This window comes from Pimephales promelas, chromosome 1 (assembly GCF_988280905.1).
Source record: "Pimephales promelas chromosome 1, fPimPro1.hap1.1, whole genome shotgun sequence".
NCBI classification, from domain to species: Eukaryota; Metazoa; Chordata; class Actinopteri; order Cypriniformes; family Leuciscidae; genus Pimephales; species Pimephales promelas.
Genome location: NC_142769.1, coordinates 10,953,167 through 11,097,345, shown reverse-complemented (window position 1 = coordinate 11,097,345; position 144,179 = coordinate 10,953,167). Strand labels below are relative to the sequence as shown.

The window sequence follows — 144,179 nt, the reverse complement described above, 5'->3', positions numbered from 1 at the left end:
GATAATACCGTATACCGTGATAAAAACTCAATCAATTAATCGCAGCATGAAAATTTGATACCGGCACATGCCTAGACTGAAGCTGCTCTTTTTCATATTCTGCAACACGCATGGACCAGAGGATGTCTAATAGTGATGGGACGATTACCGGTTTCACGATAAACCACGATAAAATATACTAAAATATACTATAAATACGGTTAGTATTATCATTTTAAAATTTAATTATCATTAAAACCGTGTTTGATTATCGTGATTTTAATAAATCACTGATCCTGTTGGCCAGTCTGACGCAGGCGCGCGCAGTTTTTTAAAAAAAATTTTATTACTATTCGAGAAGGAATGGCGCAAGGCAGTGACCGTGTTCGGGATATTTTTCAGCCTTTTAAGAGGACCAAATCTGTGGTGAGGTCATATTTTAGCTTTTACAAAAGTCCTGATGGAAACTTGATCAAGGATGGTCACCCTGTCTGCAGACAAAAAGTCATTGCAATAGAAACACTTCAAAGCTGCCGAGTCGTCTTGTGTGATCATCACCCACTGTTGTAACGTTGTAGTGAACGCAAGACAAGTTAACTTTGACCTCAATACCAAAACTACGTCTGGGAAACAGTTGGGCACAAATTGTTGTTTTGAGTTAAAACATTTTATGTCACTCAATTGAAATAGACGTGAAGCTTCCACAATGAAAAGTTTGCAGCAAGTGGCTTTGAGCCAAAGACGAATGAACAACTTCAAACAAGACTATTATTAAGAGTGACATTTTAAGGGATAGTAATGTATAGATACATCACGTATTATACGGATTTTATTTTTACCACATAATTACGGGGGCCTATTGAATGATAATGAGATTAGCTAATGTTTTAAAACTTACCTGTATACAAATTCATTTTGTAAAACAATCGTCCAGACAACATATCACACCAATATTATCAAACTCTGTAAACAATAAATCAACTCTGATTTCATTTTCAATACAATTAAAAAACAAGAGACGCAAGACGGCAAGTTGTATTTGAATGAAACGAGCGCGTGTCCGTTGTGATATGAATGTGCGCTGTGAGTGTGTAATAATGCGTTGCTATTGACGACAGGCATTATAAAGAAGGAAATGCCATAGAATAGAATCTTGCTTAAAAAACTGCATAGAGCTGCTTGTTTTATTTGTAGTTTGTTGATTTTCAATTATAAAACTTGTTGAAATGTTTTCAGTCTGAGCATCAGTTCTTTTTGAACACTTTCATCTAATTTTAACAAACTGTGATAATATTGATAATCACGTTAATTTTGGACACTATAATCGAGAGAAAATATGACATTTTCAGCCCCAGTCCCAGCCCTAATGTCTAACTTAAAAAAAAAAAAAAAAACACCATTAATGATTCAGTGGATGCGTGCACGTACAGTTCCACAAAGTTGTGCATCACTGGCAGTGTTATGCTGCTAAGAAGCTCATACTTATAAGTTATGAAACATAATTACAACGTGTGTGTTGGTGGGAATAAAATGAACTAAAATTTTATTTATTAGGGCCCAAGCCCTGAAAGGGCGAAGGCCCTATTGTTTTCCTAAGGATTATTTATTATTATTATTTTGTAACCTTTTGGGCATTTTTGGGGCCCTTAACGTGCTCGAAAACTCTTGAAACTTTGCACATGGGTCAGAACCCGCGGCCATCAGAGCCGGCCTGAAGCTTGTACCCGGGCGTGGCAGGGCGGCTCGTCAGCGCCCCCTGGAACGGGGTACGAACACTTGGTCCATAACTCAAACACGTTTGTATGTAATAATATGAAACTCTGTGCACATGTTGATCTCATAGTTTCATCTATACCTCGCGCTTTTACTTTTTACCCCAGCCCAACAGGAAGTCGGCTATTGAGGTTTGTTTGTAAAACGCTCGCAATGGAATGTTAAATACTCCTCCTAGAGCTTTGATCCAAATTCGACAAAACTCGGTCAGCATGAAGTCAAGACATTGAGGATGAAAGTTTGCGAGGGGATTTTTGATATCTCGAACGGTTTGGCCGTGGCGAGGAAACGAAATCATGGCGAGAAACGTGAACCAGGAAGTGTGTTATAACTTCAGCATACATTAACTGATCTTGATGAAACTTCAGCAGTGTGTTCGCTGTAAGAGGACGATCACATGGATGTGACTATTGTGAGTCAAAGTTATAGCGCCACCAACTGGCAGCAGGAAGTGTGTCACTTTCAAAATGCTTTGATATCACCCTTTTATTTTTACCCGATTTGCTTCAAACGTCATCTGTATAATGTAAACATACGGCAGATGTAGACCTGTGAATGGATTCTTGATATCTTTGAAACTGTTGCCGTGGCGACGCATCAAACGTTACCATTCTTTTAGGATGCTTTTGAGACCCTTAGCATGCTTGAAATTGCATGAAACTCGACAGACACATCACATTTATTAGCCAGTAGACACGTGCAAAGTTTCAGAAACGGGCGTGGTGAGGGCTCAGTAGCGCCACCTTTTGACAAAAGTGGGGTTGTTAGTTTTATCTACAGTTACAAAAATCGGTATGTATATTGTACTCCTCGAGCCGGACAACTTTCTAATTGACACTCATTAGCTAGGACCCACAGAAAGTCAGATATGTTTGTTTGAATGTGGTCTTGCTCAATCTGAGCCTGCTGTCTTTGCCTGTCTGTGAATGTGTGTGTGTTTGTAGGGGGAGGGGTATTAACCATTTCACTCCTGTGTGTATGGCCTGCATAAAAAATAAATGCCTTAAGCCTGGTATTTTTTTAAATAAGTTTTTTATTTTTTTATAAGTAAAGGCATATAACCAGTTTAATTGTAGTGCATTAATAGTTTTATATAATTAGTTTATTAATTAAATTAACTTGGTCCATAAACTTGATCTAAAAATTTGGTCCATAAATCAAACACACTTGCATGTAATAATATGACTTGAGTGTTAATCACATCATGTTTTCAGTTTGAATATAAAATATATAAATTATGTAAAAAAAAATAAAGTTGATCCAGCTGGAGCGCAGGCTGAGAATAGCGCTGTCATGACTGGATCAGAGATCATCAGTCATGCCTTCTCATACCTTACGCGCACACCACGCCCACTTACATCAGATCACATCAACATGTCAGCCGGAGGGATAACGAGGGTCGTCGTCGCTTTTGGATTCAAGAATTTCTTACAACAAGATGGCAAAAGAACAGCGCTTTGCAAGACATGCAACGTTAAGATCGCGGACAGTCAGATGACAACCTCCAATTTCGTTCGTCATTTGAAGAGCCATATTCTGCCCAGTAAGTGCTTGTCAATTTGTTAATGTTATCTGGTTAGCTCGTTCGTAGTTAGCTAGCTAATGTAAGTTAAAGGAGAACTCCGGCGCAAAATTACACATTGTTACCTAGTCAACCGTTATCTGAGATTTGTTTTCATGACTGCCGAATGTAAATAGCCTAGTTTTATCTATAAAAACAGTTTAGCCTATAAGTGACGTCCGACATTCTGCATATTGTGTTATTTTGTTAAGCCCCACTAAAGGCATAAAAAACTGTAAAGCACAATCAAGTTTTCACACTATATTCCAAGACTTCTAAAGTCATTCAATAGCTTAATGTGTGGTAAAATTAATATTTTAGTCTCTAAGTTAAAGTTAACGGAAAGTCATCTCGCCTCAGTCATTCTCCATGCATCAGCATTAGCGCGTCGCGTTCGGTTGCGACAGTAACACGACGACACTCTCTTCAAGATCAATGTTCCCAATATTATACTTTATTTGTAGATAAGGCATAAAGGTCTATGATTTGCATAAAATGACTATCTTGCTGGAGTGGAGTTTATTGCCCTTTAGAATACACTAAGCATTAGTGCTGCACGATTAATTATATCGCAGTCGTAATAGCGATCTCAAACCTATGCAATTATATAACGCAAAATGCCGCGATTTTAAATGAAATAAACAAAGTAGGGCTATTAGCGCAGCATCTCTTCTTTTTTGTCATCCTTTGACTAGTGTTACAAGATCCCCCTCTTATTGGTTCAAATGCCTTTTCGCATTTTGCACGACAAGAAGTGAAAAGCTGCCTGTGAGTGCCCTAGATTAGAATAGATGAGACTCGCATAATGCGCATGCACTGACCGTGTGCCAGCCCAGAATAAACAGTTCTCTTTCGAGCTTGAACGAACAATAGCACACACAATTATGCCAAAATGTGAGAGTTGTGAGTTGTGCTATGAGGCGCGTGTGAGATCCGCGTCTCGGCAACGGGTGCTCTTAAAGGGCCAGCAGCGAATAAAGCGTTCTTTCAGTAAAGTTAAAAGAACAAAGGGAAATTAGAAAATTACTCACTGATCTTGAGTAAAGAACTTTTGTAGCTTTAATAAGGATTATTATATATATAATTTATGATTCAGGCAGCGCAGACTGTTTGATAACTTTATTCAATTTCTGTACCTGTTAAGACAGGAAGGGCACAGGTAAATATGTTTTTTATTATGGGTTTATGTGGGGATTGTTTGAAGTTCACTTAATTTAAAAGCTGTTATATATTTTTTTTAAGCCTAATAATTTTTTAAAAAGTTGATGGCTTTCAATTGATGGAATCACTGTAATGTTGGTTTGGTTGATGGTTTATTGATCATTATAGGTGTTATCAATCATTTATTGTTGTTGTTGTTGTTTTTAGTTTGAGTTGAGAAATAAACATTAATCTGTGTGTGCATTTTACTTTAGAACCAAGCAAGTTGGACTCATGAAACCATTTTATTATATCGGAGTCGCAAATCGCAATTGCAATATTGGCTCAATAATGGCAATATAACATTTTCCCAAATCGTGCAGCCCTACTAAGCATAGATTATAGATACCATCCCTTCGCTATGTTCTTTTCAATGTGAAGCGTTGCGTGCTGTGACTTGGTGTTGCTTCAAGTGCATCATTCTGCACACGGGATGCGCATGATTGCTTATAATACTTTGGGGAGACAAGGGGGCGTGGCCTAAGGGAATATCACTCGTGATGTTAAGTGATGTTACCCCACCATCGCTGATACAACCTTTAGCAGTCATGTTTTTGCTTCTTGAGAGAGAGAGAAAGTGTGTGTGTGCGTGTGTGTGAGCAGTGGCGGTTCTAGGCGGGGGCCTGGGGGGGCCAGTGCCCCTGCGACAACAAGCTTGGACCCCCTTGTGGCCCCCCTAAATGTGGAGTCAGTGTGAAATATTTTTTTTATAGTGTGTCACGCATTGAGCATGACAGTCACTCGTTTCAGTCTTTTGTCTCACACTCCCGTCACACATTGTATTTCTCATGCGGAAAAACTATTAATAATATATTTAATATACGCAATTTCTCTGGCCGCGCCGCTCTCACGTGAGAATCAAGCGCGTCTCGCCTGGAGTTCAGCAGTCGACCCTGCTACGCATCAGCCAATCAAAAAAAGAGAAGTGCTACTTAATAGCCAATCAGAAAAGGGCACTATTGTATCTGGGTAAAATTTAACGCAACAACCAATGAAAAAAAGCATATCCTGGAATTGTTCATATGATTCTGTTACAACATCTTCCGAAAGTTTCTTCACCCGTCCCACAGATGAAACTAATCACTGGAGCTCCGAACATCACTTGGAGCACGGAGTAAGTCATGATCTCCTGTTTTAATGTTACAACAAATTCACAACTTGTTTGACAAAAACTATGACAACTTGACTGATGTAAGATGAATCTTTCCCGTAGCGTAAGCTAGCTTACGCAATGCTCGTTCCCTCATCTAGAGAGAACCGAGGTTACGTTAGGTAATCGATTCGTTTCCCATTTAATTAGTATCAGTCTGTAACTTAGACAACAGTTTTACAGCCTGTTCACTGACAACACCTGCTCAGAACAAGTAGTCTAGGCCTAGTCATCTTATTACACGAATCACGATGACTGACATATTGTCACATTATAAACATCTCTCTCTCCAAATAGGCTTAATAATTTTATTAGCACTAGATAAATTAAAGTGTATTGCATAGTCGATATTATAGGTCACTTTTAAAATCATGTCATATTTTATAATTATATCCTGGCCAAGGATGCATTAATTATTGCTTCTGTCTTTCAAAGATGTCAGGAAAAAAACAATTATAAAAAAGCTCATTCACCCTGAGAGGAAAGCCCCCTAAAAAGGCCAGTTTAGAGGATAATTTGCTGATCTTTTTGCAAAAAAAAAAAAAAAAACCCACAAAAATCGTAGATTAATTTGTAAAAATTATATATATATATATATATATATATATACATACTGTATATTCAATGTAAAAAAATAAAATGGAAATTCAAATACAGACTGATATATGTAATGCAAATGTAAAAATATAATGCAAATGCAAATTGTTGGATAATTATAAACATGGTATTTTGCTTATTTATGCATTCAGTGCAGTGCAGAAAATGATAAGGTCTAAATGTAACTGGCCCCTCTAACAGTACAACTGGCCCCAGCTTGGCCCCCCCAGTTGAAATGGTCTAGAACCGCCACTGTGTGTGTGTGTGTGAGAGAGAGAGAGAGAGAGAGAGAGAGAGAGAGAGAGAGAGAGAGAGAGAGAGAGAGAGAGAGAGAGAGAGAGAGGAGAAATGTAACAAAGTTTAATATTGTTTGTAAACTGTGTTTGAGAGAGAGGAAGGTGTTCAGAGAGTCTGTAGGATGTTAAGCTGTTATTTGTTTTATGGACTCAATGTTGAAAATTTAAAACATTTCAAACACACTGTTGGCAGAAGTGAAAAATAAATAATTTTATGAAGTTACAATTTTGTTTGATTCCATGGTGTATTTTACTGAACATGAGTATTTACAATGCAAATTATTGTAATTTACTGGCAAATACTTATCTTGTCTTTTCATTTTATTAAGATCAGATTCTGCATGTAAAATTAAAATAATAAGGTGACTTGACTTGCACTTGACTTAACCTACTACAAGACTTGACTTGACTTGACATAGCCTGTGACTTGACTTGACTTGCCCCCCCCCCCCCCCTTTTAAATGTATAGTTTGCTTTAAATAAAAGTAAGATAAATTGGTAAACTACAAATTGGTAATTGAAGCTGAATGAATTTAAAATTAATGTGCTATATTTCAATACATTTGCTTTCCTTAATATTGTAAAACACTAACCTCATTTATATGTGTGTGTGTGTGTGTGTTTGTATGTATATATATTTTGCAAAGCCCTCACTGATGCAAGCTCTTCTGCACACTTCTCTTCGACAGTCAATGCGGAGGTTAAGTTTTTGCACGTCGTGCAGAATAACCCTCTTTATATATATATATATATATATATATATACTTAAAAAAGCGGGGGTTAAGTTTTTGCACGTCGTGCAGAATAACACTAAAGGCACCATATATATACTTAAAAGTGGGGTTGTTAGTTTTATCTACAGTTACAAAAATCGCTATATACATTGTACTCCTCAAGCCGTACAACTTTCTAATACATAGTCATTAGCTCGGACCAAGAGGAAGTCAGATATTTTGGTCTGAATATGGTGAGCCTCTCTCTGAGCCTACGTCCCTGTATGGCAAGCCCTTTTAACATTTAAAAGCTAAGTTTGCCTGTCCGGAATTAACATTGTAGATATCAACAAAGTCTTTCTGTCTAGTCGTTACACTTTGGATAGTTTGTATTATCATTTAAGATATCTGTAACATAATTGTGACTAGTCGAAATGACAGAGTATGGCAAGCCGTTTTAACATTTAATCATGAAAGGGCCAAAGCCTTCGGCACCGCCACCCGGGTGCCTTTAGGTAACTAAAGGAACCGGGGTTGCGGTGCCTCCGGCTTGGGCCCGCCATCGCTGCTCGCAGCTATATTTTAATTTTGTTTTTGTATTTTTCACTTCCTTACAAAGACAGCTTTTCAAGGACCTTTTTTTCTGTGTATTTTCCAGCTCTAATTCGCCAACTACTAAAAAGCATAAAGATAAAATATACACTCACCTAAAGGATTATTGGGAACACCTGTTCAATTTCTCATTTAATGCAATTATCTAATCAAACAATCACATAGCAGTTGCTTCAATGCATAGGGCTGTGGTCCTGTTTCTGGACAATGTGCACTACGCAGTTTAGCCAGTTACAAAACACCGTCCCAACTAACCAATCTGAGCCCATTGCCTGTTTCTGAGGGAGTGGTTTCATAGAATCAGAAAGTCAACAGGTCGCTCAAATGACACAGGAGAAAGTGGCTTACAATAAAGGTGAAAAATTAAGGCTTAAAAAAACAACAACACGAAGACATGTTATAGGCTATTGCACCCCATAAACACAATCATGCAAAGAAAAAAAGCAGTAAACCACCCCTTTAAGAAATCAAGATCATTTAGTACAATTACTTCAAAGCTTCAATGCTAAACTATATGGCATATATCCACACAGAAACACACACACAAAAATATAGGCCTATCAGTCATATCAGTGTCACCTACATTTCAGTCTCTATTTGTCATATTTACATGATTCATAGTATGTGTTCCATGGAGTGATGCCCATTTGTGTATAGTCCAGTAAATGAAATAGCTTGTTTACAAATAACAGGTGCTCCATCCAATTTATTTTATTATTTGGAACTGCATATCAAAATATAAATGATCACAACAAATGAATAACAAGCTTGACAGTCCAAAACAAAACAGCTTTACTGAAATGCTTGAATTAAAAACAGAAAAGAAATATATTATAAATCTGATTGTATTGTCATGATTCTGCCTTCTTGTCTTTGATTTTCTCTAGTCGTGAGGCAGGATCATGACAGAATCATGTTTTGTGTGCAAGCGCATGGCCTGTTTGGGCCATGTGCTTGTGTTGTCTCGTTAACTTACCCCGCCCCCTTGTTATCCTAGTCTTGTGATTATTGTCTAGTCAGTTTCACCTGTCCTGGTCATTAGTGTTCCCCTTTATAATCCCCTTGTGTTTGCTGTCCTGTGTCGGTTCATTGTGAAACATTGTTTGAAACCTGCTGTGAAACCTGCCGTGAGATCTGTTTGTTTTTTTGTGAAGTTTGCAGTGAGTAATCCCTTGAGTTAACTGTTAATCCAGAGTCTGTTCGTGTCTTAGTATTGTTCCTGTCTTGACCTCAGTTTAAGTCTAGTGTTTGTTACCCAGTCTTGTTTTGCCCCCTCGTGGGCTTTGTTTTCCCCTTTTTGTCTTGAATAAATTCTGTGTTGAGCAATCAGTCTGCTTTTGGGTTCGTCTATCCTCCCACCTCATAACATGTATGAGGCAATATACAAGCAAACTGTGAATGCACATCAGTTGAATAGTACGGTATATTAAGTTACTATTACACCATGGTGTCACGGTAAGGTTCTGTTAGGCGGTTTCATACTAATAGATTGTTTGTTTTGTTCCGAAACAGGGACTTAAATTGTTACAGTGTTGCATTTTCTTCTTTGTTCGGTTCGCTTTCAAAGCAACCTTTCAAAGCGTACCAAAATGTGTTAATGCAAGTCACGCGACAACACTCTTATTGGTTAGTTTCCTCTACGTCATCCATCCAGATGATTGACAAGTTTGCTCCATGAACTTTCATTGTATAGAATTTGCGTGTCTCGACTGTTACAAATAAAGCCACAATGTAGTCGCCATTTCCGCTGTTGAATTAACTACATTCGTATTAATACTACAGCAAATTCAAACAAGCTCTCTATGGATCTCCAAGTTCTGTCTAGAGGTTAACAGTGTCAAGATGCATGGAAACACTGTACGAATGTTATAATGCAGCTAGAGCAGGAATCAAGGCTTCATCAGCATTCTTGCATGGAGAAGCGCAATAACACAACATTTTAAAGGGCACCTATTATGCCCCTTTTTACAAGATGTAATATTGGTCTCGGTTGTCCCCAGAATGTATTTGTGAAGTTTTAGCTCAAAATACCCCACAGTTAATTTATTATAACCCTTTGAAAATGTCATTTTGGGGCCTGTTTGAAAATGAGCTGTTTTGAGGCCTGCCACTTTAATGCAAATGAGCTGCATATTCCCGCCCTGCCTTTGGATGAAGCGTAACTTGAAACCTATGGCCGTCGGTAAGCCGTCGGAGAGTGAGAGACGCGCTATTTTGTCTGTCATTCAGCGTACGTTTGAATCGGAATATATAAATAGCACAAAGAGACTCCGGCAGAATAAACACAAATGAGAATGGACCAGCACGTCTCGGTATGGTTATTTGATACATTTATGTACTTACAGAGTTGTAATCGCGTCCTCTTTGCAAGTATGGAGGAGCAACACACAGACACACAAACACTAACGCTGGCGCATTTTTTTAAAACTAACGTTACATACACATGCTGTGATAAAGTTTGCTACGTAACTTACAAGCGAAATTACATTTATGCGAGGGAGCTGTGGCGTCATGTTTACTTGTCATACAGGTGCTTCTGTGGCAAATGTGAGAAGATGGCTAACTTACAGAACAAGAACATATATGCGGTTTTTAATACAATATCTTTAAAAATATATATATTTATAAACGTGTGGTTACACACTATACAAACAAGGTTTAAATTATATACGCAGACATTCTACGACGACAACAATTTTAGACGCTTTTGTTGTTGAATTCGCTGACATCGACTGAAAAAACTATTTGCTCAAAAATCATAAAATAAACTTACTGTTACTGGAGGTGACGGTGGATCGCAAACAGTAGATGACGATCCACACTTGAGGATTAACTTTTAAGCCACAACAACAGGATTAACCCACGAGTCGATAAGTTAAGTTTCCAAGAGACATTACCGGCTGTCGTCGTTGAAACAATGGAGGATGATGTGTACAGATCACCGAGGGCGGGGTCTAGGCCACAGCCACACTGTCAATCAAACCCCTTGCTCACTTTCTACGTCACAAAGAGCTGGATCTTAGAACAGCTCGTTCTGAGGCAGTGCAGATGATTTATTGAGATTGTAAAAAAACCACTGGGTGGATTTTTATCATTCCAGGGTGGTTTTGCTCACACACTGCCAACACACATTTATGTTCAAACACCATGTAAAAGTGAATTTTCCATAATAGGTGCCCTTTAAGATGAAGAGGTGCTCTTTTGGCTTTCAACCGTAATAAGTAATATGCTCACTTACGGAATCAGACACTACTGCTATTTATATAGCACGCTTACAGTTATGAAATATAATACCATTTGCTTCGTTGGTCCGTTGGGTCGGATTGCTTTCAAACCTCAAGCCCCAGAGTTTGTTTGTAATCAGGCCGAGACCACCTTGTTCAGGCAATCTCTGAGAAATTGTTTGAGTGTGGATCCGAGCGTGGTTGCCATGTTCACATATACCTAAACAAAGCGAAACAAGTGACAAAACATTTCTGAAATAAACGCTCAGGTGTGAAAGCACCACAGTTTCATTTTCATCTCTTCATCTTAAAATGTTGTGTTATTGCGCTTCTCCTTGCAAGAATGCTGTCCCGATGAAGCCTCGATTCCTGTTCTAGCTGTGTTATAACATTCGTACAGAGTTTGCAAGCATCTTGACACTGTTAACCTCAAGACAGCACTGGCACACGCTCCATAGAGAGCGTGTTTGAATTTGAATTGACCATATGCTTCCTCTCATGCTGATAGGATAGACATGATGAATGTTGATGAGAAGTTGATTGGATTGATTATTTGAACATGCTCCTCACAAACTTTTTTTAATAAAACATCATTTGTTGCGACCCATCATGACACCTTGGTTCTTGTGTCAATTTTAGAGAACTCTTTATGCCAAAAATGCTCTATATAAGGAGGAATGTCTTAACCCATTAAACATGAAAGTGAACAACCATTTATTTTATTTTTTTTCTTGTGTTAAAGTATTTTTACAAGCTGTCTAAAAATTTGAAATTAACTAAGTTAATTAAAATTAAATCCATCAAATGATCCCATGATTATAAAAGTTTATATAAATAAAGCACCTGATAGAAGGGGTCATGAATTGAGAAATCAAATTTTACCTGATCTTTTGACATATCATTGAACTATAATATGCATAACCTGTATGTATCAGAATACATCAATTTCTTGTTAGTTCAAAAACAGCTTTTATCGAAACCAAACTACCAAAATGACCCATTTCGGATTTTGTCTCAGTATGACATATAGTGCGATAAAAGACTCTGCAGAAGAAGATCAATGCCTACTTTTACAGCATTGCCTCTTTAGCCCCACCCCCTATTCATGCATGTCACAAACACAGGATTACTTGACAAACAAAACAATAGAGATGACTCTGAGGATTTTTTTTTTTTTTTTTTTTTTCAGGTTTTTGTATTGCCATCCTTGTGATCAACATTAAAGCGCAAACTTTATTTTTAACAAAGTTAGTGATGGGACGATTACCAGTTTCATGATAAACCACAATAAAATATACTGGCCGTCAGTATTATCATTTAAAATTTAATTATAATTAAAACCGTTTTTGATTATCGTGATTTTAATAACTCACTGTAATGCTGTCCAGCCAGCAACAGTCTGACGCAGGTGCAGCGCACAATGTTTTTTTATTTATTATTATTCGAGAAGCAATGGCGGAAGGCAGTGACCGTGCTCGGGAGATTTCCCAGCCTTATAAGAGGACCAATTCTGAGGTGTGGTAGTATTTTGGCTTTTACAAAAGTCCTGAGGGCTTGATCGAGGATGGTAACCCTGTCTGCAGAACAAAAAGTCGATGTAATGGAAACGCTTCAAATATGCCGAGTCGTCTTGTGTGACCATCACCCACTGTTGTAGTGAACGCAAGGCAAGTTAATTTTGACCTAAATATCAAAACTACATCTGGGAAACAATTGTGCACAAAATGTTGTTTTGAGTTGAAATATTTTATCTCACTCACTTTAAATAAGCTTCCGCAAAGAAAAGTTTGCAGCAAGCAACTTTGAGGCAAAGACGAACGAACAACTTCAATAAAGACTTCAATATTCAATATTATTCAGTATCTTAATAATACTTCAATATTATTAAAAGTGACATTTTAAGGGATTGTAATGTATAGATCCATTGTACACTTATTACACTGATTTTTTTTTTAATTACCACATAATTATGGGGATATTGAATTGAGAATAATGTTTTAAATCTTACCTGTTTATAAATCCATTTTGTACAGCGTACAAAACAATCGTCCAGACAAGATGATCACAACAATATTATACAACTCTGTAAACAATAAATAAACTCCGATTTCATTTTCAATACAATCAAAAACGGGGAATGCAAGACAGCAAGTTATTTGAATGAAACAAGTGTGAGCGTGTTACATGGATGTGCGCTGCGCTGTTTAATAATGCGTTTCTATTGACGATGGGCATTATAAATAAGGAAATGCCACTGAATAGAATCTTGCTTAACCCTTTGATGCGCAAGCTATGGATACCCCTTCTAATGCGCAACATGGGTCTAAAAAGACCCGTATTCATTTCCTATGGTATTTCAGTGATGGCTGAGTGTTTTCTTTGCTGAATCTTTAAAATATATGTATTTTATCATTTGTTATTCCAGGTTTTCATTAAATATCTTGTTTTTGATTTCCACAAATCATTGGGTTTATGTTTCCTTTCTTACTTTATAAACAAACACAGTTTTTGTATTTCTACATCAATTTTACATACATGGGTCTAAAAAGACCCGTATTCATTTCCTATGTTATTTAATGCATGGCTGGACTTTTCTTTTCTTTTTATCTTTTGAGATCAATTTATTTAAGCATTTAATATTCCATTATCTATAAATTTCATGATTTATAAATATTAAAAAAAAAAAAAATTTTCAATTACCAAAAATATATTTTTTTTCTTTTTTTTTTTCTAGGTTTTGTGTTACAATATCAAATGTACTTATCAAGCATAATAAAACAAAAGAATAAAGACAACATTTTGTTAAATTAATCATCTTAGAAGTAATTTAGACAACACATTTAACACTTGAAATGTTTATTTGCAACTTTGTCTCGCATAGCATTCACATATCTTAGATAACTGATAACTGATAACACTGAAATTGAACTGTGGTGTAGTGTAACTGTATTGAATTGTGGTGAATGTGATCAAAGAAAAGAAAAGAAAAGAAAACAGAAAAAATAAAATCACACTGGTACAGCCGCATCTCAAAATGCCATCTTAGTGCTTACATGCCTCACAAATGACAACTACATGTTTGTGCTCCTTGCACACAGGCCTGGTGCTCTGGGAACACCAGCTGCTGACTTTTCTGTCTTTAGCAAAGCTGGGCATCATTTCAATCATAGAATGATTTCAGTATAATAATCATTTCAGCATATGAATGATTATGAACTGTTAGGCCTACTAAATGTAAATAAGCTTTAAAAAACAATCTTTTTTTTTAGTGTATAGTTAACATCTAGCTAGAATATGTCAACAGCTAGCTAGCTAATATTGGACATGTTTCTCCTTCTCACAAGTAATTTCTCACTAGGATTACAAGGTCAAGGTAACCATAGCCTAATATTGAGATATTATGTTGTAATCTTTTACAATATAAAAAAAATGTCTGTGGTTAAAATAAAATAAGATTAATAATAATTTTTGACCCATGTATGTAAAATTGATGTAGAAATTAAAAAAAACAAAACCCTAACATAATGATTTGTGGAAATTAAAAACAAGATATTTAATGAATACCTGGAATAAGAAATGATAAAAACACATATATTTTAAAGATTCAGCAAAGTAACACTCAGCCATCACTGAAATACCATAGGAAATGAATACGGGTCTTTTTAGACCCATGTATGTAAAATTGATGTAGAAATACAAAAACTGTGTTTGTTTATAAAGTAAGAAAGGAAACATAAACCCAATGATTTGTGGAAATCAAAAACAAGATATTTAATGAATACCTGGAATAACAAATGATAAAATACATATATTTTAAAGATTCAGCAAAGAAAACACTCAGCCATCACTGAAATACCATAGGAAATGAATACGGGTCTTTTTAGACCCATGTTGCGCATTAGAGGGGTTGCTATACAAAAACTATTTTTATTCAAAAAGTAAGAAAGGAAAAATTAAAATAAGGATTTGTGATGATCAAAAACAAGTTAATTGAGGAATACCTGGAATACTGAATGATGAAATTAATTTCTTGCAAAGATATAGAAAATGAAAACTGAGTCGGGTCTATTTAGACCCATGTTGTGCATCAAAGGGTTAATAAACTGCATAGAGCCCTACGGAGGAGTTTCAGACTATATATATATATATATATATATATATATATATATATATATATATATGTCTGAAATTCGTATATATATATATATATATATATATATATGAAGTCAGGCTAGGTAGGTCATATATTTATATATAGACCAACGCCACTTTTGCGTCATCGAAGGGTAACGCCCCCTTTTGGGGGAAAACACCTCTATACTGTCTATGGGAAAACAAACGGATTCCCATGAGAACAGAACTCGCACTAGATCTGCAAAGTTTCTTGATAGCAAAAATGGCACAAACTTAAAGAAGCTAACGTTACTGAATACGGGGTTACAGAGGTGTCCCTTTGAAATGGTCGAAAACTGGATTAATGACCCCACACAGCGGCCAAATATGGACTATTCAGACATCTAACTACCTCGTGGAATCACCAAGTAAGCACGTAGCTAGCCTTTTTTTTCATTAACACTCACAGTATGACAAACTAGACAATGAATGGATCATATTTAACTTGATTTAAGCTATTGACATAGTCTAATAAGGTAACGTTAGCTGCTAACAGCTAAGTTAGTCTTTCTAGCTAGTCGACAACAAAACTGTCAATAGCTTAAATCAAGTTAAATATGATCCAAGTGACATGGCCTCATCGTCTAGTAGTTTGTAATAGGCTACTGTGAGTGTGTAAATGATAAATAAATAAAAAAGGCTACTTACTTGGTGATTCCACGAGATAGTGGTAACGTTAGATGTCTGAATAGTCCATATTTGGCCGCTGTGTGGGGTCATTAAGCCAGTTTTCGACCATTTCAAAGGGAAACCTCTGTAACCCCGTATTCAGTAACGTTAGCTTCTTTAAGTTTGTGCCATTTTTGCTATCAAGAAACTTTGCAGATCTAGTGCGAGTTCTGTTCTCATGGGAATCCGTTTGTTTTCCCATAGACAGTATAGAGGTGTTTTCCCCCAAAAGGGGGCGTTACCCTTCGATGACGCAAAAGTGGCGTTGGTCTATATACAGTAATAATGTTAAGTCAACGGCATTCATAAACACTGAAAAGCGATTATGCATGTCGATAGCACGCCAAAAATGGAAATACGAATTGGCATGTCATACAAACGCAAACAGGGGATTGTTATATTTTTGTTGTTATATTTTTGCTTGTTATATTTTTTGTTTGTTGATTTTCAAACATTAAAACTTGTTGAAATGTTTTAAGTGAGCATCAGTTCTTTTTGAACACTTTCATCTCATTTTACAGACTGATCTCATGAAATTGCGTTTGTATGACACGCCAATTCGTATTTGTCCTCAATGGATCAAGACCAGACCGAACTTCCCGGCCAAAAAATGCTGTGGGCGGAGTTCGGGCTGGCATCCAGGCTATGACCTACCTCAACCCCGTCCCTAAACCTACCCGTCACAGGGGTTAATAGCATTTATGAGTCTTCCCCTATAGGAAAAAAAGTATCGCTCCCCAGATGTAGATCTACATGTTCGCTCGGACATTTAATGGCGTGTACATACACGTGGAATCACTCGGACATTAATGGCGTAGACATACACGCGGATAACTCAAAATGCATATCTATACATGCTATACATTGACTTGGAAGTGGCATGTATGTTTACGCAAAAGTCATGATGTCATGTTGCATTTTAACAAAACCGTGATAATACTGACAATCACAGTAATTTTGGACACTATAAACGTGATATGAAATTTTCATACAGTCCCATCCCTACATTGTTCGCTGCTTTTTACTGCAGATTCGTTTTTAAACTAGACACAGTCCGACGCAGGATTTTCAGAGAGACTTAAAACAAATGATGATGCAGGGCCTACTATATTAGATCTGACAGTAATGACGCAACACAAAAGTGTGAGTAACACACTTGTCACTATTGCTTTGTTTGTTACAGATCATTTGATATGTACTTTACTTTCACTTTAATGAAAATGATGAACAATGAATATAAGAATATTAGTGTGATAAATGATGATTCAAGAATAAATTTGACCTACCCAGATAGCAGCATAGTGCCAGCCCAGATCTGGGCCACACCTGGTATAGTACATGAGGATTCCATGTTTGCCAGATGGGGGCCGGATCTCTATGAGTAAGTTTACATGCAGCCAATTTTCAGGTCATGGCCAGGTTAAGGTCACTATTTGGGTTTCTGAAACATTAGGAATAACCCGTTTACATGCGTGAGCAGAGAGAGTTTCTCCTGTACACATGGAATTGCAATATCCAGATGAAAGCGGCGACGCGCGGTTAACGTGTAGACGTACGGACAACCTTAAAGGATTAGTTCACTTTTGAAAAAACTTTTGCTGATAAATTACTCACCCCCATGTCACCCAAGATGTCCATGTCTTTCTTTCCTCAGTCGAAAAGAAATTAAGGTTTTTGATGAAAACATTCCAGGATTTTTCTCCTTATAATGGACTTCAATGGGAACCAGGTCCAACCGAGGTCCGAAAGACAGTTAATAACAGTTTCAGATGCAGCTTCAAATGTCTTTAAACGACACCAGACGATGAATAAGGGTCTTATCATGCGAAACGATCGGTTATTTCAAAGCTTATTCCAAAAATGTAACTTTTCTAAGGACAAATGCTAGCCTTGTAATATATTGTGAGGCGCGTGCAACGTCACGTAATACGTAATTACGTTCAAAAGGTCACGGGCGACGTAGCCGGAAGTACAGAATCAAAATCGTCCGACATCGTTGTTTTACCTTTTAATTCCTTTTTTGTAAACGGCGTTTGAGTTAGTTTCCACGTTCAACGTATTCGTTCAACTTGTAAACACTCTGACTCTGTACTTCTGGCTACGTCGCCCGTGACCTTTTGAACGTAATTACGTATTACGTGACGTTGCAAACGTGCCTCACAGAATGGAGAAAGGCTAGCATTTGTCCTTAGAAAAGTTACATTTTTGGAATAAGTTTTGAAATAACCAATCGTTTCGCATGATAAGACCCTTATTCATCGTCTGGTGTCGTTTAAAGACATTTGAAGCTGCATCTGTAACTGTTATAACTGTCGTTTGGACCTCGGTTGGACCTGGTTCCCATGGAAGTCCATTATAAGGAGAAAAATCCTGGAATGTTTTCATCAAAAACCTTAATTTCTATTCGACTGAGGAAAGAAAGACATGGACATCTTGGATGACATGGGGGTGAGTAAATTATCAGCAAAAGTTTTTTCAAAAGTGAACTAATCCTTTAAGACGCAATATGCAGTGTTTCCTCTACATTCATTCTCCCGTGGCGGGCCGCCACACTTAAAATCCCCCCGCCACGGTTGCAGCTTCTCAGTGACGTCCGATATTCTGCATAGTATTATGTTATTTTGTTAAGCCCCACTAAAGGCATAAAAAACTTTGTAAAGCACAATCAAGTTTTCACCCTATATTCCAAGACTTCTAAAGTCATTGCATAATGTGTAATTTTAGTCGCTAAGTTAAAGTTAACGGAAAGTCATCTCGCCTCAGTCATTCTTCATTCAGAATTCAGCGCGTCGCGTTCGTTTGCGACACGACGACACTCTCTTCAAGGTCAATATTCCCATTATTATACTTTATTTGTAGATAAAGCATAAAGTAGATGGTTTTCATAAAATGACTTTATCTTGCTGGAGTGGAGTTTATTGCCCTTTCACATTCCCTTCTCCCGGGTGTATGTGAGATTACAGCATAGAGTCGAGAGAGTGCTATTGTTCTTCATGCGCACTGAAATTTAAAACTGTTAAAAGAAAAGGCTCAAAAAACTGTTGCATATAGAATACACTAAGCATTAGTGCTGCACGATTAATCAAATCGCAATCGTAATAGCGATCTCAAACCTATGCAATTATATAACGCAAAATGCCGCGATTTTATATGAAATAAACAAATTAGGGCTATTAACGCAGCATCTCTTCATTTTTGTCATCCTTTGACTAGTGTTACACGATCCCGCTCTTATTCGTGCAAATGCCTTTTCGCATTTTGCACGACAAGAAGTGAAAAGCTGCCTGTGAATGCCCTAAATGAGACTCGCAGAAAGACGCGCGCCATAATGCGCATGCACTGACGCGTGCCAGAATACAGTTCTCTTTCGAGCTTGAACGAACAATAGCACACACAATTATGCCAAAATGTCGTTTTGTCGAGTATCTTCATAACGTAAGAAAAGTCTTATGGACGAAAAGAGTTGTGCTATGAGGCGCATGTGAGATCCGCGTCTCGGCAACGGGTGCTCTTAAAGGGCCAGCAGCGAATAAAGCGTTCTGTCAGTAAAGTTAAAAGAACAAAGGGAAATTAGAAAATTACTCACTGATCTTGACTAAAGAACTTTTGTAGCTTTAATAAGGATTATTCTATATATAATTTATAATTCATGCAGCGCAGACTGTTTGATAACTTTATTCAATTTATCCTACCTGTTAAGACAGGAAGGGCACAGGTAAATATGGTTTTTATTATGGGTTTATGTGGGGATTGTTTGAAGTTCACTTAATTTAAAAGTTGTTAAAAATTTTTTTTAGCCTAATAATTTTTTTTAAAAAGTTGATAGCTTTCACTGTAATGATGGTTTGGTTGGTTTATTGATCATTATAGGTGTTATCAATCATTTAGTTGTTGTTTTTAGTTTGAGTTGAGAAATAAACATTAATACACAGAATGATCACTAATCTGTGTGTGCATTTTACTTTAGAACCAAGCAAGTTGGACTCATGCATATCATGAATCGCATATCACAATTGCAATATTGACCTCAGTAATGGCAATATGACATTTTCCCCAAATCGTCAAGCCCTACTAAGCATATTATAGATCTAATCCCTTCGCTATGTTCTTTTCAATGTGAAGCGTTGCGTGCTGTGACTTGGTGTTGCTTCAAGTGCATCATTCTGCACACGGGATGCGCATGATCGATTATAATAGAGACAAGGGGGCGTGGCCTAAGTGAAAATATCATATCAATCCTAGAGGAAACACTGATATGCGTATAAGAATTTCTGATTCTTCTTCCTGTATCCAAAGACAACAACAGCAGCAGCACATGGATAATGAATAGTTTGGGGCAGATAGCGATCGCCTTTGTTTGCGCTTTGATGCTGGTAACTTTACTGACCTCGTTCCAAAAGTATGCTGTGCTGTGTCTCTCCTGGTCTCGCCATGTTTACTTCCGGTATACTGCACGTGGATTTTTGTATGTGCAGAGAAGTTTCTCTACTCAAAAGACCAAGATTCCTTGCAAATAGAACATGAGCAGAACACAAATCACTATGGGGATATGCCGGTACGCGTTTACATGACCAAAAATTCAGGTTAGAAAAGGGGTACCCCAGGTATAATATCCCGGTTTTTAAAATCCGGGATATGAGCATATTCGGGTTTTTGCCGGTGTTTACATGGCCGTTCACGACCGGTTATTGCTAATATCCCGGTTTTTAACGGGTTATTGGCTGCATGTAAACGTAGTCACTTTGTAGATGTCACTCAGTCAAGCTCTCAAATCATTCAATTTGGTAGAGAAAAAACATGACAGGAACAGAATGTATGTAAAAAAGGAGATAGAAATGAGAGAGTCAGTGTTGCAGTTACCAGTCATAATGTCTCAATGTTTCAACAACATCGCCATAACATTGCTGTAACATCGAATGGCTTCAGCCGTTCACCATAGGACGAATATTTGCAGTGGAGCAGTAAACCCCTCTAATGCGTTTGTTTTTATTCACCACCTCTATCTTCTCCCATTCCCCGGCCCGGAGCAACGGGAGTTTATTCAACACTTTTTCCTTCCCATTTAAAAGCAAGACAGCGGAAGAGACATCTATGGAGCGGCTGCACTGCACAAGGCAGGAAGAGAGGAAACAGACATCTGTGTTTGGGGTGAAATGTGGCTGAAAGACGAGATGTCTTTTAAATGAATAGGGAGGAAGAAAGCTCAGGGGATGGAGGAGGAGCGAAAAGCAAGGTCACAGACAGCATGAAAAAAAGAAAGAAACGGAAAAGCAGCCCACGCAATTAACACCTTCGCTCCCTGCCTCGTGTCCATTCACCGACACTCTCTTCACATCATACCCTTCGTTCTTTCTGCATCTCTCAGCTGATTCGGCAATAAAGATCTGTCTTGTTACATTCTGTAATAACTGCAGTTGGAGAGCAGGTGAAATGATGGATGGAGGGAGGGTGGGAATGGGAGAGAAAGTGTGCCTGCAAGAGAGAGAGAGAGAGAGACGGCTGTGAGACAGAGACAGATTGCAGCATTTAAGTGCCGCCCCAGGGAGCTGCTGTAGGTTGAGTGGGGGGAGAGAGAGAGAGCGCGAGAGAGAGAGATCAGGAAAGCCTGCAGAAGTTGAAGTTGCCATTGATGCAAATGCAGCTTGAGTGTTTCCAGCAGCGGCCATGTGTGTGGCTGTTTCCCCAGGCCCTTTACATTTCAGCACTGCATGTCGCATTCGCTCACTCTCTCTCTGATTGTCTCTATTAAGGTTGAGTGGTGTGGTGGGAACGTTTATACCGTGTAGCCAGTTGAGTTTGTGCTGTACACCCTTAAAAATAAAGGTTTCAAATGTGGTGTTATTGCAGCACTCCAAAAAAAAAAAAAACCTCTTCAGTGAACAGTACGGAGACTCTTTAGGGATCTTTGCAAAAATAAAAATATATAGACTTTCACATGCTCAAGAGAAACTGTTGCGTGCACACCTGAAATAATTTGTGAGCACGGGATACGTTTCTCGTGAGCATGTAAAAGTCTGTATTTTTTTAAGGTCCCTTTAGGGGCTCCATAGAACGGTTTTTAAAATAACCTATTTTTTCTCAGTGTTAAGGACATTTTAACAATCTAAAGAGAAAAAAATAATTATAAAGTACCTTTTGTGGAATATAAATACTCTATGAGTGTTAAAGGTTCTTCGTGGAACCATATGTGTCAATTAAGAACCTTAATTGAGAGGTTGCTGTTCATGGTGGTAGGTTTTGTGTTATTTGCATATGAGAGGTAATTGAGCAGGACATGCCGCAAAAAGTCAAAGAACCTCCTCATATAGTGCAAAAGAGAGTTTAGTTCACCAACAAACACAATCACATCAATGAAAAATTCACTCACAGGTATATACTTTACATAGGTTTTGAATGATTTAGCCAGTCTTCATTTAGTGTCTAACTATCTTTAGAGTTTTATATAGCAAATCTTTCTGTGTGTGTGTGTGTGTGTGAGTGCACGTGTGTGCGTGCATGTGAACTAAACTGTAGACCCACAAATCTGCCCAGTGGGAGTGATTTGTTCCAGCTGTCATATAGGTTATTCTCTTCTACTTTTCCACTCTGCTCATTTTACAAAACATGGATTGTCTTACATCCATCACACATGAGAATGTGAACACATGTGATGACAAAAGCATTTTGGGTCATATGCAACTAAGCAATGTCACCTGACCTGACCATCATAAATAGCTCTGAGCTGGTGTAAGAATGTCTACTTAAATATGACCAGTTCCTACAACACAAATCTGTAGTATGAGAAGGAAAGTGTAATCACTACAATCATTTCCATCTCTTCATCATGAGAAATGCTTACACGAGCAATCTATAAATCACATTCTACAAACTTTTTAAAATATTTCATTGTATTCAAATATTATTGTAATTAAAAGATCATTCTTGCTAGAATAGAGTTCAAATAATCTTATTTAATTATGTAATAAAGTTTTGTTTTAGTCATGAGTGCTTGAGACACTAGATCCCAGTTTAGATCAACTGTAAAAAAAGTGAAAAAAAAAATGTTTTAAAAAAAGTGAAATATACTGAAATTCTGGTTAAAAAAAACAGTTAATTTAAATGGCAGGTTAGCTGGCAAAAGATTTTTCCAATGTAGATATTTGGGAGGGGGGAAAAACAGGACACCTTAAAAAAACAAGAAATGAACCTACCACAAAGTGACAGTACTTCAATATTTCTAACAGTAGGCCTACTGTGATTTTAAGCTTTTAAGAAAAATGTATCCTTGAATATTTCGTAATCTGAGAGTTGTTTTTGATTAATGGACATTCAGCCTGCCACCACAAACATTCAACTGATACGCTAGCGCGTGTCATATTATGAGATAGTTTGCCTGTTGCTAAGGGGAAACAATTGAATATTCCAAATATACCATGTGATGTCACAAAATGATATTTCATGTAGCCTATAGGCTAAAATGTAGGCCTACCAGTATTCACATTTTTTTTTTTCTACCAACTTTTTCCTGAATAGTGCATTAGATAATAAATGGCTTACGACTACGGCTTACGTTAATATAGTCCTATCTTCAAAGAAAAAAGAAAAAAAAAATATATCACAAAAAAATGAAGAATTTTTCATTTTTTCACTTATCACAAAAAAAGGATAATTTTTCAAAGTTAGCAAAACCATTATGACACTGATTCATGACACCATCCCTTTTATTTATTCTGGGACAAGAGCGTCCAAAAGCGGAAGAAAAGCACACTTTCCTCTGAGGTGATTTTGGCGGCACGGATCAGATGCGTTTAGTACAGCTTGAGTGATGCGGTGGATGGGGGCGGGGAGGCTCAAAGGATGGAAAGTGCAAAACAGCACTGCTATAGTATGTGTTAAAGACGACTTTTCAAATAAAACATACTTTTAGTTAAAATTGTGCTTTTCGTCGCAAGTACATGTCAAAATAGCAATTTCCCCCCGAAGGCATAACGAGACAGGCGATAAAGAGCTCTACAGGAGACTTACCTGCAGTCACTGATGCATTTACTGCAATGACAAACCCCCGTGATTCATTCACTCACCTCGCTCATTTTGAAAAGCTGATGTTGAGTTTCCTTTTCTTTCTGTTAAGTCTTTGGAGTCCACAGTCACCTTTTCCCGCTCTTTTTCTCTTGTTCTTGTTCGATTATGAAACACGGCGATATGCGAGACTGAGTGATGTGTGGAGAGAAATCCAGCGGGCTCCCAGCGACGCGGCGCGAGCAGGGAAGAGCAGTGCGGTTGTACGCGTGTGTGCGCGTGTATACCTCCTCCTTTCCTCACCCCTCCTCTCGCACTTCCCCACTCGCCCACTCAAACGCACTGAACTGCGAGGACATTGTGTGGTGTATAGACCTATTCAACGAAACACTTATTCCAAAAAGCGTTTTGGAGCGAATGCAGCAAAGCTTATGTAGCCTATAGTAACATTTAAAAAGTGCGTCTTTTAACATTTTTGAATTTAATTTATTTATTTTTTAGGCTAGAATCTTTGTTAATCAAAGAAAAGGTGTAGGTATAAAAAAAATCATTTATCAACTTTCAACTTTTAAAAGACAGCAGGAAATCCATTACAGTCCAAGAAGCCTAATCAGTTTACGGCATCTTTACAAAACTGATAGATGGCAACCCAAATGGTGTGAGACATCTCCACACTACATAAACAACATTTAAATGCTGGTGAATATTATATTATAAATAGAATACAGTCTATAAGGTCATTTTTTTCATAGTCATTCTAGCTCTTCATATTTAGAAATTGTTATTTAGAAGTTTAGAAGTTATTATAACAGTTTTTAATTAGGATAAAGGCAAAATGATCCCAAATGTCATTTTACTATTTATTATTAAATGTATTATTATTATTATTATTATTACTTTTTGCACCTTAAACTATCCTACTGGTCTTCAACTGCCACTGTAACATCCACGATTCGCTTATGAAGTAACATGGGTTTATAGCGCCCCTGTCTGATCTACCTATGTATGACAGCTTTAATAGAGAAGGCCATAAAGCAACTGTAAATGCATCATGCAGCACTAACGTCATTTTTTATTTACACTGCATTGAAATGAAGGATAACGTCATCTTGTCATTTGAGTTTATGGAGTATGTAGAGAATCTTGTTGAACCAGGAAATGTGGTCAGTCAGACACATTTCTGTCTCCTGAAGTCTCAAAAAAATGTAGGACTAGTTCAAAAGACTATTATGGCTTTAAAAAAAAGTAATTCACCTCCCAAAATAAAGAACAAAGAGTAAGCTAATGTACAAATGTGGGAAGCCATAATTTACACCAAATGAGACCATAACATAATTTATTAATTGCAGATTAAAACATATTCAAACACAAAAACTACAACAAAAGAAAGAAAGAAAGAAAGAAAGAAAGAAAGAAAGAAAGAAAGAAAGAAAGAACTGAATAGTGTTTATCTGTCAGGAGTTAAGTGATGAAGCACACGGGGCAGGAGTAGCAAACAGATGGAATAAATCGTGTTTACTCTTTTGCTTATACCTTCTCCAGACATCCAGACATTACGTCTTACAGTTTAGGTTTCCTTTTTAAATTAGTAGTCCACAACACAATTCACTCATGAACACAACCCCCCCCCCCCCCCCCCCCCTAAAAAAACAAACAACAAAAAAAGCGGATATAGAACATCAGATCTAGTCTTTCAACCACATAGACATCCGACCATCGTCTACTGATGGTTTAAAGAGTGTGTGTAGTGAGCGGTGTTCTCAGCTGGAGTTGTTGGTGTGCATGGAAATGCTGTGAGATGGAAAGCATTCAATGTTTTCCATCACAAAGAATGTATGTACCCAAGTCTTTTGGCAACAATGAGAGGATCAGTAAACTTTCTGTGTCCCTTAGGAACATGCAAGGGGTTCCATGCCCACACTTTATCCCCCTCCTGGAAACAAAGAGTATGGTTACCTCGCTTGGCATCAGTGTACAGTGTATTGGGGAGGAGATGACACAGTGGATAAGACACATGCCTTTGGTGCGAGAGACCAAGGTTCGAATCCACTGTAAAGGCGCTTTTCCACTGCATAGTACGGTTCGGTACGTCTCACTTGTGGTGCTTTTCCACTGCATGGTACGGTACAGTACGGTTCGCTTCAGGTCGCTTTAAATGGTACCTGGTCTGTTGAGGTTCCAAGCGTACCATACCGGTACTAAAATGTGACGTGAAACACTGCAGATCACTGATTGGTCAGACAGAATCGTCACTACCAGCGTCACTACTAGCGTCATTGGATTTGCGACACAAGACACGAGACACTTTTTTAGCAGTATTTTTGTTTTGCTGCCATCAGCCTCATTTTAAACACATTTTTCCATCTAGCAGTTAAAAACAACCACATACCGAGAATCAGGAACATCATCCCCTCGATAGTCTCCATTGTTCCTGTGTTGTGGGTTTGAAAATGTGGCGCTTTTGAGATGATGTCATGGCAGTAGAGGCGCGCGCAAATAACGATCAGTCCCACACACTTTGAAGGGGTACTACTGCAGTGGAAACGAAAAGCGATCCGAACTGTTCCGCGCCGAGTCGAAGCGTACTAAGCCGAACCGTACCGTACTATGCAGTGGAAAAGCGCCAAAAGACACCAATGTGTTGTTCTTCTATCTACTGGCAGCAGTAGCTTTAAAAAAAGGGATAAGGTCTGATTGACTCCTACTTGAAGCAGCATTCAAAATCAGGTTGTTTAACCCCTCAAACGTCTGTTTGCACACACGATGGCTTAACTTTGAGGCTACTAATAAGATGGGCTATCATTATTTAAAAGCTCAAGTGTTCAGCTGTGGCCCATCCTGGGTCTCCTCTTCACTTCACCAAAAAATTAGTTCATCTGGAAAAAGGTTTCTGTTTTGAGGGAAAGACTTTGACGCTTAAAGGGCACCTATTATGGCATTTAAAATGTTCCTAATATTGTTCTGGGAGTCCCCAACAAGTTTTACATGAATGCAATGACAAAAAACACTTTTGTTGTCTTATAATATGCATTTATTTTTACCTGATTTGCTCACCGACTCCCAAATGATTCATACAACGACTCATTTTCCACTCCTTTGCGTAACGCTAATCGGCGGTGATTGGTCAGATGACCCAGTCAGTTATTGTTTGTTAGCCCAACGCATAAACATATTGATAAAGCACTGCAGTACTACAAAACACTCTTTTCTTTATGACAACTCCAATAACAGCGACAAACATTTCACATATTTAAAAAAAAATGACATTGGAGACCTAGAAGCTGCGCTGAGCTTAACTTACACACACACACACACACACACACACACACACACAAACGCACACACAGACACACACACACACACACGCATACTTATGCGCCTTCCACCCTCATGCCCCAACACTACAAAACCCATAAAAGCAACAATTATTAAAGGGGCTAAACGCAAGTATCTGAGTTTTTGCAGAACTACGCCCCCTCTGGCGACAAGCGAAACTGCAACCAGAGCTGTGCGCATTCATGGAGGAACACACACACGCGCACGTTTGCACGAGCTGTTCATAACCAAAGGAGCATCAGCCGCACACTGTGCGGCACACATCTTTTGTTACAGTCCAAATGAGGTAATACAGTAATAAATCTGCAAGTCATTTAAAATATATGAAAGGAAAGGCATTCAAGTAAATTACACACTTATGTGTGTAAGAGGGGGAAACTTGGGTAGTAGAAAACTTTGGTTTTTGTTTCCATCTCCATGTGCTTACTGTATCCACTTATGATTGAGTTATTATGGAAACACGTTCGGTTATCACTTTGTATAGGACCCGTTTGAGCCCTAGAGCAGACCGGAGATCTCTCCGTTTGTTGAAAGCCTTCCCGATGTTGACTCTCGTCTTATTCCGACGCCTGGAACTGGACAGACAGAAGTTTTATTTTCTTTGTCTCACGTGGAGTTTGCGTTGGGGTTTGTAATGAACTACAAGCCGGTCTCTTTCCGCGCCATATACAGATATAATGAAGTGCACGTCACCGAAAGCAACAGATGAGCTGCATTTTATTAATCATCGGCTAATTTCAAAATCAGCAAAGACAGTAATAAGAGAGAGCGGCAACAGGCCTGGTAAGATCATTTCATTTCTTTACTTTTAATGAAGATGGTAGTGTTAAGCGTCGACTTACTTTCACTTTGATTTGGGATAGATTGCGGCGCGCTGGCTTGATGAAGGGGCTCAGCTCAGCTGCTCATCTGAGGTGATGCGCATCTTCATACAGTATATGACTAAAATAACATGACATATAGCTTGGTTTCAACAACCAGATGCATTTACACTTGTCCAGTTTCGTCTGGAATGCGGCCCAGACCACGTCCTCATGAGCGATCGGATTCAAATCTGTCTCGAATGCGTTTCGGAGGGCATTTACACCCTGGTCTTTTCACGATCGAATAGCTATCCGATCACAGAAAACGCATGAAGTGACCAGGTGTAGGCTAAACAGCCCCTTTGAATCCATCGTCTACTTTTGTGGAAAGCTGACTAGAGTTGTGTCGCTCGAGTTGTGTCGATACGAAGAACGGCGGCGAATAACTACACGAACCTGCCAGACATAGCCAGGCAAGCGTGCATGACGTCACGCCCAGTCTCAGATTCGAGCCCGAATCCCTCTTATATATTTCACTGTACAGGATTATAGAGGCGTTCGCAGTGATCAAAGAAGGGCTCGTTCAGTACAACAGGCGATTGTTTAAGCATGTATGGGTTAGAAAACGGCTATTTTTAACATGAAATGTTGCGCAATGCACCTTTAATAATACTCACAGGTTGTGATTCGGAGGAGGAAGCTGATCCATATACACTGTGTGGGTACTGAGACCTCCTTCAGGAACAACCGGCTTGCGAATCCACATTTGAATTAATTTATGTTTTTGAATGATTCGTCATTAAAATGATGAGAACACAATCGGGCTATACTGTTGTGGCATCGTTGCAAATATGAACTCTAACCACCGATTCTTCACATGCTCGTCCCTGGTAAATGAAAACAAAGTGGCTGAACTATCTTTGCATTGTAGAACACAGCGTCTTCTCGACATGACGCTATTCAGCTGAAGTATTTGTGTTCTAGACCTCAAGTTTACACTTCCGTCTGCCTGCGCAGTAACTGGGCACGGCCAATATGCTTATGCTTCGTATCTATGTCACTACGAAACAGCTAATTGCATCTAAAACAACAACATGTTTATTAGATCCAATACCCACTAAACTACTGAAAGAACTATTACCTGTAGTGGAAGAGCCTCTCCTCAATATTAGCGCTGCGTTCGACACTATAGATCATAAAATACTCTTGGATCGACTACAAAACTACACTGGTGTTCAGGGACAGGCATTAAGCTGGTTTAGATCGTACTTATCGGACCGTTATCATTTTGTCTGTTTAAATGGGGACAAATCAAAGATAACATCTGTAGACTATGGAGTACCGCAAGGATCGGTTTTAGGACCTCTGCTATTCTCAATATCCTCAATAAACAAGCTACAGTTAGTACAAAATGTAGCTGCTAGAGTTCTTACTAGGTCAAGAAAATATGATCATATAACACAGGTTTTATCACCTACAAAGTACTACTACTGACCTATAAAGCCCTAAATGGTTTAGCTCCTATGTACTTAACTGACCTTCTTTCACCCTACAATCCACCGTTCCTTAAGATCACTAAAATCAAGGCTTCTGGTCATTCCTAGGATATCTAAGTCAACTAAAGGAGGGAGGGCGTTCTCGCATTTAGCTCCAAAACTCTGGAATAGCCTTCTGGATACGGTCCGAGGCTCTGACTTGCTGACACAGTTTAAAACTAGATTAAAGACGCATGTCTTTAGTCAAGCATTCACATACAGTAATGCTTACCTTTTAGTCCTCTGTTATGCCATACGGAACCGTTTGCCACTGAAACTGCTTAACGCACCAGTGGGGTTCGACAGCCTTTTAGACAAATGGGTCGGCGCGTATCAGGTTGGGTTGCGGAGAGTTCAGGTTACGGAGAGTTTGTGAGTTATAACGGAAATCATTATGAACATCAGCTATGCTAATTATTTCCCATCTGCCTTTCTGCTGTTATCTCGGGACGCTTGTCCCAAGAAAAATTGCATTCGTCAGGTCCAGTTTTGTATCCAGCCTCTCACAGGGATTTCGGATGTCCCAACGCCTCGGATCCCCCCGAGACGACTAAACGCCGGCGATATGTTATGGCGCCGTTTTATATATAAACAATATTTATATTTAATATTTATATATAAACAATATGAATGTTAGCCAGAGGAGAACTGGCCCCCAACTGAGCCTGGGTTCTCCCAAGGTTTTTTTCTCCATCCAATCTGATGGAGTTTTGGTTCCTTGCCACTGTTACATTGCTTTTGGCTTGCTTAGTTGGGGATATTTAATATTTAACAATATTATTGATCTGTGTTGTACTACTTTCATGTTATCACTGTGAAGCTGCTTTGATACAATCTGTATTGTGAAAAGCGCTATATAAATATATGTGACTTGACTTGACTAATGACTCGTTTCAAAAACAATTCATTTCATAGACTCCGAGTCGACTCTCACTTTTGAAAGACAGTAACTTTATATATGGTGCACTTTCAGATATATATCTTTGCAGGATGTTTTCATTCCCTTAGAGCTATATTCCACACCACATGAACAGTCATTTTCTTTAAACTTGATACAGTAGTTTGTGACACACCGGCAAGAGCATTTGTGAAACACACCAAAAGTCATAATGCCTACCATGCCTGCGATAAACTGATAAATGCACAAACCTGGTAGACATGAACAAAGCCGAATGAGTTTTCCAAGTAAAGATTATGCACTAAGGACGGATGAGTCTTTCAATGACAGGTTAGATGAGATACATCCCCCATGAGGGACCAAATGCATTTGAGGGTACTGGGGTTGGCATGGTGTCACAGTTTCCCCTAGATTATATGCACCTTATGTGCTTGGGTATCGTTAGGCGCTTGCTCAATATGCGGCTTTGTGGTCCTCCGACTGCCTGTGTCCTTGCAACTATAGTTGAACAAATGTCCGCTAAATTGGTATCCATGGGAGTTTGATCTCTTCGAGAATTGGATCGCTGGAAGGATACTGAGCTAAGGCAGTTTCTTTTGTACAATGGACCTGTAATGCTAGCCAGTTTTCTGGACAAAGACCTGTTTTAGAATTTTATGCTTCTCTTCTCTGGCATCTCCATCTTAGCATGCCCAACATTTTCCTACCTAACTGATTATGCTGACACTTTACTGAAACCGTTTGTACAGATTTTGCTACACTTTTATGATTGTGTATACACTGCATAACACATCTGACAGGTGAAGTTCAGCAGCATGGTTGCCTTGACTCCTTCTACCTTCCTATTTGAAAATGATCTGCAGAACATAAAATAAAAACTGGCTAGAAAACCGGAATATCCTTTGGCACAGATCATTCGTCGTCTGTCAGAAGTAAAAATTCGGGAGGTCACACTACCTAGCAGCACTTTAAGACGGCAGCATTTTGTGGGCCCTATTGTTGGGTGGATGGCCATCAAGGCAATGTATGGCGAGATGTCCAATGAGAAGTGGACTCTCAAAACATGGACTGGTGATAGAATCTTCAGGCTTGGAAATGACATGGCATTTATGCAATATGTAAGGAATATAGAAGGAAGTCATTGCTCTTTAGCTACCCAGCTCGGATACACTGAATTTTCAGAAAAATCTTGAGATCATCATGAATGCCAATACTTCAGAGCTTGATGGAAAATGTGTCAGGAAAGGCTTTGTGGCCTTTCCTCTGCTGGATTAACATGCAACATTAAAATGCATTTCAATTAGTTTATTAGTTCAGAATAATGCGTCAACTAATTAATTAATTAGTTCATTACTTCATTACATTAACATTAATTGATCGTTTTTGTTCATTGTTTTATTACCAATCATAATCATACTGTACCATGACTAGTTTAGATCAGGATCTGAGGACTGACCAAAGGTTGACTTGCTGGCAGTGGCTGCATTAGAAAACGGGCTGATAAGTTGCTGTAAGTACTTTGCTGAAATTAATCATCTTTCAGGTGTCAACTGTCAGTGTCAGTGTTGTGCAAGTTGACACTTCACATGAGCCCCTTTTAAAAGGAAAACTTTTATGTTATTATCAAAATCAATAAAAACAAATTGTCAAAGCTTTTTCCACTAGATCTTCTTACTCTGACTCACAATAACTGTGCATTCACTCTTGTTTCTTTTCTTGTCTTTTCCATTAGGATGTTCTATGTAGTTGAATTTGTCACCAATAAAACCGTAGCAGTGGTGCCCCATAGCTGGTACGAGGATGGTTGTGCATCGTGGCCAACTTATAACAGTGATGAAAGAATTAATAGGGCAGTAAAACATGAAGAGGAGCCGCAGGATTACTGGCAGACACATGATGTCAGAATTATCAAATTATCTGGTATGCCAAATCTTGTTTCTTGACTAAGTGGTTTTTACAAATCCTACACCTACAAATCCACTACCACCACTATTTAAAAGAATATGCCACTGTTTTATGAAATTGGGTTATTCACAGTCTCCTCTTGTCTTGAGTAAGATAAGTGAGCAAAAACCAGACTAAGACAATGCATGCACAGAGAGAAAAATATTTTTCACTTATCTAACTGTAGACTGCGAATAATTCATTTCATAAAATGGTGGCATGTTCCTTTAAGACTCATGTCACACTCCATGTTTACCTTTCAGATACTTACATGGAGGCACGTCAAATTCTGAAGGCTCTGACATGTAATACCTCAGACCTCCAAACTGAGGATGAACAACATTTTTAAATACAATTAAAATATGTTTGTATTTAGCATATTTCTTAAAAATGTAATTAAATACCAATGTACTTAGTACACTTTTTAGAAACATATTTAAAGCATGATTGTCATTAGCATATTTATTAAAAATATAATTAAGCATACATTTATTACCAATGTACTAATAATATACTTTTTTAGAAATACATTAAAAGTATGCTTTTCTATAGTGTATTTCTTAAAAGTGTATTTAAACATATATTTATTACCAATGTAGTTCTAATATACTTTTTAGAAATACATTTAAAGTATAATTATCATTAGCATATTTATTAAAAATATAATAAAGCATACATTTATTACCAATATATTACTAATATACTTTTTATAAATACATTAAAAGTATGCTTTTCTATAGTAAATTTCTTAAAAGTGTAATTAAATATATATTTATTACCAATGTACTTCTAGTATACTTTTTAGAAATATACTAAAATGCAATAAAATACATTTTTAGTACACTTTAAATAAGCATGTTGTAAATACAAATGTATTATAAACACACTATTTGTATTTCAAATATATTTTTAATACATTTAATACAACGTCTTTTTCACCTGGGCAGGAACGGCCTGGGAGAAGGAGAACAGCAGCGAAGTCAGTGTTTTTCCTTCATGTTACAGATACAAACACTAACACCATATACTTTTATTAAAAAGAGAGAACAGAGACCAATGCCCAGTTCAACCATTCTCTGTCTCCTCAAAATGTTGATTTGCATGTAGATTAAGCCTTTAGCTTTATCTGCTCTATGCATACTGAATATGTAGTCATCTTACATGACTCTGTGAATTTTTCTTAAAGGAGCATTTCACCCCTTTCAACATTAATCTTTATTATTGAAAGTGGATCATATATGTAGTCGAAATGTAAAAGAATTTTTGAATTTGGTGCCCTCTTGACCGAGAAAAGACGACATGTAAGACGACAACTCCCACAATGCAGCACGATGGACAGCTCCGCAAGCCACACCCACTAATCCGGAACTGCGCACATATGACAGAAATCACTCTTCCGTCTACAAGGCTAACGTTAGCTGTCACCAGATTTTGAAATTCATTTCACACAAAATTTCTATTTAGTTGGCTGTGGCGAGCAGGACGAGGGCGACTGGGCGAGGGATGTGAGAGGACGGCGCGTGTGTGAATGAAAGACGGGCTCCTCGTCCGCAGCAGCCGCCTCCTGTTCATCCATCAGCCTCAGATGCTCTTCACTATATTGCGGCTCGTAAAGATAGCCTCGAACATCGGATTCGAGCAGCAGAATTTCAAAATCCTCTTCTTCCATATCATGTTTAGATTCTTCCGTCATTATCATACTTCCTATCTCCACAGCGCTTGTTAGCTTAGCTTCCAAACAAGATGGCTGATATTCCACACCCTGGAATAATTAGGAGCTAAAGTTTGTAGTCTCTAAACATTTCAATGAAATATGACTTCCTGCTTATTATGACACAAAATGATGATTTTTACGTCATAATAAGCAGGAAGTAAAAGACTTAAATCCTTTTTTCTCCCATCTCAGGGGAAAATAAGGGAATAAACCATGACCATTCAAAAATATGACTGAGTTTCTAAAGATACAAAGCTTAATGCAAATGGCTGAAGTGTCCCTTTAAGTCTGTGTGACTGTGTTGTATACCTGAGCAGCAGGGTGCTCAACACCTCAAGCTTGAATCATTCCTGAAAGACGCTGCCTATGCAGCAGCCAAACAAAGAATGGTACGTTTCTGTCAAAGTGCTGGGGTGGTGGGTGTGGGGTGGAGGTGGGGCAAAGATTGCCGTACAAGTTATTACATCTGATGTGTGATATAATAAAGTGGAGAAGACTTCAAACTGCTGTGTTTATTATTTATTCCAACTGCAAAAAGGTAGGTATGTGATATTATAAGTAACATGGAGCTAACAAAAACAAATAAATAACAAAAAAACATTGTCAGATTAGATAAATCATGTAACGTTAAATTCCAGTTTAAAGCTGGTGCGTTTCTAGTTTAATGTTAACTTCTCTCTGCCAATCAGATGCTCCGGTGAGTGAAATATATGAAGTAAATGGTGATTATTCAAACATGAAATGGGAAGATTTTTTAAGGGTTTAAGGGTTTAACCTAACTATCACTCTGGGTTTGACTTGCTGGCAAAATCGGATCTCTTCTTTGCCGCGCTTTAAAAATAAAAGTTCCAAATGTACAGTTTTTGTTCCTGCGGTAGGTTAGATATGCAATTTTTTGGGTGGGACACATGCCGCATTTTACATTTTTCAATCGGTTCGTACGCCAGTTATTATACCATATATCAAGATTCATCAAGAAACTTTAAGAATGTGAATTTATTGGAGTATGTAAATTCATAGCTAGTCATTTCCACTGTGCTGTATATAAATGATTGCAAGATAGCAGAAGAAAAGCTCACTACTATATTATTCGATATTGGCTAAAACACACCAGAATCCTCAATTTCCTAAAGGTAGTCCTGGAAAACATTTATGATGTTTGTTTCCATGCGGTGTTTGACAGAACCAATCTCACTGAAGACAGGGCAGCTGTTCTCTAGAATGAAGACTGCAGCATCCACCTTTAAGAAGAAAATACATTTCAGTCTGCATTCAACATAGTAAATTCTTGCAGAAAACATAAATGCTAAAAGCAAACAGAAACCCATTTCATGCTACTAGGACAAGTTCTTATAGTCCCTATGAAAAAATTTTGGAACGAATCCCCACATCCTTGAGGAGCCTGGTTGTTAATGTGACTACAATCTCTCCACATTCAACCTCAACAGGAAGCACCCGAGTATGCCAGCCGTACAGTTCTGCCTCAGCTGCTAGCTCTGTGTACTTCTGGTACTGTAAGCCCCAGTATGTACTGGGACGTCTCTAAGTTGACCACAAAACAGGTCTGGCCTGTGCTTGAGACAAGAATGTACCATATCTACCCCTGTAACAAACAGTAGTTGGCAAAGGTCTTGATGGGTCTTGGTAGTTCATACAGCTGCAGCCCTTTTCTGAGCTGGTCGAGCACTGGGATGAGTCTCATGGTGGAGTGAAGTATAAAAGCTCTAATAGACAATATAAAAGTGTTTCATCAGGATGATCTACTTTTGTGGTAACTGTTTACTGTAGAAAAAGTTAGTCATCAGCACTTTGTTAAATTATAATTTGGTGACATTTAAAAGTGGTTTCAAAACATTGCTTTGCAAGAAAAAATTCAAAATCAAGTAACAAATTGTTGTACAATACTCCCTTGCCATAATGAAAACCAAAAATGTTAATATACCAGTGTTGTAGTCGAGACCAGCTCACTCGAGTCCGAGTCGAGACCGAGACCAGAGGGTCGAGTCCGAGTCGAGACCGAGACCAAAGAGAGTTGAGACTCATAATGGTCCAGAGTTAGAATTTTTACCGAGCATGTCAGAGGTTCTGGGTTCTAATCCGCAATCGTATAGGTTTTTTTTTCTCATCAAAACCGAATATGTTCATCAGTGGTTGTATTTTATTAAGCAGGGACACGTTCGTGTGAATTTTTATTTTACCGGAACGAATAAAGAGTCTCCGAAATGGATTGAAGCGGTATGTGAAGACTGCTTGAGCCACGAGGTAACCGCGCCACCGATCGCAGCGGCAAATTACGCCCCTGTGAATATGCCACATTGATAGGTCACAGCCTACCCACAAGACTTCACCGCATGTTACTGGGGTGGTCGTTAGGCCTGGTACAATACTCGAACATCCTCCTATGCTGGTGACGTATCAGGAGTGAAGTGAGGCCCCAATGCAAATCCAAACGGGCAAAATATCACAAACATGTTTCTGGATTACTAGATTTCTCTATGACCACATATAACATCACTTTTCAACAGGAAAAAGCTATTTATACTGCAGCATCTCTTTAAAGGTTTATTGTTCAGATAACATCATTCACCATCATAATTCCCTAATATACAATTTTTGTATTGATTGGAAATTGATTGGATCACTTGATTCATGGTTCATCATGAAGTTCTGCACACAAAGAAAGCAGATGAATTGTCCTGAATTAACAATAAACAATTACATTTAAAAATTCAGCAGAAAATCTCCTTACATCACATGGTATTGACATGGTATACATAAAGTAAACTGAAACCAACATTACCGTAATCCGCAACTGGCTGCATGGATCTCTCAATGATGTCAGGATGAAATGCATTTGTGCACACATACAGGACACTCAGCTGTCAAACAAATTAATTTAATGCATGTGAATAAAGTGACACACTACTCCTGAAATATAAGAAAACATATCTAAGCCAAAGAAACTTAAACACTTGTTGAACCTAATTTATGGCACTAGCAAAGTGACGTGCTTTGCACCATGACCTGCAATTGGTCTTTTCCAAGGTATTTTCTTTGCACAAAACACAAATTAGCAAGTGCTAATAAATGGCATTTGTAAATTAGGCTCTTAACTTAAAAATAATAGCAAAAAGTATCTTACCTTGTCTGTCTGGTAGCAAAGTGCAGCTGAGAATACATCATCTTCCTTGCAGCTTTCCTGGGAATGAAACACAACAACACTTTTCAGCGCAGTACACAATAAAAATATGTAATTTTTCAATCTAATAAATCACACAAATCTACAAGTTCTTTTTTATGCATTCCTTATGTGTCCTGAAATAATCTGAAGCGGAACCATTTTCATGCAGGTTGTACACTGGGCTTTGGGAATCTTAAATTCCTTTGCTCCTTTACAAGATGACCTGGATACAATTCCTTTACCACCAGAAGCAATGTACATTATGCAATTTCCATTCACTGCTTTTAACTGCTGGCCGTTGTTTCCATTTAAATCTGGAGGGATAGCAGCCAATCTCCACTGCCCACCCCCACCTAAAATTGAACAGTTGTAGACTAAATATAGCCACTCTGGATATATAGCAATTACTCATCTAGGGAGTACATTGTATTAATGGTCATGGTTTCAAATGGTTTCAGTGTATGCTTACATACCTGTGGAATTGTGCAGCAACCAGCCACCACAGATATTTGCCAGTCTTGGATATATGCTCAAAAGCAAATCTGAAAACTAAAATGACAGATGCATGATTAAAACTGTATCAAAATGAAATGTATTTTGTTATACTAATTACATCAAGCATTAATATGAATTGTAAAATGAGTGTTTATAATCTTTAGATATTACTTTAGGCAAGGGGGCAGTACCCCCTTAATACATACTTCTGAATGTGTGATGTTTTTATTAGGGGCCAAAGAACGTTTTCCAAGGCCAGCCAGTATAAACTGCAGTTCCTCTTCTACATTTGGTGTTTTTTTCACCTTGTTTTTCAGGAAGAAAAAAGTTCACCAAAAAGATCTTCCCAGTTTGTGTTGGTGTATATGGTGCAAAACGCTTTTTGCCTCTTGCCTCATTTCGAAAAAATCCTGGAAAGTAAATAAAGTTTACTTTATGTTTTTATCTATCAGTGGTAATGACAGCTCCATAAAATATTCAAAGCAAAATAATCTAATGTTGAAAATCTGTACCCTTTTCCTAGCCTGGATTTTTTTGTTGGGGAGTTCAGTCTGGGCTTAATCTATTGAGGAGTAATTATAATTAGTAAAAAAATGGTCGGGCCAATAAAATTGCCAGGAGAGGCTTTATACGATAATGGACAGATGATCTGCAGTTTCGTAATAATCACGTAATCAAGAGCGCTTGGTTTGAACTGGTTTACAACAAAGATGACTGCAGCTAGAGAACCGAGATGTATATATAGATTCCGCTATTGTGTCTGTTTTAGAAGAAATCGACATCGCATTTAAAAAAAAATAATAATAAAAAATACGAACAGAGAACTGCAATAAAGGCATTTGCCGATCATCAAGATGTGTTTGCCATCCTTTCTACAGGATTCGCCAAAAGTTTAATTTATCAGCTGGCTCTGATGGTAGCTAAGAAGATGGGACGCAATGAAACCCCCATTGTCATGGTGGTTTCTCCTTTGGTCACACTCATTGAAGACCTAGTAAAAGAAGCAACCGGAATGGGGTTTACGGCAATGCAACTCATGTCAAAGCCATCGCTGCATCAAACAATGGTGACGCTTTGTTATACTACTTGCACACCATACCCATACTGGTAGTCACTGTACCCCTTATATGCGGTGTATTGTTTTCAAATAAATTATTAGATGATGCTACTCATCATTTCGTATTTAAATCATCATTAAATACATCATTAAAACATCATTTTGGCTCCCGGTCTCTTTTCTCTGAAGACTAAAATGAATACGCTTCTTCAGCCTGGTCTCTTTCGTCGTCTCTCCATTTATTAAAGCCACAATATGTATTTTTTCTGCTTTAAAAATAGCAAAAATAACTGTATCTATGTTATATATCTCTATTAGATGTGTACTTACATTATCCCGACAGTTTCCACCAAATTTAAGTGATCTCAAGTGATCCTGAGACTCCGGCCTGGATATGTACCCAAGGTTCCTAACACTCCCTTGCGGGACCAGGTGGTATACCTGCAAGCGCTGCCCCTGGAGGAGGCAGACCCAGCCTTGGCACTGCTCTGTCCAGTATGTGAACTCTGTGCTTTCGTAGACAGGACGCTGTGTTTCAGGACCTCAGACCAGCTCTTTGTCTGTCATGGTGGGAGATTGAAGGGAAAGGCTCTCTCAAAGCAGAAGTTGTCTCACTGGATTTTGGACGTCATTGCTTTGGCCAACCAGCAGCAAGGCTGACCGTGCCCCCTTGGTATGACAGCACATTCCACCCGGAGTGTGGCTTCCTCTAGGGCTCTAGCGCATGGCGCCTCGCTAACAGACATCTGCAGAGCTGCTGGCTGCGCGACACCTAACACATTCGCCAGATTCTATAATCTCAGAGTGGAGCCTGTGTCCTCTCGTGTACTCGCTTCAACCAGCTAGTTCTGGACCCGCTCAGGTGTCTTCGCTTGCTCGCCATTCCACTCCACGGACTGGATACATGCGATATTCTCTGCAGGTGAGCCTTCCTCTTAGAAGCCCTGAGTTCCTCCAGCACTGTTGACGCTGGCACCAGTGTCTACTGCCTGTGTGTCGGCTAGGTGCCTCTGTGTGCATGGTTCCTCCTCTGAGTAACTCCCACATGTGTATTTCCACTGTAAGCCTCATTGAGCATGTCTTTCCCTCGGCAAGCCACCTTGCCACTCCTGGAGTTGAAAGTTGCCACCCCACGGGCTGATTACTACAGTATTCCTCCATATGAACCCCTAATATCTACTCAGGGAACAACAGAACCGAGACGTTTTGTTTAATTTTGTGAGAAAATGTCTGTAGAAATATGTCTTAGCACAAATGATTTCACATAATTTCATATTCACAAGCAATGCAGGGATGTCCCAACTTTTTTTGTCAGCAAAACCTCTTTGACCTATTACTTGAAGTACGTTACCATCTGAGATTTTTTTTAGTTAAGTTAGTTAAATAATAAAATTAAGTCAAAATAAATAACGATAATAAAATGAAGTTCATGACAGGTGCATGGTGATATTTAAAAAAAAAAATGCACAAGCTTAGAGATATCAACATTTGACGCTGTAAGTATTTTTGAACATCATAGCTTTTCCATGTACCATCGGTCCAGTCAACACTTTTGTCAGAGCTGCTCCTGTACCTGTCCAGGCAATTATCAGCTCCCATTTAGCCTTTATCCTTAGGTTCTGTGCTTTCAATAAAACTGCTATACCAATATGAGCTCTCAATAAAACTATCAAATGTGAGAATGCTTGCCACGTGAAGGATGCTACAATATTTTGTACATTTACTTATCTCATTGGTTGCCTGCAAGGTCAGTTCTACTGACCAGAAGTTTAATTATGCAATAAAAAGACAAACAAAAGCAGAAAATACAGTAATGACACAAGTGAAATTTAAATCTGTTTTACCAAATTCCATATGGTAAATTAAGGCAGCAAGTAAAATAAATGCCGCTGGTCCAACTGCCCCTTGCCGGCAATCTACTGTTATGCAGCTGCTAGAGACTGCAATGCCAAAATCTCCTTAAAGCAGAGATTGAAACGTTAACACTAAAACACACAATTACTACAAAAGCAGTAAGGTTACTGAATATGAGCATTGCCCCAAAAGACAGACACAGCTTCTTATATTGCTTTCATTTAAGCCAGATATTGTGACTTACTGTGTGAGAAGAAACTGTGGTCTGGCAGAAGTGATCAGTGGTAAGAGCATAGCACAAACACGCCTAAGATAAAAAACATTTTGCACATATATGTACCCAAGATACACAATAAAAAGCTAAATTAATAAATCAATATAATTTTTACAAACCTTCCTAAGACCATTACCAGACTACCTGGATTGTTTTTGTTTTCATGGACTTTTAATTTGCTTCTCTCAATTACCTGGGGCCTATGCCATGAAGCTGGTTGAGGTGGCTAGCCGGGTTATGTGACATACCCGGGTATGTTTAAGAGTAAGTAAGCGGATAACTTCAACTTTCGGTTCCAAAAACGGAGCTAACTTTCAGGGTATAAAGTAGTCATATCAACTCACTCTCTGAACATAACCTGCTCCGGAGCAGGTTATGTTCCAGGAGTTAGTTTGTTTCAGAGAGGTGACGGAGCATGGCATGCCCTTTTGAAGATGATCCAGTGGATGTGGAAGCACAGATAATACGGATAATAAAAATATATATATTATAGAGTGGCGGGTTTGTCCATTCTATGATATTCTATGACAGACCATTTACTTACAGTCACAATCATTTTAAATGTTTCTAATTATATAACTTTCAATTTCAGGTTCCCAAATGTGATTGGGTTCATTGATGGAACCCACATTCCCATTAAAGGTCCTTCAGTCAATGAAGGAGACTATGTTAATAGGAAGTCAATCGCATCAATGTGCAGGTGAGATTTTTTGGGTGCTAAATGTTTGGGTGTTTAAACCATTAAAGCACCCTCATTACTGGTCCCCACTAACTAGGTAATATGTGATGCAACCCACCTCATCACTAATTTTGAAGCCAAATGGCCAGGGTCTGTACAGTGTTCATTTCTACGCACAAACTACACATCACATGTCCCACGGTTTCTGTAAAAATAAACCAACACACATAACGTTACAGCTCAGGCCGACAGTGTTTTCAGTGCAGTGAATGCGCCCACTGTCCTGCGCCCACATTCACTCACAGACATGATAAACCCAACAGGGCTCACCCCGCTCGCTCTCTCTCAGTAGACTGCTATAAGGGAACCAAACGCGGCAAGGCTGCCCAGCCCGCCTCAAACACTGCAAGCACACACAATCTAAAGACACGGTTGACTGTTTGTTGACTTTAATTTGCGACATTGCTGCGGAGCTTGTGGCCTCTAGGGACGCTAGACGTGAAAGTCACAGGTCGAGCGCCCCCTAGTGGCCAAAAGTTCCGCAGTGTGGCTTTAAATGTTTTTATGCAATTATACACTACCTTTATGGGACACTTCAATGGTTACTTGCTGGGGGACAGAGTCTGCCCTATTTGATGACACCCTACTCTGAACCTGATTTTTTTTCTTCTGAATTTCGGAAGTTTTACCTTTCACTAAACATATTTAGATATATCAAAATCGTCTTCCATTGCGATTTCCTGTATATCTAAATATGTTTAGATCTTCACAATGAAAGGTAAAACTTCCGAAATCTCTGTGTAAACAATGAGTGACGTAGACGCACAAGCGATCACCGAAGTGATCAGACCGAAGTGCCCGTGCCATCAGATCAGTTGGACATGGCTGTGGTTACACAAGGTAAAAACGATATAAATACTGTTCGTTTTCTCACACAAACCGCTCGTTTCGTGTCTTAGGTCATCAAAGTGTACTTACATTTACGAGTCATTAAATCATGTTTAATTTCGACTTCTCTGTGCATGCTCTTTGAGGTGAACCAAACCTGCATTATATGACTGATAGTCAACAACATTTTGACCGAAAAATATCAAAATTGAAAATACTGTGGAAACAAAGACACCTACATCTTGGATGCCCTTGAGGTAAGCTAAAACATATCAAAAATTAATTTCAAAGTGGGACAGTGGGACCGTGCCAGCTCCTCAGCTGGGGTGAGGGGAGGTGGAGATGGACCCCCACCTGTTTTACGGGCCTCAGCCTTCTTTCTATTGGCTACATAGAAAACTAAATTACATTAGATACTAAGTAGCATGGCATCAGTAACAAGTTTAGTAAGTTTAGAAAATATTACCTTGCTGGAGAATGTTTTTGTGTTTCATTTTGACTTGGCTAACAATTCTTCTGGCTCCAGAAGGATTACACCTTATAAGAACCTGACATATAAGCAGAGTCGGACAGTAATGGAGTACATTTACTTGAGTACAGTACTTAAGTACAATTTTGAGGGATCTGTACGATACTCGAGTATCATTTTTGGAGAGTACTCATGACTTTACTCAAGTACATTTGAGAGGCAAACATTGTACTCTTTACTACACTACATTTCAATCCATAACCATGAGTACCCGATACTACTTCTAATAAAAAAATAAAATAAAAATCGGAAAAAAGAAAAATATCGGACACCCTCAATTTGTTGTTTCCCTCTCAAACGTGATTGGATTGTGCAATTGTCAGATTTAGATAAAAGAAGAAACCATGGACGAAACAATGGATGGAGACACACCAGGTCCATCCCGGGAATGTGCCGACCCGTCGCCCCACCTCGCCAGACTATTTCAATTCTCTGAGTTTTCTGAAATTTTCTTAAATGTTAAATAAAGTAAAATAAAGGAACATGGTAAAAAGATGAAAATGACTTGATTTTACTTTCAAGCCCTTTTACATTCTCCAAGGTATTAAAGGGTTAGTTCACCCAAAAATGAAAATTAAGTCATTAATTACTCACCCCCATGCTGTTCCAACCCCGTAAGACCTTCGATCATCTTCGGAACACAAATAAAGATATTTTTGATTGAATCTGAGAGCTGGATCAGTCCTACATAGACTGCCTAAGGGACTGGCTCTTGACGGCCCATAAAGTCATTAAAGAAAAGGTTTAAATATTCCATGTGCCTACAGCGGCTCAATTATAAGTTTATCAAGCGACGAGACTACTTTTTGTGCGAAAAAAACATAAATAACGACTTTATTCCACCATTCCATTACTTCCTTATGGGCGCATGCGCGAGAACTGAGACGAGGACGTTCTCATTCGTCTACTTCTTGTTACCGGCTGCTCACCGCTTAGGAGTTTTACCGCCACCTACCGTATAAAATAATGATCCATATATAAGGCGCTCCGGATTATAAGGAACACTGTCGTTTTTTGAGAAGATTAAAGGCTTTTAAGTGCACCTTATAGTGCGGAAAATAGGCAATTTGAAAAGCGTATGTACAGCGCGCATCTTCCTCTGCTTGTAAACAGAAAGTTTTGCGCTTCCAGCTATATCAGCACATCATCTTATACGGTAGGGGGCGGTAAAACTCCTAAGCGGTGAGCAGCCGGTAACAAGTAGACGAATGAGAACGTCCTTGTCTCAGTTCTCGCGCATGCGCCCATAAGGAAGTAACGGAATAGTGGAATAAAGTCGTTATTTTCGCACAAAAAGTAGTCTCGTCGCTTGATAAACTTATAATTGAGCCGCTGTAGGCACATGGAATATTTAAACCTTTTCTTTAATGACTTTATGGGCCGTCAAGAGCCAGTCTCTTAGGCAGTCTATATAGGACTGATCCAGCTCTCAGATTCAATCAAAAATATCTTTATTTGTGTTCCGAAGATGAACGAAGGTCTTACGGGGTTGGTACAGCATGGGGGTGAGTAATTAATTACTTAATTTTCATTTTTGGGTGAACTAACCCTTTAACATTAACATTTTTCTTAAGTCTAGGACGTTTCTGTCCATAAATGTAATCACTGTGGCAGTGGTAATGCAATATTTAGAAAATGTACTCTTGTACTCTTGGTAGTCAAGTACTTTTAAAACAAGTAATTCAGTACTTTTACTTAACCTGTTAACCTTTAATCCCACTTTTGAAAAATCCCCAGAAATGACATACCCAAACTGAAACAGATACAATTCATGAACCCTTTGCACTAAAAGCACAATTATGATCTCATTTGAAAGCTTACACCTGGTAGTTTATTGGAAATGTAGAATTTTTTATTGTCATAATGAAAAACATTTTTTTTAAATAGCTCCAATGTTTTGTAAAGTTATTAGAAATTTATTTTTATGAAACATCTTCATGAAAATAAAATAGAAGTTGGCCCTGTAGCAATCTAGAAATGCACTGCAGCTAAAGCCGTATGTGTGACCATTTTATATTTAAAATCTGAAAATGATAAGTCTAAAACTCTGTATTTAGTTGCCTGTTTTTCAAGATCATGTCAAATTACTTTATTTTGATTAGACTCTAAAATGCAAACTGATGTTTAGTCATCTTCTAAGTCATCTATTCAGTCTATTGTCTTTATTGTTTTATGGTGCAAACGAGCCCCATTCAGTCTCAGTCTCCCCATGCACACATTCACACCTTTACAGACTGGTTATGGCTCAACATATGCATTTTTATTGTCTGCATTATAGCTACTAACGACTGCTATTCACAAGCTGTTCATAGGGTTTCAAACCCTAATTTCTTTTATCAAAGTGCTAGCTCCACCTTTGTGACTGAATCGAATGCACTGAAACATTTTAGTAAGCATTCCTATTTGGGAAAAAAATCATAAAAGAATAACTTCTAGTGATGACAGGTGCACCTTAGCGAGCTAATATTAGCATGTTAGCTTAGCACATCATCACTACACGGCAATTTATGAGATTAAAACCATGTTTTGCTCCAAACTTACTTTATAACGTAAGTCGAGTGTTTTATATAATCTTCTGTGATCTAATTTGGCTTCAGATAAAAAATCTGACCGAAAATATATTATTTATTGTATTGTGCACAATGAAAAAATCTATATCGATTAGCATTACATTATAAATATAATCTATAATTATGAAAATACCTGGCATGGCTCGAAGAACAAAGGTAACTCAAATATAATTGCAATCATGTTTAATGTCTTCAAAACGTAGTTATTTGCATGTTACAGCGATTCTGTTAGTTCGTCAGGCAGTTCATGACAGCAGTTCCTGGTCCTGGACTGTCACATGACAGTTATGTTTTGTTCTTCATGTGCCATATATGGAATAAACTGTCCAGACAGCGCCCTCATGCTTTTGGTATGAATTGAAAATACAGCACATCTCAGGAAGAAGCGCTCATAATGATTATATCGACGCATTTTAGTATAAATTCAATAAATAGTATTCCTGTCTATAGAAATATGATGTGAATCTATGAGAATCAATCAATATTTTCTCCAAGTCTACACATTTTTGAGCTAAATCCCCGAGGGAAGTTGTTTTGTGAATCGCTGTCATGACAACAGGACGGAGTTTTTTTTTCTGAATGCACCAGCTGACGCTCATAATTCATATTAAAGGTATCGACTAATTTTCTTCATTTCATAACTCCTGAAACATATTAAGACATAACTGTCACTATACGTTTCTCACAATACAATAGTGGTCAAATACTGAAACCTGAGTCTTATATCTTTTTAGTGATGTATAGTTTGTCAAGGTATAACATTAAATCTGATAGTAACTTTGAACTAAATAAAAAAAAAAACGCTTCAGAGCGCCGGCGGGGGCTTGATGGTTAAAGTGTTAAGTAGACATCTGACTATAGTACTTTTACTTGTTCTTGAGTAAAATTTAGCAAGGGGTATCTGTACTTTTACTCAAGTAATAAAGCTGTGTACTCTGTCAGCCTCTGCATATAACTAGCCAACTATGTGTATTACTACTTTAATATTAAGAAATGTATGGAGGCCAACAAGTAAATAGGCTACTTGTCTATTTTTACATGCCCCAAATAATTTTTTGCCTAATGACAGGGGAAAATAGCCTAGAAAATAGGGGAAATTTATAAAACTCATTTACTCTCTCCGTTATTTTTTGCCAAGCTAACTCTCTTTCTTTTGCTGATGCAGCAGTATTACTTTTTTTTTTTTTTTTTAGTTATAACAGGCTTGTAATCTTCATAAGCAAGCATTAAAACCTCCAACTCAGTTTCACCGAAGTATCTAGCTCGTTTTTTTCTCCCTTGGTTTTCATGGTGACTCCTGAAATCTGCAATCCATTGAAAATGTCTTTATGTACTCGCCGTGAGCGCGCATTAACTCTGGGTTACCAATAGTAGGTTGATTAAACTAACTCCTCACATGTGTTTTGGAACCGACATACAGTACCCAGAGTAAGCTAGTTTGGGGTTAATCAACCAAGAGTTCAAAGTTCATCTGAAGGTAAGTTAACCTTGCTTTCTGGAATACACCAACTCTGGGCTTTACCCAAAATGAAAGTGGTTTGGCATTTAGTAGAGTGTTAATGGCCATATTTTAAGCTTCACTGCTAACCTGCTTCAGGGCAGGTTATGTTGCAGGTATGAGATTGCAAACCGAAATTGGACCAATCAGCTGTGAGCAAAGTGACAATGTCTGATACAATAAAGTCCTTCCCCATGTTTCTACTACAAATTAAAGGTCACAGCATAACAAATGATTTTTAAAGACAAAATCGTCTGGATTTTAGCAATGCTTATTTATAACAAGATTTAGATATTATTTCATTATTATAGCCTACCCTTAATCCATTACACATGTAATTATTATTAAGCACCTAAATTAAATAAACATTCATATATAAAAGTAATATAAACAAGCATTAGAATCAAAAGATAAAGTTATAAAAAATGACTGCATGTGAGCTTTAATGTCCAGTTCTCTCTATACATATATCAACTAACTTTTACTTGCAATGATATACAGTAGCAATATTCTGTTTTTTATTTTAGTTGTCCTTTTCAAAGACAGATCCTTTCTTCTTGCTGTGTAAATTTGTTTAAATTCTTAATATTTTTCAATCTCGTAATATTCTGCAGAAGAGAGAAGCGAATCACGCTGCTTCTCTTGCGAGAAGTGAATTGCAGTTTTACTGTTCCACAGCATGTGATTGGCAATTTACTAGTGGTCACACCTAAACTCCTAAACTCAGGATCAAAGCCTGGGTTGACAGAGAAAGTTGATGATCAGCATTATACCAATAAAGTCTGATCGGATTAGTTTGGTTTTGTCAACTCTAAACTAATCCTGTTACCCCGAGTTTGTTTAGATACCATCAAAGTACAGCCCCTGTTTTCCTTTGTTCCAGTTTCCTGCTCTTCGTTTGTTATAACGGTTTTTGATTATTTAGTTATCAATCGTCATTGAGTTCATTCACCATCTGTATTTAAGTCCATCATTTCATTTAGTTTGTGGTCTGGTATTGTTAATGTGTTTGTTACACATGCTGTTAAGAAATCTTTCTACTTGTGGATTACTTGAGTTTGTTTTATTCATAAATATGTTATTTATTTGAACCTGTTTGAACTCTTTCATAATCATCTGGGTGAAACTATGACACATTACTGGTTTTGTGTTTTCAGTTCTGATGAGATGGCGATTACCAAACCCCACCAAGTTAGACTCAACCATTCCTTTTCACTTTCTCGTAAGGTGAAAACTCCTTGCTCAGTATTAGCCTATACTGCTCCTAGAAAGGTGAGAGGTTGAGCAGGTATCAGTGTTAAAGATTGTTACCAGGAAGTCAATCGGTCTCCAACTTCATTCCAGCAGCCACTGATAATACTAAAAACTGTTGTGTGCTCAAAAGAGACTCGAGCAGATAATAAATGCTATTGCTAGCCTGGAAGACATCTTGATCCCATGCCAAATGGAAGGCAAAGATTGACACTAAAAGAGAAACCGTTCCAAATGAAAATTCGTCAGTGTAATTTTATTTTCTTGCACAATTAATGTGTTTGAGAAAACAACGGGATGATTTTGCTAGCAGCCATATCACCCTGTAGCCCAAGACTGGTTGCCCACTGAAGCTAAGCAGAGCTGAGCCTGGTTAGTACCTGGATGAGAGACCTCCTGAGAAAACCAGGTTGCTGCTGAAAGAGGTGTTAGTGAGGCCAGCAGGGGGCGCTCACCCGTTGTCTGTGTGGGTGCTAATGCCCCAGTATAGTGACAGGGACACTATACTGTCAAAGAGCACCATCCGTCGGATGAGACGTTAACCCGAGGTCTTGACCCTCTGTGGTCATTAAAAATCCCATGGCACTTCTCGTAAAGAGTTGGGTCGTAACCCCAGTGCCCTTGCCACATTCCACCTATTGGCCATTGCCAATCATGTCCTCCTAATTATCCCCATCCACTGAAATGCCTCTGTCACGCTCTCCCCTTGTAGCTGGTGTGTGGGGAGGTGCACTGGCGCTGTTGTACTGTGGCTGCCGTCGCATCATTCAAGTGGATGCTGCACACTGGTGGTGGTTGAGGAGAAAACCCCTGATATGATTGTAAAGCACTTTGGGTGTACAGTAGTACATATGAAAGCGTTATATAAATGCCCCATTCATTCTTTAATTTTGTACTGTACTTGAACGGCTAGTATCAGTAGTGTTGTCAAGTCTTTGAATGACATACACCTCAAGAGTTTGTTAAACTTACCCAAGAGGACTCCTATCAGTATTTCATTTCTGCAGGTCCTTAGAGGAGAGCATGGAGAAAAATGGTCAAATTTAAGGTACTTTATCCGAGGTAGTCCGAGCTGCGAGGATGTGTTTGTGTAGAGTACATCATGGGAGTAACACTTCTGAAGATCTTGTTAAATCATAAAAACCTTGACAGACTGTCTAAGCACTGTGACTAACTTTGGCAGTTGTGCGAATGCCATCTGAATGATAAAAACATTGGAAGAGCAATATGTATTAGTTCTGGCTCTGATGCCAATGATGAGGGGTGTGTACAGGGGGTGGCCCGGTATACTTAGAGCCACTGCACTCAGCTGAGGTGCCCTCCTTGGCCAGATGATTCATTCCTTCCCCCATCTCCCCACCCTGTTTGGTCCTCTCAATCATTACAGGACTTAAAAATACCATCAGGTTGCATTCTTCCACTTACTTTGGATTTAATTGAAACAGGTAATGTATATACAGTCAATGAGAATTTGATTCTGTACAAATAATGTACTTTTAGGGGTGTATCCTTACATCTTATTTACTGACAAAGTACCTTATACTAAATATGCCCATTTTAGGGATAGATAAGGTACAAAGTTGTCCCTTTAAAAGTGTAATCTCTATATATTGACATTTTCAATTTATCATGGTGGTTTATCATGGTGAAACTAAAACGTGGCCTGATTAGGTTGAATATGATCATGTGAACATTAAAGTTAAAGGACAACTCCGGCGCAAAATGAACCTTTGGTCTAATTACACATTGCTACCTAGTCAACCGTTATCTGAGATTTGTTTTCATGATTGCCGAATGTAGTTTTATCTCTAAACACAGTTTAGCCTATAACGCTAGTATATGGGGCATAGAGTAATGACAAATAAAAATCGCTTGTTATTACCACTAACAAGGCTCAAAATAGCCCCACACTAACACGACAGCATAACAAGGGTCCCTACATTCAAACCGAAGCATTGAGAACGTTGTTAGTGTACATACAGTTTAATGAGAAGATATTTTATACACACAGTCAACTTCGTGAATACAGGAAGAAGCCATCTTTGAAAAAAAGTCTCTACCAGTCGATCTACGAACGCCGGTCCATGTGCGCTGAACTGTGCAGAATCTCATACAGTCCGTTGTTTCCAGAAGAAACACAAACACAAACCGTTTTCTTCTCTTCAATATGTACACGTAGCCTACTGTTCGCGCTCACCTTATCACCTTATTCACATCTCGCCAGCGCACTTGGATCGGCGTTCGTAGATCGACTGGTAGAGACTATTTTTCCAAGATGGCTTCTTCCTGTATTCGCGAAGTTTACTGTGTGTATAAAATATCTTCTTATTAAACTGTATGGACACTGACAAAGTTCTCAATGCTTCGGTTTGAATGTAGGGACACTTTTTATGCTGTCGTGTTAGTGTGGGGCTATTTTGAGCCTTGTTAGTGGTAATAACAAGCGATTTTTATTTGTCATTACTCTATGCCCCATATACTAGCGTTATAGGCTAAACTGTTTTTAGAGATAAAACTATTTACATTCGGCAATCATGAAAACAAATCTCTGATAACGGTTGACTAGGTAACAATGTGTAATTAGACTAAAGGTTCATTTTGCGCCGGAGTTGTCCTTTAAAGCATATCATTTCACTGCAGTGCAGGTGCTCTCAAATAATATTGTACTATTATTTATCCCAATTACCTAAATGATTTTAAACCAAGTCAATGGTGAAGGGTGCGATTTGTGTGGTAAATTATTCTACCAACAAAGTAAACCTTAATGTGACTCTGTATGTAAAGTTAAGGTATGCAGGTTTAATTTTATTTTTATCAATGTGGTGAGCATTTATCGCCAAGTACATGCTTTGTATAAAAGGATAGTTTTGGGAAAATAGCAGGAATTGTAAAGGGAAACAATACGGCAAGCATTTTTTTTTTTTTTTGTATTTTATTGATTCTTCTCTACTGTTTTTCTCAATCCACAATTTCATATTAGTCACTACTATGTTAGATCAGATTCCTCTGCCACCAACAGCAGTCAGCTACTAAAAAAAGGGATCAAACCCAAACCTTCTTTCCACCACTCCTATTTCACTGGATGATATTTATGAATTCACACACTACTGGTGGAACAACAAACAAAAGTGCATGTTGAACTTTGTGAATTTTTGAGCAGCACATCACTGTTTGGGAATACTTTTATGCTTATTTCACAGTGTCAGTTTATCTCACAAAATATTAATTTTTAAGACATTAATGCACATGGTCACACACACATAAACACACAAAACAAAACTATTGCCCTGGTCCCTATACACAGTTAGGCCATCCTAAAAGAGCCACAACATCACTGGCTGCGCAGGGAGCGATGGAGAGCAGGTTTGACGGTTTGATCTCTTGTTAGAAACACAACATCTCTATTTTTATCTGTACAACATTCAAGAGACACATTTCATGTTCATGTTTTTTGTTTGTTTCCTTAGTTTTTTCTTCCATAAAACAAAAAAAAGAACAATGACAATAATAATAATTATGAAGAGCTTGATTTCTTCTCATCGGCATCAAAGTAACATGCACCATAGAAATTTAAGTAACTTCTTGAAAGGCCTCGGAGCTAGATAGTATGTAAGCTTTCAGTGGTGCATACGCTAATGGGAAAGGAGGAAAGCAGGAGATGCAACAGCACGCATGAATGACAGAATGGCACTCATTGAAATGGAAATGACCCCCACATCTGACATCTCAACAAAACAGAGGATCAGATATGTAGAAGTACTGAACACAGTTTACCAAAGAAAACAAAGTGAAACAGTAGGGGCTAAGTGCTTTTGGTGAGCTTACAAAATACTTGAGGAAGTGCTCAGGACAGAAGGCACAGTGGCTTGACTGTTATCTCAAAGGAAAACCACATCAGGGGCTACCGAACACATAAGATACTCTACACACAAAACAAGGACACAATAATGACATTTTAAGGCCAGCCTCTGTCAATCACTGGACATAAGTACCTCCTACTTAGTGTCTAATGATAACAATGAGAGATGACCTGATTTCACAGAGTTGGATGAGGAAAGTAGAGCATCGTTTGTATGATGTGCTAATTCCATATCAAACATGCAACACAATTACAGGAAATCAAATTTGGCAAGCAGATCAGTCACACTGACAATGCTGATAGTGGGACATGTCTTGGACATGATCTCACCATCAACGTATAAATATATTTTCAATTGTTGAAATTTCAAGATCATCAGGCAAGCTTTTACAATGATTGTGTTTCCGAACGATTGATTTGTTGATTGGTTGATTTGACACATTGTTTAAGGGGATGTGAATTAAATCTGCAGCATTATGGGAAAAAAAATGGTTTGGGGTAAAAAGAACAAAAGTTTGATCTGCATTTAAAGGCAAAACTAAAGCGAGTTTGGGGAGGAAATCTTTGCACAGTGCTCTAAAGACATTCTGAAGCAGTCTTCTTTCATAATTATTATAATACTTATTACTATTCTCCATATCCTTTTCCATCAACACTTCTTAAAAAGAAAACAACATATTTTTTTCCTCTTTTTGATCTCTTATGTTTACAAAAGCTACATATGTTCTACTGGGATGTCTGAATTTGTTAGTGTTTCGTTTTTTTTTTCGTTTTTTTTTTTTCGTTTTTGATATTTAAAAAAAAAAAAGAGTCTACTCGCAGCTAAAAAAAAAAAAAAAAAAAAAAAAAACGCATACTGAATGTTTTAGTAGAGACTTTCCACCCTTTGCTGGATGGTTTGAATCAGAGACATTACAGGAATATGAAGGATATATTGCGGAGTCTCCATTTACTAGATTGATATCCGTTTCAAACCCTGAAATTTGAACTTTCCATAACGGCGGTCTGGATTTAACCCAGATATCCTGGTGATCTCTGTAATGTAAACACTTCCATAGGGCCCTTGTCAAACGGCCAGCTGTTCCCACATGTGGTGCTCTGGGTTCATTCATGGTTTCATTCACAGCAGACATAGTCACACAAACTGCCACCATATTGTCACAGAACTCTATGTTCTAGCACAACTACGCATATATACTGTATATATTCAATGTAACTATATTCCTGTGTTGCTGAATCTGCTAAAAACCTTTTACATCAACAGGCACTGAGAGAAATAGCATATAGAAGAGGCAGAATCTCTGTTTCATATAATATCTGAAGAATACCCGTCGGAGCAGACTGGCAGTGTGGATATCTGGTAATATAATCTTTACTCTGTCCTGTTCTGTTAGTGGTGATTCACAAGTACCATTCAGTTATCACAGCATTCTGTTCAGAGTCTGGCAGGTGCATGGTAAGAAGTGTGCTCACTCCTTTGGTTTACTGAAGACGTGCCGTCAGATTAAGTTCATGTGGAAGTAGCATGTCCGTTCAGTATTCGGTTAGCATCTCTCTCAGCATTAATACTGTATATTGTAGTGATTAAGAAGTGTTTCTTTTTTTTTTTTGTAGCTTATTCAGCTCCACAGATTGACATTCCAAGTCCTTGTTGAGATGAGAGCAAGATTCACAGGAGCAAGGAAATTGTAAATGAAATGCAACTTGGCAATTGCGTTCACTGACAAGAAGACAGGAACGAGAGAACAGTGTTCAAGAAGGCCCCGATTCAGGCAGGCTTAGACTAGCATACAATACTGGATATCTCTGTGTGATTGAGAGTCTTTGTGTGTGTAGAGGTAATTGATCACTAACCAAGAGGGTATAATGAGGGGAATGGTTGATTTAATTACTTTTGCGGGTTTCCTGTTAACATATTACATAATGTCCAGTATGTTAGCATAGTGACTGGTCTGCCCTTGGTTTGAAGGATACGAGGGACCCTGGACAACTATTTCCCAAATATTTCTCCCCTGCCCCTATCTTTTCTCCAGGGCTCTCTTTAGATGTTATTTCTCCAAGACACTTTCCTCCTCCTTGGGTAGATACTCAGCCGTGAGGTCTGATGAAACAGACTGAGCCCTTCTGCCCTGATCCTGGGGTACATTTGCAAAGCTGCCATTTGCTTCCATCTCATTCTCCCCCTCTTCAATATCCTCATCTCCCTCTTCTAGGTCCTTTCTCATTTTACGTTTCTTCTCTGTGGCACCAAATCTTCCCGCAGGTCCAGAGGCAAGTTCAAAGCTGTCCTCGCTTTCCTTGTCATCTGGGCTGACTCCATTCTCAGCTCTTGACTTGGATGAGACCCAGTCCTCAGGAGATGCTCCTCCGTCCTCTACACCAAGGAACTTCCACAGAGCCAGGGGATCACGGTCTGGCCCAGCCAAAGTTAGTCTTGGAGAATGATTGGTGGAACTGAAAGGGACGCCTCTCTTGCGACGAGACTTGCTGGTGTGATTAACCTGAAGGTGCATGGCCATCAGCTCAACAGAAGAGGTTCGGAAGGGACAGAACACACATTGATTAAGGATATCATTCCCTCCTTTAGAGCCACCTGATGGTTCACCCCCAGAACTACTCACTCCCACTTCATCTTGTAAAGGGCGACGGGAGAGATCCAGTGGTTCGAAGCCTCCTTCCTGGGATGTTGTGCCGCCCTGATAGCCATTTACTGACATCATGCGGCTTGTAGTAAGGGGTTTCCGTCGAGACACTTTTGGCATTTTCGGAGGTGGTACCTCCCCAATCCAATTTGTTTCTAGACCACCAGGGAAGAGTGTCCCCATCATCCCTGACAGACTGCGATAGTGACTCTCCAGGTCTCCCTCTCTTTGATGAATGGATGCAGAAGAGCCCTCCTTCTGCTCTGATGGGCCTTCACCCCATGACTGACTGTGCCTTGGAAGCTCCCTTCCAAAAGACGACTGGGATATGGAGGGTAGTCTGCGCTTTTTTACCCCTTCACGAGGAGATCCAGTCAGAGAGGGAAGGCTAGGTGATGGGGAGGTTGGGGAGGTTGCCATAGCGTTCCTTTGCTCACGATGATGACGTTGAAGGTGGTATTTGAGAGAGCCAGACTGGGTGCCAGCATAATCACAGTGGGGGCATTTGTATGGTCTCTCACCTGAAACAAGGAATAAATTACTCTTGTTAAGTAGACTGAAAACTGAAATGTTGTTTTAAGAACAGAAATTTGGCTAAGAAAAACAATGCTTGATTAGGGAGGCCATAGCAGTTAGGCAATAAATTGCCTGTGTGAAAATATATGCAGTTACACACAGTAACAGATAGATGGCAGTGCTTATCATCATATGTAAAATCAGGTAAATTCCCCAGTGCATTAGTTAAATTAGGACATTTCATCTCTCATCAACCGTGTGAACACTGCAATTTTCTTCTTTAAAATTTCATTCTTTCTTTTTTTTTTTTTTTTTTTGGTAATTACATTTTGTGAAGAACCCGATAGTCAGCAAATGGTTTCAATTAAACTAAATCAGGAAAGTTACAAATGTCAAGTGTTACAAGCTCCAAGTGTCATTCTTACAAAGTACCAATCTAAAAACCAAGATCAATTGTGATTATGTTGCTTTTGATTATCATTGTAGTACGATCACTGTATAAATAATATTACTGTAGATTCATATTTAATCCAATATTTTAAGTCATAATTTTTGTTTTATAGGTTTAACAAAATATAAGTCAAAGCCCCCTGGGACATGCTTAAGTAACCCCCTGGGGTATTCCCCTAGGAGTCACAGATTTAGTAAACATGATATCCTTACCTGTGTGTACACGAAGGTGCACTTTAAGGTGATGGGAAGAGCGGAAGGCTTTACCACAGTAGGGACAATCCTTCATCCCTGTTCCCCGAACACGCTCCCTTGGAGATGAAGTGGAAGAGGACGATTCCCTCACACCGTTGGGACCTTGAGATAAGATGTATAATGAATAAATTAAACTGTTTCTGAAAATGATCCTGCCTAAAACACATGGAGGAAATTTTACAAAACTAATAGCAGTAGAAACTTTTTTATTAATTAAAGTTCAATAAAGGTCCTGCAGTGTCATAGCCTATGAAGGATTGTAACCGATAAGAAATATTGTCAAGATAAAGTCTGCTGTTTTTGATTATGCTGGCTGATCCTTACCAGAGAGATGTGATATGACAGAATGGAAGCTCCCAGCTGACACGACTCCTGATGGGAGTTGCTTTCTCTCCTGCCTAATATCATTGTCACTTGTTCTTTGCCCTCCTTCTACGCCGCCTGTTGCTTGAGCTCCACTGACTCTGTTTATAATGTCCTCTTCCCTGGACATGCCCCCTCGGGCACTTTGGCCTTTCTGTGGTTTCTGGACATGGACACGGGCGTGAGCAACCACCTGCTGAAGGCTTCTGAACATCTTGCCACAATCTGGACACTCCCACGGTGAACTAGATCCCTCCAGTTCCTCTCTAGAACCCAACCCACCCAGGTAGGCCCTCATCTGCTTGGCTTCCCCAGCGACCGTGCCTCGTGAGGAAGAAAACTGATGGTGTGAATGGGATCTCTGCTGCTGCTGCTGCTGCTGTTGCTGTTGGTTGTTCTGTGCTGCCACCAGACTGCGTGCAACCAGCTGCCACATGGCTGCCTGGTCTGTACCGTCTGCTGACTCACTTCCCCGCCCTCCTCCTCCGTTACCCATTTCTGCAACCTGTGCCACTGCCTGAAGGCGCTCCATGCAACTTCCATTGCTGTTGTCTTTGGGTAATCCCAGATAGCCCAATATAGAGGATTTGCTTGAGCCTGCACTGGCATCTGACCTCTCTGTGCGATTTCCTGAAGCACCGCCACTGGCCATACTTCGAGCAAGGAGCAAGTTAGAATACAGAGCCCCCAGCACTTGCGTGCTTGCAGGACCTTTGGATTGATCAGTTCCAGCTGGACCCAGATTGCTCAATCCAGCCTTGAGGCCAAGCTTGTTCAGATGCACCTTCATATGGTTCTTTAGAAACCAGGGTTCCTTGAAGCCACGGCCACAGACCTGGCACTTATGATCCAATGAGTCCTTGTGCTTCCGCATGTGCCCCTTCAAAAACCAGGACTGAGTAAAACGCTGTCCGCATGTCTCACATCGGAAAGCTGGAACAACAGACATTTGTGGGGGAGGATTTTCTATTGGTGCCGTTATAGGGTGAGAAGGGAAAACCGTTTCAGTGGGAGGATCTTTAGGTGGGTGGGTCTCCTGCAGATGGGCAGCCAGTCTTTCCTCCTGGCTGGCTGAGAAGGGACACATTGTACATTTGTAGGGGTTGTGGAGGATCCGCACATGACGTGCAAGCTCTGAAGCTGTTCGGAACTTACCCTTACAAGCATGACACCGGAAGGCAGGAGCAGCTGTGGAGGGGGCGTTGTCATCCAAGTGGGCCTGGCCAAGTGGAGAAAAGGAGGTTGAGATGGGTGCTTCCTCTGTTAAAGGTGGAGTCAGGGCTGATGCTCCTTCAAAGAGGAACTGAGGGCTGCTAGCAGTTTGAAGAGGTTCCTCTGGAACCATGTCTTCATTCATACTTTTTTGTGATGACCCAGATAATGAATTCTGGATTACACTCTCGCTCACGTGATTCTGCTGCAGTTTGACATGCGTGGCTTGGTAGGGAGCTGAAGCCCGACGCTCCCTGTCCAAACTGTGTGCTCGAGCGTGCAGAGACAAAATACTCTGGAAGCGGAACCTCTTTCCACACACATGGCAGGGGAACCTTAGGCCAGGCCCAGAGCTGGTCCCTCCAGGAACAGCCATGCCCTCATTGTTGAAAAGCTGAAGATCCAACTCATCATTGTAGCTGGTACTTTGACCAGAGGAGATTGCCTGCTCCAGAGCTCCAAAACCAGGGAAAGGTGCTAATGGTGTGGCTGGTGGGCTGCTCTCTAATGAGGGACTGCCGAGTTCCAATTCGCCAGGAAACAGTGCCACAGCTGGGGTGGGTGATGGGGGTGTTGATAACTCCTCATCCTCCTCCTCATCTTGGAAGCAGGCTTCAGGAAGTGGGCAGGGTGAGACCGGGACATAGAGTTCAGTTTGAGGGCTAGAAGGTGTAGATAGAGGACTCTGGGGTAGGAATTGGGGACTGTGATCCAAAGATGGCATGGAGGGTGGAGACAGAGGAGGCTCACAGGAAAGTGCCAGCATACACTCTGGTGGGGAATCCATACTCTGAGTGAGAAAGGATGAACAATAACAATTAGACAGGCAGACAGACAGACAGACAGACAGACAGATACTGTAGATAGATAGATAGCTTACTGTAAATGTGTCTATGCCATGCTTCACTTCCTTGAATTAAAAAGGGCGTTTTCCGATGGTGGCAATTTGCCTGACCACCTCCAACAGTCCCCTGTCAAGTACAACACAGAATAAAAAATGAGTTGATACACATTTGTTCCTGTGTACGGATCTAAGGGCAGAACGGGACATGGACTGTCCCAAACAGGATGGGCGCGAGATGTTTGGACTTCCCCACACACCCTTCCTGCACATACACTTATAGTAGCTGCTTAAATCAAAACAAAAAATACATACACACACCTTAAAATACAGACACACAGATTCAACCTCTCCAGTCCCTTTGCTACTCATACAAACACACACACACACACACACAATGCACTGACCAAAGCGAACAATAGTATAAATACACACATGCATGCGTTGCAAAAGTCTGGAGTGGACAAGCCCAGACACAACAAGAAAAAAAAAAAAAAACACCTGCTTTTTTCATAAATTAGAGAAAATGAATTTCATTGATGATTACTGCATGGCAATCTGTTAAACATCTGTGAGGACGTCTGTATGCCTGGATATGTATCACTATGCTTGAATTCGTGTGGGCGTTTTTTTTTTTTCAGTATTTACCTCTGTGAACAGACTGAACTGTATGTCTGTGTCTGAGATTTATGTACACAATCAAGTGATTGTTTGTGCATTAATGTGTGTCTGTGTGTGAGTGTGAAAGTGTGTGTATCTGTGACACAAGACTTGGACGAAACCGTGGCTTACAGAACCAGTTGACATTTTAGATCAGCCGTGACTCACAAGGATATCACACTATATCAATCATCTGCCCCCTCTTTCTTTCTTTCTTTCTTTCTTTCTTTCTTTCTTTCTTTCTTTCTTTCTTTCTTTCTTTCTTTCTTTCTTTCTTTCTTTCTTTCTTTCTTTCTCCCACCATTATCGTGCTTCTTTTTCCTTTCTTCTATCTTTTCACTTCCATAGATTTTGATTCCACCCCTTGCACTTTTTCCTCTCTCCACCCTCATTCCCTCCTCCCTCTATTCTTCACTGATTTTCTTTCTTTCTATCATTCTCTCTCTCTCTGTGTCTCTCTGCAGCGGTGCCAGTTGGCACTGTGCCAGGGAATGCTGATATCAGCTGGTAGATTGGGGCCTGCCAACATGGCGAAGAGAAAAGAGAGGAGAGAGACAGACAGGCAAGAAAGAGAAGAATTGGGGGGGGGGGGGTAGTGAAGAAACATAAATGAAGAACAAAAATACGTTTTGAATGAGCATATTTGATTGGTAAATCTGTCGAGAAAGGGGACAGAGTGTTCTGCTCTGCAATGGAGGATCTTGCGGTCTGTTTGGTCTGCTGGCATTATTATCATATGAATATCGTCATGGCAATTCACTGTTCTGCCTTGACAGACACGTTTGTGTCTGACCAACCCTGCCACGCCAATAAAGCTTCTCTAAATTTGGATAGATGGAGAGAGTGATAAGGTGCTAGACAGAGGGGGGAGGGGAGAGAAGGCAGGAGAGCGATAAAGCAGCATGTGCAAATAATGCATGCACACACACACATACACACACACTCAATATGGCACCTAGTCACTAGATGATTCATGCATGCTAAACACCTTTGTCTGAACGGCCACATGCTACACTCCCTGTACAAGCAAACACACAAATGCACACACATTTTGTTCTTCCTTGGGGCACATGTAGTCAAATATATGCTATATAACTACCTGCTTTTTATGTAATGGAATGATTATCTCATAAACAAAAATAAGAAGAGAAATAGACCATAGTCATGTACAATAACGGCATGTAATGTAGCTGCAATTACAATATTTAGTAGCAAATGCATCCTGTAAAATATACAACAATTTGTTTACCTGTAAGATTTTGATTGAGGTCAACTGATTCTTCCATTATCCAAGTATCGCTAATTGGTTTTACTGAACATTTGCTACATAAGTACCAATACAAATATGGTCGCATTTCCAAGAATGATGACACATAACACATTCTGAAAAACCTTTCATAAAACCTCAATGCCTGAACAAGCACTTGAGTCACTTTGATAAAAACCTATTTTTCTCACTGTGGTTCGTATTCCGCAGCCTTGAGCACCTGAAATAACGTCTCCTGCCTTTAGTGTGAGGACACACTGGGCCTCCAACAGTGTAGCCATGTAATGCATCTAAAGGCTAAGAGGAGATCATACTTCTGAAAGACTTTAGACTTGTGGCCTTGAAAATATAGCATGAATGGTTTTATCGCAGCCTGTTCTTTTATATGTGACCAGAGAGAGAGAGAGAAATGGTGAGAGACTATGAGTGAGAACTGATTGCTCAGCATGTGATGAATGTGTGTGTGTGTGTGTGTGTGCGTATGCAAACTTTGAGGCATGAACTGCACTTTACCTTTCTTGTATCTCTGAGTGGGATTTCTAATGTCAGTGTGTATATGATTTTGGATTGTTGCAGTCATTCAGGAAGTCCCTACAGACAAAATTCATTTCCTGTTTCTAACATTGGGCTGAAGTTTATCTCTCTCAGTGACGCAGCCGCTCTGCATAACGTCATTTTTCTTTAAGTGACTTCAGCATGTTCAAAATGATCTTTCCCTTCATTTTCCAACATTATGCTAAGTCGTCCACAACCTTCCCCGTTCTCCTCGTCTCATTATATTTTGTTTCTCTTTAAAAGACTTGCAGAGAGCTTGAGGGTTTCATTCAAAGATGCTGAAGAGAGGATAAGTAAGTTAAAAACGTCACAATTTTGACCATTATCTTTCGCTGAGCATGAGACATGGATATCAGACTTGAAATTACGTTCACAGTAAGGTGCTTCACAAAACAAATCAATTAATTCTTCCCTATATAGTGCCAAATCTGAAGAACTGAACTTGGACAGTTCAACTGTCCAAGTTCAAGTTTAGTGAAAATTTAATAGACGTCTAAATCATAGCCCAAGATTAGACTAGTCATCAATTAGATAACAAATAAATGAAATGAGTGAAGAAATGAAAGCAAACAACTCGTAATTACGGTTTACTTTGCTTGCATGATGGCATATATAATAAATTAAATTAATTATCATCTCAATAAATTATTTCGGTTATTTTGGCTAGAAGTGGGTTACTCATAGCCAGACTATATTGGGTCTATAGTTAACCTAGATGGTGAAATAACGGCTATTGCTTGCTGGGTTGTTAACGAACTACATGTTAATAAAAATATATGTGACAACATTACCTTTGTAGTGTAAAGACTAATGCAGCTGGACAACAGTGATCAAAATATTAGAAAGCCCACAAAAATATTTGCATTACATTCCCAGAATGACAAGAACGTGTCTAGTATCATCTATAGGCGAGGACACAGATAATTCAGTTTAGAGAAATGCGTCTGCTAAATAAATCAACAACATATCGGTACTTTTTTTAGATTACATAGCCTATGTTTGGGAATAACAGTGTGCCGACTTTAGATTGTTTGCATTTTTTATACAATAAATAAGAGCCTGATGTAAATGTGATGATGTCAAGTAATCGATGGCAATCTATCGGATCACCTGAGATGGATGATAATAACAGGTGTAAATCGGTCAGCACACACTAAAGCAGTATAAGCTTTGATTCAGGTTTAATCTTCTCTTGGGTGATCTAAAGAATGAATAATTTTCAATCAGAATCAGCTTGCTTTTGTTTTAGAATGAACAGCCAACCTCTAACCTCCACCAATGAAATGAGCTGTAAGGTGTCCGCTGGCTGTGTGCAACAAGTGCACAAAGGCAGTGTGCTGAGGTAAAAAGTCTACCTTCAGGCATTTAAGTACAGAGAGGAACTCAAATAGAGCAGACAACGCTGGTCTATTTGACGGAACGAGCCGTTCTGAATTTGTAGTATATAACTATAAATTCCACCTTTTAGCGGTTGATAAGGTACAAAGTCGTCCTTACTGGCCCAGTGACAAGCTGATGTACCTCTAAAGGTAGCCTACAATTGTTCATATTTTTTTCTGAGATTGTAATATGACTAAATCAACCTAATTACATTTTGTTAGGCCTAAGTGAAAGCACTTTTTGTGGACAGATCAGGTAAAATTAGCTCTTTACAAGAACTATGTTTTTCTTCTTTGACATGACAGCTTGAGTAAATTCATGTCCCAAGTTCAAAGTATGGATAACCAATTATATCAAGTTTGTGCATTGTGATGCATTTGCCAAGCCAAAAATCTGTTGATCAATTATCAATTATCAATTATCAAAGTCACTGGAACAGCTCATCCAGATCTGCTGTTTGTGCAGGTCATCAAGATGAGCTGGATCAGATCTGGTTGTAAAAGTTGTTTACGGGGCCCTTCACTTCTACCCGCCCCAGTTCGGCCACATTTCTGTGCTGCTCTGCCCTCTTATCCGTCAAACTGTCACGTCAGTTCAGGGGGGCTGGTCTCATTCCGTCACCCCTCATGCAAGCACGTACAGGGGCAGAGATTATAGCCTGTATGCCAGTGCCCCACATCTGTGACAGAATGAAATCATTTGAAAGAATGGTGCCTTTAAAATGTTCGTCTTTTCATTAAGCTATAGGCTATATAAAGTTTCTTTGCGGGATGTATTTGCAGGACATCAGATGACCCGTCCGTGGAGAGGAATGTACTCGCGTGATGTGCGTCAGTAACGCGCATCCATTTTCAGTCGCCTTCCTCCTCTCTCGCGGCCATCTCAATTAAAAAGCCACATTAATGAAATAAATAAATGCTCACAAACAAATGCGCACACGACACGTCCTCTCGCGAACACTGACATTCGCGCATGATTAATCCTGAGCATAAAAGAGTGATTTACAGAAGCCACAGCATCGTTTTCCCAAACTGAGGGAGAAATTAAGCTTTTTTTAGGACGTGATGTTGTGCACTCCATTTTCTTCCTGATTTTCTTTCAACAAAAGATAAAGGGAGGGGAAAGGACAAGCGATCAGGGTGCAGCTGAAAAGTGCCATCATGGGGTTTCATCTTGAAATCCGCTGACAATCTCGCCGCTATCGTGACAAAACGCGATCGAGGGACATGTGAAACTTTACGTTTTTAGGGCCGTTAGTAAAACTAGCACCTTCGGCTGCAGCTGCAGGTTTTGCGCTACAGTTTAAATAGCGATTACGAGCGCGCATCTGTTGAGGTAACGTTAGGACATGCAGAGCATGAAATTCTCCAACGAGGTATTGTATTAACATGCACGTAAAATGCCCCAAAGTTAGAAAGCACTACTATTGATGTAGGCTACTAACAATTTCTCCCTCAGAGAGTCCGACCGATATAGAGTCATGAATCCTAAGACTGTTTTACGTGGAAAACTGGAGCAGAAGGAACTAAAGCTTCTCATAAAGTAGCCAAAAAACTTAAGGAGTTGCTACATTTTGCAGTAGCTGAGAGCAGCTTTTCCCCATGAGAAAAGTTAAACATAGCCTGCATTTTAGTTTAGGGCACTTTTCCCTCACTTGAGAAAGGCTTTGAAAATATTGAAGGGCCTTAAAAACGAAAGTTGCATTTTCATGCCCGGGTCTCGCATCTCTTTCAGGACATGCGCGCGCGCGCGCGCGCTCACACACACACACACACACACACACACACACCGGCAACATACACGGCACGAGACAAAAGTGAGGAAGTGTATGTGCCAGAACACATATGATGTGTCCTAACAGAGGCACACGAGACGCCAATCAAGTATGTCCTATTGTAGGCTATGTGTAAGAAACCCGATATGTAAACGCGACGACTATTCGTATCAATGGATTTTCATTACCCGGATCAGCCCCCCCCCCCCAAAAAAAAGTCGTCGTCGGATATTTGTTGTTTGTCAAGGCGACAACATTCGCTCTCTATACGTCTAAAACTGTATACAAACAAACACATTCGTACCCTCGACCAATATGTATCAGTAAAACCGTTCAAAAAGAGCAGATTAGGTCAATTATTTGAAATGAATCAGATATTTTCTGATGAAAGTAAGGCTGAATGTACTTACGGGAGAGGCGGCGAGGAGATTAATGACAACACACGTCATGATTACGTTTCACTTGAATTAAATACATTACGAGTTAGGGAAAAAAATGGAAATCGGGGGTAGTTGTATACAAGCATACGCCGATACCCCCCTCCCTTCTGCCCTTTCTATCTTCTCCTCCCTCTTTCCTCACACGTCTCTCTCCCTCTCTCTCTTCTCAAAGATCCATTTATTGTGCAGTCGTGAGTGAGTGAATGAGAGAGAGGCGGAGGCTGTAGGTTGCAAATGTAATTATAATCTCGCAGGCACCATTTTAAAACGATCTATAGATTTGTGGGATAGACTGACACACCGCGCGCTTAGAAATCACGTTCAAGTTTCTCGCGTCTGCTTGTAGTGCTCAGATTTACGCGCAAACGTATTTTAGAAGTATTAAGAGTATGAACGTTTCATCCCAACATTGTTGTCCATCAGAAAGTCCTTCTAGTTCTGTTGCCAGACAGTTGTGATTGTGTCGCGCACTGGAAGAGAAACTCAGGCTCCACGTGGGAGCAGAGCAGGTGCGCGCGCGCGGGTCACCATCTACTATTCCACTTCTACTGACTGTTAACTTATAAAAATATCCCGCCACCACACACACACACACACACACGCACATACATATAGCCTATACATGTGTGTGTGTGTGTGTGTGTCAGTGCTGATTTACATCATTGTATCCTCTATTGACCTAATATAAGCAAACAAACAAACCACCTACTGTTAAGCATTTAAAACTTGCCTACATCAGATTCACCCTCATTTTTCCTTTGTAATAAATAAATAAACAGCCAACATAAATAAATAGATTACAAATGCATTTGGAGCATTTGCTGTTAATAACAACGAGAAATAATAACGGTATTAATAGATGTATTAATAATACATCTCTCTCTCTCTCTCTCTCTCTCCTCTCTCTCCCCCCCTCTCTCAATATATATATATATATATATATATATGCCAATGTCTGTCTGTTTATTATTTTGACCTGCGAAAAAAAACAAACAAATAACTGCCTAGCCATACTGTTATTTTTGCTTTAGGCCTATTTTAGGCCTCAGAAGAAAGAAAACCTTTGTGAGATTCAGTCTCATTTCTGCTATTGGATGCCTGCAGGTGTTTTCGTCTGGATCGGAGGCTGTGTTTTGTTGAGTTTGCACAGTGAGGATGGTTTTGGAGAGGGGTCTTGTTATTAACTCACGAACACCTCTGACTGTCAGCTCATGCAAGTGTATCAGTGTCTCGTCAGTAAGCGAGTGAACGTGTGTTTTTGTGTATTGTGTATTGTGTCTGATACAGTCATATCATCACCCGCCCCCAACGCTTTGATTGTCTTGTACGCCGCAGCTCAAATGCACCAATTAATATGCAGAGAGTGAGTGAGACGGAGACAAAAAAAAAATGGAAAGGAAGAAAAAAACATGCGGGGGGGGGGGGGGGGGTTCATGGAGAACAGGAAGGAGTGAAAGAAGGGCAATGAAATGACAGATGAAGAGGAAAAGAGAGACACATGAGGTGGTCTGAGGAGGAGATGAAATCTGATAGATTTAAGAGAGAAGAAAGGAAGAAAGAGGGATGGAAGAAGAGAGCAGGGGACCGATGGAGAATCAATACCTACATATTTAGTCAGAGATAGAGGGATCGATTGGGTGAGGATAGAGAGAGAGGGAGAGAGAGAGAGAGAACGAGAGTAGAGGGGTTAAAGGGGTGGAGTGATGTGGCATTGGCTGCTGTCTCTTTGTCGCAGTGTCAGGGTATTGATACTGTAATATCGCCATGACAATAGCACCGTGGCGACGGCCATGACGACGCCTGGCAGCACAATGCAGCAGCAGTACTGAGGGCAGTGAGGCATTACAGGCCAGAGAGGAACAGAGAGACAGACGGGGGGAGGTTGGCAGGTGCATGTCTGCTGCTCTCATGAATGTATATGTAACCATTATAGAAGCCCAAAATCGGCAAGTGTCTTTGGGTCGATCTGCTGGACTGTGGAGTAAAAAAACAAACAAAAAAAACTGATTTATTTCATCCCCGTAGGCCTATACATCCAAAAGTCTGAACTTTGGGGGAAAATGAAAAAGGGCAACATTGTGAAAGTGAATAAAATAATTCAAGGTTCTGCTGGCATGTGAAGATGCTCTTGGGAACGTCAACTCACGCTGAAGAACATAATCATCAGGGTTTGGACGAACTTAAGGAGTTCATGTCAGCTGGCATTAATGCACAAAGGGAACATTTTTTCAATTCAGTTTAAAATTTTATTTTAAATTGTTCGGCTGATAATATGCGCATTCAAAAAAATATGTGTTAATCGATAAAAATGTAATCAATTTCATAACATTGGAATTACTTGAAGTTGATCGCCGCATATCAGTATCTGAAAAAAGTAAAGATTAGGACTAGTGTAGCATATAAAAAGTAAAACATTCAAAAGAAATGACAACGACCCCTTTCAGATTGTGATTATGCGTTTCCACATAATGCCATAAATGTAATGTACTGTACATTTATAACTGTATTTAATGTTACTCTGGCATCATATGGCAAAAAAAAAAAAGTGTTTCTATGGAAGCCCATTTCCACCACATAAGGAAATAAATGCTCAAATAAAATCATAATTATGACATAAAAAGTTCATAATTGTGATACAAATTTTATTTGAAGATAAAATGTCAAAATAATGCGATGACAAAAAAAATCAGATTTTTGTCTTATAATTTTGACTGCCATAATTGTCACTTCGTCATTATCCTCATTCTCATAACTTTAGTTTTGAGAGTTTTGAAAGTTTTATTTCATAATTCCAACGTTTTATGTGATAATTATGGATATTATCTAATTTAGAAGTTTTCATAATTTCATTATATCAGGTTATATTTGACAATATATATTATTACATGTTATTATGTCATATTATTTATTTATATAATTTTGACTGTCATAATTATAACTTAATTTCATAATTTCAACTGTGCCATGATTTGAACCTTTTCTCAATCATAAATGAGTATTTCGAAATGTACCTCTAAATTTTAAACTGTCTTAGTGTATCTAATATATATATATATATATATATATATACAGTGTATACATATTTTTTTTTGATGAAGAAATTAGTCATTTTAAGTTGTACTAATATTTCACAATATTATTGTGTTTTATTATTAAATAAATGCAGCCTTGCCACCACATAATAATATTTTTTAAAACTGCCTTTGTATCTAACAATTCTGACTTTTTTAGCCAAAAACTTTTACTTTTCACAATTCTGACTTTTTAGTTATAAACGTTTATATTTAGAAATTCTGACTTTTTTTTTCTTGGAATTCTGAGTTTACATCTCACAAAATTTTTTTTTTTCTTCCATTAAATAAAAAACAAGGCAACTTTGACTTTTCATCTCTCAATTCTGACTTTTTTTCCTCCTCACAAATTAACCAGACTTCCATCTTAGATTTGGAAATTAATAGCTTGCAATTCTCAGTATAATTATCTTGTTTTTCAGATTTGTTTCCCCCAGAACTGTGAGATAAAAACTTGCCATTACCATTTTTTTTTTATTATATGGCAGAAAAAAGCTTTTATTTTTTGAACAAATAAAAAAACTCTAACCAGCCCCAAATTCTTATATGTAGGCTGCTCCTAAATGTACAATTGTTATTTGCTTTAAAGGTATAAAAATGCAAATTATCTGGCAGTGCAGAAAAGTGATGAAAGGGGCATGGCGCGAGCCAGATTCGAACCTGGGTCTGTGATCACAACAGTTCTTTTAGGGTCATGATCATTTCCCACTGCTCTTTGACAAATGAGTCTATTATTGGCATTAATTGCAATGAAGGCATGTTTTCAGATAGCACATCTACTTGGTAACGTGTTGTAAAATCATCCTCGCCACATGCGTGATCTTCAAGACAAATGGCTGCTTGTCAGCACAGAAGTCAGTGTGAGTGACCGGCATTGCTCTGTCTCTCTCTCTCTCTGTATGATGTGTGCTTCCCCTCACTCGCCCCATCCCTCCTTAATATGATGTAAAAAGCTAATCGCATGCAAATGTCTGTTGTCCCGGTAACACGGCCGAAAAATCCCTTTGATGTTTCACCCAACTCATTCTCTCCACGTTCTCTTTGTTCGCCCGAGTCTCTCTGCCTCGTCCCCCCCCCCTCTCTCTCTCTCTCTCACTCTCTCTCTCACTTTCTTCTTTTCCACCCCCCTCCCCATTTAAACCCATTCTCTCGCTCTCTTCACATTTCTATCAAGACAAAAACTTCTCTGCCCTCAGCCATACCTTTCTCACACTCGCTGCGTCTGCTGCGCCCCCCACTCACTCACTCGTCTGCCTCATTCTTTCGCTCTTGTTCTCCATCTCTACCCTCTCTGTGCCTCTCCGTCTGTCCCTCCTTCATTTCCCATCATACCATCTACTGTCTTTGGCCTCTCTCCCTCTTTCTCTCTGCGCGCTCTTTTCATCTGTTTTTTTTTTTTTTTTCCCTTCCCCTTTCAAAAATGTGATCCCTTCTGCTGGTCACTGAGTGGCTGCCATTTTCAGCGTGTCAGTAATGTTGTCAAGTGCGTATCCCGCATAATGCTCTCATATGCACCAAAATGTCATCAGGCTCTAAAATGGCTGCGGGGGGAAAAAAAGAGGGAACAATTTGGTTGTGTTCATTTAATAATCCCACAAAGACAATTGAAGAGTTACAAAGTCAAAAAGGAGCATGCGATTTAAAGCATTCAAAAATGTAAACATTAATACATGATGAGTTCATGAGAGGCTTATAAAGACAGCTTGTTTGTCTGGCACACGTTCCTGTTTACAATCAAAACTATGAATCACGCCAAGGTATTTATGGTTTTGGGAGAGTTGGATCGCACACACGCCCCGCTGCGGAGAGTATTTTTGGCCTGAATGTGGGTTTAGTGCTGTGGATACAGTACATTCCTCCCACAGTTGCACAGGTTTGGGATCGGTCGGTCTTTCTCAGAAATTGGATTCATCCTCTGAACTGCCTAAATGATCAAATCATTTATTTTTACTATAGCATAGCACATTTTGTTGCTCAGAGGTTGCTCTTCCAAAATTCTCAGTTTTGTTTTTATTTCAGAATCAACATTGTCTAAGATGATTCTCCTAAAATTCCTTCAGTTCTTTGACTGCAGACTTTTGTCTCGGCACAGTTCTGAAACTTTTTTTTTTTTTCTCAGGAGGATGATAAGGAGACTTCGGTCTCAATTTAATCTCCATTTAATCTACTATTACATTTATATTCGAGTTAAGCTTCATTGAAAGCATTTGTGGCAAAATGTTGATATTTCAACTCGACTCTCTTGGACCACCTTCTGAAAAAGTACTCTAGCATATGATTAAAAGAACATACTTAAGTGTTAATATAATGAAAGACTAAAATGCATGTTTGAGCAGTCTTAACTGAAAACAACTTGAACTGTTATGTCTTAAAGTATGTCAGGGCCACTGTTTTGTCTCAAGATGCACATCAGTAATGTTTTTATGTATTTATAAAAGCTACTTAAATGTCTTAATTCAACTAAGGCCTAATCCTGGCTTAATCTAAGCTCTGTCTGTGAAACCAGGCCAATGTTTTAAAATGTATTTTAAAGTACTGTATATATACAGTATATACGTATATATATAATATATATATACGTATATACTGTATATATACAGTACTTTAAAATACATTATATTATATAACAGGCACAATTCAAATTGAATTGAGAATGACTACTAAATTACAATTCAATTCTTGAATTTGAATTGATGTCAAAACAGGATCTAGAATTACAATTCGAATTTGAATTAAAAGAAGCAGAATTACAATTCAATACAAATTCTAAGAAATTCATATATATATTTTAAGTGAAGTGTTGAACAATTTAGCTTTACAATATACAGTATGTCAGATATGATTGCATATTATATAAATTATATTAGTTTGAACTACCAGGAAATGTTTTCCCCCAGCAATAAATGTTAAAATCTCAAGTCCAGAACAAATAATAAGTTTGATCTATTGTACAAAGTAATTGTAAGGCCATTTCCCAGAATTACTTTAGTAAATCTTTAGGGGGGGGGATTTCAGATTAAAAGGAAATTGCTTTACATTGATAACATAATCCAAACAAATTAATCTAAACCACATTTATAATGGGTTAACTTATAACAGTTAGCAATTACATAACCTTCCTAACCCTGACTGTAGGGGAGCGCGGGGCACAACGTAACGCGGGTCTAGTTGTAACACACTTGTTTTAAATACTTTCACACGCTATAGCATGACGTATTTACTTGTTGCCATTTCAACACTATACAGAGAAAAATTTGCGCCAAAATTTCGAGATCTTTGTAAGATATCACTGAACATTTAACCATAGCAAAAGTACATTTCCTGCTTAAGTTAATTTTTCATCTCTATTTTTTGTGTTTAATTAATATTAGACAAATCTGATATTTGTTAATCTCTAATGTGTAGTTTAACAGTTGATATAGTGCTTTAATGCTTCACTAACTAGCAGAAGACACTAGCAGGGTTTAAACCCCAGTTGTGCAGTTGGGGCATGTTGTCACACTGCGTTACATTGTGCCCCTATTAGAAATATGCTATTATATTCTATACTTTTATGTATTCTATTGAGAAAACAGGAGAAACATGTAAATAAAGATTGAAAGTCAATGTTCAGAAATGATTAATTATTATTTTGTTTTGAACTATGCTGTATAGTTGTGTTTTCCTGTGTGTTTGTTGTCAAAATCAAAAATTAGATTATTTTTAATTATTAAAAAATGCCATTGTTTTATATGAAAAAGTTAATAATTTTGGTTTGACTTGTATATTTTTTTGATTAGGTGAGATAGCATTTTAAGCTGTCATATGGTGATGTTACAATGTACCCCACCTATGGGGCATGTCACATTTAAAGGATTAGTTCACTTTTGAAAAAACTTTTGCTGATAATTTACTCACCCCCATGTCATCCAAGATGTCCATGTCTTTCTTTCCTCAGTCGAAAAGAAATTTAGGTTTTTGATGAAAACATTCCAGGATTTTTCTCCATATAATGGACTTCAATGGGAACCGGATGGTTCAGGGTCCAAAAGATAGTGTTAATAACAGTTTCAGATGCAGCTTCAAATGTCTTTAAACGACACCAGACGATGAATAAGGGTCTTATCATGCGAAGCGATCGGTTATTTCAAAACTTATTCCAAAAATGTAACTTTTCTAAGGACAAATGCTAGCCTTGTAATATATTGTGAGGCGCGTTTGCAACGTCACGTAATACGTAATTACGTTCAAAAGGTCACGGGCGACGTAGCCGGAAGTACAGAATCAAAATCGTCCGACATCGTTGTTTTACCTTTTAATTCCCATTTTGTAAACGGCGTTGAGTTAGTTTTCACGCTCAACCTATGCGTTCAACTTGTAAACACTCTGACTCTGTACTTCTGGCTACGTCGCCCGTGACCTTTTGAACGTAATTACGTATTACGTGACGTTGCAAACGCGCCTCACAGAATGGAGAAAGGCTAGCATTTGTCCTTAGAAAAGTTACATTTTTGGAATAAGCTTTGAAATAACCAATCGTTTCGCATGATAAGACCCTTATTCATAATCTGGTGTCGTTTAAAGACATTTGAAGCTGCATCTGAAACTGTTATTAACACTATCTTTCGGACCTTGAACCATCCGGTTCCCATTGAAGTCCATTATATGGAGAAAAATCCTGGAATGTTTTCATCAAAAACCTTAATTTCTTTTCGACTGAGGAAAGAAAGACATGGACATCTTGGATGACATGGGGGTGAGTAAATTATCAGCAAAAGTTTTTTCAAAAGTGAACTAATCCTTTAACATTTATTTCAGGGTAAATCAAGAAAAAAAGCATACACTGTATTAATAAAACAAAACCACATAATTGTACTAGACATGTTGGAAATTAATGTGGGAAAAAATAAATACTATGAATAGATTTGCACAAACTGAGAAAGTCAAAAAGTCAATTCCACTTCCTGTCATTCCAATTCAAATTCAAATTCAACTTCTTGGGGGGTGGAGTCAATTCAATTCAAATTCCAATTCATGAACAAGTCGAACCACGAACGTGTCGAGACTGTTTTCCAAAGATGGTGCCGACTGTATACACAAAGTGGACTGTCTTTATAAAGTATCTTAAACGGTCTGTACACTTACAAAGTTCTCAATGCTTTGTTTTGTATTTAGGGACCCACATGATGTTACCGTTTTTTGAGGCTATTTTGAGGCTTGTTAGTGGTATAGCGATTTCTTTTTACTTATTATATGCCCCCATTTACTGGCATTATATGCTAAACAGTTTTTAGAGATAAAACTCTTTACATTCGATTATCATGAAAACAAATCTCAGAGAACGGTCGACTAGGTACCAATGTTTTATTAGACCAAACGGTTGATTTTGCGCCGGAGTTCTCCTTTAAACTAATTTACATCTCAAATAATAAATGTTTTAATAGGAACATTATTTAGGTACCTCAATAAAATGATAACTTGTGCTTTTAAATATAGGCCCCCATTCACTTGTAAGAGCCAAACCAGAAGTTTGATTCTTGAGTCAACATATTTTTTTTTTTTTTTTTTTTTTTGTGGTAATCGAACACTATGCCACAAATGCAGTTGATTGAACTTAACCCAGAAATTAATATTCATTTAAAAAGAAACTATTTGGGAATTTGCTTTTATACAGGTGTATCAGCACATCAAGCTCAATAAACAACTTGAAGTAAAAACTCTTTAGCACAAGGCAAACAAAAACTCTAGCTGTTGATTTATCAGTAAAATAAATGCTCAGAAGCTAACAGTTTCCACCATCTAAAATATGCAAAAAGACAGATGACTTGAAGTACAGTCGAGCTTATAAAGGATGATTTTCCAGAGTCAGACTTCATAAATTCAAAAGTGGATTACAACTGCTCGAGTCAGAGTCAGTTTTTACGTGGTTGAACCTTTGAGTAGATTAGCGTTCCAGCATCTAATACTGCTTAAGACTGTGCAGAATCTTACTAATAGAAAAGCTGAGGGCGGAGTTAAATAATTACATAACTCATAAAGCAAAACACACCATCCATAGCAGCTCTCTTTTGAAAAGCAGGTCTGGATTTGGCTCTCGGATTGGCCATGGCAATAAAAGACAGCTGGTGCTTAACTAAACTCAGAGAACGGAGAATAAAACGTTCCCTCTTTCTTCAATACTCTGAGATGGAGATGGGCCGAAATACCAGATGTGTCCTCAGCCAACAGTCTATTTTGATTTGATATCACAAAGCGCAACTTGCTGCATTGACAGAATCTTTCGACAGCAATATTTCAAAATCACAGCAAAAGCTTACGTTTGGAAAAATCTTGCGAAATGCATGCGTTTGGTTCGGATTCGATCCACATTTGCATCACAGATTACAAAACAAAACTTTTACAATGATGTATGAAGCTCCATGTGACTTCTGTAGAATTTGGTGAATAACGCAGCTAAATCTTGCGTCGTTTTGTCGTTCATTTCAATCTTTTCATCATTCAAGTGCACTTAAATAAAGATATCCACCTAAAAGTCAACATGAAAGGTCAAGTTCGCTTTCCAGAACATTTCCATGTTTCTCAATTATTCCCCTATCTTTATATTATTTACAGTCAAAATGGATAGTTATTACATTTAGATAAAAGATTATGAAGATAAACACTTTTTCTTTTGGTATAAATGTACACAGTTGAATCGTGCACACCAGTAAAGTCTATTGAGAATGTATAATTTGATTCCATGTTGACTTGAATGTCATCTTTTTTAGTTGCTAATGTGTGTGATGGGCCTGAGACTGAAAGTCAATTAAAAAGAGGAACTGAAATGATAAGAAGCGAGACGGCTGCTGACACATGACCTCCAGTCTTCTGTAATACTGTGTTCATATGGCTGTGTGCGTCTCATGATCCAGTTTGTGCCCAGTTGTCCCAGTCGTAAATATATGCGTTGATGAAAGAAACCGCGCCCATTTTGTCTGGGGAGCAGACAAAAAATATGCTATTATGCATACATACTGTATGTGTGTACAACTGATGCATCAGGCTCATAGCATGATATACTGAGAATAAAAAAACACCTACATTTCATTCAAAGGCTCAAACTCGGTAAATATATACAATTTGTTGCAGATATTGATTTTTATATGGTCAAAAAGTAAGATGAAATTCTGAGAGCTTGTAATGTAAATCAATGAGATACATAAAACAGTATAGCAGACTATTTGAATAAAAATGTAAATACATTTTAGTTGTCAATTTGTCACTTGCCCGTATATGGGCAACCTAAATTTACTTCACTATATTACTATTAAATCCTAATCTAGTCATGACAAACTAAATATCGTTGGAAAGGTCTAAGACTCCTAAATAGATATTTTAGTGCTGTTTTTTTTCTTACGAATTAAGATTGAACAGTAATATATGAATTTATGACAAGAGTGCGCATCAAAAAATTGAAATCGTTACATGAGTTTCTGACCTTTGTCAACATTAAGTCGAAGCACACACTTTTAATAATTGAAACTTTTTTAGTGCTAAAAGTTCGTAATAAAACATAATCTAGTATCTGTCAATAAAAAAGATAAAATTTTATTTTAAAAAGTAAAGCAAGAAGTCCTCTAAAAAGTATTATATATACATATATATATGATTACGAACTCAGAATTCATCCTGTGAAAACCGTTTTGAAATTGGATGTTGCGTTACCATAGAAACGGTATTTTTTATTAGGCCCCTCCCCTTTTGGGCATTATCTTTCATAATTTATTATCAAAATCTTTTCTACTCTTGACAAAACACATATTGTCAGAAAGGTCTGAGTCTTATGGTTCCATATTTAACAGAAGTGATATTTGGATAGAAATGTATTATTTTGTTATTGCACAATGCATACAATTAAATTCAATGGCACCCGGTGGCTATTTTTGGTATAACGCCTAAACAAAATCTCATGGGAAGTTCAATTTTTGTAATATCAACTTTAAATTTGGAACACAACTTGGTTAGATATACTGTATAGCTTTCATTTTATAGTAATTTTATAGTAAAAAATATTTAGTAAAATATATATTTTATATAAAAAAATATATATATATAGGGTTAGTAAGATGTTAATCAAATTATTATAGTTTTATGATCAACACTCTGCAGTTTAAAAACATATAATGCAATGTAATGCACTGATAAATAAATAAATGTTCCTCAAAAGCCCAATGGATCATATCATATTTGAACATGATTTCTAAAAAAAAAAAAAAAAAATTATGGATTTTCAAGTAAACCAAAGTTGCTTCAGGCAGTAAGAGTTCATTTTGAACAGTAAAAAGGACACATGAACCATGACCTGACGTGGGCGTTTTTACAATTATACTAAAAGGCCCTTTACTTACTAAAAAAAAAATTCAATCAGACAGCAGGTGGTATGTAGTAGATGTAGTTTTCAGCCAAGTTGATCATGCCATAATTTAGAAGCTATCTGTATTTCAAATATGATACAGTAGTTGTAGGGTTAAATGTGCATTTAATAGTACAGTATATTAATGTTTTGTTGAATAAGCCCCTGCTGGTAAATGCTGCAACTGCACACTCTGCTTTTAAAAAGCATTATTCCCCCACATATTCTGAATAAATACATAAACAAGCAACATATTATGGGTAAAAAAAAAATTTAGTAGAAGAAAAAAAAAACATAATATCACATTTAAAATACTTACATGAGTTTTAAGACTTGCATTGTGAGCTGATATGACTCAGACAGAAGTGGAGGGTGAAGTGCTCTATAAAACACAATTACATATCATCATCATCATCATCATCTTTACTCACTGCTTGTGTGTGTATGTGAATGTGTGTGACTCACCTGAGTGTGTCCTGTTTGCTCGCTGTTTCTCTTTGAATCTCTTGCAGAGGCGGGTGAGTCGCCCCCTTTCATGCTGCCCACAGAAGATGAATCTGAACAACTGCTCTGAACTGACAGAGAGAACGAGAAAAAGAATAAAACCGTGTTCAAAAATAGTCTAGTGTGGCTCTGAGTTCATAATTGTGTTCACAAAAAATGTATCATCTATATAAGTGGTATTAAAACAACCAACATAACATATGTAATCCATATAAAAAGTCTAGATCAGTGATCACATGATTGATTTGTCTTAAGCCACGTTTAAAGCATAGTTTTGAAAATACTGTTTTAATGTGATGAGAGATAAAGTGACATCTGTTGGAAAACAAGGAGTATTGCAAGTAGTGAAGGAACGCCGCGTCCAAAATCGCATTCTCTCTTGAGTAGGTACTTATTTTGAATAAGTAATCGCTTCACGACCGCTAAAAAGCATGTTCTATACAGTATGAATGTGTGTAGTATGAATGTTCACCATGTTAGTATGTACATTCACCTGTCATTATCATGTGACCTACCAGCATAAGTTACGTCGCTCCACTGTCATTCACAAATCCTCTCTCGTGGGTACATTTTTACCAAATATTTTATAAGTACTGTGAATTCAGACAAACTTCGTTTGTCACATTCTGTTTTTCGCCTACTATCTTATAGGGAAGTATGTGATTTTGGATGCAGCCGATAAATGTGTGCGTGTGTTTGAACCTACCAAACCATATTTTGGGGACAAGTTTGTAGCTGATCCTGACAAAACCTTATTTTGGGGAAGTCTTCAATTGTCAAAAACGGTATAAAAATAAAGTATATATATATATGAAGAGTTCAGATGCAAAAGCCTCTAAATGCCATTTGAAATTTTCTTCTAAAATGACCATTTTTATCAAGATTGTATATTAAGTTCAGTAATTTCACTTAAATGACAATTAATAGGTAATCTTCATTGCCATTTAAGTGAAATTACTGAACTTAAATATACAAGCTTGATAAAAATGGTCATTCTAGAAGAAAATTTCAAATGGCACTTAGAGGCTTTTGCATCTGAACTCTTCATATATATATATATATATATTGTAAAAATGTAGAAAGGTTTCTTTTAGGGTTACGTTATAGTATGTATGAGTAGCTGCATACAAGTCTATGCATTTAAGATGTGTGTGTTTGTACCTCTGTCGTTCAGGCTGAAGCTGGAGTCCAGTTCTGAAACTTGAGCTCCTGTCACATCCAGTAGCAACTTACTGGAAACTCCCATACACAGAGACTCCTTCAGACACAACTCTACACACACACACACACACACACACACACCTTTTTGTCAAATATGAGCATGATAATGGATGTGGCATTCTCTACAATAAATTATGTCTGTGTGACTTCAGTATACAAGTACATTTTTAAGAGTCCAAAGTATAGAAAACATCATTAAACATGATGGTTAATGAACAAAACAGAATACAATGTGGAGTAAAGAATAATTTAAGTCTCATTTGCATAAAGAAAAGACAAAAGTGCAAATGCAAATCAATGCCTTAATGACTGACACGGCTCCAATTCCCATAATTAATCATTAAATCACAAATTGGTGTTTCCCAAAAACTGCCCCTAGACAAGATCCTGCAGAAGAAGAAGAAGAAAAAAAAAACATATACACGGACAGAAGACATCTAATTAAACTGTCTTTTAACATTGTCTTAATTATACATAAATAACTAGGTCAATAACTGCAAAGTATTCATATTTAAGAGCTCATTAATTAGGGAGAATGGGCACTTAGTTAATAGAGCAGAACTTTGTGGTATTTAACTAATGGATTTTTGACATTAAAATCTAAAGCTTAAAATTCAAAAACTGTTCAAAATCCTAGTACACTGCCTACTAAGACTAGCCTGACTTCGTCAGACTTCGTACTTCCTCTCTTTTCAGTTCGCTTCTGTACTCAGTCCGAGACGTCGATATCGAAAACAGCCGGCCAATCAATGAACAGAGGAACATGTAGACGCTAAGCATCGGGTTTAAGATATTGGGTGTTTCTCAAAACCAAGAATGCAAAGAATGAACTTGTGTTCTTGGGGAGAACACTCTTGCTAGTTGTTCTTGGAAGAATGAACTCACAAGGTGACGAGCACACAGAACGCTGCTGACAGTTTGAGACGATCTGTTCTTGCTGGTATTGCGCAATAATACCCCCACACAGACACCGTCTGTAGTACCCAAACATAACGACAATTATTGACCATAACAGCCAGGCTGCAATGGTATCTTGACTGTGGGGAAAAACGAGTCTGTGAGCAAACTGGCCGGTTTGCTTGCTGGCTAACACCTGCAGGCACTTATGGAGATTCTCACTTCCAAAAACGTTTGAGCACATTTTCGATTCACCATAAATCTTCGTAAAAAAAATGCCAATATTTGAAATCTACACTGTTGATTTCTCGCATCAAATGTTCTCAGAAGTGATTTTAGTGAACTAGCATAGGCTACGTAATTGTAGAAAAACTAATTACCTGCCTGGCTTTGACCTGCCTCTCCTTCCTCGAATGCCGAATTGAATGCTGGGATATTTCTGCCATCAAGCTCACAAAAGTTACCAACCGATGCATCCTTGGTAAAATGGGCGTGTCAAGAACACATCCAGGATTTTTAACCGTTCTTGCCAAAATGTAAACTTTTGTAAATAATTTATTAATAATAATTTTATAAATCAACTTAAGTAAATAATAAGACACTGAACATTGATTTGAGTTGAAATACATAATTAGGTCTTTAAACGCAAAGCTTCCGCAAAGAAAGCAGTTGCTAGCAATCGGCAAGTTCAAACTATATAACAATACTGATTTGAGATTAAACTGTTTTAAAAATCTTACCTTTTTGGTATTTTATAATCCATTACAGTTTACAAAATAATCACTGCAAAATGGCAGCTCATGTTGTTCCAAACCCATAAAACTTTCATACATCTTCGAACACAAATGGAAGATGTTTTTAATGAAATCTGAGAGATTTGTTCTTTCATTGATAGCTAGGCAACTACCACTTTGATACTTCAAAAAGTTAATAAAGAGATCGTAAAACTAATCCCTATGAATTGAGTGGTTTAGTCCAAGTTTTCTGAAGAGACAAGATCACTTTATGGGCCCTATTTTAACGATATAAAACGCAAGTGTCAAAACGCAAAGCGCAAGTAACTTTGTGGGCGGGTCCCGGCGCTGTTGCTATTTTCCCGGCGGGATAAATGCCTCTCGCGCCTGGCGCAAATCTAAAAGAGGTTGGTCTGAAGTAGCTTCATTATTCATAGGTGTGGTTTGGGCATAACGTCAAATAAACCAATTAGAGCGCTAGGAGCGTTCACAGCCGAGGAGACCGACGTTCTTGTCAGGGCAGTAAAAGACAGAGAAGTGACGTTGTATGGGGATGGGAGAAACCCTCGCACAGCGTCGGTTAAACATTATATATGTATGTTTCTTGCCACTACTGGGCAAACAGGTCTGATCCTTTAGTACTGCAATTAGCCTTAAAAAATGGGTAATAAGGTTTTTCATCTTCATGTAAAGCACAATGATTTCCCTCATGTTTTAATATTTTTCCTTGTTATAATGTATAATTTGCACAAATAAAAACTGATGCATCTGTGTTGATGAGAGAATCAAAGTGTATGCGCACTGTGCACCCGCTACATTATGGCCAAGCATGCGCGCTTAAAATAGCATTATGAACAATGAGCAACGCGCCACTGACTTTAGACCAGGTTTTTTCTGGTCAGTGGCGCAATTGTTTTCTGGAAGTGTAAAATAGCACCAGGGAATATTTGCGCCGTAAAACACGCCTTCTTTTTGCGTCGATCCGCCCAGGGAGCGCAAGTTCATTTCCTAGTTTACTGAACGTGCGTCTGTGGAGGGAAAAATCCCGCTTTGCACGTGTGCAAAATAGGATTGATACATGCGTTTGTGTATAAAGTCATTTGCGCCGGGTGCAAGATAGAGCCCTATATGATGAACAACACTCGTAAAAAGTGCACTTTGTAATTATTTCAAACTAAAGTTAATTTCTAACATTTTAAATCATTATGATTTAATGATAAAAAAAAAATCTTATTTTAAAGGTCCCGTTCTTCGTGGTCCCAGGTTTCAAACTTTAGTTAGTGTGTAATGTTGTTGTTAGAGTATAAATAATATCTGTAAAATTATAAAGCTCAAAGTTCCATGCCAAGCATGATATTTTATTTAACAGAAGTAGCCTACATCGAACGGCCCGTTTGGACTACATCCCTCTACTTCCTTCTTTAATGACGTCAGTAGAACAGTTTTTTTGACTAACATCAGCCCACAGGAATGCTCCCTCAACTCCTTCAACTTATAACTTACTGTGTTTACTCAGCTCTTACGCTGATTTTCTGAAGTAAAACTGACGCTTCATCTTTTGTGTGATGTGCAATAAACTTTATTAAACTCATCAGTGTATGTTTGATCATCATTCGGACCTGGGGTCTCATTTATAAAGTGTGCGTACGCACAAACCAGGGCTGGATAGGTACGTACGCCAGTTTCCACGCAAAGGTTGTGATCTATAAAAAACAAACTTGAAGGGAGAATGTGCGCACCTTTAAAGAGCCCCTATCATGGATTTTTGAAAATGACTGTTCATGTGGTGTGGAATATAGCTCTAAGGAATGAAAACATCCTGCATACAAAGGAAACATCCAAAGATTTATATCTGAAAGTGCACCGTATATAAAGTTATTGTCTTTCAAAAGTGAGAGTCGACTCTGAGTCTATGAAATGAAACGAGTCATAGCTGTTTCGTAGTGATGTAGATACGAAACATAAGCATATTGGCCGTGCCCAGTTACTGCGCGCGCAGACTAGGGATGGGCGTGATTAATCGACGATCGATTATTGATCATTAAGAATTTCGTCGATCACGTTAATTTGTTGTTGATTATCATTAAACTAATGCTGCTGCGTTGCGTAGTGTGAGTGGAAAGTGAACGTGTTCTCCAGGCTGGTCATGTTAGCGCGGAGGTACCTGTGCATCCCGGTAACATCAGTCCTCCTCATCAGAGAGATATTTCAGCGGCTGGACTGAAGCATTTGTTCACACTCGGCACGTCCGAAAAATGACGTCTTTGAGTTTGCGGTATTCGGTGTTTCACAATCAGGCGAGCGCGTCAAGTATAAACACCTAGACTGGAGCAGAAGTTGTATGTGAGTTATTTTTTATGAGGCTTTAAGTAGCCTATTGATTGTTAGGTAGGATAATCTCTCTCACCCTTTCTCGACTGGATAGTTGAGTTAACGTTACATTTTGACAAAACCTGTCAGATATAAATATTATTATGTTTTTGGTTAAGTTATTTATTTATTATTTTGGAACAAACGAAGGCAGCTGCAGGTTCAGTTGCGTTAGAGAACAGCCGCGCTTCAAATTTAGCCTAACTGAACGCCCAGTTTAACTGCCACAAGTTCATTATCTTGTAAGATCTAATCGAGGAAAAACACTGCATTTTTGTATTTTCATTGCATTTTAATTTATAAAAAGTTAAATAAATAATAAATTTGAATATAAAAATATTAATGATTAATCGATAGTCGATCGTTAATTCTTCCGACGATCGACTAAGAAAATTGAATCGAATGCCCATCCCTAGCGCAGACGGAAGTGTAAACTTGAAGTCTAGAACACAAATACTTCAGCTGAATAGCGTCATGTCGAGAAGACGCTGTGTTCTACAATGCAAAGATAGTTCAGCCACTTTGTTTTCATTTACCAGGGACGAGCATGTGAAGAATCGGTGGTTAGAGTTCATATTTGCAACGATATCACAACAGTATAGCCCGATTGTGTTCTCATCATTTTAATGACGACTCATTCAAAAACATAAATGAATTCAAATGTGGATTCGCAAGCCGGTTGTTCCTGAAGGAGGTCTCAGCACCCAGTGTATATGGATCAGCTTCCTCCTCCGAATCACAACCTGTAAGTATTATTAATAATTGTTGCTTTTATGGGTTTTGTAGCGTCGGGGAGCAAGGAGGGAAGGCGCAATAAGTATGTGTGAGTGTGCACGCGTGTGTGTGTGTGTGTAAGTTACGCTCAGCACAGCTTCTAGGTCTCCAATGTCAATTTTTTTAAATATGTGAAATGTTTGTCACTGTTATTGGAGTTGTCATAAAGAATAGAGCGTCTTGTAGTACTGCAGTGCTTTATCAATATGTTTATGCGTTGGGCTAACAAACAATAACTGACTGGGTCATCTGACCAATCACCGCCGATTAACGTTACGCAAAGGAGTGGTTTGGAAAAATGAGTCGTTGTACGAATCATTTGGGAGCCGGTGAGCAAATCAGGTAAAAATAAATGCATATTATAAGACAACAAAAGTGTTTTTTGTCATTGCATTCATGTAAAACTGTTGTTGGGCACTCCCAGAACAATATTAGGAACATTTTAAATGTCATAATAGGTGCCCTTTAAGCAAAATTTAAGCCTTGCGTAAGCACATTCTGGAGACAAAGGAATTGGCGACACCGATGGTGAGCTGGACTTAAATGTCTTTTTGGTCACTTTTAGACCGAAAATCTAAAGAAAATTAGAAAGCTAATAATAAATAATGGATACATACAAGCAGATGACAAATATGTTATAATAATAACCATAATTGAACTAGTCCCAGATAGCAAACTGACATTGAATCAACGTGGAAATATGACATCGAAACAACGTTGATCTGACATTGTTTTGCTCATTGAATTAACGTTGAACCAACGTCAGACGCGTCATTCTTTCAAAACTAACGGAAAATCAACTTGAAATCAACGCGTTGTTTCAACGTTATGAAAGCAAACTAATTTTCGATTTTCATTTAGCTTTGAAGAATGCCGCGTCTGACGTTGGTTCAAGGTTAATTCGATGAGCAAATCAACGTTGTTTCAATGTCATGAGAGACGTCGTTTCCACGTTGATTCAATGTCAGTTTGCTATCTGGGGTAAACTATACCTGTTCCATCTCTATACAGCACTCTGACTCTGTAGGCATTATTGTCCGACTCGAAATGAACACCGTTACTGAGAGTTTCTGATATTATCATCATTCCATGAGATGAAATTGTCCCTAGAGATTGCGCGCGAGCTCATGAAGCTCCGCCCCCTGTGCCGGCAGCAGCAGCAGCTTATTTGCATTTAAAGGGCACACACTAAAACAGCGTGTTTTTCTGAGCCTCAAAAAATGACAATTTAAACATGCTGTAAAAAATGATCTGTTGGGTATTTTGAGCTGAAACTTCATATACACATTCTGGGGACATCAGAGACTTATTTTACACCTTGTGAAAAGTGGCATAATACGGGACCTTTAAAGAAGTTCACTTTATTGATGTGTTGACTAACAGACTACAGACAGGTATTGATTATAATTTTAACTGTACTGTGTTATTCAATTTTACATTTAAAGTTTATATTTTAAATGTACAAAATTACAACTTGATTAAGATGCATGATTAAAATACTTGCCATACAAGTTTCAAAACAAATTACATTAAAGTATATTTTAGTTTACCATAAGTGCTTGTCAGTACATTTGACAGCATTGAACCATATTTAAATTTCATAATTATGAATATGGGATTTACTTAAAACTACTTAAGTGGGTCAAAAAAACACTAAAGTTCAGCTAAGTGGATTTAATATAAATTTACTATATAACTACATACAAAACATTTAATTTAATTGCATGTCTCAAACCATTACATTCAGTTGACACTTAAGTATATTCTTTGAAAGTATATTATTTCTGTAATAACAAGTAATCTTTTAAATCTATGCTAAAGTGTACTATTTTTCACAAGGGGAATGTTGCGAAATGTCAGCTATAAACATAGTCATATTTTATTCAATTCTGGATCAAAATAAAATTATCAACAGGAAAAGGAACAGAGTAATACACAACAGACATCAGAGATGAGAGGAGACTGGTGATGTAAAGGTGAGAGGTCAAAGGTTAGTTCCTGACCTGTGTTATGGATGGCATGAGTCCAGAGCAGCTGTGCGATATCGTGGGTCCAAGCTCCTCTTTCCTGCACGCTGGCAGCCTGGAGAGTGAGACAGTCCCTGGTGCGAGACACTTGTCTCACCCACACCTCAAACCTCAGTCCGTCTTCCCCGACGCTCTGAGTGAGGCCCATCTCACCCGTCTGAGGAAACACAGTTAGTGTGACGTTCTAAGATCAAATCAGTGTGTATGTGCAATGACCTGAAGAAATATCAGGAGTATATAAGAAGTGAGTTTTACTGAACAGACTACCAATATTAGGAATATTTGGACACACTAAAAAAAATGGCATATAAAATAATGGCACTTATTACAGAAATAATATATTTAATAGAATATACTTACAGAAAATACTCATATTAAAAAACTTTATAAACTATAATCACTTGCTACCGACAGACGGCCGTGCGAAGCTCAGGGGAAAGAGCAAACAAAACATTGGTCGCAATTTGCAAATTAGCCATTTTGAAGAGAAATGTCGGAGGATTTCTATATAATAGAAAGGAGCTTCAATTTGTTGCACAGCCCTATTTGTTTTAACCCACCGGATCCATGTGGAGTATTTTCATCATGGATGGATGCACTTTTTTGGGCTTCAAATTTTCTCCAGCCACTCCCATTATAAAGCTTTGAAGACCCAGGACATGTTTTAATACAACTCTAAATTCGTCTGAAAGAAGAAGCTCATATGCACCTAGGATGGCGTCAGGGTGAGTAAATCATGGGCTAATTTTCATTTTTGGGTGAACTAACCCTTTAAGTGTTTAATGTAATGTAATGTTTTCAGAGACTTAATTGCATGTTAAATGCAATTAGCTGAACTCTAGATTGCCTTTTGACCCACTTAAGTAGGACTTAAGTACATCTTTCTGTGTAATTTCATAATTATAAAAATGGTTTGTTTACTGCTGAATGCACTGACAAGCATTTATGTAAACATTTATGTGAACTGAAATGTATTCTAATGTAATTTTTATTGAAACTTCAATGTCATCTACTAACATATTAGTGATTACACATTTGTAATAATGAAGTAGCAATTTAGTATATTTAAAATATGATTTTAAATTTAATATCAAAAACACACTACAGTTGAAAATATAATCAGTATGCCGTAGTATGTTAGTCAACACATCAGATGAAGAAGTGTACTTCTTTAAAGTAAAATAAAATATTATAAAAACATGATTTAAAATGTCAAATTAAAAGTTTTACTGTAAAAGTGCATTATTACAAATCGCATTTTACAAAGTGGGTTAAGAAATATAGTAATGAAAGTGTACTCTCTTTAAGTACACTTAAGTGGCCTATTATTTCATTAATCTTATATTATTTAAAAGTACATATTTTTAAGATATACTTTTAAGAAAATTTGAAGTAAACTACAAATGCACATTCACTACAGTTAAGCACACTTTTTTTTTTTTTTTTTTTTTTTTTTTTTACCAGAGTCAGTGTCACATAAACAACTCACCTTTAACGAGGTCGTGTGAAATTTATCGCCTCATATCGCCACAATTTTTTATCGCCACAATTTACTGTGCAGTACACTAGTATCCCCCCACAGCCTGAGTGAGTGTACCTTAATGCTGTGTTTGAAACTGTACACACTGCATCCCGGGTTGGGTGTTTTGTGTTTGGTGAAAATGACGTAGTTCTGATAGAGGAAGACGTTTCTGATTCCTGTCTTTTTCCGTCTGCCTCCACCGCACACACACAGCTCACCCTGACGCACTAGCTCTCCACGCTCCGCCACAGGTATCTGAAACACATGCGTTGGATTTTCATATTTTATTGGGAGATTCCATAAATTAAATCATTTTTATACTGTACAGACTGTATCCCCTACATAAACATCACAGAAAAACGCATAGGCCTACTTCATTTTGATTTATAAGCACAGCAGAGCATCATCTTGTTGTTGTGTGATTTGATATGCTATGGAGGATGCATCAATATTGAAGTTATATATACACTAAAAGTTTGGGAACATTAAGGTTTTTAATGTTTTTGAAAGTAGTCTCTTAATCTTACCAAGGCTGCATTGATTAAAAAATACAGTAAAAAACAAAATACTGTGAAATATTATTGCAATTTGAATGAACTTGTTTCTGCTGTAATCTATTTTAAAAGTCATTTATTCCTGTGGTGCAAAGCTGAATTTTCAGTAGCCATTACTACAGTCTTCAGCATCACATGAATTTTGATCAGGAGATTCTGTACTCTTTCAGAAGATTCCTAATAGCGCCCCCTACTATATAACAATGAAAACATGGAAAGCCGGAAATTTCTGTCAATGGTGGGGAAGTATAGTCTCACAAATGACACAGTAATTTCTATCAATGGCGGGGACAGTTCATGAAAAGGGTCATGAAACCACATTTTTGAGATGTTAACAGATGTTATTTTTTTTTTTATCCAAAGCCATTTTCAGTGCTTTCAAGGTATAAATCCATGCAAGACTATGTGTTAGAAATGGAAATAAGGAAAAAAAAAATATGTGTTATGGAAATAAATAAATTTGTTGTTGGCAGCAATTTGAGCTACATGAAACTGTGTTGTTATAGTTTTTATTAATATCTTGAAGCCATATATATATATATATATATATATATAGAGAGAGAGAGAGAGAGAGAGAGAGAGAGAGAGAGCACTATATTTTGAAGAGTAAGTCATTTTAAAGAATGTTCCAATTGATTTTGTCCATACAATGAAAGTCAGTGAGGTCCAAATCAACAATGCTGTGGTGATTGTAAAAGTGATGAAGATACTGTAAAAGTAATGAGCTTAATTTCATAATTTCAGACCAGTAGGTCTGATGTTAAAGTGCCCCTATTATGGTTTTTCAACCATATTACCTTTATTGCAGTCAGTGTGTAATAGAGTGCCGAAGATATGACGTCACTTTGTAGGACAACTTGGCATTTATGCATTTTCCCCATAGACTTTTGGAAAATCGCAAAATATAAGATCTGTGTTCAACAAAGAGCTGTGACCCTTACACGTTTTGTCCATCAAGATATATTCTTAACAAGTTAATCCAAAATGTATACATTTTGAAGCCTATATAAAGTTTTAAAAACAAGCAGACACAATAAAGTTGAAAAAACAGAAGCAGGTTATTAATGGTGTGTTTTTAGAGGCTTTGTTAAGCACCGACCTTATTTCAGGCAATTTAGCAAAAACCATAGACTTTAGAGCATTAGAACCGGAAGTGCTAAAATGCTAACTTACTTTTGCGTTTGGCCTACAGAGAGACGTCATAACTTCGGCACTCTATAATGCTGTTTGTGAATGTAAACATAAACTATTGCCGCTTTTCCACTGCATGGTATGGCTCGGCATGGCACAGCTTGGCTCGCTTTGCTTTTCCACTGCAGTTTAGTATCGCTTCAATATGTGTGGGATTATAGACTGATCGTTATAGATGCTGAAAAACATTTTCATTCCTCGTCGCCCCATCTAGCTCTCGGCTGTTCTCAGCTACCAACCAGAGGAACGTCTATACCTCGTCTACTGACCATGAATCAGGTATTCAATTTTTTTTTTTCAAGCAAGTCATTTAAAAAAAATGGACGAACAAATGATATTGCAGTGGCTGTTGCTGTCTACTAAATCTAGCGTGTTTGGCGTCTCGTGTTGCAAATCCAATGACAATGGTAGTGACAATTCTCTCAGACCAATCAAGTGATCTGCAGTGTGTACACGTCACATTTAAGTATCGGTGTGGTACGCTTGGAATCTCAACAGAGGTGGTACTATTTAAGCGAGTTGTACTGAACCGTACCATGCAGTGGAAAAGCACGAAAAGTTGTAAAGTCGAAAGTGCACGATAAATAGTTATTATCTCCCAAAAGAATGAATCAACTCTGAACCACCTAAACATGTCGTCTGTCGAGTCCCACTGCGCTACAGTTCTACATCACTAGACAAAACATTTGCATAATGCCCACCTATCACCTTGACCTGCCCTCAAACATGTAATTTTACTGACAACTGCTTCACAAATCTCAAAGTTCAGCAAGGAATTCCCAAAATGCTTTCTCTTGAAAGACTGGTACCCAGTATATTTAGAACAGCTTGCGAGTTTCCGGCAAACTCGCGTTATTTCTGTCTTACTGAAATAGTTCTGCTAAGCAGCTGTGTGCCACTATTACCTAAAACTGTGTCTATTAATGTAGATTGTCTTTTGTTCTTACTACTTTGAGTAAAGATAAAGGATGGAGCAAGATTTGCATCACAAACTTTAATGTTACATTAGTCATGCACGTTAGTGTTCGGCTAACATATAACCGTTATTAAAGTGATAGTTCACCCAAATATGAAAATTAAGTCATTAATTACTCACCCCCATGCTGTACCAATCCCGTAAGACCTTTGTTCATCTTCGGAACACAAATGAAGATATTTTGATCAAATTTGAGAGCTGGATCACTGCTACATAGGCTCCTAAGGGAATAAAACTTGACGGCCCAGAAAGTCATTGAAGAAAATGTTTAAATATTCCATGTGACTACAGTCGCTCAACTATAAGTTTATCAAGTGACGAGAATACTTTTTGTGCGAAAAACAACAACAAAATTAACGACTTTATTCGACAATTCCTTTTCTTCCTTGTATGCCTGAGACGGGAGTTCAAAAGATTGAACGCATACGCGTCGTGGAAATCTCTTGAACTCTCGTCTCAGGCATACAAGGAAGAAAAGGAATAGTCGAATAAGGTTGCTATTTTTGTTGTTTTTTTCGCACAAAAAGTATTCTCGTCGCTGATAAACTTATATTTGAGCGACTGTAGTCACATGGAATATTTAAACATTTTCTTCAATGACTTTCTGGGCCGTCAAGTTTCAATCCCTTAGAGTGCCTATGTGGCAGTGATAGGCACCCTAAGGGATTGAAACTTGACCTCTCAAATTTAATCAGAAATATCTTCATTTGTGTTCCGAAGATGAACAAAGGTCTTACGGGGTTGGTACAGCATGGAGGTGAGTAATTAATGACTTTTTGGGTGAATTAACCCTTTAATAGTTAATAAAGTTCCAGCATGTGCACCACAATAAATTAGAAATATACACATCAGTTTGTTGATGGACATACACTTTTTAATGCTGATGCTGATAAATTACAGTTGGAACATCTCATAATGGAGGTTCGGGGTGAAAATCGACATCATCGTCGAACGTCTTTACAGTGTGAACAATCGCTGAGGACTTCAGTAACAGACTGGGCCATCTGGCCAATCAGAGCAGACTAGCTCTCAGAAAGTGGGGGTTTAGAGAGATTCATCCGACGAGTTGTTTGATAATCGTTGAAAAATGTGGTGATGTGCAATGTATATTATGAGAAAATTAAAGTGTTTCTTGATCTTTGATGCATGTGAACCTATTGTAAGAGACCTCCAAAAAATCAAAAATAGGAATCTTTAAAAATAGCATAATAGGGGTACTTTAAAATGTTAGAATGTTAGCATGTATAAGTTATAATATTGTTGTTGTTGTGATCTGTTGTGCTTTAAACTGCATCAAGCTTCTCTCTTTTGACCACCAGGAGGCAACACTGCAGTGGAAATGCCCACTGTGACTTCACAAAGACATACTGTAGACTCAGACATGAATGGATGTGTTATTCTCTTACTAGACACCCCGTGATGAGATCACTGGCTCGCAGATCTGCTCCATGCCGCTGGGCGTGTCTTAGGATGGAGAGGGAGGAGTCTGAAGTGGGATTAAGACCGCCCAGTTCCTCTAGTGTCTGGCAGTACTGCTCCAGTCTCTGAATGGGAGTGGAGAGACACTGAGGAAATGGAGGAGCAGGAACAAGAGAGGAAGACAGCTTTGACTGGAGAGACAGAGAGAGAGAGAGAGAGAAAGAGAGAGAGAGAGAGAGAGAGAGAGAGAGAGAGGCTTAAAACATATTTATTTTATCATTTATCATATGTCATTCCAATACATCCTCAAGAAAACAAACTCCAAAAATACAAATAAATAAATTAAAATATTTTAAAACACAATACAATCAATACTTTTTGCAATCCTAACATTACATCTTTAAACTCAACATTTCCTCCTCCCCAACCTCACACAAAAACCTCCCTACTATCCATATTGCAGAAAACTCCATAATATTATTGACTAATTTGAAATAAGCAAACTCAATTTTTTTTATTTTTTTTATTTCAATTTTATAGAGAGAGAGATCTGGCTGATTAATTTAACAATGTTTTATTTTTATGGCACAGACATCAAAAACACTTTTGCCTCCCTGTGGGCAAGTACAGTAATGCAACATGAACTATTCTACAGTATGTTGAGCCAAGTATGAATAGGTCAGACTTATGATGTTCAACTACTCATACAGTACATTAAAACAGTATGCTTTAACAATATTTCAAAAGATAATAAAAGTAATTATGAAATTACATATAAAGATGTGCTAAAGTCTTCCTTGAGTGGGCCAAAAAACACTCTAAAGTTCAGCTAACTGCATTTAAAGGTACTCTATGGAGTTTTTAGCGGCCTCTAGCGGTGATGTTTCAGAATGCAACAAGAGCGCTCGTGCTCGTGTGCGTGCTAGATCTCAAGAGCGATCATTCACTACCGGCCACACAGAGACTTTCAACGCAATGGCAAAATCATCACACAACATGCTGGAAACTAATGTAAACTCCCACTGCAGGTACAATAATAGCCTATTTTTATCAGCTTGACGTTGAACTAATGCTCTGTGCTCGATCATAATGTTACAATAAACTGCATTTAGCTGACATGTGATGTTATATAGCATAAGCCATTTCACTGACTATTCGTGTATCTTTCACAATCAGCAATGTCAACATAGGTGAATGTATAATATGATAACGAAAACGGTTAGTGAAATAAACGGAACAGTTTCAGTGTATCAGTAAGATCGTAGGAAGTAACATTACTATACTGTACGTGTCTGGAAATGTGTATTATAAAAAATATTGTAGTAGTGGATGAGTGATGTTAGTCAGTAGATCTAGTAAATAAAATAAGTTACATCCTAAAGCACCGTCTTTTTGTTATCCTGGAACATTCTTTTGTATTCATGTCATGTTTCATGTACTTTACCTTGCTATTTCACTAGAGTTTACTAATATGTTGTAGCTACTATTATGTTGCCGATGTTGATCCGCGTTTGCGTCTGGAGTTGATCAGATTCACGTTTTGCCTGACGAGCTTCAGCAGATAAAACTTTTGTTTTTATATTTTTGTGGAGTTTGTGTTAGAGTCTGTGTTGTGAGACGTTTTGGGGAGTTATCAGACTCGTCAGCTGAAGTGCCGTTGGTCGCATGTTGAAATCAACGGGGTAACTGTGTCCATTTCTTTTACAGTCTATGGGTTGCATAGGCTGTAGGATAGAGAGGCTCGGGAGCGCGCATGCACGTCACATCCGAAGGATTTCGCAGGGAATCCGACCCGGAGACCTCACATATAAATATGAATATTGGCCTTCAGAGGTAATAGCAAAACCCGAAAAGTGGATCATTGCAATGTGTGATTACAACCCCTTCAAACACAGGCAATAAAAAAGGATTCATTTTATTAAAAAAAGTTCCATATAGAACCTTTATTACAAATTGGAACTACTGTATAAAAAGGTTTCATTTAATTGCAATTAACATGCATTTAAGTGCCTGAAAACATTACATTCAGTTTACACTTAAGTATATATTCTTTTAAAGTAGTGTTTTCCCATAAGTACTCTTTTTGATAAAGATATAAGAACGTATGATAAAAGTGTACTTCAGTTTCACAAGTGCAGGGGATAAACTGGCATCCTATTACTTTAAGCAGTATAGGCACAAATATCATGTTTTTGTAGGAAAAACTATTAGATTTGTGGGAAAAGCATAGCACAAAAAGAAGCAATTGTAAAACACAGGCCCTATTTTATATACAATTGGTGGAACGTGCCATTTGGACATAGCTAAACCTATGCTGCATCTCTTGGCATATTAATCAATTAAAGCATGTTATCCCATTGTTGGTTTCTCACCCTGAAGAAGTCAGCAGCCTGACTGATGAGCAGAGCATCCGACTCGGGTCTCATTCGGATGTAGTGGGAATATAGAAAGAACTGATCCTTCTGTGGAGCAGAGAGAGTGTCCAGCATGAGAGTCAAGTATTCATATGAATACATACCAACATTTGTGACTATCTATCTCAAAGGACTGTTAACCTTGTATTGGGCTGTTTCTTCAACTTCTATCCACAAGTTTCCTACGCCCCATGAGGCCTTGGGTCAAAAGTGGGCGCGACTTCCGGTTGGAAGTAAACAAAGCGCGATTTGACATGCTTGACACTTGTTCATTCAACAGTTGACAGTCGTTCAAGTTATAGCGATCCAAACTAGCTAACGATGTGGGAACACAACCTCAACGAAATTCAAAAGGGTGAAATAACAGTACCTTTACCCTCCGCAGTAGTTGATTGGGAGTATTATTAACATTATTAATAATCAATACTCATCAAGGAATGGTGACAGACAGTTGTGCGAGCTGACAAACAATTAAAATAAAAAATACACACTTAGTCATTGTGCTTTGGAGTTTATTCAAAATTATAAATGAATGTGCTACTTGAATACATTAACTGACACATTTGGTATTCTGTCAACACAGGCTTTGATCCTGAGTTTAGGTGTAACATCAGTAGAGAACATCCAAACACATGCTGATAAAATTTGATAGAATATTAAGAATTGAAACAAATGTACACAGGAAGATTCGTCGTCTTTTGGGAGGTGATGGAAACTACAGTCGTTGGCAGGATCAGAAACGGGCTCTGGCAGGATCACTCTGATTTAGTTTTCAGCTTAATGTTCAAAACAATCACGTTTAAGCCACTGAATTAGTTTAGTCCGGTTATACATACAACCGCGAACAGCACATGTTGTCCCTGAGCTCCGTAACGACATCTCTCATAAAGATTTGCGTCTTTAAATAGTAAAATAATTCTCAGAAAAACAGCTAGCCTCTTCGCTAACTAACACACAAAATACCATTGGAATGCTACTTCCGCCGCCTCACCGGAAGTTTCACCCACTTTATTTTTTACAGCAGCGCCCCTCGGAAACTTTTGGATTGCCCAGGGGCTTTTGTTTCCTTTTTAAAAAAATGAAACTACTTGTTAAATGGAGGCCACATTAAAACTTGTTTTTTTCCCCTTTGCTATTTAGTTTTTCAAAGATCTTTCCATTCCTTCTTTTCTTTCCGCTACCTTTTAAATGCTTTTTATGTATAGATTTAAAAAAAATAGCCTTCTTAATATAACAGTTATAATATTAAAATATGACAATCCAGTATTTCATAATCATACCTGTAAGTGTAGAAAATGTTTTGTCTTTTATTTTGTAATTTACGTGCGTTTCCAGGTGTGACGGTCACATGGGTATTGGTGGGTATATACCTGATAGTGTTTCCTGTTTGGGGTGTGTGGAGAGGGGGTGAGTAGCGGGGAGTGCTCACTTTCTGTTGACCGTTAGCATGTATGTTCTTCATTGTTTCTGCGTGTATGTCAATAAAAGCTACTGAATATTCAATGCAAGAAAACGCGTCACGGATATTTCCTGCTGCCTAGCCTCTCAGCGGCTATAGGTTGCCGCTACATTTAAGTCAACAGAAAACTACACAACGAAGGGGATTATGGACGCAACTTGGAAACGGCTGTTCCTGCATACAGCATGTAGTGGCGGACGTGCACTGCAGAGTTTGGATTGACGGACACGACGCACATACAGACGGCAAATGAGGTACGTTCGCGGTTTCAATGGATTGTGCTGTATCGCCGTAGTGGAAGTTGTGGAAGACGCTGTTGTTGTCATTGGATTGGCGTTGAGTTGAACGCGCTCTGTGTTGCTCTGGTACTTATGGGCTCTCGTGTGATTTACTGCCTGGTTACGTTCATTCATTGTTTGGCTCTGTGAGCGTGCGGTTTGAAACGGAGCTCGCATTGTCCGTCACGTTGGAGAATGATGAATTCAGAGGATATGGATAACGCTGTTGTTGATGGCAGCAAACGAGAGCATAAACCCACGACAAAGGCGTTGGTGGCTAAGATTGAAGCCTTGCAAAGGGATCGCAAGAGTAAAGTAAACAAAGTGAAGAATTTGATCGGATCAATGAAAGAGCTGATGAAATGCGATGATAATGCGTCTCAAGTGTGTTCTATGTTGAAAACGATACAGGTGCTTATGGATGATGCAATTGCGCTACATAAAGGAGTATTGCCTCTACTACCTAATGAGGAACAAAGTAAACAAAATGAATGGTTTGACTCCATTTTGGAACATTATAATGGTTTTGTGGATGACGTTCAACGATGGACGAACGAAGCTTGCACCGCTTCTTCTATTATCCGTGGGCCTGTGGTTGGGGAAGCCATTGCTACATCTCAAGGAGTTTGTGCATCTGACATTACATCCTCTATTGACATGTTGTCTACAGCACACAATACTCGGCCCTTCAATGTACATCACCTACAAGCTGGAATGTATTCCGGGAACCTTGAAAATGAAATTCAACCAACGGACAGTGCTTCAAATATAAGCAGTAAAAGATCTTCTGGAGCTACATCTCATGGGTCTCGATCCTGCCGATCTTCTATGCGTCTCAAGGCTGAGGCAGAATTGGCCGCTTTATTGGCTTCTCAAAAGATGCTGCAATTGAAACATGATTTAGAGGAACGAGGGGAACAGTTGAGAAAAAGGAAGGAAAAACTGGATTTGGAAATCAAATTAGCTGAGTCAATGGCAAGAGTAAAAGTGTATCAAGACGTTCAATCCGTATCCTATTCATCTGTGGATAGGAATGTGTTGAAACCCCTACATCCGGTAGCAGAACCATTCGTTCCTTCTGCTAGTGTCCCAGCAGCATCAGAGTCCATACCGGTAGCACGTACATCATATATCAATGGTACACAAAGGATCCCAAATTATTCTCCACCTCGTCTAGGACAACAACAATCAACAAGACCTAAAATGAAACCTTCACAAGCTACATTGCCTGATTTGTCATCATTGGATATTCAGAATCGCGATGGTCATGGGTCAAGAAGACCAAGTTCCCAAATTGACACAGGCCATTCAAGCATGCTTCAGCTTATGGGTAAGCAAAATTAAATAGCTGCCCTATTGGTTAAACAGCATAACTTGTCTTCCCTTCCACCTAGAGAAATACAGTACTTTGATGGAGATCCTTTGCGCTTTCATGAGTTTATGCGTACATTTGAGGAAGTGGTGGAAAAAAAGGCAGACAACCCAGGAGATTGTCTGCACTTCTTGGAGCAATATACACGAGGACAGTCGAGAGAACTTGTTAGAAGTTGCCAGCTCATGACCCCGTCACAAGGTTACTTGAAGGCTAAGGCTTTGCTAAAAGAGAACTTCGGCAATGAGGTAAAAATAGCTTCGTCATACATGGAAAAGGCTCTTTTATGGAAGGCTATAAAATCTGAAGATGCTAAGGCTCTGCAAGAGTATGGTCTTTTCCTAAGGAGTTGTTGCAACGCTATGCAAGATATTCACTATATGAATGAGCTGAATCTCACCACTAACATGCAAATCATCCTCTCAAAGCTTCCTTACAAACTCAAAGACAGATGGAGAGTCGTTGCATACGAGTTAAAGGAGCGACGCCACAATCAAACCACCTTTTCTGACGTTGTTGATTTCATCGAGAAACAAGTAAAAATTCTATCTGATCCTGTGTTTGGTAATATTCAGGATGTGTCACCTATTGGAGGTAGGAAGATTAATTTTAAAGCAGGTCAGCCGAAAACTAGAAGCAGCTTTGCAACTACTGTCACTGCTATACCTGAAATGAAAGAACACCATAAGATATCAACTAACAGAACCTGCCTCTTTTGTAATGGTGAACACATGCTGGATGTCTGTAATAAACTGATCAGAAAAAGTCACAAAGAAAAGATGAATTTTCTGATGACGAGAGGAGTTTGCTTTGGCTGCTTGCATACAGGTCACCTTAGTAGGGACTGCAAAATGAGAAGTGTCTGTAACGTATGTGGTCTTAAACACCCAAGTCTTCTTCACATTTACCCTCACGAGAAGGTAGAAACATTGGACAAGAAGAAAGCTGAATTTAAGTCTGCAGTAGCTAGTGCTATGGTCTCTCTCCAAACTAGTGGTCTTACTGGGGCTGGTAACGACAGCTGTGCATTACCTATCGTCCCAGTTTGTGTCAAATCAAGAAAGAGTCACAATGTGGTGATGACGTATGCCTTTCTTGATTCAGGAAGTTCTGCTTCTTTCTGTACCGAAAGTTTGATGAACAAGCTCAACCTCTCTGGAAAGAGAGTTAATATCCTTCTCAGAACTATGAGCCAAGATAAATCAGTCGGTAGCTACGTTCTAAAAGACCTGGAGATTTCTGGATTGAGACAAGAAGATTACTGTGCATTGCCGGAAGTGTATACACAAGAGAGCATGCCCGTGACCATGGAAAACATTGCCTCACAAAAGGATCTTGAACGTTGGCCTTATCTGAGTCATATTTGTCTACCTACGATTAATGCTGGCATAGAGCTTTTGATTGGAGCTAATGTTCCAGAAGCATTGGAGCCTTGGGAGGTCATACGTAGTCAAAATAATGGCCCATATGCCGTAAGGACCCTGTTCGGATGGACCGTTAACGGACCACTCAAAGGAGTTGGCATGAATGGAGATGATGCTGCTAACCAAATTTCTGTGACTGCGAATAGGATTGCAGTGATGAAGTTGGAAGAGTTGTGGAAGCAGCAATTTAAGGCCGATTTTCCAGAGACTGCTCATGAAGAGATGGTGGGAACATCTAAAGAAGATCAGCAGTTTATGAATTTTGTGTCCAATTCAGCAAAGCTAATTAATGATCATTATTATATTGGTCTTCCATTCAGAAATGCCGAAGTAGTCATGCCTATGAACAGGAGAATTGCAGAACAACGTGCTCTAACTCTACATAAGAAGTTTAAAGTGAATTCTTCCTTTCATGCAGATTACACCACTTTTATGGAGGATGTGATTCATAAAGGTTATGCCGAAAGGGTACCTGCGGCTGAACTGGAGAGACGCGACGGACGTCTGTGGTATTTACCCCATCACGGTGTCTATCATCTCACAAAACACAAGATCAGGGTTGTGTTTGATTGTGGAGCTTCTTTTCAGGGCACATCACTGAATAGCAAGCTTCTACAAGGTCCAGACTTAACCAGTTCGCTGGTGAGTGTACTAGTACGATTTAGATTGGAACCCATTGCCCTAATGGCTGACATTGAGGCCATGTTTCATCAAATCAGAGTTCACCCAGAAGACTGTGACTTCTTGAGATTTCTGTGGTGGCCAGAAGGTGATTTAAATAGCAGTCTGGAGGAATACAGAATGGTGGTTCATCTATTTGGGGCTACATCATCACCTAGTTGCTCAAGTTTTGCATTGAGGAAATGTGCAATGGATCAAAAGGATCTATTCAACCCTAAGACAACGGAAGTTGTTCTCAATAACTTCTACGTGGACGACTGCCTTGTTTCCGTATCTTCTGAATCAGAGGCTGTGCAACTGTACAAGAATCTTACTAGTATGTGTGCTAAAGGTGGATTTTGTTTAACAAAATGGACGAGCAACAGCCGTGCTGTGTTGAGTGTAATACCCGAGAAGGACAGGGAGAAAAAGGTAAAGGATTTGGATTTCGATCGTGACATCTTGCCAGTGGAACGAGCATTGGGAGTACAATGGTGTGCTGAATCGGATGCCTTTCAGTTCAAAGTGGTAGTCAAGGATAGACCTCTTACCAGGAGAGGAATTCTCTCAGTGGTTAGTTCCATCTACGATCCTCTGGGGTTCTTGTCACCTGTGATTCTGTCTGCCAAGAGGATACTGCAGGATCTATGTAGGGAGGGAATTGGATGGGACAATGATATTCCATCAGTGTATGTTCAACGTTGGATGAACTGGCTGGATGATCTGCGTTGCTTGGAGGGTTTTGAGGTCAGAAGATGTTTGAAGCCTGATGGGTTTGGAGATGTAACTACTGCTCAAATGCATCATTTTTCAGACGCAAGCGAACAAGGATATGGAGTGGTATCCTATTTGCTGCTACATAATGACCAACAACAGGCATGTTCTACCCTCTTAGTGAGCAAGGCAAGAATTACACCGTTAAGATCCGTTACAATCCCTCGCCTGGAACTTACAGCTGCCACTCTTGCAAGCCGTATTGACAAAATCTGGATGAAGGAACTCAAGATGCCCTTTCAAAACTCAGTTTTTTGGACTGACAGTACTTCAGTACTTAAATACCTTCGAAATAGCACCACTAGATTTAAGTGCTTTGTGGCTAATAGAGTGTCCGAAATCCTGAAGGTTTCCGATGTAGAACAATGGAGGTACGTGAATTCATCAAGCAATCCGGCAGACCTGGTGTCTAGAGGAGTGAAGGTGGATTCACTTTTGAAGAACGAGACGTGGATTTCTGGTCCTGCATTTCTCACTCGATCACCTAAGGAGTGGCCAACGGACCTTACCTGCAGGGATGTAATATTGCCTCGTGACCCTGAGATTAAAAGGAGTGCTTTGGTAAACATGATAAAAGTCAATGAAAATTCTGACTCCATATCAGATCTCTTTGATTACTTTTCATCTTGGATTCGAATAAAGAAAGCCGTAGCATGGATCCTTCGCCTGAAACGAATCTTGATGGACCGTAGCAAGGAAAGGAAACGACTGCAGACTGTTCTCGTCTCCTCTAATACAGATCCATACGTACAAGAGATGATCGTTAATCAGGAGATGCAGAAGTTTAAATCTACATCGTGTGAGGACTTACTTTCGTTGGAAGAATTGGAAAGGGCCGAAATGGAAATCATCTGACTTTCTCAAAGAAAGAGGTTCCCGGAGGAACTAAATAGTCTACGCAAGCATGGAGTAGTCAAACAAAATAGTCCTCTTTATAGTCTTAATCCAATACTTCAGCATGATATTATCAAGGTTGGTGGACGTCTTGCTAACGCATTGATCCCTGAACACTCTAAGCACCCAATTATATTGGCCAAAGATCTACACATTTCTAATCTAATTCTGCGACAAATTCACGAAGAAGTGGGACATAGTGGACGGAATTTCATGTTGGCGGCTCTTCGACAGCGATATTGGATCCCTGGAGCCAGCGTAGCCATAAGAACATTTCTGTCAAAATGTGTGGTGTGTAAAAGGTTTAACGCAATTGCAGGTCATCAACAGATGGCTGATTTACCTCACGATCGAGTCTCACCAGACAAACCCCCCTTTACTCATGTTGGACTGGATTGCTTCGGTCCATTTGAAGTAAAGAGAGGAAGAACCACACTAAAACGTTATGGAGTCATTTTCACTTGTTTGAACATTAGAGCCGTTCACATCGAGATGGTTGCTTCACTGGACACCGACTCATTCATTCACGCACTTAGACGTTTTATCGCTCGACGAGGACAAGTGACAGAAATACGTTCAGATAATGGAACGAACTTTGTCGGGGCTGATCGTGAATTAAAAGAGGCGATACAAAATTGGAACCAGAGTCAGATAAACGACGTTCTTCTACAAAAGAAGATTAAATGGACTTTCAATCCTCCTACCGGTTCACACCACGGGGGGATCTGGGAAAGGCTCATCAGATCTACAAAGAAGATACTGAACTCCATTCTGCGAGGGCAGAGTTTGAATGAAGAAGGTCTTCATACTCTCTTGTGCGAAGTAGAGTCTATACTTAACAACCGACCCATAACCAGATCATCTTTGGACCCTGATGACATGGAAGCTTTAACACCTAATCATCTTCTCCTCCTAAAAACAAAGTTTACATTACCACCTGGATTGTTTGAGAAGGAAGATTTGTATGCCCGTCGAAGATGGCGTCAAATTCAGTATTTAGCCAACCTGTTTTGGAAAAGATGGATTAGTGAATATCTACCTTTACTGCAAGAACGCCAAAAGTGGATGGTAAAGACGCGGAACTATCAGTTGGGAGATGTTGTCCTGTTAATGGATGAAAATGCACCAAGAAGTTCCTGGATCATGGGTAAAATTATTCACGCAATAACGGACAAAAAGGGATTGACAAGGCAAGTTAAGATCAAGACTAGGAGTACCTGCTTAACCAGGCCGATTACCAAAATTTGTCGTCTTCTGGAAGCTGAGGAATTTAAAGATTAACTATGACTGACATTTGAGAGCTCTCAACTGACTTTTGACATGACCTTTTGACTTGGACTTGACTGATTTACGGACTTTACTGACTTAGACTTGAACTTTGTATGAACTTTACTCCGTTACAATGATGAACACTTGAGTGCCTTGGACACTTTCGCACACATGTATTGTTTCACATTTTCTTAAGCCTTTGTGAAAAGAAAAAAAAGGGAAAATCATGTATAACAATTATATGTGTTAATATTGTTCATGTTTTGATTATTGCATTAGTATTGTGTAATAATCAGGGGCTGGAATGTAAGTGTAGAAAATGTTTTGTCTTTTATTTTGTAATTTACGTGCGTTTCCAGGTGTGACGGTCACATGGGTATTGGTGGGTATATACCTGATAGTGTTTCCTGTTTGGGGTGTGTGGAGAGGGGGTGAGTAGCGGGGAGTGCTCACTTTCTGTTGACCGTTAGCATGTATGTTCTTCATTTGTTTCTGCGTGTATGTCAATAAAAGCTACTGAATATTCAATGCAAGAAAACGCGTCACGGATATTTCCTGCTGCCAAGCCTCTCAGCGGCTATAGGTTGCCGCTACAATACCGACGTGTGAAGGAAATAAATATTATGATAAAGTGAACATCTTGCCTCAGAACACTAGAATTAAACCAACGGAGATAATTGTATTATTTTTACACTACCTTTATGTTATTGTTTTTTTACTTAAAAGTTTGAACCCCATTGCCTAATTGCAATGTCCTGTTTAATTCTGTTTTATTGTCATGGTGTTTTGGTTTTCCTGTTTGCCTGCCAGTGTAGCTAGTGTGTTCCAAAACAATGACAAAATTTCTATTTTAGATATATAAGCATTCAAAACTTACAGTCTCACTTTCGCTAAAAATGGATCACGGATTTTAATGACATCACCACGGACTTCTCATCACATCTTCTGTCCATGCTCTGAATCTGAAGCGTTCCGCCCCCAATGCTATAAATACCACCTGACCAAAGCGCCTGTTGACACGTCACAGAGCAATATGGGTTGGAAGTGTCCGGTTGCTAAAAACTTTTTTTAAAAACTAAAAAAAGTTTTATTCCAGTTTCCAACTGTACATTGGTTAAAAATTAAAAGTCAAGAATTTAATCACACCTCTACTATTGAATCCAACTTATCATCAGTGCTCGGATTCGCATCCATGGTGCTTTCAAGTATGGCTTGCAGTCTGTGAGGTAAACGAAACTCTATTGGATATTTTAAGTGCCATTTAACTATTCCGGCCTTCACATAATTTTACATCAACTTCAAATTACGTCAATGCATCATAAAAAGCTGCGTGTTCCAAGGGGGCCTTTTCAGATCTTAGTTTCCTTGGTTCATTGTTCCATGAACTTGATTGTTTTGCCAAATTATGCAAGTCTTAAAAAATTTAATGCTACAGTATGTGTCAGGATGTGCTACCAATGCAATACTAAGATTAAGGTTGTAGGCTAGGGATAGTGGTTTAACATTTAGTACACAATTTGCACTGATTAACATGACCAATGAAATCTTTAAAATCAGCTGTGGGTGGGATTTGTGCTTAAAGGGATAGTTCACTTTGAAATGAATTTTTGATATGTTTTAGCTTACCTCAAGGGCATCCAAGATGTAGGTGTCTTTGTTTCCACAGTATTTTCAATTTTGACTTTTTTCAGTCAAACCGTTGTTGTCTATCAGTCATACACTGGAGGCTAAGGGGGTCCACCAAAAAGCATGCACAGAGAAGTCAAAATTAAACATGATTTAATGACTCGTGAATGTAAGTACACATTGATGGCCTAAGACACGAAACGAGCGGTTTGTGTGAGAAAACGAACAGTATTTATATCGTTTTTCCCTCTTGTAATCATAGCCATGACAAAATGATCTGACGGCACGGGAACTTCGATCTGCGCATGCGCCAGAAGTGATGCGCCTATGTCACTCTTTGTTTATACAGAGATTTCGGAAGTTTTACCTTTCACTAAACATATTTAGATATACGGGAAACCGCAATGGAAGACGATTTCGGTATATCTCCGTGTAAATATTGAGTGACGTCACACGCAAGCGATCACTTCCGGCGTAACATTGAACTGATTCAGTTCGGTTCAGTTGGACATTGCACAACTGATTCAGATCACTTGGACGTCACTGTGATTACACGTGGTAAAAACGATATAAATACTGTTCGTTTTCTCAGAAAAACCGCTCGTTGTGTATCTTAGGTCATCAATGTGTACTTACATTTACGAGTCATTAAATCATGTTTAATCTTGACTTCTCTGTGCATGCTTTTTGGTGGACCCCCTACCCTTAGCCTCCAGTGTATGACTGATAGACAACAACGGTTTGACTGGAAAATGTCAAAATTGAAAATACTGTGGAAACAAAGACACCTACATCTTGGATGCCCTTGAGGTAAGCTAAAACATATCAAAAAATTATTTCAAAGTGAACTATCCCTTTAACTGATTTGGGAAAAAACCTTCTATTCTGTAGGGACTCCGCCAGGTGAACCGCTTTCCAACCAAGCTTTCCAAATTAAAGATACTTTAAATAGTATTTGTTTATAGAACAGGAAAGCTAATTCTTGTGGCCACAGGTTGGTTTTTAGTAGGATGATATTGTGGGTTTTGATGGAGATCGAAAGATCAAGCTTGCGGGACAAGCAGATGGGTCGATCATCAATTAATCCTCACAAATATTATTCTGATAATTGAGCTAATTCATTTTTACCTGTTTGTAAAACGTGATCTGTGTAATTAATTGCAATCAACTTGTGGTTAATTACCAAGATACACATGCATAAAATAACATACCATCCCTTATCGGGAGATTTAATAACATGCAGACTGATCTGATCCAAGCCTGTATGAATAATTATTAATTATGAATTATTTATTATAATATGCAAATTCCCTAGATTGGATCCACCTACAGTCTTTACAATATGTTCTATATAGTATGAATGTCTGAAGTATGATGTATGGACATACTACATTCACACTGTTGTCACTATCATGTGACCTACAAGCATTAAGTTGCGTCACTTTTCTGTCAATTACAAATTCTCTCCCGTGGTCTCATGGGATAGTAAACAGTCTATCATATGCACACTTCAGAATCCTGCCGCAAGCAATAAGTCAGCCGGGCATACTTCTCTTGTCACATTTTGTTTTTCCCATACTATATAATAGTAAAGCATGCGATTTTGGATACAGTCATGGTACACACTAATATAAGATGTTACTCACGTATTTACTAAAACAATCGGTCTGCTGTAGTGTCTGGGAGAGAGCGCCCTCCATGGCTGGGAGGAGTAACTGCGTATGGAAGGCAGAGAGGCTCTTCCAGTTACTGAAGAGTGACTCTGTCTTTCCTCTCAGTGTAGATGGGACATCTGAAGACTCTAGAAGGGGCAAGTAGTTTTCCTCCACAGCTTTAAGAACAGCGACATACTGCCTCTCTGTGCTGACCAGCCGACACCACTGTAAATAGAGCTTGCTGTGATAGAGATAAAAAGTAAGGAAAAGATGTCATTAAAAGCATAACTTACACCCAACAAAAATTGTTTAAACAAGATTTCTTCTTTAAAATCTATTATGAAAACTGATCTTGGGGGATAAAAAGTACCCCATGCCTACGGTTAAATATACTGCTGGATTTTATATGTTGTTTTTGCTAGAGGTCCTGGATATCTTGTTCAGACATGTGGTATTATGGATTGTAGCAAATACCAACAGATAAAAAAAATCAAAACCTGACTGCCTCTGCTAGAAATCTTATACTGGGCTGTGGTTGGATGCATCTTCCATCAGGACAACGGTCCAAAACAAACATCAAAATCAATACAAAAATGGGCGTATGAGCACAAAATAAAATAAACTAACTGACCACAACTGTATATAGGGTTGCTATTGCATTGCTACACAGGTGCCATAGACCTTTTTCACAAAAACCGGAAATACGTAATCGTTGTGGAAACGGAGTTCCCGTCAACTGTCGACACATTAGAAAAACCTACTCTGGGAGGAGAAAATTGGTCAGAGAGTCTTCAAAACTTGAAAAAAATGTAAACTTGTCATGGTCCAGTTGTTGATGACTTTGTAAAATGCTGTGGTGATGCTTGTCTGCAGCTGATGTATCTAAGACCAAAGATATGATATTGATTTCAGAACTGAAGCTCATTCTTCCCAATATACGTTCATTAAAGGTAAGAAGGTGGAGTGTGTGGAAAGTTATTAATATTTAGGGAGTATTATTTACAATAAACTGCATTTTAATGTGAATACCAGAAAGAAGTCTGTCAGTTTTATTCATCAGTTATCCTCTAGGGGTAATGAATTTTTTGCACTGCTGTTGCTATAGAACGATCAAAGATGAAGAAAAATTATACAAATATTAATTTATCCCTTGTACACTCAGATTGTTAAATACTCAGAATGGTATATATTAATATTTTAAATTTATATGTAGCCCACTATTGTGTGTTCTTATTTATCTTGTTTTATATTGTGGTGTATATTTTTATGTGCTTATTTCGCTGGATACAAATATCTTAATAAAGTTGAACATGAACTAACGTTACTTCAAAAATACACAAAACATAAAAAATAAACAAACAATGACGGCTTATTCGTGAATGGTGACATGAGAAGTACAGAAGATCACAGGATCAATAACATCCCGCCAGATTGCCTGAAACCAGTTCCTTCGAACTTCATCGACAGGGAACTGACGAGGGAAGGAATGAAAACGACAGGTATGGCTGCTTTTGGGAATAACCAAAAAGATCGGTACGCAACAACTCTCACTAGTTGCCTTCGGCGCTATCTGCTATTGTGAAGCTAGACAGGTTAGTGTGTTCTTATTGGTTGCTAGGGATTTACTAGAGTGCTGTCATGTGCTTTCTAGAGCATTTCTATGCAATTTGCAGGGTGTTCTTGGTGGCTGCTAGGGCACTCTGGGTGGTAGATGGCTCCTAGGGGAAATTGCATGGGAATTTTAAATAGCTGCTAGATTGCTCAGTGTAGATCCAAGGGCATTGTTATGTGGTTGCTTGGGAAAACATTTATGAAGAGAAACCTGCCACAAACACACCTTTGTGCGGTTGCTCCTGCTCTCTCCACCCCTGTCTCTCTTTCAGTGCGGCTGAGAAGCACATGTTGCCGCGTGAAGCCAGTATGATCTGCCACTTCTTTACTGCTGACCTCCACTCCTCTTATGAGCACTCCTCCTCCTCCAGTAGGATCCCTCCATCCTGGAACTGCTGCTGTCACTCCCGCCGTAAGGATGGGATCTGTCAGAGCCCGACGGCCCAGCCAGGATAGCGGAGAAGACTGACCCGAAGTGGACTCAGCAGGTTTAGACACGGCAGCTGAACGGCGTGGGGCCAGCAGAGCCTGAAGGTCAAAACTGGGATGGCGCTTGCGAGGGGGTTTGGGAGGGAGTGGTGCATCTGTGGGCTACAGCAGGACAATTGCATGTAATTATTTGTCTCATTTACCAAAAAAAAAAACAAAAAAAAATCACAAACAAACCTGGCACTAGCCAAAAAATAAAATGCAAGTAAAAACTGGCAAACTTTTTGTATGACTTGCAACATAACACATGGTTTAAATTTGCATGCCCTAACTAGATGTCTTTATGTTATATGGGGTTGCTATGCAGTTGCAAGTGTGTTGCTTAGCAGTTTCTAGTGTGTTCTTCCAAGTTGTACCTAGGGAGTTGCTGTGAGATTTTTTGGGTGTTCCTAATGGTTTTATGGTGTTTTAGGGGGATCACATTGGTGTACAGTTGCTTGGGTATTGCTATGCAGTTCTAGGTGTTTGCAAGAGTATTGCTATATGATTTTTACTGTGTTCTAAATGGTTACAAAATGTTTCTATGTGGTTGCTAGGGTGGTGCTTTATGGTTGTTATGGTTTTCTGGATGGTTCCCAGGTTTAGTTATGTTGGTATGCAGTTTGTTTTGGGTAGTGGCTAGGTTGTTGCTATTTTCTTGATTCCTAGGGTGTTGCTATCAGGTCGCTAGTAAGCAGCTTCTAGAGTGTTTCTGAGCAGTTTCTAGAGTGTTTTCCCAGTCCATTGGTATGTGATTGTTAAAGTGTTGCTATGCTAGGGTGTTCTGAATGGTTTCTAGGGTGCTGCTAGGTGGGTATTAAGGTGGTCTAAATGGTTCCACAGAGTTGCTATATAGCTACCAGGGCGTTGCTTTGCATTTTCTAGGGTGTTGAAAGGCAGATTTCAGTGTATTCTTGGTGGTTACTAGGGAGCTGTTTGATAGTTGCTAGGGTGTTTATATATGGCTGCTAAAGCGTTGCTGTCCAGCTTGCTCGTGAGTTTTCAAGTGAGTTGCTATGCAGCTGCTAGGGTATTTCTGATGGTTGCAATGGTTTTCTGGGTGAAACACAGGGCAGTTGTTAGGGGTCCTGGTGGTTGATATAGTGTTGCTGGAGGTTGTTGTTAGAGCATTATGGATGGTTCCCAGGGTGTTGCTATGTAAGGGTGTTGGTTGGTGTTTTTCTGGATGTTTTTCTCAGTTCACCTTTAAGTCACAGGAGTAGCAAAAACGTTTATTTTGGATGTTGAACACGACTGCAACTCTGTAATTCTAAAACACTAACATTTTTTTTGGCTGGGTGCAGCAGATTCTGCAGAAACTTTCCCCCTCCTGGATTCACCCCATCTTTCTTCTTCTCCTCTCCGATCTTGAGTGTTGAGCAGTTTTGTGGCCGGAAGAGAGACGCCAGTGAACCCCAGGACTGCATGCCCCCCTCTACTCCAGGGCACCAGTCCGGCTCGATTTCCCCCTCTAAATCCCCCAAGCTGGAGGTTCTGGGGGCAGGCGTCCTTCCTCGTCCCCCAGAGTCCTGTTCCTGACCCTGGGCTGTAGACGAACCTCTTTCCGCCTGCAGGATTCGGCTCTTAAACTGAGCTAGTGTTTTTTGATAGCGCTCCAGAGTCTGAGACCAGAGGTCCAACAAAGCCCCTCCCCCCAGTTCCAGTGCAAGAGCACGAGCGTCCTGGAAACGTGATGGAGGGATAGGAGGAAGAGAGGAGAGAGGAGAGGACGAGGAAGAGGAAGGAGAGGAGGATGACACCACATCACACCACTGAGATGCCTGCAGGGGAGAAATGGAGATGTAGTCATGATTACTGGCAGAACTGTGTGTGTATGTAGGAACGGACTGTAGGAAGCCAAAGGTATATTCTATATTGCAGTAATGGCATACAAGTGGGGGCCAAAAAAGCTCCATTGTCAAAAATGTTTCAACCTCACTCAAAATGCTGATTGCGTATTGAAATTCACATTGAAATACCTGGATTTTGCCCACAAAATGTCATATAGCAAAGATAAATGTGACCACACCTTTAATCAGTATGTTTACTGATTACATAATTAACTGTGAGATAAATGGTATAAGATTGAATTTAAGTTAGAATGAAGCAGAAATTGCGAGCGCCTTAAGTACTTAATTAATTGGTTTGACTGCAATTAAAAAAAAAACTAATTATGTGGCATTGCATAGCAGAAAAGAGCCAGTTAAGACATTTTGGTTGAAGATTAAAGATGAATGGATCAATTGCATATAAGAAGAGCTGGAACATGCATTCAATTTTTTTTTATTTCATTGCCAACAGTAAGTTTATTTCCCTTACTCCATTGGCAAACAGTGGGTAGTTTAATATTGTTTCCTGTTTATATTATAGTTTTTCTCGATTGTTTACACACATTTTCTGGTACTTGAGACACAATGACCACAACATGTAACTAATTCACCAACCCCCTGAACCAATTCTGCTGAACTACAAGCACAATTCCTGCTTTACACTCAAATTGCAGTTCTAAAACACACGTTTTTCAAAACACTACACACAATTCTCTGCATTTGGCACAATTTTCATGCAGAAAATCTCTTGTTTTCATGAGGAACACACTGCCATTCAAATATTCACACTGACTCGTCACTTGGGCAAACACATTTCACACAGTTTTACAATTAGCGATCAGAGCTTTAGCATAAAATACCAAAACCAAAGAGAGGATGCAGCATAGATATTTTTTTATTTCTTTTTTTACTGTAACAGCATAAAAAAATTCTGTTGTTTTGTATGTAGACCACTGTATGTGCAACTTTGTGTTGGTTGGGGTGTACAAAATGTGGGATCTGTCTCCCATTGATTTTGTGGGAAAAATAAAATATATTTGTTACCGTGTATTTGTGTGTTCTGGGTATAAAAAACAATTTTCTCAAATATTTTTCAACACACTTATCTATGTAATGTCTGTAGTAAGTGTAACACTGAACAAAAAAGGCCCAAGTCATTATGATGAATGGAGAAGAAGTGTTTTCCATTGATCGTAGTGTTTTCCATTGAGCACATCAGTGTTCAACTGGTTCTTATAAATGTCTATTCATATGATGGTTTGTGTGTGTCATTTGAAAACAAAATACCATTTTGAGAAGAAATAACATTGTTTTGAATGTAAAATTTCATTTTGCAGGAGAATTGAGGGGTTTTGCCAATTGTGTGAGTGTTTTTAGATTTGTGTGTAGAGTACTGAGAATATGAGGCTTTCTTTCAGAAAATGTGTGCAAACAATCGAGAAAAACTGTAATATGAGATCCCTGAGTGTGTCTGTGAATAATGTTGTGCTTTACCTCAGTAAGTGTAGACAGTAGTCGCTGTGTGTTGTCCAGCTGTGTCCAGCAGTCTGACAGAAGGTGAGACATGTCTCGCACTCTTTCCCTTATTGGAGGAAGTTTGTCCAGCACGGTTCTAAGACCAGACCAATCCAGCTCAGACCAGCTCTCCACCTCTGCCAGCAACACCAGAGTCTCACTGTGAAGCTCCTATAAACACACACAAATGCAAACCTATCTGATCGTTTTTTTTTTAAGCTGCACACGAGCGGAATAGGCTAGATCAAATAAAAAATGTGCGAAAATGAGAAGCATCTCAGACCATATGTAAAAGTCTATTTCAGTTGTTGTTGTCAAACACACTGACCATAGCAGTGTCTCTGAAGCTCTTAAACTTGTGCTGTTTGAGTGACAGTCTGCTGAGAGACAGAGGAGGGTGTTTATAGTCCTCTAGCTGCTCCTGTATGTGTTCTATGTCTCTCTCGCACTAGAGCAAACACACACACACAGAGAGAGAGAGAGAAAGAAACAAGGAGTCAATGTCATTTGTAATGAAATACATGTATTAGGACTGCAAAATGATGAGAAAACTTGTAATTGTTTTTTTTTTTTCATTAAAGGGGGATAGTTCACAAAAAAATACATTTCTGTCATTATTTACTTATTATTTACTCATACCCTCTTGATGCATTACTTTCTTTGTTCCATTAAATACAAAAGGAGAAATGTACTGGTTGCAGTGTTGTTATTGTTAACTAAAACTATGAAAAAAACCCAAAAACAATTGTTAACTGAAATAAAATATACAGTAAATACTAGATGAAAAATGCCAACTTGCATCGCCTTGGCAACTAACTGAAATAAAAAAAGTTGAAGTAGAAATACAAAACTTAATACATCTAAAAAATAAATTTAATCTAAATGAAAAAAATATATAAATTACCAACACTTTAAAGCAAAATTTACAACTGAATGTATAAATAAAAGCTCATTCAAGAGGGTGAGAGGATGTTTTCAGTGAAAAAAAAAAAAAATAGCCATTTCTGACTGTGCATGAATCTTTTATGTTGATTTTCATTTTCATGTCAACTTTTCCTTCCTATAATTTATATCATCAGTGCATGCCATTTTCTTTATGAACACATCCAAAAACAAGCCCTTTCTGAATGACTTCATTGCTTTTATACAAGGTATCGCATTAGTAATGCAAAACACACTACCCAAATAGTCAGCATGATTCTCCTAAAAGCTTAAAAAACAAAACAGTTATTCAAAGCAAGTGAGTGACACGATGTGTCAAAACTGGAAAGCTCCCATTATAAATCAACAAAGCTGCAAGTTTCCACAGTTTCATGTGACTGTTTGTTTCCACAGTTCAAAGCGAGTTCATTGTTCTGGACTCTCTCGAACGTTCCCATTATAACCAGTAATGTCTACACTGCATAATAATTCAACTCCGGGCCTTGAGAGTTGAGTTACAATCCTCATTAAACTACAAGTTTATGGTGTATGCTAAATCTTTTATTTCTGAATTTATTGAATTTATTTTTTATTGTGTATCTTTTCATGAATTCTAGCCATTGGTAGCCATGTTGTCAATTAATCACTATATTCCTTATGTTACATGATTATTCTTTAACATGTTATTGATTTATTTAACCATTTACATATATTCTACCATGTACTCTGATATGTTTGATTATTCTGATATGCAAGTCTTTTGTGTCTCTTCTGTGCTGTACAATTGAGGAGTTCACCTTGTTTTTCATCAAATCCTGTTCATCCATGCTTTGCAAGATCTGCAATATTCTCTTAAAGGTCTTAAAGGTGTTAAAATCCCAATTGCTTATTCAGTTATGGTGGACCTAATAAGACTTACATCATTCAATAGTTACAAGAGAAGTAAAAGCACTTCAGTAGGTACTTTCCTTTCCTGTGTAGTCATAGCATATACAATGTTTAGTTTCAGAAGACTCAGTGCTTCTTCTTCCTTTCCTTGCATTATGCACATATCTTTCTTCTTTTGGGATTTTCTTTTCTATGATTTTCACAAACTTCATCTGTTAGAGACAATACTAGAGACAATATCTAAAATAATTCCTAACTACTACCCGATTAATATTGACAAATGACAAATCTTCTCTTTATCCTCACACATACAGTACCTTGTCCAGTTTATCCACAAGTGTAGCCAGTCTCCCCAGTGCTTCGAGGTCACGACCCCTCTGATTGGACACACGCACCAGCCGGTGAAGCGCATCATCCACACTGTCATATAGGTTAGAGGTCACTGCTAAAGCAGCCCTAAAGGAAAAAAAAAGCAGAATTACGTCAGCAACATTACATAAATTGCAGATCTCCACTACAGATTCAATTCAGTGGAACAAAGTAAAATGTGAACAAATTTGACAAAATTATTATTTATTCTTTCTCTATTCTATACATACTTGCAGTCTGGTGATTTCTGTGCCAACCCTGATGTACCATTTGCCAGACCTGCCAGCCAAGCCCCACCCTTCTGCTGAAGCTCTGTCAGCCGCTGGTCAGTCAGAATACTTGTCATTAACTGTTTGTGTTTGTCGGCGCTGCAGGGGACATTCTAAAGGTGAATAGAAACTAGTCTAATAACTAAACTGTCCGTGTCGGCATAGTTGTTGCATAACAGATATTACACAAACAATTAAGTATTGAAATACTTTTTCAATCATATTGCCATCAAATGCTGCTTAACCTTAATACTGTCAGGTAGTGGTTCTGTGTCCATAGACTGCAGTGTGTCTCCCAGCAGGGTGAGGGCGCACTCACAGCACTCAGTCAACTGCTCCAAACTCTGTGTAGAGCATTAGGAAGAGCATGTTAATCTACTGCAGATGTTGGGTCATGCTTGTGGTAATTCTTAAAAAAAAAATTTACGTTTATTGGTGCTTTTTAAGAGTTTAAATTAACTTAAAGATTAAAACTATATTTAACCAAAGTGCTAAGTTTACACACACACACACACACACAAAGATGTCCATTAAAAAAATCTCTCTGTTTTATGTTAATGGACAGGTTACATAAAAGTGCATAAGTTACAGTCTCTATTTTTTCTGCATATTTGCTCTGGGAGTATTTTTATCATTCATTTGTTTGTGTGTTGGACCAGGGTTGAAGCTAAACTCTGCAGACTCTCTGCAAACTTGCAACCCTAAAACTCTCCTGAGACTTGCAACCGAGATATACAGTATTAAGAAATTAATCAACTGTTAATTTCCATGAAGCACTATGTACTTACTATGCGTTTTAGTGTATTTTCTTTTCAGAAAACACCAGTACTGTATTTTAACCTTTAATGCTAGAAAATTCAATATCAGGTCGGTGCTAATGTTACCTAGGTCAGTAGCTACAGTAGTTTCTCCTAGTCTGAAAAGGTCAGTAAATGAGTTAACACTTTATTTGAAGGGGTGTGCATAAGACTGACATGACACTGTCATAAACGTGACATAACACCTGTCATGAACATGAAGGAGTCTTTATGAATGTTTATGACTTTTGTCATTAAGTGTCATTCGGTAAATTATGACACTTCTAATGCAAAGTTGACATTGTTTAAAATGTCTTTGTTATGACAACTTGACATTAACACAGACAGAAATGTCTTGATTATGACAACTTGACATTAACCAAGATATCATAACCTGTCACAAATATGTCATAACAGGTCTAATTATCAAACTTAAAGAAGTTATTTAGCTTTGTGTTAACATTACATTACCCTGTCATATGTGGTTGGTTTTGACTTTGGCCGTCATGACACCATAACTCTGTCATGAATATTTTACTTGTCCTCAAGTAAAGTGGAACACATTGTACTAGTTATAAAGATGTCATTAAGGGTTATTACACTGTCAAATGCTGTCAAACAACAGTGTCATTAATATTTCCCCTTACCTCAAGTAAAGTGGAACACATTGGACTAGTTATAAAGATGTCAGGTTGACAGGTTATGATTTCTTGGTTAATTTCAAGTTGTCATGACAAAGACATTTCTGTCTGTGTTAATGTCAAGTTGTCATAATCAAGACATTTTTTGTCTTTGTTAATGTCAAGTTGTCATAACAAAGACAATTTAAACAATGTCAACTTTGCATTAAAAGTGTCAATTTACCGAATGACACTTAATGACAACAGTCATAAACATTCATAAAGACTCCTTCATGTTCATGACAGGTGTTATGTCATGTTTATGACAGTGTCATGTCAGTCTTATGCACACCCCTTCAAATAAAGTGTTACCGTGCAGTACTATTTTTTAAATGAAGTATTTAAAGGTCTTGAAAGGTTTATAAGGCGTTCTATGCACTTTCCAGCAGTCATGTGTCGCAGTCTGTACTGGTATTTTTAAACATTAGAAACAAAGTAGTATTTACAATACACCAGGTTCATACAGTGAGCACTTTTGAGAAGAACTAACACTGAATTAGTCAAAGTTTGTCTGGTAACTGGTGCAAAATTCTTGAAATACATTCATTTGTTTAAGACTTTTACTAGAAAGTAAACTAGACATCAACTAGCTGAATAGTCAGAATAATGCTGTAATGTGAACAATGCCAAATATCTAGCTACACAAGACGCCTTGCCAAGTAAGTTCTTACCAGTCTGAAAGTGAGCCAGTCATCATGTGAGTGGTTAAAGTCTCCACCCATTTCTCTGGGCAACTGCTGCTGGTCCACAAACTGCTGAAGGATGCCCGTACCTCTTACTAAATGCACCTGAGAGAGTAAAATAGATAATGAATTTTATTATCTACTCAAATGCTTGCGCGCTAGACAGAACATAAATGTTTCCCACAGGTACTGAACATTCTCCCTGGGGATGTGGAGAAGCCGAAAGAAGAAAAAAAGTGCTGCCAACTGTTGTAACTACAAATCTTTGCTTTCTATGTCTGAGATGGTCTCTGTGACACAAATATAATATAATCTTCAGTTTGAGGTGCTGATAGATTTCACATTTTAGAAGTAGCCTTCCATGACACAGCTTTTTAGCAAATAGATATTTTTGGTAGATAATCCAGATTTTTTTATAACTAGTCCTTCTTCATTTTCTTCCTTGTAGGGGGTTTTGCTCCTTGCTCCTCAATATGTCTTATGTTTGTCACATAGTTGTTGATCACAAAACCTATTACCTATTTTTGTGTTAGCCCAAATTGATTGATACAAATTTGACTCAGTGTGTAAACATGAACCTCTATTCCATCCAGACCCGGTTGGGTCAATTCTTCTTGTTCCTCTGTTAGGATAAGAATCGAATCAAGGCCTGTTGGTGTCTGCTCCTATTAAACACAAGCCGACACAAACACACAGAAAAAAACAAAAACAGATTTAGAATCAATATAAAGTGCCAGCTGGATTACAAACAGTTGTAGCACTGACTCACCTTGAAGAGCTTCAGTGCAGAGAGACAGAGTTCAGATGGCGCAGACTTTCTGCTGTCCACTATCACGGTAAGACCCTTCTCTTTGGCCATAGGTCTGTCATTTTAAAAACAATCACAGCATAGTATGCACATTAGCCAAGCGCAGTGAAAGGTCATGAGAGAATGCCCTCCACTCTAAAATTCAGTGAAGCACCGGGGATTTACCAAAAACATAGCCAAGTCTAGCTCTAACTTTAGCTCACTCAATATAAATGTTTTTCAAAAGAAACCAATGCATGTAATATGCGTGTAGGTGTTATGACAGTTGTGATGGTCTCTGTCAAATGGGTTAAAAAACAGACCTGGTGACGGTGTAATAGCAGGACAACACTTTGATCATTTCATCTGTGTTCCAGCCATCTTCTGGGAGGTGACTTTCTGTGAAAACCAATGCTCGTCCCAGTCGATCCATAGTACCTACATAAGACATCACTTAATGTTAAGGGAAAAGCAAATATTTTGTAACCACTAAGCAAGAACATTTACCTGTTAATTTTAGCTTTCCTGACTGCAGAAGATTGAAATCTAAGTCTCTAAGATGAGGAGGGGGGGATTTGGACTCCCCTTGAGGAGCAGATTCATATAATCCCATCTCTTTTTGGGAATGGTCAGGAAAGGATGTGCCAGACTGGCTTTCTGCAATACATGTTGAATTTAAACAGATTGAGTATGGAGTAATCCAGTGGTTCCCAAACTTTTTCAGCCACACCCCCTTTTTGTAGAGAAAAATATTTTCAAGTGTGCTTATGATGTAAAATTTGTTAAGTTTTTGAAAGTCTCTTATCCTCACAAAGGCTGCTTTTATATATTAAAAATACATTAAACTTAATATTGTAATATTGTGAAATATTAAAATGTTTATATATATATATATATATATATATATATATATATAGTCTCTAGGTGGTGTCTTAACTTGTTCGACTTCATATTGAAGTTAATATTTTGAGGCACGCAACACACTGTGGTGTCTCTTCATTATCCACAATACCCATGTACTGGTGAATCCAAGGGCGAGATAATCCTCGTCATGTTTTCTCATAGTTACATTTGTCCTTTGTGTAGGAGCGATGGAGTACGTCAGAAATAGAATGGGACATAAGTGATAAGTCACTGTGTGGGATTTGTTGTGTCGTGTCATCCAAACGTTGTTTAGTTTTTGTTAATATGAAGTAGATTCATCATCTGATTTGCATTTATCTGGCACTAGCAGTCCTTTCACAAACTTGTCCATGCTTAGTGCATAAGTATAACCAAGCATCATTCATTATATTTTAACACGGCTCCCTGCGATACTCAATTCTAATTCTTTAATCGTGCCTTTAAGTGGTCTGTTATTATATCTATACAATGATATCGCTGTTTAAAGTGTCAAATTAATATTTTGTGCTTAATTATTTACTTATGTGGCAAGTAGCCCCATAATAAGTGGGATAATTATGCAGTGGGGTCTTGTATCACCTTGAAGAGGTTTCTTTTGCATAAAAATCTGCTGGCTGTACACTTTCCCTTAGCCTTGCCAAGCCCCCTTTTAATGACCCCCAGGGGTCATGCCCCCCAGTCTGGAAACCACTGGAGAAAGCAATGAATTACTTGCTCAGTGTGAGGCCACTGATAAGAATTAACTGTGCTGATGCGAACATACCTCCTTCTTTGGCCTTTGACTTTGCATCTGTTTCTGCATCAGTGGCAGTTACACAGACTTTGCAATCTTTGGATAGCTGAGGAACGTCCTCTAATTGGCTAGAATGGCTGATTGGGTGGATGGTTTTGCTCTGGGTCTTTGAGATGACTTGGTCACCCTTGCCTTTATGTTGGACACGACCATTGGATTTGGCCTTCCCTTTGCCTCCTTTGGCTTTCCTTTTCCTCCTGTAGGAAATAAAATGTATGTGTTTTAGTGATTCAATGGATTCTGTATGGTTATAGTGGTATGCTATCACTTGTACAGGCAGTGCTGAGCACAGCAAGATGGTGCAAACAAAAATATTTGAAGCATTACTGGAATTTCATATTTGGGACTATAAATTTCTATATGTCCATACCTGGGAGCTCTGAATCCACCTGTTTTTACTTCTTTTCCTCTAGGACAAACAAAGTTCTCTGACTTTCCAACACGCTTTTCTCCCATGGTACTCATAGTACCTGATGGTGGCAGGATTGTATCTGTTTTCTCATCACTGGTATTGTCTGAATGTTTGGTTCTGCTTTGCGCACAACCTGATGAATCAGATGCATTGTTCACAGAAGAATCTCGGAGGGATGTTGTACTTGTCCTAGATTGTCCTGATTGCTTGTTTATGCCTGCTGTTTCCTCATAAGCAGCCAATGGGATAGTGCCATTATCTGCAGAGTCGGAGGGATTCGTTACTGTTGCAAGCTCATGTCTACTGTTTAAAGTGCTGTCCAATATGTTATTATCACAGGCACAGTGTGATCTTTGACTGTGGTCCTGTTGTCCTTCTCCAAGACTCTCTGCGTTGTTCTTTGCCAAATCATTTTCATCTATGGAACGTTGCCTGCTTGAACCCCTTTTTCTCAGTGTACCTCCAGTCCCCTCTCTCTCTTTTCCTACCCCTGGCTTCCTCTCTTTGGCCGGATTGTCCATACAACGGGATCTGAATTCGAGCCCTACTGTGTCTTTAGCACCTTCGTCAGAGTCCAGAAACGAAGGGGAATATGACCTCCTTTGGCGACCTAAATCAATGACACGTGGCAAGGGTCGTGAGGTAGCCAAGTCACTGCAGGAAACTACACCATCCTTAGCATTGTTGTTGCTATCCCTTCGTACCAGACTTCCAGCCCTAGCACCAGGTTCAATCCTCCCATACCCTCTCCCCTTCCCCTTTCGTAGTCGTATTGCTTTACCCCTCCGACACAGGGGTAATGTTTTGGTCTTACATATCCCATGCATCTCCAGATAGCGCTGTTTAGGATCAGCACCACCATCTGGTCCTCCTCTGGGCTCTAGCAACTCAACATAATCTCCAGCACCATCACCTACAAGGTGGTCATCACTGCTTCTGCGCAGACATTCCAATGCGGCCTCAATCTCTGCCTCATTACCATCTGGAGGCAAGTCATCCTCTTCATCCCAAGACCAGGAATCATGCTCTACTGAAGATCCACCCCAACCGAGGACCACACCCCCTGATGACAAGTCAGATGGGTCAGGATTGTCTTGGAGAGGATCGGATGGATTGTGCAGGAGTTTAGGATAGACCACCTCTTCCCATGGAATACGGACCACTCCGTCACATGTACTCACCAGACAGGTGTCCAAACATCCTCCACCTACATGGCAAGAAAGTTTGAGAAGAACTGAGAAAGAGGCTCCGCCCTATGTATCATTTTAAAAAGGGAAACAAAAGCTTAAGACATTTTTTAGACACTGTAAAATGTTCCTCTATGTGCAGAACCTTTTTTTCTACCACTGGTCTCCCATTTCACAACTACCTGTATCCACTGGTTTCCTTATTCTTTCATTTTTGTCTTACCTTCTCTCTTGCAGCCACGCTCCTTGTTGATGCAATGTAGCCACTCAGAAGTAAACACCAGCGGGTGCTGTGATTCTGGCACTAAGACCTCCTGTACATTTCGACCACCAGGTGCAAGGCACTTAAGAGCAAGGCGAGGGCAACGTGTCGAGAAGGGGACCACCTGGAGGTAGAAGTCAGTACTATGCAGGAGTCTCCAGTCCAAAGTAGAGAGTTGTACTACTACCTTCTCTCCCAAACATAGTGGCCAACCAGAGTGCAAGAAGAGACAGCCTAGATACTGAGACTGAAAGGAAGAGAGAAATATTTCTTACTAAGCCTCTTTAATGTCGTAGTGGACTAAAACAGTTGTATTGAAACCAAGCCTGAAATGTATCCACTTTTTACAAAACCTTAAAAACACACACCTTTCACACATCTTTAAACCATTTCAAACATAGTTAGATGGAACAAAAGGTCACAATTTGGTACAGGCATTCTGAGAGACAATATTGATTACTCACTGTTTACTTGTCTTCAATAAACTTACAAGAGTTGTATTTAAATTAGTTAGGCTAATATTAGCTTTTGTTGCAGTTTCAAAATGGTTATGAAGAATTGTGAAATTCTAGTCCCAACTTATATTGTAGCTTCATAACAACCTTATTTGCAGCAAAATGATGCAACACAATCACAGCCAATCAGTACAAATTTGGGGCCAGATTTATTAAACATGGCAAATTAGCGTGAGAGCCAAATTCCAAAAAATGCAGAGGGGAGTGGAAAGTTCTGCAAGTGATCTACTGACGACGCACACATTAAGGAACACAGATGCAGCCGGATCATTTCCATAATGACCGAGCAGCGCAAATTAGAGTCTGTTTTAAGACATGCTTCTTTTGGGGTGGTAAATAATGGCGCAAATAACAGTAAATTGACAAGCCCAAACCTTAGTAAATCACCTAGCGTGATTCATTTAAACACTTTTTAGTATTGCATCTGAAAGGGAAAATCCTACAAAAGCATTTGCAATCAGGTCAGTCACAAAAATAACTGTGCCTAGAATATTCTGAATGTTCCAATCCAATCTGACTTCTGACCTGTAATGCTGCCTGAATCATAATCATACACTGTTCTTTTGTTAGCCAGAAGAGAACTGGCCCCCGACTTTTTTTGTCCATTCTGTCACCTAATGGAGTTTTGTTTCCTTGCCACTGTCACCTTTGGTAAACGTACAGCAGACACAAACTTTGTTGCACTTTTTTCCTGTTATCATTGTAAAGCGGTATATAAATAAAGGTGACTTGACCTGGCCTTTTCAGCACTAATTTCTCACTGTGTGTCTTTAGTAAATCCTAAAAGTAGTTTTTTAATGACAAATGAGGGTTTGCACTGGCACAAGCTGTTAGTAAATCTGGCAGTTGATGTTTAATGTATAGTCATGTGGAGCAGGATTTTGAACCAATGAAATGTTAATATAGGCATTGCAATCTAGGGCATCTAAACCTTAATTGCCAAGAGCCTGCTGCTGACAACTGCACATGGATCTTCTTGGCTAGTGCAACATTGCTCATTACCTCAATTTTGTCTGCATCTTTAAATGTTCAATTCTGTTATATATCACCACTAAACACAGATTCAAATTCTTTCTGTTCAGGCTATAGAGCCAATCCCATGACATGAATCCATGCCCTCCTATATCATCCTCCCTTTCCTATTAAACCACACCCTCTGCTTTATGGTCTGTCATATACAGTCATTTTATATTCAACCCATCTAAAGAATGATTGTGAAGTTGTATTCCTTTTTCTTAGTGAACAGCCCAAAATTTTTCTCACTCTGATATTCCCCTTTGCTCAATGTGCTCCAGTGTTCGGTCTGTTTATCCCTCCCCCATTTCTCAACCAAACACTCCTCCAGCCTTTCTCAGGCTCCAGTCTCTCTCTTTCTCACACACACATATGGTAAGAATTACCGTCATGACTCAGACTGAGGCTCTTGTCCCTGGCAGCTTCTCATAGCGACAATGAAAACAGTCGGCTGAGAATGCATGTGTGTCTTGTTGTATGCAAGCGTGAGAGTTTCATAGTGAACATTTAGCTTGTTTCTGTTTGACTGCATATAAACAATTACCATGTGTGCGTAAGGGAAAAGTGATTTTAGTAAGTATGGTAGTAAGTGTGTTATTGCAATTGATCAGTAGATTTTTTTTTTTTTTTTTAATTTTACTTTTCTATTAATATTAATATTCTATTAATTTTCTATTTTTAATTTTAAACAGTTTTCGGGTGTTTGCTAGAGTTTTGTGGGGGGTTTGTAGGAATTTGCTTGACTCAAGCCAAGAAAAGCACATCTGATATTCTGGTCTCTTGATATGGTTCAGGTCCCTCATTCAATCTTAGGCTACGTTCACACCGTGAGCGCTCAGTTCCGATTTATTGTTCCGATACATTTTCTTGTATAGCTATTCACATTGTTGTTTTAAAGGTCCCCTGACATGGGGTTATTTTATTATTTTATAATGTTTCCTGGGTTGCCCTTATAACATATGTTTTTTAGATTTTAGAAATAAAAGGCATTGTTCCTAGCCTGATTTTAGCCTCTGCTTTGAAAGCTCTGTTTGAAGGGGCGTGTCTGCAGTGGGATTCAGTGTACCGCCCACTGCTGTGATTGGCTGACATGCCTGCATATGAAATAGCTACATATTACATGTGAAACTCTCTGGAATACTTTCACTACAGCTATTATACGTTTTTACTATTATAGCTATTACCGAATTGTTAGAAGTTTTTGAAGTATTTAGACCTATTCCCATCACATAAAATGTTGCTGTGATGAACATTGAGCAAGCAGATGAAAGTCTGATGTTGATCATGAGAATGAAGATCTTATTGCAACGCAGTTTCTGCTCTCTCTTCAAACACGCACGATGATGTACAGTAGTAAGAGCTTTGTGCAGTGTAACGCAGTTTCTGCTCTCTAATGCTTTCACCAATGCAGACACGATGTACAGTGTAACGTGCGTCATTGATTTCATAACGAGTTGTCCAGATAAACTCGCGCTGTGTGGAAAGATTGCTCTTTGATCGCTTTCTGTATAATGCGTTCACAATTTAAATAAGATTATTTTCATCCTACAAAAAGAAACGATGTGAAGTTGATATTTTAGTCACTGGCTTGACTTACTGATGCATAAACAGTATCGAACGATTTTGAGAGAAAGATTAACTTACCTGTCTGAACTTGAACAATTAGGCTAACGTTACACATCAGAAATTGTTGTTTGGTGGCTCGATCGATTTATTTTCAGGCGTTCATCGAGTTGAGGAAACAGTCATCGGTGAAATGTTTGGACCATACAAAACTTTGGGAGTTGAGCGTTTCCAGAGAAAATAAAATTAACCTATTGTTTCTTCAGAGGCTCGGATGAAGGAACTAAAAAATACTTTTGTGTTCATTTTGTACATCCGAACACTGATCAACTGCCATGCTTTATTCGTTGGCAGGCCATGATATCTCTCGAGGAAACACAAAAATGTCAAAGCTATTTCTCTAGAAAAAACTAAAATAGCGCCTGCGTGTTCGTACTTCCTGTTCCTAGCTCGTTTTCTCAGGGTCCAGCCAAATTCTCAGGGCGGCAAAGCAGAGAAATGGGAGGTAACCTTTCCCCCGTATGACGTCATATAGGGGAGATTAGCGCGTCTGAGCTGCAGAGAAGAGAAAAACAGCCAAAGCTCGGTTTACACCGATTGAAAATTCTAGACACGAGGGGAACAAAAGGGTAGGGGAACTCATATTAATGTTAAAAAACCTCAGAAAATGAAAAATTCATGTCAGGGGAGCTTTACATGTGAATTTACCAATTTACCTGGCTGCAGGCAATATAAAAAACAAAGACAAGGATGCAAGTTTTTAAACATTTATGATACGAGCCCTCATGTTTTGCTTGTCTATAGAGCTGTCACTGTAATACTTATAAGTTCTGAAACATCACTATCCTTCCACTACCTTTCGCAAACATCCTGATTACTTCAGGTATGTAAAATCTTTGAAGTGACATCCATGAGTGCAGAAATGTGACAAATGTTGCTCTAGAGTGACATAAAAGTCAACATGAATTCCGATTTGTCTGTTCAGACTAAGGCCGTGTGTCCACTAAAGCGTTTTTAGCCAGCTGAAAACGCCAGACGCTCTGCTGATGATGCCGTGCATTGGGCGCTTGAGAGCGTTTTGGCAGCGCAGAGTTTTTTTCCGTTGAGACGTTTCGTTGCTATGATCCAGAATATCCACAGCAGTTTGAATGTTGACAGTTGGTCGGTGTGGTATTAGTCCCGCCCCTCCTCCACTGTGATTGGACGGCTGGGTAAAAAGTGACAGTGATAAGCGCTGCGTTTTATCCAAAGTTGAACATTTTTCAACTCCCAGCGACCAGTAAAAACGCCGGGCGCTCTGCGCTTCAGTGTGAAAAAAAAACGCTCAGCGCCTCGATACGCTCATGGCGTTTAAAAAACGCGGCGCTCCCATTGAAAACAAACGCCAGGCGCGTGGAAAAACGCTTTGGTGGACACACGGCCTTAGGTCGCATTGTAAAACATCTGACCTGTTTCAGATTTAGGACCACATATGGAAGTGGCCCAAATCAGAATTAAAAATTGATTACTTGTGGTTTGTGCCGTTCACCCTGTCATGAAAAAAACAGATTCATATGTGAGCAAAAAAAAAAAAACAGATTCCGGCCACATTTACCTGCAGTCTGAACGAAACCTAAGACTATGGATTTTTTTTATATCCACCAGACAAAAAGATCTTGGTTTGATCCCTTGAAAATAAAATAGTGCACCTTTCCTTAACAAACTGAAGTTTAATACTTCAGGTCAGTGATTTGCTTGCCATAACAGAACACTTACACATGCATGCTGCTGTAATCTATGGAGAAGATGCTTTGCAGGAATGAAGAAATCCAGCAGATATCTCAAGCTGTCATGCTGATAGGTGGACTCAAGTACGGAGAACACCTACATGACACAAACAAGCATACGCTGTCAATTTATAACAATAGTATGACTGGAAACTAAAACTAGCAAAAACAATGTCAAGACAGAATGAATGTTGGCTTTATGAAGATGTTTTAACAATTAAGCAATGAGAACAATTACAGAGTTTGAACTATGTTACGAGTCTAGGGGAGTTTGAGGAGATTTTAGGTTTGGTTTCACTGGTAAATGTGGTTGCTAGACAGTTGCTAGGGTGTTAATGATGTTGAATGGATATCAATAAAGTAAACGTCTACTTTTGGGGGGATGTTTTGGTATTCACTACATGGTAAACCATAAGAAAGGACAGTGCTGACTGCTGAGTTTGTTCAACATTGCTTGAAAATAAATTGTCAGAAATTGTCAATGGAAGATATGATATTGGGGATTTTTGTTTGTCAGCTTCAGGAAAACCAACAGCCCAAAAAAGTCATATAATAAAGTGAGAGAGTAGAGATTGATGGTTTTACCTGAGAGAGAAGAGGAGGAGCAGTGCTTTCAAAAGGAGGATAGAGAGAGGATAGTGCCCCCTGCACACAGTCCTCTACCGCCTCTGAACCCTGAAACAAAGATTATATAAACAGAAGCTGACCAAGCGATTCACATGTTAGTCATCACAACCGACAGCTTGTTCTGCTCTTCCTCCTCAAAAACACAACTTCCTGTTTTGTGTTCCAGAGATCATCTAAATGTTCCTGTGGACCAAATGGTCATCATGACCTTTTTTCAAGAGAAATGAATTGAGAAGCTGTAAGTCTTTTGTCCCAAATAATATAGTCTGGCCAACTGTAAACTGTGAACTTACACTATGTACTCTGCCATAAAGCATAGAACTTTATAAAGATAGTGTCATCTCAGATGAAAGACTTAAAGTCTTAAATTCTACTCGTTCAACAAAAATAGCGTAGAATCGTGCTGAAGTATTTGAAATTGGGCATACCTACAGTAGCTTCCCCAAACACTGACAAATATGCCAGGGCTGTACAGTGCGACATACAGTGTATTACATGTGCTATGAGAAATGTATCTGTTCAGTGAATAAACGTAACACAGTAGCACGCATGCCATTTAGTTCCCTTTCGAAGGGAACTCAACAATACGTCGAATGACGCTATGGGGAACGCCTCAGGCGTGACAGGTGTCTGAAATCAAATATCAACTCACAGTAATCAGGTTGACCGGCGACAGCCCGTGCATCATCAGCTTGAATGATGAGCGCGTCAATCTGGATGTATAAGAAGGGCGCCTTGAAACCGTGACAACATCTTTTCGTCTTCAGGGACTGTTTGTCTGTGTGATAGTATCAACGATTAAACGCGCAGAGACGTGGAGAAACACTTTGCGCGAGTGTGCCGACTTGTGTCCAGATATTTGACACCGGAGGATTCACACGATCTGTGCGTGTTCTGCCTGAGAGAAGAGCATTCGCGGGAAGCTCTCGAGGGAGTTTTTTGCGCGAACTGAGAGTTTTTCCTTTCAGAACTCTCTGCTCTCGTCTGACCCACTTCTCGAGGGAAGTGGGCGCGGAATCTGAACCCCGCGGTTCCGGTTCCCGCTCGGGCTGAGGCTCAGTGGCGGTTGAGCTCGTGGAGCTTTCAGATGGAGCTGGCAGATTATCGGGAGAGGGGCGTTAACCTCGCGGATGATCTACCAGCTGACGAGGGTGAGTTACAGATTAATGTTGAACATCTAAGAAGAGAGAAAATGAGCGCTCTCTCTCTTTGGTGAATCTGTAACTGTTCTCTTTGGGCAGGGCAGGAGTTGGCTGTAATATATATATATATATATATATATAGAAAAGGATGTCAGTTTGGTTGAGACCGAATCATTTCAGCCCTCCTGCCCAGTGTACGCTGAGCTGGTTGACATTATGGGGCGCGCCTCAGACAGATTGCTGTTGCAGTGGAGGCGCGTCTGGGAGGAACCCGCTCATGGTATTTTGGATGGCTGGTTCCTCCCCACCCATAAGCCACCAGCCCGGATGAGCCTTCCATTCGTTTCCGATCTCCACGCTGGGATCGAGAGGGTATGGAAGAATCCGTTCTCCTCACGTCTCTATCTGCATCAGCGGGCTAGTTTCGCTGCTGTGGAGGGAGCCGTGGAGAACGGATAAGTGTCGAGGCCGCCAGTGGACGAGACGTTGGCTAACTATCTCGTCTCTGGTTGGTCCTCTTCACTAAGAGCTCTGACCCTGTCATCCAAGCTGCTCAAGACATCTTCATGCTTGAATGACAGAGCGTACACGGCAGCAGGTCAGGCAGGTGCGGTTCTGCACGCCCTTGTGGTCCTCAGGCCTACCAGACCGATCTGTTGCGGGACTCCGGGCCACCAAGCAAGCTGCTGTTCTGTCGGTGCTATGGTGGCCACGGAGAGACATCTGTGGGAGCTCCCACATACTGTGGTTGCCAGGTTACAGGCCTCACCAGGCCTTCCTGGTTATGAGCTCCCACTGATTGTGGTCACCGGGTTACAGGCCTCACCAGGCCTTCCTGGTTATGAGCTCCCACATGCTGTGGTCGCTGGGTTACAGGCTTCACCAGGCCTTCCTGGTTATGAGCTCCCACATACTGTGGTTGCCAGGTTAAAGGCCTCACCAGGCCTTCCTGGTTATGAGCTCCCACACATTGTGGTCGCCAGGTTACAGGCCTCACCAGGCCTTCCTGGTTATGAGCTCCCACATACTGTGGTCGCCAGGTTACAGGCCTCACCAGGCCTTCCTGGTTATGAGCTCCCACATACTGTGGTCGCCAGGTTACAGGCCTCACCAGGCCTTCCTGGTTATGAGCTCCCACATACTGTGGTCACCAGGATACGAGCTCTCACGTACTGTGGTCGCCAGGTTAAAGGCCTCACCAGGCCTTCCTGGTTATGAGCTCCCACACATTGTGGTCGCCAGGTTACAGGCCTCACCAGGCCTTCCTGGTTATGAGCTCCCACACATTGTGGTTGCTAGGTTACAGGCCTCAAAGGGGCCTTCCTGGTTATGAGTTCCCACTTTCTGTGGTGGTCAGGTTATAGGCCTCACCAGGCCTTCCTGGTGATGAGCTCCCACACATTGTGGTTGCTAGGTTACAGGCCTCAAAGGGGCCTTCCTGGTTATGAGTTCCCATATACTGTGGTAGTCAGTTTACAGGCCTCACCCAGCCTTCCTGAATGTGGGCTCCCACATGATGCGGTAGCCAGACTACAGCCTCACCACCTTCCCTGAGCACTTTGCTCCCACTCTGTGGTCACCAGGCTTCAGGCTTCATTGGCCTTCCTGGTTGTGAGTTGTCACATGTCAGGTTGCAGGCTTCACCAGGCCTTCCTGAATGTGAAACCCCCACTTTTCGTGGTCGCTAAGTTGTAGTGGTGAGTCTTCACATGTCAGGCTGAAGGCCTCAGCGGCCTTCCTGAATGTGAGCTCCCCATGCATTGGGACTATCGGGTGTTAGGCCTTGTCAGGCCTTCCTGATTATGGGTTCCCACTTGTTGTGGCTGCCAGGTTACAGGTCTCAAGTTCGGCCTTTCTGAATTCAGAGTGAAGTACACTAACCCCTACTTCACCTATTATTGTGGTAAATCACATGACGGGATGTCTTGTGTACTTTCTAAAATCCATTTTGTATGGTAAGGGTCACGCGTGGTATGCTTTGGTCCCTTCTTATGTGGCTCAGACCCCGGTCTTCCCTTGGGTCCCACTTTAAGTGGCGTCCTGTCACTGGCTACAGGGACGCCCTTCTCTGGCTAACTTCTGGAAGAAGTAGCTTCCACTTGGTGGAGTAAGCTCCCACAGGTTGTGGTCACCAGGCTGGGTCTCACTGACCTTCCTGAGTACGAGCTCCCACCCAATGTGGTCGCCAGGTTACAGGCCTTACCAGGCCTTCCTGGTCATGAGCTCCCACACACTGTGGTCGCCAGGTTACAGGCCTCAACAGGCCTTCCTGGTTATGAGCTCCCACATATTGTGGTTGCTGGGTTACAGGCCTCACCAGGCCTTCCTGAATTCAGAGTGAAGTACACAAACCCATACTTCACCTATTATTGTGGTAAGTCACCCGACGAGATGTCCTGTGCACTTTTTAAAATCCATTTCTTATGGTGAGGGTCACGCGCAGTATGCTTCGGTCCCTTCTTATGTGGCTCAGACCCCGGTCTTTCCTCGGGTCCCACTTTAAGAGTTCTTAAGAGCTAACTTCTGGAAGTAGCTCCCACTTGGTGTGGTTTTTCAGGTACACCAGGCTGGGTCTCACTGACCTTCCTGAGTACGAGCTCCCACCGGATGTGGTCGCCAGGTTACAGGCCTCACTAGGCCTTCCTGGTTATGAGCTCCCACATACTGTGGTCGCCAGGTTACGAGCTCCCGCATACTGTGGTCGCCAGGTTACAGGCCTTACCAGGCCTTCCTGGCCATGAGCTCCCACACACTGTGGACGCCAGGTTACAGGCCTCTACAGGCCTTCCTGAATTCAGAGTGAAGTACACAAACCCATACTTCACCTATTATTGTGGTAAGTCACCTGACGAGATGTCTTGTGCAGTTTTTAAAATCCATTTCATATGGTGAGGGTCACGCGCGGTATGCTTCGGTCCCTTCTTATGTGGTTCAGACTCCGGTTCTTCACTTTGGGTCCCACTGTAGATGTGTCTTTGTCGCAATACATTACGACAGGCACTTCCCTTGTTCAAGCTATCTCCCACAACTGTGGTTTTAGGTCTGACTAGACCTTTTTCGAGGTAGCCCAACATTGTGGGTCTGTCAGGTTTCTAGCCTCTGGCTTTCCTGAAGGATGAGCTTCCACATGCTGTGGTCGTTGGGTTTCAGGCCGCACAACGTACGGCCTTCCTGACATGAGCCCTCATGTATCGAAGCTCCCCACACATGGGGTCATCAGGTCTTAGGTCTCTTTGACCTTCCTGATTTTTGATCCCTCTCTTACTTCCTCAGTGCTCAAAAGCGAGCACTGGGTGGAAACTCGTGGATTGAGTGTACGATTCCCATTGGTTCGAGGTTGAGTCACACTCTCCGGAGGATCCCGTCTCTGTGATCCGAAACTCGATGGTTTCCGCCAGCTTCGCGGGCCTTCAGTTTTTGGATGCCTTTTCTAGGCAATTTCCAGAGGCTCTGTCTTGGACGGACAGGCTATGGCCAGACTGTGTGTCTTAGTACAGATCACCAGGCCAGCCTGGGGGCATTTCAGGAGGAGTGTTCTCCTGAATAGTGACTGGCTGGGGGTCTCTTTGGCCCCCTAGCCACACTCCCTAGAAGGGACCCCTTCTATTTTGAAGTTGTGGTCCTAAAGCCTTTGAGCTGGCCCTGATTTACTCACGTTATTACGTTCTGGTTTTTCTTGGTTCATTAGCTTGGGCTATGACCGGTAGGGAGTGCTGTCACTGACAGCCCGATGTAACATAGGGTGAGTGGTTTCAGTGTTTCTTGGAATTACTGGTTCTGACAGTTGTCACTGCCTTTCGGCATGCACTCCCCTCAGCATGGCGGAGTGGGTATTTCGTTCCCCATAGCGTCATTCGACGTATTGTTGAGTTCCCTTCGAAAGGGAACGTCTCAGGTTACAACTGTAACCTATGTTCCCTGAGAACAGGGAACGAGACAATACGTCTCGTTGCCATGCCTCGGGGCCTGCCTGCAACAGTCCCTTCAGACGATAGGATGTTGTCACGGTTTCAAGGCGCCCTTCTTATACATCCAGATTGACGCGCTCATCATTCAAGCTGATGATGCACGGGCTGTCGCCGGTCAACCTGATTACTGTGAGTTGATATTTGATTTCAGACACCTGTCACGCCTGAGGCGTTCCCCATAGCGTCATTCGACGTATTGTCTCGTTCCCTGTTCTCAGGGAACATAGGTTACAGTTGTAACCTGAGACGTTTTGCTTGTGTGAAGTGAGAGTTTGTTGTGTGCTTGTATGTGTGGCTGCACAATTAAAGGAATAGTTCACTTTAAAAAAAAAAAAAAAGATGTCCATGTCTTTCTTCAGTCGAAAAGAAATTAAGGTTTTTGATGAAAACATTCCAGGATGAATATAATGCACATATAATTCTCCATATAATGCACTTTACTGGTAACCAAACAGTTCAAGGTCCAAAAGACAATTTCAGTGCAAACTGCAAACTGTTCAAAGGGCTTTAAACAATTCCAGACTATGAATAATGGTCTTATCAAGCAAAACAATCGCTCATTTAAAAAAAAAATAATAATAAAGTTTAAGTTTTATAAACTCAAAAAAAAGCTTAGAGCCTTCGTGACTCTCCTGTTCGTACTCGTTCATCAAAATGCACGAATCTTTTTCTGAGTCAATTCGTTCATTTTGTTCGCTGAATGAGCCAAATGACACGGAAAAAGATTCGTTCATTTTGATAAACGATTTCGAACAGGAGAGTCACATACGTGCATCACAGAACAGAACAAGGTGACCATTTGAGCTTATAAAACTTAAACTTTTTTTTTTTTTAAATGAGCGATCGTTTCGCTTGATAAGACCCTTATTTATTGTCTGGAATCGTTTAAAGCCCTTTGAACAGTTTGCACTAAAACTGTCTTTTGGACCTTTAAACGTTTGGTTACCAGTGGATTATATGGAGAAAAATCCTGGAATGTTTTCATCAAAAACCTTAATTTCTTTTCGACTGAAGAAAGAACGATATATCTTGGATGACGTGTTTGTGAGTAAATTATCAAAGAATGAGGCATAAATTCTAGCATTTTATAGTAGGATCTAAACAGTGATAAAGGCTAGTCGATTAGCAATGCATTACAAATATACTTTATTCTTATGAAAATACTTGAGATGTCTAGAACACAGATAAACCATATACTGTCCCAATTGGCTTTATGCACAGCTGCTCTACTTCCTGAACTTAAGCCAGCTCCTTTGTTTCCTGTCTGCCATTATTGGCCAAGCTTGATTAATTCAGGTGTGTCTGATTATTGTTGCCGTGACTACTGAGGTCAGGCACACCTGAACTAATCAATTTGTCCAATAATGGCAGACAGGAAACAAAGGAGCTGACTTAAGTTTAGGAAGTAGTGCAGCTGTGCATAAAGCCAATAGCTTGTTTTCACATGACGTCACGCCACTGCGTTGCCATGGCGCGAAACGCAGATGGAGGGCAGGAAGTGATTTTCTATATTTAGGAAGCACTATAACACACTCAAAATGCCTATGTTTTGCGTCGTTTATGGTTGCTCAACTCGATCAAACCACGAGGAGTTTTTATCGTGTGCCAAAAATTGTTGTTCATAAGGGTGGAAAATACAAGAAATTGACAGAAAAACACTGAGAAAAATGCCTTGCAAACCTACGTCTGCACTCGGGAGGAGCCGAATGGGAAAATGCCTGTGTGTGTGTGTGCAGTGATCACTTCGTCAAATGTGAGTATACATTATTTATGTGGCTTATAATTACATTATTCAGGTGTTTAAATACACTTATGTGGCTGTTTGTGTAACGTCCCAGTTTCCGAACTTTGTAAAGTCAAAGTATGTCTGTAAGACGAGTTAGTTGCTGATATCTACAGCCTTGATGGCAGGCAAATCTCTCAATTCAGTTGAAAATCGGTCCTGTTCATAACGTGAGGATCACGTCCAACATATGTTTCGATTTTCTGTTTATATATTTCTCTTGTAATAGCGTCTAAAGTAGTACAGTACGGATTTTCCTCCATCTCGTCCATTGCCCTTCTCACTCCTTGCCCTCCATCTGCATTCCGCGCATCAACACAATCACGTGACTGCAAACCACCTATTGTGTGTTTATTGTCATGTTTCATTAGACAACCATCTCTATCTGCGTTTTATTCAGCTGCAGCGATCTCTGGATGTAGGGATTTTCTGGAATGTCATATGTTTCATAATTATTATTGTTATATTATATTTTGTCTTAAATACTCTGTTTTCTATTTTATAGTATTTTTTTACTTGTGGTCGGATGGTAACAGACATTTTAAAGATTTGGGTCTAATTCATGAAAAAACCTGTCCATAATTCCATTCTTACATAGGCTAAATCGTTGCATTAAGTGCAGCATTTTACATAAGAATGATTTACGAACAGAAATGTATTCTGCTTGTGTTTTATGAATGAGGCGCACTGGCACATGCTCGAAGCCATTCTGAGAAACACAGGATGACCAATAAGCACACAAGTACATGCATATGAACATTGATGTTTATTTTACTACTGTTCTGTCATCATAGCAACCTTGTACACTTTCCTCTACTTTATTTCTTCACTCACTCCTTCTCTAAGCTACTACTTTTAAGTATCATATGACAACAATTATGACGATGCGTCTTCCCAAACACATATTATGCTCTCAGAAGTCTCCCACTCAGTGAGCAGTGAGTGAAATAAACAAAAGATGAGGGAAAAGAGAGAGGGCAAGTCAGCCAGGAAGGCCAGCATGAATGGGGTGGTGGGGAGGGTGAGGAAAGAAAAACAAACCGAGAAGGAAAATGGCAGGAAAGTAAAATGAAAAAGAATGCAAGAGAAACATAATTAAAGACAAAACGGGGGGAACGGATTTTTTGGGGGAAAAACTGGGGGAAGGTGAACATGTCCCATGAGGATAACAACAAATGAATGCACATACTTTAGTCAGGCAGTTTAAATGTTCAAAGCTAATCTAGCTAATCTTGTCTAGTGTACGAAAAAAAAAAATAGTATTCTCTTTCAGTTAACTAGATAGATAGGTCAGAATCTTTCCACTTTTCAGTTCACCTTTGCTGCTCTTGCCACACAATGATAAAGACAGATTACCAGATATTAAACTCCATTCAAACACTAACACCACTGACAAGTTATTTACACATGCATATATTTTTTTATTCCTTTGTGAAAAAAGAGAATGTGAGAATGGAAAGGTGTGTTTTTATTTTCTTTCTATTTATTTTTAACAGTTTTCTGCCAAAGGGGTAAGAAAAATAATCCTGTTTCCATTTGGATTAAGATTATTTTTCTTACCCCATTGGTTTTCAGCAAAAACTCACTTAATTATTATTATTATTATTATTTTTTTTTTCAGAAAACAAGACAATAACTTATCTTAGATAATATCTTATGGCATTTTACTGATCTAGTAAATGCATAATGATTTAAGAATTTTTTAGATATTTGGACTGGAAACAAGACAACAATACTAAGTAAGAATTTTTTTTTTGCAACGTCTTTGTTTGCAGCTCAACAGCACTAGTTCTTGTTTACTTAAGGAATAAAGTAAAATACTAACAAAACACTGTTTATTAACACTTTTTGGTTAGGAATGAAATAACAGAGACTAAAGGTTTTGTGTAGGACTGCTGCACGATTTGGTCTAAAACATGTTTGGTCTAAAAATCCATCATTTAAGATCTTCTAGCTGTTTCAAAATACACCTCCTGTTCAGATAATTTAGGACATCCTTAAGACTAATTTATTAGACAAACCAACTAGTCAATTTTGGAAAATCTGTTATTTTAAACATCCAAGTGTTTCTGAAAATTGTTGTGTGAATCTCTCATTGATTGTGAGGAGTTTAATGAAGTGTTAATGCAACTGAAAAGTCTGTTTTATCAAAATTTCTGAATTCTGAGTGTGTCATTGTTCTACTCAAATACTTCTCTTTCTCAGCAGATCCTACTGGAAGAGTCAGTCGAGAGCGAGAAATACAGAAAGAGAGAGAGATAGTGATAGACAGACACTGCGGAAGAACAGAATGATAAAAATCCAGATGCAGGCAAATGAGGGAACAAAAGAGGGGGTGAATGGAGATTGAAAAAATGTTCAGTAAGAACTCTTTCCTCTTTCTAAGAGGAACTTCACCCTCAGACACATCTGATCCAACAAGTTTATTTCGTCTTAAATCATGAAGTAAGTGATGTCTGCAACCAGTTTCTATTTGAAGACATTAGGAACTTAAACGTAAATAGCAGTCGTAACTCATACAGAAAGAAGTCCTAATTCATGTTTGTGTGTTATAGTATGGACTGTCTATCTGGGCAAAAAGTTGCATTCAAATACACTTCGGTGGGAAGCATGTGAGCCACATTGCTTTTCACCGAGGTTTTGACGACCGCCTGAAAATGCGGGGGTCTGCAAAGGAATTGGAGCGATAAGCATCGCTTTATAATGTTCAAAAGTTTCGGATTGGTACGATATTTTTTTTCTTTTTTAAAAGAAATCTCTTCTACTCACCAACGCTGCATTTATTTGATCAAAAATACAGTAAAAACAGGAATATTGTCAAATACTGTTATTTAAAATAACTTTTTTTATGTGATTGTGAATATATTGTCAAATGTAATACAAAGTTGAGTTTTCAGCATCATTATACCCGTCTTTAGTGTCACATGATTCATTAGAAATCCGCTCAACATTTTTGATTATCAATATTGAAAACAGTTGTGCTGCTTCATATTTTTGTTGCGACACGTTTATCAGGATTTTCTGATAAATAGATACAGTTTGAAGTGCAAGAATTTATATGAAATAGACATCTTTTGATAGATTATAAAGAGTCTTTACAGTCAATTTTGATAATTTTAAAGAGCACCTATCATGGATTTTTGAAAATGACTGTTCATGTAGTGTGGAATATAGCTCTAACGGAATGAAAACATCTTGCAAAGATTTATATCTGAAAGTGCACCGTATATAAAGTTATTGTCTTTCAAAAGTGAGAGTCGACTCTGAGTCAATGAAATGAATTGCTTTTGAAACGAGTCATTAGCTGTTACATCGTGACTCCCAACAACTGCGCGCGCATAGGGAAGTGTAAACTTGAAGTGACGTCTAGAACACATTCAAATACTTCAGCTGAATCGCATCATGTCGAGAAGACGCTGTGTTCTACATTGCAAAGACAGTTCAGCCACTTGTTTCCATTGTCCAGGGACGAGCATGTGAAGAATCAGTGGTCAGAGTTCATATTTGCAATGCCCGAACCTTGTGTTCTCATCATTTTAATGACGAATCATTCAAAATTCAAAAACCTAAATGAATTCATATGTGGATTCGCAAGCTGGTTGTTCCTGAAGGAGGGCTCAGTATCCAGATATGGATCAGGTTCGTCCTCCTCCGAATCACAATCTTTAAGTATTATTAATAATGTTTTCTGTAGCATGTACAATATAGTTATATTGTGTTGTGTGTGTTGTGTACACTCCGCACAGCTTCTAAGCGGGGTAAAGTTAGTTTTGTTTTTGATATTCACCAGACATTCATTGAAAAATGGCAATTAGCTCCTACGACTTAGCCAAATATGACTTCGCTCTGTATAATAAGCACTGCCCTTCAAAAGCCGCCGCAATGCGAGTTTCGACGGGAAAGCTTGCTCTTGACGGAGACGCGAGTAAGGGACCGTGTGGAAAGTGCACTTTTTCTGACACGTTTGTTCAAACACTATGAACAATTTTCAACACTTGACAAGCGATAATCTACGGAGCCCGGGAAGTCACCTATGGGAAAAAAAAAAACAATCCGAGGCGACGGTTTTGCAATCCGTCCCCTCAGTTTATAAACTGTTCACGGATTCTTAAACTGTTCCCTCGGTTTAACAATTCGTACCCACGAGTTCCTAATCCGTGCTCTCAGATTTGTAAACCGTGCCCTCAGTTTTTGCAATCTGTACCCACAAATTCATAAACCGTGCCCACGCTTTCGCAATCCGTACTCACGGGTTTGTAATCCGTACTCACGGATTTGTGGCTCGTCCCCCAGAGTGTGCCGCATGATTCAACCACGCCTCCTGTTTAGATGCGGGATGCATTGCATTGTTTTTAAAATCCTTTTTTTAAAAATGGAAAATTTCTTGCATTTTCTTTAAAAAAAACAAAAAAACACCTACATTTAAGGCTACTTTTATCTTTAAAGTCCATTTTTTTTTAGAGGAAAAAGCTCAGTAGCCTATATAATAAGCTAAAAAATAAATAAAATAATAATAACACAGTTCAAAAACTGTAAAAGATTTGGTTATGTTATAAATTATTTTATGTTAAACATATTACTGTCTTCGGTGAACTCATTCATAGTAGGCTAATAAACGCAAATAATAGGCTAATTAACGTTAGCTATCAAAATCCATTTATACCCAGATAGCAAACTGACATTGAATCAACGTGGAAATATGACATCGAAACAACGTTGATCCGACATTGTTTTGCTCATCGAATTAACGTTGAACCAACGTCAGGCGCGTCATTCTTTCAAAACTAACGGAAAATCAACTTGAAATCAACGCGTTGTTTCAACGTTATGAAAGCAAACCAATTTTCGATTTTCATTTAGCTTTGAAGAATGCCGCGTCTGACGTTGGTTCAACGTTAATTCGATGAGCAAAATCAACGTTGTTTCAATGTCATGAGAGACGTCGTTTCCACGTTGATTCAATGTCAGTTTGCTGTCTGGGTAGGCTATAGGCCTATTTAGAAGATGCTTTTATCCACAAAAAAAAGAACAAAGCAATTCGTCAAATCAGTCTTAGACAATAACAATGGGCTAAGATTATAACAAACAAACGCATATCCAAGTTTGTTTGGAGCGCGCACTGTCACTGAGCCGCGGCCGCAAACACTTCCTATAACAGTGGAACAATTTTAAATAGCCTAATAGCATTTCTGGTCATACAGAAAAAATACATTATACATAATACAATTATTTGCTACTACTTTTATTTGTGTAAACTCACAATAACAAGAAAAAGTTGTATAGGCCTATTTGTAAAATAAAATATTTTTGTTTTGTTAAAAATATTGTTTATCAGGCGCGCTTTCATGATCTCCGGAGCGCGTCTCATAAATAAGCTGAAACAAAAGCCTATCTAAAGCTTGAAATGTCCACTTTTAAACGAACAAATTCGAATCGAAAGCAAATACCGTCCGATTAGGCTATACAATCCGAAAAGTGTATTTCTCTAAGGTGCATGCTTTACAGCGGAGATGGAGATCACCCGTCACTAGAAAACTGTTTATTTAAGCAATAAAAATCCATCGTTATTTTTCAGACACATTTATTATGATTAGCCTATAAATCACCAATAAATCATCTGGTTCCAGAGACATGCCCTTCTCATTTAGCCTAGCAATGCGGGCAAAATATAGTTTTTAGAAAGTCTATTTTTTTTTCATATTAATTTGCGAATAATAGCAAATAGCCTAATTATTATTATTAGGCCTATTATTTGTGTTTATAAATTTAAATGAGTTCACTTTAAGACAGGAATAGGCTATGGTAATCATAAAACAATTTATGAATGTTTTATTATTATAGGCCTATAACTTTGTGTTTGTGTTAGGCCTATATTTATTTATTTTTTGAATGTGAAGTCCTTTTAAAAACAATGCATCCTGCATCTAAACACTAACAGGAGGCCTGGTTCAATGCGGCACACTCTGGGGGACGAGCCACAAATTCGTGAGTACGGATTGCGAAAGCGGGAGTACAGATTGCGAAAGCGTGGGTACGGTTTATGAATTTGTGGGTACAGATTGCAAAAACTGAGGGCACGGTTTACAAATCTGAGAGCACGGATTAGGAACTCGTGGGTACGGTTTATTAATCCGTGGGCACGAATTGTTAAACCGAGGGAACAGTTTAAGAATCCGTGAGTACAGTTTATAAACTGAGGGGACGGATTGCAAAACCGTCGCCTCGGATTGTTTTTTTTTTCCCCATAGGTGACTTCCCGGGCTCCGTAATAATCCATTAATGGTGATGGGTGTTCCGTTGCTGACAGTCTCTGCCTACGGTTTACCAATAACAACTAACTGGGTCATTTGACCAATCGCTGCAGATTTGTGTCACTCAAAGGAGGTGTTTGGGAAAATGAATCGTCGAACGAATCATTTGGGAGTCGTTGAGCAAATCAGTTAAAAATAAATGCATATTACAAGACAAATAAAGTGTTTTTTTATCTGCATGCACATTAAACTGTTTTTGGGAACTCCTAAAACAAAAATAGGAACATTTCAAATGGGGGCTCTTTAATGTCCTTGCTGAATAAAAGTATTAATTAAATTAATAAAAAAATCTGACTGCCCCCAAACTTCTCAACATAGTATATGTGCTCATGTGTTTCTTTCCATACGCATACCGATATATGCATTAAGAATCACGTCTATCCGACAAAAACAGGCCAAAATATTAATAACTCATTCTGCATCGCACCAATTTCTGTCCAATGAAATGCTACAATTACAGTAGCAAATGGCAAATCATGGTTCAAGTCTGTGATGTAACTAAAGTCACAGTATTTGCAATGCAATGACTTTAGCTACTTTTGTTGCAATATGTAATATTACAGTCTGAACACAATGTGTAAATAAAGAAACAACTGCATTCACATACTTATTATTCACATACTTGCGTACATATTTATTTATGTGTATGTGATGCATGTATCTACAGTCGCCCAGAGTTTTGAAACTCAAGCCTGCCTTGGACACTAAAAGGTCTGAATGTCATTGCATAATAAAAACAAAGTAAGGGTCAACTGCAAACAAAAAATGCTAGAGCTCCTCAACACTGACTTTGCTTTTTTCATGTCTTTGAATCAGCTGGTGTTTTGCTGATTTTTAGAAGATGTATAAAGTCTGTAGTCCTCAAGTTCATACAGGTGTCCTTGCAAGTGTAGTTCATCACTTTAACGGGACTATGTGTAACTTTTTATGTAATTTATTATTTAAAATCAATATTTTTATTCAAAAATATGTCCTTGATGGTGTACAAATACCTCTGCCATTTATCTGACTTATCCTCGTAAACGAAGAACTTATTATGGGACAGGTAAGTCCACCGAGGCTTCCATGTAGTTCCGCCATCTTGAAAAACTATAATACAGAGAGGGATATGATGTCCTAGGCAAACACGTTTCCACAACGTAAGTTTAAAAACTGCATTGCAAATCCTCGTTGCCAGAAAAGTCCAAAAAATAGATTGTAAAAGTGAACGTGACCGAAGATTACAAAACACGCGAGTTAATGTCGGGATAGCTTTTTCCAGGTGGATAGAGGAGAAAGAGTTCAAAAGAGATGCTGAATAGAGGTCCTAAAAACTCTACCCGACACAAATCGACCCGAATCATTACTTACCCGAACACGACGTGCATAAATTATTTTTTTTAAAGAAAAACCCGACCCGAGACAGACCCGATAAAATTAGACCCGAGTCCGACCCGACGTGACGCCATTTCCTTTAGAACCCAACTGGACCCGAAAGTCAACGGCATTTACATTGTGCACAGCCTGCAGCCCTGCGTTTCTCAAAAATGCACTTAACATTGATGTGCAAGTGTAAGCGCGCTGAGTGCTAAAATGTCAATCACACGTCACTGTAACCCTTTACGTCCTATAACATTTGCCATAATGTTATTTACCGGACCATACGATGATTAGAACCACCACAGGGTAAAATTTACCGATGGCTATTTTTAAAATGTAGCCTATAACAGATTTTCAATCAAATTCCACCAGTCATTGACTTTTACTAAAATTGTGTTATTTAGCCTACAATCCCGTTGTTACAAAGTTGTTTAGATAAAATTTGATTAAAAACAGGGCATTAGAACTGCAATAGCAGGTCTTCTTCTTGGCAAACGGAGGGGTTGGTTTATGTGGAGCGAGCAACTGAGTAAATAAATGTGGAGGCAACCGTGCTTATGCTTATAGCCCATTGCACGTAAACGTGCGGATTCGCTCTCTCACTTAAAAAAAGTCAGAGAACGGTGTCATGGAGTTGTTTTAAATACTGCAATTTTGTTAAATGGCCAACATTGTTTAAAAGAATTTGGGTCTTGTCGGGTCCATTTGGAAAAGGCATATTTATTTTAAGTGACCCGAGACCCGAGGCCACTAATAGACGAATCCGACGAGCGTTCTGTGTAGGCTGCCATCTTGTGGCGACGCCATTACTAAGCTGTTACTCCGGCATAGACATATGCACCGGTATGTAAACAAACCTCGGTGATAACGCACCCTCGATGACAGCTACGGCCAGGCAGAATGACTTGTTGGGTTGATGATGTTAGACAGTGGCCTCCAGTCACAGATGAAGGTACAAACGATTTTTACGGATTATTTATGAAAATAGCTTGGCAAGCAAGCTAGGCTAACGTTTGCTAACGAGGAAACTATAAAAAGATCTGTCCATTTGGCAACAATAAATAAATAAATGAATGAAATCAAATAAACAAATTCATGTTTTTCATTTGTGTCCATTATTTATCTCATTTTCACATTTCAACAGGCAAGGGTAAGGTAACGTTATAGCTGGAAAGTATACATAATATCGACCAATTACTGTTTTTAAACCATGGAAAGAGGTCAATATAACAGCAGGAGAACAATTATGTCGCATAACGTTACATTTAGCTCAGGAAAGCCATTTAATGACCATAGCATGTTAATTGAATAGAAAAAATAGCAAGAGAGGAGATTTTGCTGATCACTATATCACATATTTATTATATTTTTTTTACTTATGTCATTAGATAATTGTTATTATACACGAATATCTGCGTCTTGTACTCGCTCAGGAAATCTGTGTAAACCGTACGGCACCGGACAGGGGCAGTCGACCCGGGGTATTCACAATGTTTTCTCTTCAAAATTGAAATTTTACTGCCACCACCATTGAAACAATTTATAACGGAAACTGTTTAACCACTCGACATTATACAAGGGGTAACGTTGTAACGTTATTGACAGTCGTAAATCGCGGGCTGTTTATTCCAGTGGACGCAAGTTGCAACTAAAACAATAGAAGGCAATGGCGCAACGCTACCCAGCAACAGCTCAGTAATGGCGCCCGCTTACTTCCGGTAGTTTCGCCGGATTCGTCTATACCGAACCCGACCCGTGTCCGAGACACTCGTTGGAGTTTTGGACCCGAACCCGCTCGGGACTCGGGTCGGACCTTGGGTTTTCGGATCCAAGTGGACCCGTCAAGACCTCTACCGCTGAAGACCTGTTTTATTCTTCACAGTTAAGGCAATGTTACTGTCTTAATTACAAGCTTTTTTTCATTGTTTGGTTGTGTACTTTATTATACACAGATGAACATTTATAGTTAAAAGTTGATGATGATATCTAATGCATGTAGGCTACTTCAGAAAATATAACGAATAAAGAAAGCTTAACTACTTATTACAATAGTTCATGTTTTTCACAGTCAGTAATTCATTAGGTAACATTCGTTTATTCATTGTGTCAAGTTGCTGTTTGTTTGAAATAACAAACCTGTGCACCTGAAGGAACACTCGACGAAGTGCTAATCCTGTCATAGCTTTTTCGTACATAATGATTACCATAGATGCAACGCGCATTCGAAAAAGCGAGGCGCTGGAGAGCACAATTCGTTTGAATGCAAAATACATTTTCACCACTAGATGGCAGCAATTCCTACACAATGTCCCATTAACTATCAACATGTTCCACTAATCACCACAAAGAGGCACAATATTTGTTGTTTTCATACATGGCAGTGTTACCATTTCTAATGCAACTTCACTTAAAGTAAATTACACTTTGGTTTGACGTTTTTTGTTAATCTAATGCAAGGACATTCAGACATTATAAGAGTGGTTTAAGCATAAGATAACATTTGTGTGCAATGTGCATGCATGTCCTCCTCTTTGTTGTGCATTTCACTTCTACCCTAGCTTGTGTACTAATATTATATAATATATATATATATATATATATATATGTGTGTGTGTGTGTGTGTGTGTGTGTGTGTGTGTGTGTTTTTGTGATGTTCTTCATCAAAACCATCTGCTATATTAGTGTGTGAGCTTGTGAGTGTGTAGCCTATTGATGTGTTTTTCTGTGTACTCTCACCTCTCCCAACTGAAAATGAATCATCTGCCTCTATTTCAGGTCTTATGTGGAAAATGCAACTTCACCCAAACCACCATCACGTCTTTTCATTTCTCTCAAAGTAAAACAGTCTCCCTCTCTCTGTCTCTATCCCAGCCAGACTGCTCCACCCTGTCCCACACACACTGGCAGCAGCTGAAGTCACATCAGCATTCGGCCCTCATCTGCCTCAGTTTGTTGTAAACGTGCCAACAGATGGACAGTAACAAGCATCTGTGAGTGTTTGAGACTGATGCAGGATGTCCAGAACACCGCAATAACCTCATTACAGCTGATTAACAATATTATCACATATTATCTGTGTGTAATGAGCTCACAGAGCCATTCAGTCACACTGTGTGAAAGTCATGGAAACTGAATACAATATTTAAAATAAACCATTCTGTTTGTTCTGTTTATTCCAGTTATTTTTTTAAGTATGCAATTTTGTTCATAATGCAATGCAAAGATGATTGAGAGACGTACAAATAAACAATCCTCAAAATCCTGATGAATAGTATTTGAAACTCAAATTGTAACGGCTTTTCTAAAGGAAAAAACAAAAATCGGCTATTATTTTATTTTGTTTCACTCCAGATTTCTTCCATTCGTTGGACTTTACTCTTAATAAGTTTTCTCAACTAGTCTGCTATCAAATTACTCTATTCTATTGGTTCAACTTGTATTCTATTATATTTAACTATTTTATTTTTATACTCTTTATGTTTTATTTCACGAGTAATCTTGTTGTTAAAGCAAAAAACAAAAATGTTGTTTTGAGCTATAAAATATTTCCTATTTTGTTTTAGTTCACTATGTAATTTGGTTACATTCATTATTTTATCCAGCTGCTCTATTCTTTTAGTTCCACATTATCTTATTCATGTATGCACTTATCCTATTTGCTTCAAGTCAAACTAATATTCAGATACTCTATTGTATAAAATTCGTTTAACTTTACTTATTTAACTTCTATTTTATTGGTTTAAACTAAACCAGTATTCAATTGTTTCTTTTTAATTACTAGCCTATTCTATCAGTTTTACTTCACTCATATCATATTCTATTTTGTTCTATTTACATGAAACACAGATATAAAGACAATGAAGTCCTGAGTTTGATCGGTGTGTCCTGCAGTTTTTTTCCTCATAAGTTCAGATGAGATGAGGGGGGGAATTCCCACCTTCAGTTTTTCCTACTGTATTCTTATTTACCATCGTATCCATGGTTTCTTTCCACCTAACAGTTAGCCTAACTGCAATATTATCAGCACTGCAAAACCGTAGTACAATAATAGGGTCTCTTCGATGTGAGAAAGCTTTCAGAACCTTTTTTGTCATTTTGACCACCCCATTCATTAAACTGTTGTAGCAGGGGCATTTTGACCAGCAATGTGGTACATTTCTGTGAGGATACGCCTATCGTTTCAAACAAAAAGAGACCGATTCATTTTAAATACAGCTTATAGCATTTTTAACGAATCATCAATTAAAGCATACCAAAGTATAAGTTCCTTTAAGTTCAGATTCAGGTCGATTTTGTAACTTTGTATCAGCTCGTCAAATCTGTTCCAAGAGATTAATCGTGTTTTTTTATTATTTTAAATCCGTTATGGGTAAAAAACAACAACAACAACAACAACAAACATTGCTAATAAATGTCAAATGTAAACATTTCTGAAAGACAGCTGGACTCACCATCACTTCACGCGACCGTCCGGACTGACTACATCTCTCTTAATTCTGTTTCTGAACATCCACATCAGACAAACGATCCCTTTGCTCGAATTAAACCGTCACTTCGGTGTTTCTCAGTCTGAAGTTTTGTGAAATGCGGGAGTCTGATGGTGGAGGGAGGGAGAGAGAGAGAGAGAGAGAGAGAGAGAGAGAGAGAGAGAGGCATGTCAGTCCCTCCCATCTGCTGAACAAGAAGATCTACAGAGAGTCGCAGTCATTCTTTCCACTGTCCTCCACTGCCATCAGCTGCATAAAGAAACAAGAAACACTGACCATCTACTCGAGTTTTGTAGGCTACTTGATGCATTTAGCCTACATTTAGTTATGATTATTTATTAGCCTCAAAGCTGAAACATTTAAGTCATTTCGTGTCAGATAATCTGCGACCACTAATAATTTTGTGAAAATTTGACACGGTGGAATCTACTTGTAAATTCACTGATTTAGATCAATGCTGTAGCCTATGGCACAAACACATACCGTTATTTAATAAAAACATGAGAAACGTCTCCATCTGGTGGTCAACAGTAAAAATTACATTAAAGGAGAAGAGAAGTATGCTTAAAGGGATAGTTCACTTTGAAATTAATTGTTGATATGTTTTAGCTTACCTCAAGGGCATCCAAGATGTAGGTGTCTTTGTTTCCACAGTATTTTCAATTTTGATATTTTTAGGTCAAACCGTTGTTGTCTATCTGTCATATAATGGAGATTTATGGGGCCCACCTCAAAGACCATGTACAGAGAAGTCCAAATTAAACATGATGTAATGACTCGTAAATGTAAGTACACATTGATGGCCTAAGACATGAAACAAGCTTTTTTCTCTTCACCCTGACAGTGTGTGTGACACTATTATAATGAATAGCCTTTCTTGTGGCTAAATTATTTGAGAATGATGCTACTAGCCTGTCTTCTCGGACTCTCTGTGAGTTCATGGTGATTATGCACTATGCGCCACAGGCACTTGCCACTTGGGACTTTGGTGTTGGATCCCATGCACGGCGTTTTGCATAGTGTTCCCCTAGTTTAAGATATAGAGCATCACAGTCCCACCACAGTGGCTCTGATGTCATAAATAAGTGAAAACTACTATGTATGTCATTATTACACCCCATCCCACAACAGAACACTTATGTTTCCAAG

At 38.9% G+C, this 144,179-nt stretch overlaps 2 protein-coding genes and 1 pseudogene across 3 annotated transcripts; all 3 read right to left on the bottom strand.

Annotated features, from left to right (window-relative positions):
• Positions 1-35,275: 35,275 nt before the first annotated feature.
• LOC148998342 (uncharacterized) lies at positions 35,276-40,507 on the bottom strand (annotated as a pseudogene).
• A 10,840-nt stretch (positions 40,508-51,347) lies between these two features.
• Positions 51,348-64,866, bottom strand: znf219 (zinc finger protein 219). The gene is made up of 5 exons (XM_039652587.2): positions 64,636-64,866; positions 58,629-58,719; positions 56,498-58,538; positions 56,132-56,275; positions 51,348-55,473 (listed from the first exon to the last, which is right to left on the bottom strand). Exons 3-5 carry the CDS (start codon positions 58,533-58,535, stop codon positions 54,359-54,361), a joined length of 3,297 nt encoding a protein of 1,098 aa, XP_039508521.2. The 5' UTR covers positions 58,536-58,538; positions 58,629-58,719; positions 64,636-64,866; the 3' UTR covers positions 51,348-54,358.
• An 11,560-nt stretch (positions 64,867-76,426) lies between these two features.
• Positions 76,427-143,168, bottom strand: arhgef40 (Rho guanine nucleotide exchange factor 40). Of its 2 annotated transcripts, XM_089126452.1 has the most exons (27): positions 142,995-143,136; positions 138,177-138,273; positions 123,939-124,028; positions 123,343-123,450; positions 118,457-118,742; positions 117,005-118,253; positions 116,605-116,831; positions 115,446-115,595; positions 115,262-115,376; positions 114,921-115,014; positions 114,730-114,816; positions 114,140-114,256; positions 112,237-112,335; positions 111,953-112,104; positions 111,671-111,809; positions 109,873-109,992; positions 109,524-109,715; positions 107,484-107,981; positions 105,959-106,323; positions 104,113-104,362; positions 92,669-92,758; positions 90,284-90,487; positions 86,232-86,411; positions 84,611-84,791; positions 77,773-77,883; positions 76,573-76,682; positions 76,427-76,489 (listed from the first exon to the last, which is right to left on the bottom strand). In XM_089126452.1, the coding sequence occupies exons 2-27, from the start codon at positions 138,183-138,185 to the stop codon at positions 76,463-76,465; spliced, it is 5,250 nt and encodes a 1,749-aa protein (XP_088982578.1). In that variant the 5' UTR covers positions 138,186-138,273; positions 142,995-143,136; the 3' UTR covers positions 76,427-76,462. The 2 variants fall into 2 exon arrangements, with proteins under 2 accessions (XP_088982578.1, XP_039508467.2); XM_039652533.2 differs by lacking the exon at positions 138,177-138,273 and having other exon boundaries at positions 142,995-143,168.
• Between the last annotated feature and the right edge of the window lie 1,011 nt (positions 143,169-144,179).

Bases quoted from the DNA above. Each gene is read 5' to 3' on its own strand.
- znf219 (XM_039652587.2), bottom strand. From the start codon at position 58,535: ATGGATTCCCCACCAGAGTGTATGCTGGCACTTTCCTGTGAGCCTCCT. The intron at 56,276-56,497 runs GTAAGGATCAGC...TCTTATCTCAAG, and splicing joins TGTCATATCACATCTCTCTG to GTCCCAACGGTGTGAGGGAA. The intron at 55,474-56,131 runs GTAAGGATATCA...TCCTTGTTTCAG, and splicing joins GCACCTTCGTGTACACACAG to GTGAGAGACCATACAAATGC.
- arhgef40 (XM_089126452.1), bottom strand. The intron at 115,596-116,604 runs GTATGTTCGCAT...CATGTATTGCAG, and splicing joins GTCAAAGGCCAAAGAAGGAG to AAAGCCAGTCTGGCACATCC. The intron at 112,105-112,236 runs GTTAAGCAGCAT...ATTCACCTTTAG, and splicing joins CACTACCTGACAGTATTAAG to AATGTCCCCTGCAGCGCCGA.